Consider the following 144,179-nt stretch of genomic DNA (forward strand, 5'->3'; position numbering starts at 1 on the left):
CTCCATGGCATGTTTCCTGGCGGCTGGAGGTGGCCTGCCATTGGCCAGCGTGGGATCTACTGGTCCTCCCGCTGTCGAGGGAATTCCCATTGAATCCACACCCCCCGCCGTCAAGAACCTCGCAGCAGAGCTTCACTGTCAGCAGAACCCAAAGATCCTGATGGCGAGAACGGTTGGAAAATCCCCCACCCCCATCCTTGTATTTTAGTGTTGTATCCTGCTGTCCTTTAACATCTAGCTTGAGTCCTCCTGGACCTGGCTTTTATTTTACTTTATTTCTCCGAGGAAGGTGCTTTCCCGATTGTCGAGGTGTTTAATTTCCTGAATGGATGTTCCTTTAACAGATTTCTCTTTTTGTCTGGTAAACAATGATTACCTGTAACAGTAGACAATTGTAAAATGGCCTAACTTGCCACATCACTGCCATTGCACCATTCAGGTGGTTCATTCTTCCCACCTGTGGGCCTTCTTTCCATTACAGTGAAGGCATTGGAAAATAATGTTTGGCACCTTTTCAGGGACTTTCCCTGGTTACTGCCGTGCTGTACATCTGGTTTACAACCGACAAATTGAACAGAATCATCGGGTTGTTCCTGGGAAATTTCCTTGCATTGCTGACAAAAGCTTTTTTCTGCCTCTGTTCTTCGGCCTGTCCGGCCAGTTGTCCAGCTTTACTTCAATTTTAACCTTCTGAAGATTGTAATAAGTCAGAGATTCTGATCTAAAGCACCAACCACTATTCTATCTCTGATCAGGTCATCTTTTCGTGCTCCACGCCCTCAGTTTTCGGCTAGGCAGTACAATTCATCGATGAATGAGTTGATCCCTTCACCCTGTTTTTGGCTGTGTTAATTATATTTTGTCCTCTCTATCACAATATTTTTATGAAGACTGAAGAATGATTTAAAAGCTCTGATAACATCCTCACAGGAGGTCGGTCATCTCTTCATTCACCCGTATCTGGCCAGTATTTCATCTGCTATGCCCCCAACAATGTATAACAAAGTGCTAACTTGATCTTTGTGCTCTTTACTCGCAAGACCTGAAGTACCAGGTAAAATGTTTTTGCCAATTTTGCCATTGCTTAACCTGTCTGGGAACTCTCTATATTTTGAAATGAGTCCAGTTTAGTAGCAGCAATTTCCCACCCTGATTTGAGCTTGTCTTCTTCCGTGCTACTTGTCCTGTCAGCCATTGGGCTGTGCTCATTATTTTGTTGTCTCTAATGGGTTGCTGGGTTTGCCTCAAAGTCCTTCACCCACTTGTTGCTGGGCTTCAGTTGAGGCTTTTCTGTGGTTTCTCTGAGGGTGTAGTCAATGCTGCCACTGTCTCTTATCATGGTTTTATCTCAGAATATGTTGGCTTCTTACTCTAAAAGAGATCTTGCTGGAGGCAATGATCTTTTGTTCAAAAACATTTATTTACATGTTAACTATACACAAAGATTAAATAATGCAAGGTAATGGCTGAAACTACTCTCTGAGGTCCTTCACACTCATCTCCTTTCAGTGAGTGACATAACTGTGACATAGCTGCTCACACATATGCTCAGTACCTATCATATTCAACAGTATTATCCAGCGTAACATTTCCAGGGTAATTCCTGCATATCTGGCTGAAGTCTCGGGCCTGACCTTATGGTCAGTGATATTCTCGAAGGGTCTCAGGCAGCACAAATCAGCCCATCGTGACTATGTTTAGTTGTTTTTGTTCTTCATGCTCCACATTTATATCTCACAATAATCTCCAACTGTACCAATGACAGGTGATGTGTATCCTTCTGCCTCTTACTCTGACACTTTTAAGAAGGTGTAATAAGAAGGACAAATCCAGTGCTGGGTGACTTGTTCTCAAACTCCCGATGTCCTTGATGCAAAGCCAGAATTATATTTTGCGAGGGCCGGGTCGAGTCGGACCATATTTCAACATTTCCGGGGAGCATGGTCAGCTGCTGTTGGAAAGCTTGTCACGGAGGAAGGTAGCAATTCTGATGCCTGGCCCAGCTGGAACCCTCCTCAGTGGGAGAGAGGCAATTGCACGGGATGTGTTATGGATGGGTCAACAAGTGGCCAAAAGCTTTTTGTGGGGCCACGAAATTCATTCGTACTGGTAAGGCCCCACAAAAATCTTTTGAAAAACGAAAACTTAACTTTTCCTGCAGTGACCTACAGAGGTCCTTTTAAAGCCTGTTGCTGGGGTTACTCAGTGCCTGAATAGAGGCTGCATGGTGCACACTCCAATAATTGGAACTTCAAAATTACATTTGACTCCTAATATGCCAGACAACCCTACGTAGCATCACTGAACATGGCTCCCGACTGAATTGTGCAGTTCATGCAGAGCCCCCAACCAAAACATTGATGGGCCGGATGAGTGTAAATGGGATATAAAATATGGGTAGGATTTTCCGACTGTTCCCGCCAATGGGATCGTCTGGTTCTGCCAACGGTGAGCCCCCTACTGCGGGTTCCCCGGCAGCAGAGGCTGCGAACAACAGGAAACACGGTGACAGCAGCTGGTACAGAAGACTCCACCTCCAGCCAATGGCGAGCTGCCTCTGCCACCGCAAAACATGCTGCCGGGCGGCGGAAAATCCCATCCTAAATCCCTGCAATTTTCAGAGCACTACAACCCCATTTCAGCTCTGCAATACCATTTGAAATCAATCCCATCATGTCTGCCTACCGCCCCCTGCCCCATTACAATGACAGAACTATGTTAGAATATAGTTTCAATCTGTGGGGAAATGGCCAGCTCGCAGCCAAACTCAAGCTCCCTCATAAGTCGCAGGTTAGTATATTAATATATCACATCACTCACTCAATTGTTCGAGTTAACTTCCGTCATGGTGCTGATCTACACTAACTCAGATCAACAAGCCCCAAGAAATTTTATTGCAGAGACATGTTGAGAGACTGACAGCCCTGGTTCCTGTTAAACCTAACTGAAATAAACCTGCCAAACTGGCATCTGCAGAAACACAGATGTTTGGATACTTACAACTAATTTCTCCAGGACACAAACCTTTTGCTAATCACATATGGTAGCCACAAATCTGCCAAGTATGCTTTTATTTTGTGGGAAACTTCCTCTTTCTGTGATTAATGACATTCCAGCTTACTCTGTTTAAAGCTGAAACTACTCAGCCAGAGGCCTCTCTGAACCTGGGAAAATAATGTAGCTCTGCTCTTTTCCTCATCCCAAATGTTCTGTATTAGTTGGAGTTTACTGCACATTCATAGACTAATTCCTCTGTTCATATAACAATCTCTCAATATGTCTGTGCATATAATTTTGAGAGACGGGAGCATATGGGAGATGACAAAATAAGAACAGCCGTAGTAATTTATATAACGCATCTACACATAGGGATAATACATCATTTATATGTTTTAGAAATTCACTTTTAGTTTTTGGAATTAAAGTTTTAACTGTACATAAATGGGGGAATCTGATTGCGAAACTGTTAAGCATATCTGATGTAAAGTCACCATAGTCCCAGATGACCATCAGCTGCTTTCCCCTTTGAGGGGGAGAGCTGATTAGTGATGATTTAACCTGAGGAACACCACATCTCAGGTGAGTGGCAAGGTTAAATAACATCAGCTGCTATGGAAATTGAACTCACACTTTTGGCCTTGCTCTGAATCACAAACAAGCTGTCCAGCCAACTGAGCTAAACCAGCCCCTGTCTTCACTCTCTGATGTAAATGTACTTTACACTCTGGTGTAAATACAACTCAAACAAGCCTGGATTTATTACACTTAAAACCTCATCTATATTTGTCTTGTCTTGAGTTGATAGTGAAACGAACAACAAACGATCTGCCTCTTTGCCTGTAATGAAGCCAGGAAGTCTGGAGAGAGGGAAATGACATCCATTTAGATTAAACGTATTCAACTGGGTTACATAATCAAAGAGTTTTGTTGAGGGTAAAGCATTTTGTTTGCATTTCTGCTCCTTTATTATTCTATAGCCCACCCAGCCCACCAAATGAGTCGGCTGATGGTAGATTTGGGCACTTACTGCCCAGCCCTTCTGTGTGGTTGTACATGCCATGTGTCCATCATCCGCCCTTTAAACATATAGGTTGATTCCGTGCCTGCTCCCGACACACAAGCGGAAGTGATGTCCCCTTCCAGTTCTACCAGCAGAAGCCTCACTCTCTGGATCGGAACTCCGCTGAATGTTTCCTCTTTATGGAGAAGAGCAAAACTAGAAGCCACATTATAAGATAGTCACCAAATAGGGAATTCAGAAGAAACTTCTTTGTCACTTGAGTGGTGTGAACATGGGTCTCGTTACCGGAAGGAGTAGTTGAAGTGAATAATGGAGATGTATTTAGGGGGAAACTTGGCAAATATATGAGGGCGAAACAAATAGAGAGTTACAATGGTAGATTTAGATGAGGAAAACTGGGAAGAGGCTCAATCCAGCCCAAATACCAGTATGGAATACTTGGGCTGAATGGCCAGTTTATGTGCTGTACCTCCAATGTATTAATACATGAGAGATTGGCATTCTTTCTTTGGACTCTTTACAAGCTCCAACAAGACATGCTGGAACTCAGAATGGTATTATGTGTAAAAGAGACAGCACCTCCAGTTTAGTCTTGATGTTCCCGAAACAGCAATATAATAGAAAATGTTTTTAGTGCAAACATGATGACAGAACAGTAAGGAAGAAAACAAAGACTGATAATTATTGGACACAAGATGGAAATGTTTCCTTGGCAACATTAAATTAGTATAATAGAGCTGGAAGCAGTGTGTGGAAGGGAAAATTCTCTCCACATAATCCATACTGTAACTGCTTGGCAGAATAATCCACCAGATATATGAAACCATTCATGTGCAATAACAACCAGATCTTCCTCACTGACCCAGAATGTAGGGCAGGCAGTCATGCAGTATAATTGACCTGAAAACACAGAATGGATAATAGAATCAAAACTAATAGAATGCTTGTCTTTAAATGGTTGTATACAGCGATTTTTCTGCTGAAAGAAAATATGCATTGCTCCGGAAGACAAAAGAAATCTCAAATTCACCAGAGCCGTAAGTGTAGTGCTACACTTCTTTCAAAATATGCTTGAATACTGAAATATTTGTGCAGTATGAAATGCTACACTGGAAGTAACTGTGCCATTTGTTGGCTCCTGTTTTCGAATGCTTTGGGCTAACAGTCAATGAGGAGTCATTGAACAATTCAAGTACTTTCCACTAGATATTTAGCCACATGCCCTCGGTGGAAATAAAGTTTCCAGGAAGGCAAAAATCTCTGTGGTAAATCAGCTTCCTTTTAAGGGTAAATTATAAAGGATATCGAATAATCTTTGTAGCATGAGATAATAAAAATAAACAGCAGGGGGAAGATTTTCAACTTAAGGTTATCCATTTTGGACAGCCACAAGTTGCTTATTAGAGATGCTCCTCAACTGCTCAATTAATTTAATTTAATTTTTTAATAATCTTTATTGTCACAAGTAGGCTTACATTAACACTGCAATGAAGTTACTGTGAAAAGCCCCTAGTTGCCGCACTCCAGCACCTGTTGGGGTACACAGAGGGAGAATTCAGAATGTTCAAATTACCTAACAGCACGTCTTTCGGGACTTGTGGGAGGAAACTAGAGCACCTGGCGGAAACCCATGCAGACACAGGGAGAATATGCAGACTCTGGGCAGACAGTGACCCAAGCCGGGAATCGAACCTGGGACCATGGCGCTATGAAACACCAGTGCTAACCACTGTGCTACCACACCCATTAACAACCAATCCCCATCTTCAGAACAGCCTGCATGCGTACAGCAGAATTAAACGTTGATAAACTGAAACCCATGCCAGTTGTAGGACACCATAGTAACATTTGGGTGCAAATGGGCAGAGCTTGATCAGGCAAGCCTCTTAAAGGGGCCATGCTACCACACTAATCTTTGTTCCTTTAAGAAATCACTGAAAAATGGCCACAAATAATTTTGAAAGTTCAATTTTCAGACAAAGCATGAATATTTCTCCTGACTCTACAAAAGTATTGCAGTCCACTGCCAGCCCTGACCTTTTCCCTGACACCAAATAGTGACACCAATGTGGCACCTACATGCCATTGCCATTCAAGGGAGTCACATTGCCAAATTTGGTTAAATCCTCAAGCAGACATCATCCGGCATGAGAAACAATTTCTCTGCCAACTTGCCGCTTGTTTTGGCAAAAAGTCAAATATTTCCTCTTTGGTGTCCTCCGATTTGCTGCCAAATTGTATGATGCATAATTGCACAGTGCACCAAAACATGCATAAATACAGAGCCTTTTAGTTAATACAGAGAATGAAGCGTAGCCAGGGACATTCACAGCCTAGAAAGATATATGGGTATTCTCTTCAAAATCAGCACGTAATTGCACATGGATATTTAACTCGGCTGTAAGGGTCCTTCCTGTTGATCCCCTTATTTCCCCTTTCTTTATTGTTGCAGTTATCGTTTTGATGCATGGATACTTAATGGACATCTATCTTTCAACCAAGCAGCAGAGAGAATGAGGAATTCAAGAAGTTGCAACATAGTATATGGCGCTGCCAGCTTTGGACAGCAGAACTCAGACTTTGTGGCTCCTGAGAGATGGGGTGGGACTCAGTTCAATTGGTTTGCCAATGAATTGGCCAAACAGTCATGCTCTGCCTGGTAACAGGTGGTGATTAGATCTGCTTGAGTGGGATGAGACTCGAAAGCCTAGGTGTTATCATTGCAATAAGGTGGGACACATTTGTTCAGCATGTTGGAAGTAAGGCCCATGGGATGTGTTGGAGTTCATAAGGAGAATTCTGAAAAGGGAACAAAAGTGGAGAACACTACAGGGCATATTGTAGCTTTAACTGGACTTAGGAGACCTGAGGTAAACACTGCTGTGGGAGCAGGTATGAGGAATGAGGTAGATGATAGATATGCAGAGTTTTTGTCGAAGGGGAAGATCACCCCATTTTCCTCAAATGAGGTAGCCAAACCCATAATTATTTTAAGGAACACAGATGCTATTCATACTTTTTTAATGGAGAAGGATTTGGTTTTCCCTCCAGTGAGCTCAATGAAAGCTAAGATATTAGTGAATGGGGTAAGTGGGGATTATATCCCAGTTCCATTGTACAAAGCACAATTGGAGTGTGACTTAGTGTCATGTCTAGCAGTTGTGAGTGTGGTTAAGATATTCCCAGTGAATGGAGTATACTTACTTTTAGAGAATATTTTATTTATTTATTTTTATTAAGGAGCAATTTAGTGTGGCCAATCTGCCTACCTTGCACATCTTTGCGTTGTGAGGGTAAGACCCACACAAACTCAACACGGACAGTGACGCAGGGCCGGGATCGAACCCAGGTCCCCGGTGCCATGAGGAAGCAGTGCTAACCACTGCACCATCCTGCCACTCTGTGTAGAATGTTTTAGCAGGAGTGAAGGTTGTAGCTTCACCCATCATTATAGAGGGTCTGAGGGAAGTACTGCGGATAGTGCGCGAGATACCAATGGCAGGGCTTGAGGGAATTAGAAAAACACATTGGGCATTACCCGACTCAAAGAAAGAAATGTTGAAAGACATTAATCACACATTATGTGCAGCACAGTAGCACAGTGGTTAGCACTGTTGCTTCACAGCTCCAGGGTCCCAGGTTCGATTCCCAGCTTCGGTCACTGTCTGTGCGGAGTCTGCACGTTCACCCTGTGTCTGCGTGGGTTTCCTCCGGGTGCTCCGGTTTCCTCCCACAGATCAAGGATGTGCAGGTTCGGTGGATTTGCAATGCTAAATTACTCTTAGCGTACAAAAAAAGTTAGGTGGGGTTACTGGGTTATGGGGATGGACTGGAGGTGGGGGCTCGGGTGGGATGCTCTTTCTAAGGGCCAGTGCAGACACGATGGGCCAAATGGCCTCCTTCTGCACTGTAAATTCTATGATTCTATGATCAAATGACAATGGTAATGAACCTGATTCTGCTGATACTGATTAAATTATCTCTACGAGAATGATTCTTCAGAGAAAATTGTCACGGATAAAATCTAGTAGAAAACCAGACTCTCAGAACTCTAAGATTGAAGGTGTTCCTCAGCAGGAGTCCAAATCTAATAATAATAACAGTCATGAAGAGAGTTCTGAATCTGATTTTGGTTCTGATTATGAAGGCTGGATAGGGTTACTGGATTACGGGGATAGGGTGGGGGGTGGGCTTTGGTCGGGTGCTCTTTCCAAGAGCCGGTGCAGACTCGATGGACTGAATGGCCCCCTTCTGCAGTGTAAATTCTATGATTTTATAATTCTATGAGTACAGATTAAGAGTCCTAAACCCTCCTCATATCACAAGCTCTGCATTCCAGGGATAATTCTTGTGAACCTCCTCTGGATCTTTTCCAAGGCCAGAACATCCTTCCTTCGATATGGGGCCCAAAACTGCTCACAATACTCCAAATGGGCTCTGACTAGAGCCTTATGGGCGGCATGGTAGCACAGTGGTTCACACTTTTGCTTCACAGCACCAGGGATCCAGGTTCGATTCCCATCTTAGGTCACTATCTGTCCGGAGTCTGGACGTTTTCCCCTGCTCCGGTTTCCTCTGGGTGTTCCGGTTTCCTCACACAAGTCCTGAATGACTTGGGGCTGGATTCTCCAAAAATGGGGCTATGTCCTCACGCCAGTGTCAAAATGCTGGCATTTCACTTTGGACTTTCCTTAAGAAGGTCCAGAGTGATTATCCTACCTGCGGGGGGCTAGCAGGGCCCCGGAGTGCTCCTCGCAGCTCTGGCTGCAGATACGGGGCCCTGTACTTCCGGTCAGGAGTCCGCCAATGTGCACGGCGGCGGCCTGCAGTGGCTTCCCCGTGCGACATGGCGGACTCACACCATGGACCGTGATGAACGAAGTAGGTCCCCCCGAGACCACATGTGCCCGTGGACCAGTGCCGCCCGATCGCTTGCCTGGTCATCTGTGAGCCTCCCCCTTCCCCCCCCCCCCTCCTGTGGAGGATTGCCCAACCCCCCACAACTGCGGCAGTCCGCGGCTGCCATCCGAGGTTCCCGACGGCCGATAGGTGGTTAGAACCACACCGTCGGTAACATGGCCAGCTGCACTCGGAGAATCGCGGGGAGGGCCTCTGTCAATGGCCCCATACCCACGCCACGTAGACTGTGCGTGCGCGATTTGCGGCGACTCTCCGGGGACCGGAAAATCTCTTCAGCGGCGCCAGCCAGGATTCCTGCACGAACGCCTATTCTCCGCCCCCACGCCGAACGCGATTTCGGCTCGGAGAATCCCACCCATGATTGTGAAATGAATTGAACATTCTAAATTCTCTCTCAGTGTACCCGAACTGGCACCTGAGTGTGGCAACTAGGGGGATTTTCACAGTAACTTCATTGCAGTGTTAATATAAGCCTACTTGCGACACTAATAAAGATTATTATTGTTATTTTACAGCCTCAGAAGTACATCCCTGCTCTTGTATTCTAGCCTTCTTGACATGAATGCTAACACTGCATCTGCCTTCACAACTGCTGACTGAACCTGCACATTAACCTTGAAAGAATCTTGAACAAGGACTCCTTTGTACTTCTGATTTCCTGAGCCTTTTTCCATTTAGGAAATAGTCTATGCCTCCATTCTTCCTACGAAAGTACGTAACCTCACACTTTTCCACATTGTATTCCATCTGCTACTTCTTTGCCCACTCTCCTAGCCTGTACACATCCTTCTGCAGCTCCCCTGCTTCCTCAATACTACCTGTCCCACTGCATATTTGTATCATCTGAAAACTTAGCAACAGTGCCTTCAGTTCCTTCTTCCAGATCATTCATGTATATTGTGTAAAGTTGTGGTCCCAGCACTGACCCCTGAGACACCCCACTAGTCACCGGCCGCCATCCTTAGAAAGACCCCTTTATTCCCACTCTCTGCCTTCTGCCAGTCAGCTAATCCTCTGTCCCTGACCCCGAGAACATCTCAAGGTGGCAGTTGGCATGTTTTTTCCCAATTTCATGGGCTTTGCTTCACTGGACTGCCTCATTTTGTCCCAACATATTGAATGGTTCTACATTGTTTTTCAAAAGACACCACTTCCCTCAACCACTCAGTTTTGCTTCCTAAACTTCATCTGTTGCACTATCAGCATTGGCTTTGTGAGAGATAAACCTTCCCTCATTTTCAAAAGGTCTGATCGGGTTTAATTTAAGACTCTGAGCGCGATTCTCTAGCCTTGTTGCACTTTCACGCGAGTGAAACGAAGCCGGTGGATAGCGGGAAAGGCAGAAAAATGAACTGCGCCAGGCGCCAAACAGTTTGCGATGCAACCAGCCCACTCCCCGAGGCGAAATCAGGATCTCACCGTAGCGTGGCGAGAAACTAATTATCACCATTAAGCCCCATTTTTACACAATTAATGAGAGCCACCCCATATCCAACGGCCTCCCGTCATTCATCGACCTCCCCAGCAAGTGGTCATGCTGGCGCCGATTAGTACTCCTTATGAGAAACATGAACCTGCCAGTATGGTTTCTGTGGGGAGCCGGGAAGGTGAGTAGCCAGCTTTGCTCACAGGCAAAGAGCCCGGGAGGCGCTGGGTATGCCAACCCAGTGCTCGACTGAAAGTTGGAGCACCTCGGCTGGTTGGGGGGAAAGCACCCTTCGGAGGGGTGGGCCCGCATGGTAACAGGAGGTGCTGGGGGGGGGGGGGGGGGGGGGGGGGGGCAAGCATTCACGGCACCAGCATGCCAACTCCTGGATCATGTGTAGCCCTTCCGGGGACAACACTAGCCCCTTCCCCTCTGCTCCACTGACCACCTTATAACCCCCACCGACTGCAGAGGCCTCTGACCATGCGGCTGAAGGCTATTGCTAATAGGGAATTGGCAATCATGGTTAAGTGAACACTTCATACAACCCATGTAGATTCCCATGGGTGGGCGGTCCAAGTAGCATGTGGGCCTCATTGCCCGTCATCCCAACCACATCTTGATGCCTGGACACTGTGCTTGAACATTGCGGGAGGCAACATCACACACGCAGCAGCCAACATCCAAACACCAAGGGGATGGGACACAGCTCTGGGAATATGCCCATGGCCAGAGGGTGGGTGAGTGCTACGGGGAGGGGGACATGTTTGGAGTGATGGGATAAGTGTTTGGACGTCAGGCTGCAATTGCGAAAGAATGTGACAGAGGCATCATACTGCTTGTGGTCAAGGGTGTTTATTGTGTTTTACAATTCCCCACCCTCCCGATGGTGCTGCCCTCCCACCCCCCTATTCTCACCCCTATCTACCCTCCCTTCCCTCTCCCCCAATGCCCTCAGTGATCCTCCATGTGCTTTGCCTTCCTAGCACTGCCGCTACATCTAGGTGTCTCCCCAGAGTCTGCACCTTCTCCCCGTGTCTGTGTGGGTTTCCTTCAGGTGCTCCAGTTTCCTCTCACAAGTCTTGAAAGACGTGTTGTTAGGTAATTTGGACATTCTGAATTCTCCCTCTGTGTACCCAAAGAGGCGCTGGAATGTGGCGACTGGGGGCTTTTCACAGTAACTTCATTGTAGTGTTAAAGTAAGCATACTTGTGACGATAAAAGATTATTATTAATTAAAAAGGATGCACATCTGGGTTGGAGGCGGCCAGCTGCTTACCTCATCCCGTGGCCTTCGATGCCCCTGGCGGGCGTCCTCTGGGGTCTCTGGGGCCGGAGGGCCCCGGTTCACTTGTCAGCGGTACATACACAGCCGTGCCGCCCTGTCCCGTGTGCTGGCTGCAAGATGTGGGCTGTTCAGGGGGATGAAAGTCAGTGGAACTGGTGGCCACTGTTGCCACTCCATGGGATGAGTCCAGTTCCACCCAGCACCCTCTCCTCCCGCTCGGTGCACATAGGAGGCCGGAGTGCACCTTTGGACGAAGGGCAGATGGTTCGAGCCCAGGCTGCCCCTGCATATACTGGCTCTGCCAGTGCTGGCAGCTCCCTGATCCGCGTGGGTGACCGATCTGTCCTTGGCCACCCCAGTCACCTCCAGGGCCCATTCCTCGAAGGAGGTGAGGATTCTTATGTATAGCACCCCGCTGCCCCATCTGGGCCCTTTCACAGGGATTGTGGGAGAGCTTTTCCTGAGGAAACACAGAGAGAGCTTCATTGGCCACACGCATGGTTCACAGTGATGTGGGGGGGGGGGGGGGGGGGGCAGCGGGTGTGAAGGGAGGGTTGGGGGTTGAAGGGAGAGGGGTGAAGGGATGGTTGGGGGTCGCATGGAGAGTTGGGGGTGTGGATATTCCCATAGGGACGGAAAGATCTTGGTGGGGAGTGTTGGGGGAAGATGTTGGTGTCTACTCACTCGTGCTGACCATTCGTTGATCTTTTTCTGGCACTGGAGGCCCGTCCTCCCGGAGCTCACAGCCGCCACCACCTCGTCCCAGGCAGCACTGGCTGCCCCTCCGGGACCCTGGGGGAACAGGATATCCCTCCTGGCCTCCACTGAGTCTAAGAGCCTCCCCAGGTCTCATCTCCTAATCTTCGGGCTAGTCTCCTCAGTGCCATTGTTGCGAGCTGGCCGGGGTTGGCTGAGCAAGTGCAGCTTAAGTGCTGCTCGACCTTGTTAGCGGGGGATGGCAAACTCGGTGCCGGCGAATTGGCTGGAAAGCTTTCATTTGTGGCGAGAAGCCCGTGAGACCTCATTAAGTGGCCAATCAACATTAAATAGCGTTGCCGGCCTCGCTGGGCCGAGTGGCGGAGAGCTCACGGTAGTTCCCACTCGCTACCACACTTAGAAATCTTGCTGGAGAATCATGGTCAACAACTATTACATGATGATGTATTAATTCAGCTCTGAGGATCTCATAGTCACAGTTCTTTGCTAGTCTGTACAAGTTGTTTATAAATTAATCCATGAATTCAAGTGATTTTTTTGCCACTTCCTATTGGCATTGTAGGGCGCGATCTAACGGAAAAGTGTCATTTGTTGTGGGTTTTCCTGGGAGTGTCCTGCCAACTCAGTCAGTGAGTTCCCACCGCTATCTGACCAGTTTTTTGGGGCCTTAGGAGTTTCTCCCCGGTCAAGCCCACACTTATAATTAATTTCATCATAGGGGAGTTGAACTCACTGGCCAGACCGTCTCGTCGGAGATCTGGCCACCATTTTGAAAGGATGCCTTGATCTCTAAGTGAGCTCCCATGGGCAATGTCAACCCCCATCCAAAAGAAGGCATCCCCCTATGGGATCGCTAGGTGCCACCTCTTTTCAGATATGCCCACGCTTCCTTTCGGGCCCCAACATTCACCAGTCTCATTGCCTCAACATTCCAGAGGCCTTTTCATACCTGCTCTAAACCCCCACCCTGACCCTTCATACCCCCCCCCCCCCTCCACCCCCTTTCATGGGAAAGGCCCCCCCTCATTCCCTGACCCTTGGAAGTGCCACCCTGGAATCTGGGCCACTCAAAAGCCTCCAATGACCTGGGAGACCGCCCCCTCTGGGTGCCATTCTGCCTGAATGGCGCCTCACTGGGGGCTACCTAGGGAGACCGCTAGATGCCAGGAGGCCCGTAGATCCGGGGTGAGTACGCTTAAACATGTATGACTTGGTCACGCCCATTGTGGGTGGGATTCTGATTGCGCCGCCTCGTGGGTCTTGAGTAGATCACACGAGACATAGTGGCTGCCAGGAAGTCCGCGGGACGTCTGATCCGGCATCTACCGGTCATGTCACGCTCCCAGTCAGGCATGATGTGGCCAGTAGATCATGCCCGTAGACGCCATGCTTACCCTCAGCTTTAGATTTGTTGCTGCTTCAGCAGTTTGGCTTGTATTTGATGTTCTGTATCCACCCCTGTCTGGACTCCATGTTTGTGCGTCTGCCTGCACCTGCAGCTCTTACGATGCTCTCACCCTCAGGTGGGTCACGGGCGGGTGTCGGGGGGGGGGGGGGGGGGGGGGGGGGTCGCAAAACAATCAGTTGTGGCATTCCTGATCGTAGGAAGAAGTCCCCAATGACGACCACCTGTTATTAAGATTGCTGGCCGCGGGCAGTTCCTGATTGGTTGCGGCGTTTGAGGGGGCGCGAGGCTGTGCTGTGTGCTGGTCACCGCCAGACCAGGTTTGTCAGCGAGTAATACCTATCACACGAGGCCAGTCAATAGGGCTGACACATATCAGTCATCACTTTGTGTCGCCACTCTCTGGGTACCAGGAATTAAGTGCTTTTGGTGAGAATGGAGAAGGTGACTTGGCTGTTTGGATAGTGCAATACAATGGAACCAGTAAGAAATAATGTGACATTGTATGTGTTTGACAAGTTACTTCATCTCATTTTAAGGTCATAGTTTGTAAATTAAAAACAAGATTGCCATTTTTTTCTATATTTATTTAAATTTCTAAAGAATTGGGAATATATTTAAAACAAAGTTTTTGTGTAATGTTCAATTTTTGTGTTATGCGCATGTTCAACGGAAAATGTTTTAATTTTCAGTTGTAAAAAATCATAAACTTGGAAAAATCAGGTATTGGAAGTAAAGTTTCAAAGTAAAAAAAAGGCCGGACACAACTGGCCTTTAAGTATGAATGATTGAATCTTTCCGCCAGAGACAGCAGCAGAGAGAAGGTCACGCAGCCAGCACATACAATGACGGCACGGGCCCTGTACATCATACCTTTGGATGGGAAATCTTGGAAGAGTTCTCCATTTTGTAGCTGCCCGCTAGCAAGCAATGGGACTGTTTGAAGAACTGAAGATGGATTATTTTGCAACAGGGAAGAGCGGGCCAGAGATACAAACAGGCCTGTGTCTCTCAATTGAAGCTGCTGGAGATAACTGCACAGGAGAGTCCACAGCAGGACAAAGCAGTGCTGGTGTAAGCTGTAATCCCGAGCTCCAGGGCCTCTGGTGAACAAATAATTATGAAACTGAAATCGGGAGCAGTGGAAAGATGATTTCTTGAGGTAATGCATTAATGATGCCAATGGTTTAGCACACTGGGCTAAATTGCTGGCTTTTAAAGCAGACCAAGGCAGGCCAGCAGCACGGTTCAATTCCCATACCAGCCTCCCCGAACAGGCACCGGAATGTAGCGACTAGGGGCTTTTCACAGTAACTTCATGCCTACTTGTGACAATAAGCGATTTTCATTTCATTTCATTTCATTTTCATGCAAAACCGATGTGTTATATGCAGGGACGTACTGGCAAATGAAAGGTTATAACCCTAAACTCTTCATAGGCATTTAAAGACTAAGTATGGCAGGTTATGGACAAACCTCCTGATTTTTTCAAAGGATGCAGTGAGAACTTAAATCAGCAGCTGAAGTCCTTAGCAAAAATGTAACATTGAATGATGAAGCAAGTGAGATTGTGAGGACCAAACAGGCCCACCTGCCACATTAAAGGTAAGCAATAATGGTGTGTTGTGAAGGTCGGCCGGCATGGGTCGCAAACGCCGGCCAGTGGGGGTCCTGAAGACCTGCCAGTTGGGTCCCAGGAAAAGAAATTTGAAAACACAGCTTTGGTGCATGTTTGTTACTATAAGAATGTTACCCATAGACTGTTACTTGTGAAAAAAATTGTTTATTTACAGATCGTTATGCATCTTTCAGTTCTCTACTCAAGTTTGCACTTCTATTTCCCACCAAATCTATCACTTAGTCATGCGACATAGTATCATAATCACTTCAGTATCAGGTGCTCCTGATGCAAACCCTTTAGTCGACATCCCCCCCAAGTCTTTGTCCCAACTATGCACATCCTCTTACACTTTTAGCCATGAGAATTGGAATCCAGCACCTCGTATAACTCAGACTGCAGGAAACAATGTAAAGGATTGTAGTACACTCCAGGAGGACATAGAGAGAATGGTTGAAATGCCAGACCATAGAAAGTAAAAATTAGTGTAGGGAAGTGTAAAACTTTACACATTGTTAAGAATAGTGAGGAGAGGCAATTGAATGGTTATAACCCTAAAACCTTCAAAGGCATTTGAAGATGAAGTATGGCGGGTTCCAGGAGCAGTGAACCCTAGGGGTGTATGTGCACAAATCTTATGAAGATGACAGGACAAGTTGAGAGGCTGTCAGAAAGCTTTATCAATAGTGGCACAAAATACAAAAGCAAGGAAGAAATGTTAAAACTTTCTAAAACACCAGTTGGGCCTCTGTTGGAGTACTGTGTTTAGGGCGCCACACTTTAGGAAGCATGTCAAGGCTTCAGAGAGATTGCGGAAGGGATCAATGGAGTGATGCCAGGAATGAGGAACTTCAGTTATGGCGAGACACTAAAGAAACTGGGGTTGTTCACCTTCAAGCACAGAAGGTTAACAGGAGCTTTGATTCAGGAAGATCATGAATGGTCTTGTTAGAGTAAATGGTTTAAATTCCCATGGCAGAAGGGTTGGTAAACAAAGAACACAGAGTTAAGGTAATTGGCAAAGGTATCATTAATTCTAATGAGGAAGAATTATTTTTGTAACAGAGGGTCTTGTTGTGATTTGGAATGCACTTTCATAACTTTCAGAAGGGAATTGGTTATGTACTTGAATGTAAATCAAAATTACAGGACTGAGGGGAAAAGTCTAGCAGATACATGATGGGCTTAATGGCCTCCTCTGCTGTATTATTCTACGTTTATACATTCCTCTGTTTTCACTGCTGAGCAATGTCACATTTGCTTATCCAGCACAGGTTACCTATGTGAAAGATACCTGTCAAACCTCCTCAAGCAGTGTTTCTGCAGAGTTGTCAGTAAAACTATTCAAATTATCTCTTGACTATTGTACATAAAATTGGACTAATATATACACAGACACGAAGACCAAAGTATTGGTTTGTGAAATGCTGCAGGCTTTTTAAATTAGCCTGTTGTATGGAGTTTCAAATTTCAGCTGTGTAATTAAACCCTTGGGTATTGCTCAATGAGCTCGCCTGCATTATAAAATTCTACATTAATTCAAAGATCACACATGTTCCTGCTGACAGTGAGATTAGTACCAATCTATGTTTTGCAAGGAGATAATTTAGAATCCAGGAAAACTTTTCTATTGATCCATTTTTTGTCTTTGCATGAAGATGAGCCTGTTTCTGTCTGCAGACCACCAAGACTTTGGTGTGATGAACAGGGTAGAGGACAAGTGTGATTGATGTAACCTTTAAATAAATGGTTAGAATAGAGTACCAGGCTTTGTGCACAGATATAATGTAATGGTGCAAAGGAATTTGTGTCAGCCAGATTCTTATTATATGCTACTTGCAAGCTGGCTGGACTGGGCCTGCAATGTAATGGCAATTATTCAATTCTCTAATCTGACAAGATCCTGTTTCCAGCCAAACGTTTTAATTTTATTGCTGACTCATTGTATGAAAGAAAAGACATTCACAAACAGACACTAATACTGCTTTATTTCAATATAGTGCCATTAAAACAGAGTTGTATAAATAGTTTTAAATTGTTTTGTGCAATATGTGTGAGTAACATGAGCTAGTGAAGAATGGCACTCTATTGTTATAGTCTTCGGCATTAGTCCCTCTGGTGTTATACAACTATACAAGAAGTCTGTAGTTGCCCTTATACTGACTATCAGTTTTCTAACATCTGTCCTCCTTAGAAAAAAATCTGTACAAACATTTCCAGTCTGTCAGTGACCCAGATGTGACCCATCTTCCTTCCCACTGTGGCAGGGTTCACTTGCTTTCCTGAGCTCTCTTGGAAATATACTGAGACATCCCCAGTGACTCAGCTGGTAAAGGCAGTAAATAAATAAGCCTTGCAAGTGTCAACTTGGCTCAGTTATATCACGTCAGCCTCTGAGTTAAAAAGCAATTCCTTCTTTCCTTCTTTCCTCCCTCTCTTTTGTGGTGATACGCACATATGCGTATCTGTATATAACTTTACATAGTTGCACCAATGTATTTTAACTGTATATAACAGTACCAATGTATATAGATGATGATCAATACACGTAGTGACAGTTATGACCTCCTGCCAGTAGGTGGAACCAGACTCACATGGATCCACATATATATATCAGGGGACAGCCGAGATGCGGAGATTTAGTAGCAGGACAGACAACAAGACACAACAACTCGCTGTGTAATCTAACAGGTCAAATCTATCTTTGCCTGTCATGGCATACCATCCATTGCAATGTTGGACAATGGTCCTTGCTTCAGCAATCATGAATGGACTGAGTTTGCTCGCCGATATGATTTTAAACACATTACGTTGAACCCGCTCTATCCCCAGTTGAATGGGAAGGTGGAAACGGGCGTACACATAGTAAAGCAGCTACTCACAAAGGCCCTGGACAGCTGGGAAGACATGTATCTCACCTTTCTCAGCTACCATTCAGCTCCACTGGTAAACAGCATGACACCAGCATGACTGCTGATGAACAACCCAGCCCTCCATGGTGGTCCCCACGAATGATCGAAGGCTCCAGAAGAAGCTCATTCTGCAGAAGCAAAAGCAGAAAGAGATCTACGACAGATCTGCAAGGGCACTCCAGCCTTTGGAAATAAGGGACACGGTCAGAATCGAGGATCCCAATGGTAAAGGATGGACAAGGCTAGCAACGGTTTTTCAGCAGGTCCGCACTCATTCATGGTGTTTACTGAGGATGGCTCACTTCAGCGGTGAAACTGACAAGCCCTCCTCAAGTACACAACCTTTTATGCTTAACCCAGCAGACAAGCCTGGGTCTAATCCTCAGACACAGACACAGACTGTCCAGCACATCTTGGCATTATTGATGCATCTGCAGTGGTGCCGGGGGAAAGGCCAGCGATTGATGAAGGTGGGGCACGCTCACCAACCCAGCCGATCCTCAGACAGTCAACCATAGTTAGGAACAAGCCTGAACCTGTGACTGAATGTTCAGAAAATGTGGTTGTAAATAGAATGTTTAAGGCATGCAGTTGTAAACACACTTTTTTCCAAAGGAAGAGGAATGTGGTGTATATCTGTATATAACTGTACATAGTTACACCAATGTATATAACTGTATTTAACAGTATTGATGTATGTAGCTGATGATCAATACTACATAGCGACAGTTATGACCTGCCAGTAGGTGGAAACTGACACACATGAAGCCATGTATATCGGGGGTCAGACAAGTCACAGGCACTTGATAGCAGGACGGACAACAAGACAGTCACATTTGACCTTAGCTCTACAGTAACTTAGATATAATTGTCTGTAGAATGGTTTGTTGGTTACCTCCGCACGTGTTCAGACTAAATACTTGTTACAACCATATACTCATGTTCTAAGCGTGTCTTCATGATCAAGGGAGCCATAGAACACAACACCTTTATTACTTCCTTTTCCATGCTGATGAATGCAATGAGCCAAAATCAACTGGGATAGCAGTCGAAGCATTAGTTTCGACCCTGGCATCCTTAGATCAAAGAAGAAAAAAAATCAGAGATCCTATTCCTGATTGGTACCCAGTTACCCTGCTGGAATAAAGTATGGAAATATTTATTACCTAACAACAGAATTAGGCTCTTAAATAATGCCTCACCTAGTTGAATAGCCTGTCGACACCCAGCTCTCGGCTGACACAATGAGGAAATTGTAACATTTTGTGATAGCATAAATTAGGCGATATCAGATTGTCTGCCTTTACATCTCTCCCCTTTCCAATGTATAAACCTGACCATCTGAAAGTGTCTAAGAACCAATGTAGCCATATTACTGCACAAGTCAGCGCTTTGGGGAGAAGGAAGTGAAAGGGTGGAACAAAAGAGAAAACGTATTCAGGGTGAAAATGCAGTTTTCATCAGACAGTTTTCAGCATGTAAATACCCGCACAGTCCAAGAGGACCATAGACTGTTCTCCCCTTTGAGAGCTGACTGCTGGTGAGTTAACCTGAGGGTCACCACACCTCAGGCAAGGGGAAAGGTTGAGAAGGTGGGACCTTGATGAATAACCTCAGCCTGTACAGGAATTGAACCCATGTTGCTGGCGTCACTCCGCATAATGAAGCAACTGTCCAGCCAACTGCGCTAACCGACTGCAGATTCTCACACATTTGAGGTTATGTAGTTTAGAAGTTTTTTCAAGTTCAGTTTGTGTGCTTTGAGGCTGAACAGCAGCACTGGCTGGATAACACCTCTGCTAACTCGGCCACATTCTGAAGTGTGAGAGCCATACACGCTCAGATCATACGTGGAGACGGTGACCCAAATTGTCTGATTTTCATTCCGGGGGTGGGGGAGCAGGGTTTGGGGTGGAGTGGTGCAGAGTACGTGCCAACTAGAATTAGACCACCAACCCACAGTCCCCCTGGAAAGAGTTTGGAGGCAGCCACAGGGGGCCGTACGGGTGCCGAGTGCTCAGGTGGGCGAGTTAAAAGCTCTGCCTCAGTGCCCCTGGACTTTCCTCCAGTTGTAAAAAAACAATAAATGATAAACAGCCCTCACCTTCACACTCCCTCAGCCTCTACGCTCCCTCCATGACCCATCCATGCCAACTCATGCCACTTTAAGCCCCTCACCCAGTCCCCATAGCCCCTTATCCATTATGTGCCACCTCATGAATGAGAAAGCAGTAGAGAAAATGGAGGCCAGCAAATCGTGCACATTCTCAGACCATTGTCTTCCTCTGCAGAAAATGTGACAGAGCCTGTCATGTCAGAGTAAAGCCCCTGAATCAGGTGATGTTTAACACAGAGTTGACCACTCAGCGGAAACCATCATCTCGTACAAACACAGGAATTAGGAGCAGGAGTAGGCCACTCAGCCCCCTCGAGATTTAAATCATGGCTGATTTGATTACAATTCGTTACCACAGGAATCAGTTGAGTCCAAAACATTGTATGGTTTCAAGAAGCAGTTAAATATAGCACTGAGGTCGAAGGGCAAAGGGATCAAAGGATATGTGGGAAAGCAGGATTAGGCTACTGAGTTGGATGATCAGCCATGATCATAATGAATGGTGGAGCGGGCTCGAAGGGCTGAATGGCCTCCTCCTGCTCCTATTTTTTCTATGTTTCTAACCGCAACCCCACATTCCTGCCTACCCCAATAACTTTCCACCTACTTGTTAATCAATAATCTATCTCGCTCCAGCTTAAAAAGATTCAAAGGTTTTGCTTCCACTGCCTTTTGAGGAAGGGAGTTCCAGAGACTCATGATCTTCTGAGAGAAAAGCTTTTTTCCTCATCTCCATTTTAAATAGGTGATCCCATATTTTTAAACAGTGACCCCCAGTTCTAGATTCTCCAATAAATGAAAATATCCACATCCACCCTGTCAATACCCCTCAGGATCTTAAAGGTTCCAATCAAGTCACCTCTTACTCTTCTAAACACTAGTCTATACAAACCTGACCTCTCCAACCTTTCCTCAGAAGACAACCCGCTAATTCCCGGTATTAGTCTAATAACCTTCTGTGAACTGTTTCAAATGCATTTACATCTTCCCTTACATAAGGCAACCAGTACTGTACATAATACTCCAGACATGATGCTCTATACAACTGAAGCATAACTTCCTTACTTTTGTAATCAATTCCGCTCACTATAAATGACAACATTCAATTGGATTTCCTGATTACTTGCTACACCTGCATACTAGTCTTTTGTGATTCATGCACTCAGACACCCAGATCCCTCTGCACCACAGAGCTCGGCAATCTCTCACCGTTTAAATAATAAGCTATTCTTTTATTCAATGGACAATTTCACATTTCCCCACATTATACTTCATTTGACAGATGTTTGCTCACTCACTTAACCTATCTATGTCACTTTGTAGCCTACTTATGTCTTCTTCACAATTTACTTTCCTACTGTCATTCCTTTGTCAGCAAATGTAACAACCATATCTTCAATCAAGCTTTGCTGCAGCTTTATAAAACCCTGGTTAGGCTACACTTGGAATAGTGTGTCCACTCTGAGCGCCTCATTATAGAAAGGATGTGGATGATTTGGAGAGGGTACAGAGGAGATTTACCAGGATGCTGCCTGGACTGGCTAGGGTTTTTCTCACTGGAGCGAAGAAGGAAGAGAGGTGACTTGATAGAGGTGTACAAGGTGATAGAGGCATGGATAGAGTGGATAGCCAGAGACTTTTCCCCAGGGCGGAAATGGCTGTCACGAGGGGACATAATTTTAAGGTGATTGGAGGAAGGTATAGGGGAGATGTCAGAGGTAGGTTCTTTACACAGAGAGTGGCGGGTGCATGGAATGCACTGCCAGCAGAGGTGGTGGAGTCTGAGTCATTAGGGACATTTAAGCGACTTATGGACGGACAGGCACATGGACAGCAGTAAATTGAAGGGGTGTACTGTGCTGTACTGTTCTATGTTCTATATTCTATGTTCTAATCCCTTCATCCCAGTTATTTATATAAATTGTAAAAGGTTGAGGCCCCAGCACTGATCCCTGGGCACACCACTTGTAACAACCTGTCAACCAGAAAAAGACCCAACTCTCTGTATTCTGTTCGCTAGACAATCTTCAATCCATGCCAATATACTGCCCCCTACACCATGAGATTTTATTTTCCACAATAGCCTTTGATGTGGCACCTTATCAAATGCCTTCTGGAAATTAAAGTACAATAACATACCGTTTCCCCTTCATCCTCAGCATACGAGACCCTTCAAAGGACTCCAATAAATTGGTTACATATAATGAGCGGGATTCTCTGTTGGCTGACACCAGAACTGGGAAACGTGATTGGGCAGAGATTTGGTTCCGACTCCAAAATCATGGCAGGCGCCGGTTTCACATCAAATCACAATTCTCCGGTGCCAGGACAGCGGCGTCAATGCGTTCCAGTCCGCACATACAGTAACCGCACATACAGTAACCGCACATACAGTAACCGCACATACAGTAACCGCACATACAGTAACCGCACGTACAGTAACCGCACATACAGTAACCGCACATACAGTAACCGCACATACAGTAACCGCACATACAGTAACCACACATACAGTAACCGCACATACAGTAACCGCACATACAGTAACCGCACATACAGTAACCGCACGTACAGTAACCGCACATACAGTAACCGCACATACAGTAACCGCACATACAGTAACCACACATACAGTAACCGCACATACAGTAACCGCACATACAGTAACCGCACATACAGTAACCGCACATACAGTAACCACACATACAGTAACCGCACATACAGTAACCGCACGTACAGTAACCGCACATACAGTAACCGCACATACAGTAACCACACATGCAGTAACCGCACATACAGTACCCGCACATACAGTAACCACACATACAGTAACCACACATACAGTAACCGCACATACAGTAACCACACATGCAGTAACCGCACATACAGTAACCACACGTACAGTAACCGCACATACAGTAACCACACATACAGTAACCGCACATACAGTAACCACACATACAGTAACCGCACATACAGTAACCACACATACAGTAACCACATGTACAGTAACCGCACGTACAGAAACCGCACATACAGTAACCGCACATACAGTAACCGCACATACAGTAACCGCACATACAGTAACCACAAATACAGTAACCGCACATACAGTAACCGCACATACAGTAACCACACATACAGTAACCGCACATACAGTAACCGCACATACAGTAACCACAAATACAGTAACCGCACGTACAGTAACCACAAATACAGTAACCGCACATACAGTAACCGCACATACAGTAACCACAAATACAGTAACCGCACATACAGTAACCGCACATACAGTAACCACACATACAGTAACCGCACATACAGTAACCGCACATACAGTAACCGCACATACAGTAACCGCACATACAGTAACCACAAATACAGTACCCGCACATACAGTAACCGCACATACAGTAACCGCACATACAGTAACCACAAATACAGTAACCGCACGTACAGTAACCACACGTACAGTAACCGCACATACAGTAACCGCACATACAGTAACCGCACGTACAGTAACCACACATACAGTAACCGCACATACAGTAACCGCACATACAGTAACCGCACATACAGTAACCGCACATACAGTAACCACACATACAGTAACCACAAATACAGTAACCGCACATACAGTAACCACACGTACAGTAACCACACATACAGTAACCGCACATACAGTAACTGCACATACAGTAACCGCACATACAGTAACCACAAATACAGTAACCGCACATACAGTAACCGCACATACAGTAACCACACGTACAGTAACCACACATACAGTAACCGCACATACAGTAACCGCACATACAGTAACCGCACATACAGTAACCACACATACAGTAACCACACATACAGTAACCGCACATACAGTAACCACACATACAGTAACCACAAATACAGTAACCACACGTACAGTAACCGCACATACAGTAACCACAAATACAGTAACCACACGTACAGTAACCACACGTACAGTAACCACACGTACAGTAACCACACATACAGTAACCACACGTACAGTAACCACACGTACAGCAACCGCACATACAGTAACCACACATACAGTAACCACACGTACAGTAACCACACATACAGTAACCACAAATACAGTAACCACACGTACAGTAACCGCACATACAGTAACCACAAATACAGTAACCACACATACAGTAACCACAAATACAGTAACCACACGTACAGTAACCGCACATACAGTAACCACAAATACAGTAACCACACATACAGTAACCACACATACAGTAACCGCACATACAGTAACCACAAATACAGTAACCGCACATACAGTAACCACAAATACAGTAACCGCACATACAGTAACCACAAATACAGTAACCGCACATACAGTAACCGCACATACAGTAACCGCACATACAGTAACCGCACATACAGTAACCGCACATACAGTAAACGCACATACAGTAACCGCACATACAGTATCCGCACGTACAGTAACCGCACATACAGTAACCGCACATACAGTAACCGCACATACAGTAACCGCACATACAGTAACCACACATACAGTAACCTCACATACAGTAACCGCACATACAGTAACCACACATACAGTAAACGCACATACAGTAACCACACATACAGTAACTGCACATACAGTAACCACACATACAGTATCCGCACGTACAGTATCCGCACATACAGTAAACGCACATACAGTAACCACACATACAGTAACTGCACATACAGTATCCGCACGTACAGTAACCACACATACAGTAACCGCACATACAGTAACCGCAAATACAGTAACCACACATACAGTAACCGCACATACAGTAACCACACATACAGTATCCGCACATACAGTATCCGCACGTACAGTAACCACACACACAGTAACCGCACATACAGTAACCGCACATACAGTAACCACACATACAGTAACTGCAGGTACAGTAACCACACATACAGTAACCGCACATACAGTAACTGCAGGTACAGTAACCACACATACAGTAACCGCACATACAGTAACTGCAGGTACAGTATCCGCACATACAGTATCCGCACATACAGTAACCACAAATACAGTAACCGCACATACAGTAACCGCACGTACAGTAACCGCACATACAGTATCCGCACATACAGTAACCACAAATACAGTAATCGCACATACAGTAACCGCACATACAGTATCCGCACATACAGTAACCACAAATACAGTAACCACACATACAGTAACCACATGTACAGTAACCGCACGTACAGTAACCACACGTACAGTAACCGCATGTACAGTAACCGCACATACAGTAACCACACATACAGTAACCGCACGTACAGTAACCGCACATACAGTAACCGCACATACAGTAACCGCACATACAGTGACCGCACATACAGTAACCGCACATACAGTAACCGCACATACAGTAACCACACATACAGTAACCACACATACAGTAACCGCACATACATTAACCGCACATACAGTAACCACACATACAGTAACCGCACATACAGTAACCACAAATACAGTAACCACACGTACAGTAACCACACATACAGTAACCGCACATACAGTAACCGCACATACAGTAACCACACATACAGTAACCACACATACAGTAACCGCACATACAGTAACCGCACATACAGTAACCACACATACAGTAACCACACGTACAGTAACCGCACATACAGTAACCGCACATACAGTAACCACACATACAGTAGCCTCACATACAGTAACCACAAATACAGTAACCGCACATTCAGTAACCGCACATACAGTAGCCTCACGTACAGTAACCACACGTACAGTAACCGCACATACAGTAACCACACGTACAGTGGCCCACATACAGTAACTGCACATACAGTAACCACAAATACAGTAACCACACGTACAGTAACCACACGTACAGTAACCGCATGTACAGTAACCGCACATACAGTAACCACACATACAGTAACCGCACGTACAGTAACCGCACATACAGTAACCGCACATACAGTAACCGCACATACAGTAACCGCACGTACAGTAACCACACGTACAGTAACCACACATACAGTAACCGCACATACAGTAACCGCACATACAGTAACCACACATACAGTAACCACACATACAGTAACCGCACATACAGTAACCGCACATACAGTAACCACACATACAGTAACCACACGTACAGTAACCGCACATACAGTAACCGCACATACAGTAACCACACATACAGTAGCCTCACATACAGTAACCACAAATACAGTAACCGCACATTCAGTAACCGCACATACAGTAGCCTCACGTACAGTAACCACACGTACAGTAACCGCACATACAGTAACCACACGTACAGTGGCCCACATACAGTAACTGCACATACAGTAACCACATGTACAGTAACCGCACGTACAGTAACCACACGTACAGTAACCGCATGTACAGTAACCGCACATACAGTAACCACACATACAGTAACCGCACGTACAGTAACCGCACATACAGTAACCGCACATACAGTAACCGCACATACAGTGACCGCACATACAGTAACCGCACATACAGTAACCGCACATACAGTAACCACACATACAGTAACCACACATACAGTAACCGCACATACATTAACCGCACATACAGTAACCACACATACAGTAACCGCACATACAGTAACCACAAATACAGTAACCACACGTACAGTAACCACACATACAGTAACCGCACATACAGTAACCGCACATACAGTAACCACACATACAGTAACCACACATACAGTAACCGCACATACAGTAACCGCACATACAGTAACCACACATACAGTAACCACACGTACAGTAACCGCACATACAGTAACCGCACATACAGTAACCACACATACAGTAACCACACATTCAGTAACCGCACATTCAGTAACCACAAATACAGTAACCGCACATTCAGTAACCGCACATACAGTAGCCTCACGTACAGTAACCACACGTACAGTAACCGCACATACAGTAACCACACGTACAGTGGCCCACATACAGTAACTGCACATACAGTAACCACAAATACAGTAACCACACGTACAGTAACCACACGTACAGTAACCGCACATACAGTAACCGCACATACAGTAACCACACGTACAGTAACCACAAATACAGTAACCACACGTACAGTAACCACACGTACAGTAACCGCACATACAGTAACCGCACATACAGTAACCACACATACAGTAACCACAAATACAGTAACCACACGTACAGTAACCACACATACAGTAACCACAAATACAGTAACCACACGTACAGTAACCACACGTACAGTAACCGCACATACAGTAACCGCACATACAGTAACCACACGTACAGTAACCACACATACAGTAGCCTCACATACAGTAACCGCACATACAGTAACCACACATACAGTAACCGCACATACAGTAACCGCACATACAGTAACCACACATACAGTAACCACACATACAGTAACCGCACATACAGTAACCGCACATACAGTAACCACACATACAGTAACCACACATACAGTAACCGCACATACAGTAACCACAAATACAGTAACCACACGTACAGTAACCACACATACAGTAACCGCACATACAGTAACCGCACATACAGTAACCACACATACAGTAACCGCACATACAGTAACCACACATACAGTAACCACACGTACAGTAACCGCACATACAGTAACCGCACATACAGTAACCACACATACAGTAGCCTCACATACAGTAACCACAAATACAGTAACCGCACATTCAGTAACCACACATACAGTAACCACACGTACAGTAACCACACGTACAGTAACCGCACATACAGTAACCACACATACAGTAGCCTCACATACAGTAACCGCACATACAGTAACCGCACATACAGTAACCGCACATACAGTAACCGCACATACAGTAACCGCACGTACCGTAACCACACATACAGTAACCGCACATACAGTAACCGCACATACAGTAACCGCATGTACAGTAACCACACATACAGTAACCGCACATACAGTAACCGCACGTACAGTAACCGCACATACAGTAACCACACATACAGTAACCGCATATACAGTAACCGCACATACAGTAACCGCACATACAGTATCCGCACATACAGTTACCGCACATACAGTAACCACACATACAGTTACCGCACATACAGTAACCGCACATACAGTAACCACACGTACAGTAACCGCACGTACAGTAACCGCACATACAGTAACCACAAATACAGTAACCACACGTACAGTAACCGCACATACAGTAACCGCACATACAGTAACCGCACATACAGTAACCACAAATACAGTAACCACACATACAGTAACCGCACATACAGTAACCACACATACAGTAACCACAAATACAGTAACCACACATACAGTAACCGCACATACAGTAACCACACATACAGTAACCGCACATACAGTAACCACACATACAGTAACCACACATACAGTAACCACAAATACAGTAACCGCACATACAGTAACCGCACATACAGTAACCACAAATACAGTAACCACACATACAGTAACCACAAATACAGTAACCACACATACAGTAACCGCACATACAGTAACCACACGTACAGTAACCGCACATACAGTAACCGCACATACAGTAACCACACATACAGTAACCGCACATACAGTAACCGCACATACAGTAACCGCACATACAGTAACCACAAATACAGTAACCACACGTACAGTAACCGCACATACAGTAACCGCACATGCAGTAACCACACATACAGTAACCACACATACAGTAATCGCACATACAGTAACCACACGTACAGTAACCGCACGTACAGTAACCGCACATACAGTAACCGCACATACAGTAACCGCACATACAGTAACCACACATACAGTAACCGCACATACAGTAACCACACGTACAGTAACCACACGTACAGTAACCGCACATACAGTAACCGCACATACAGTAACCACACATACAGTAACCACACATACAGTAACCGCACATACAGTAACCACAAATACAGTAACCGCACATACAGTAACCACACATACAGTAACCACACATACAGTAACCACAAATACAGTAACCACACATACAGTAACCACACATACAGTAACCACACATACAGTAACCGCACATACAGTAACCACACATACAGTAGCCTCACATACAGTAACCGCACATACAGTAACCGCACATACAGTAACCGCACATACAGTAACCGCATGTACAGTAACCGCATGTACAGTAACTGCACATACAGTAACCACACATACAGTAACCGCACATACAGTAACCACACATACAGTAACCGCACATACAGTAACCACACGTACAGTAACCACACATACAGTAACCGCACGTACAGTAACCGCACATACAGTAACCGCACATACAGTAACCGCACATACAGTAACCACACATACAGTAACCACACATACAGTAACCGCACATACAGTAACCGCACATACAGTAACCACACATACAGTAACCACACATACAGTAACCGCACATACAGTAACCGCACATACAGTAACCACACATACAGTAACCACACATACAGTAACCGCACGTACAGTAACCGCACATACAGTAACCGCACATACAGTAACCGCACATACAGTAACCGCACATACAGTAACCACACATACAGGAACCGCACATACAGTAACCGCACATACAGTAACCGCACATACAGTAACCGCACATACAGTAACCGCACATACAGTAACCGCACATACAGTAACCGCACATACAGTAACCACACATACAGTAACCGCACATACAGTAACCGCACATACAGTAACCACACATACAGTAACCGCACATACAGTAACCGCACATACAGTAACCACACATACAGTAACCACAAATACAGTAACCGCACATACAGTAACCGCACATACAGTAACCACACGTACAGTAACCACACATACAGTAACCGCACATACAGTAACCACACATACAGTAACCACACGTACAGTAACCACACATACAGTAACCGCACATACAGTAACCGCACATACAGTAACCACACATACAGTAACCACACGTACAGTAACCACACATACAGTAACCGCAAATACAGTAACCGCACATACAGTAACCACAAATACAGTAACCGCACATACAGTAACCGCACATACAGTAACCACACATACAGTAACCGCAAATACAGTAACCGCACATACAGTAACCGCACATACAGTAACCACAAATACAGTAACCGCAAATACAGTAACCACACATACAGTAACCGCACGTACAGTAACCGCACATACAGTAACCACAAATACAGTAACCACACGTACAGTAACCGCACATACAGTAACCGCACGTACAGTATCCGCACATACAGTAACCGCATGTACAGTAACCGCACATACAGTAACCGCACATACAGTAACCACACATACAGTAACCACAAATACAGTAACCACACATACAGTAACCGCACATACAGTAACCACAAATACAGTAACCGCACGTACAGTATCCGCACGTACAGTAACCACACATACAGTAACCGCACATACAGTAACCGCACATACAGTAACCGCACGTACAGTAACCGCACGTACAGTAACCGCACATACAGTAACCGCAAATACAGTAACCGCAAATACAGTAACCACACATACAGTAACCACACATACAGTAACCGCACATACAGTAACCACACATACAGTAACCACACGTACAGTAACCACATGTACAGTAACCACACGTACAGTAACCACACGTACAGTAACCGCACGTACAGTAACCACACGTACAGTAACCACACGTACAGTAACCACACGTACAGTAACCACACGTACAGTAACCGCACGTACAGTAACCGCACGTACAGTAACCACACGTACAGTAACCGCACGTACAGTAACCGCACGTACAGTAACCACACGTACAGTAACCACACGTACAGTAACCACACGTACAGTAACCACAAATACAGTAACCGCACATACAGTAACCGCACATACAGTAACCGCACATACAGTAACCACACATACAGTAACCACAAATACAGTAACCACAAATACAGTAACCGCACATACAGTAACCACACATACAGTAACCGCACATACAGTAACCGCACATACAGTAACCGCACATACAGTATCCGCACATACAGTTACCGCACATACAGTAACCACACATACAGTAACCACAAATACAGTAACCGCACATACAGTAACCGCACATACAGTAACCACACATACAGTATCCGCACATACAGTTACCGCACATACAGTAACCACACGTACAGTAACCGCATGTACAGTAACCACACATACAGTAACCACACATTCAGTAACCACACATACAGTAACCACACATTCAGTAACCACACATGCAGTAACCACACATACAGTATCCGCACATACAGTTACCGCACATACAGTAACCACACGTACAGTAACCACATGTACAGTAACCACACGGAGACCCCATATACTCCGTCAACACAATACATCCATTTTAATGTGGACCGAGCATACCAGACTGCCAGGGCAGCGGGGTTCGCCGCCATCGCCGAGATGCCACAGGTCCAGGGGGTGATTATCATCCTATGAGCACCTGCAGATGACAGGCTGCTCTGCACAAACCGAAAGGGGTTCCACTCGATGAACATGCAGCTAGTGTGTGACCATCAGATACACATCATGCATGGAGGCCATAGACCGACGCGAAGACCCTCTACAACAACACCACACAGAGACCAGGAGCATGATCGAGTGGTGCTTCAGCATCCTGAAGATGCAGTTCAGGTACCTGGGCCACTCTCGAAGTGCCCTCCAGTATGGCGCTGGGAGGATCGCCTGCATCGTGGTGGCCTGCTGCATCCACCACAACATGGCGCAGCAGAGGGGCAACATGCTGGAGGAGGAGGATGAACGCCAGTCCTCATCCGAGCAGGAGAATGCGGGGAGGGCAAGGATGGACAGTTGGGGTTAAGGTTGTGGTTGGAGGACACCAGAAGGCCTGCCTCATTGCCAGGAGATCCTGCAAGCCAGAAGACATGAAGCATGATTGGATCGCGGGTTGGGGTGGTGGTTGGTGGTGGAGTGCCATGGGGAATCGCAACTCAGCAGGGTCTCAGTTGCTCGCCTGATGTTGACCTCCGCTTCGGCAGCTGTACGTGCGGTTACTGCTCTTTGGGCCCACCAACCAGGTCCAGTGCCCACTGCTTCGCTGCGGTGAGGGGCCGCAGGTATATGGATTTCCCCCTCCAGTTCTTTCCCTCTCCCGGCCGTTGTGGACTGCCTTCCCCTGGGATGGAGGAGGCAGAAAACACACAGTGTTAGACAATCAGATGCATGCAGCACAGGGGTGGATAGCTGGTAGCCTTCGTGGCCAGGGCACTTGGCCATGGCAGCCAGTATGTTTGGATTAGGTTTTCGCACACTGCCGGTGGGTGGGGTCCGGTCGCCCTCCAGGTGGGGGAGGTTTACAGGTGCGTGGGACAAGGGTTAGTGCCATGGGCAGACTGCTGCATACTTACCCTGGCCGCCCTGAGGTGGTTATACAGTATTTTACAGCACTGCTGTCCTGTCTCGGGGGTGGAATCCATGCATTCACGGCATCTGCCACTTGTGCCCAGGCCCTGTGTATGACAGCAGGTGGCAGCCTCCTTCCCACCCCAGGGTACAGGGTAGCTGCCTCTCCTGCAGGGCATCCAGCAGCATCTCCAGCTCTGCATCTGTGAACCGAGGTGCCAATCTCTGTGCTGCCATTTGTTGGCTTGGATGAGTGTGTGTGGGGAGCGGAGTGTTAATATGTGGCTGCAACTTGTCAGCCTCTCGCATGTCAATCCCGACTCTGACACTCTGTATCGGGCACCATTTCTCATTGAAATCGATCGTGTTCCACGTGGCGGCGGTGCGAGCCCATTAACTGTTGATGAACTGCTCCAGGAGCGGCGGCAATTTTGCTATCATAGAAATCCACCGATTCTGTCCCGGCATCAGTCTCTGAAATGGAGGATCCTGCCTAATACGTTTGAAATTGGAAGACGGGAGCCCACCTTTTGTCTCAGAGACTCAGAATAACTCTGCAGCCAAGAACCCCTGCACCTCTGACTCTTAGGTATTACTTGAACACAGTGCTGGGTCTAAAAACAGAGGGGAGAGAGAGAGAGAGACCAGGGGTGGCACACTGGTAATAAGTATTATATTATTGTGCAAAATAAGTCACTTTGTGATACAAAGTATGAAATAAATCTGTTAATTGTTTTTTGTGTTTTAAAAGATGTTTTGCAGTTTGTATTGGGAGATTAAAGTCAGGTTGATGTGTCCTCACCAAACTGTCATCTCCTTAAATGAACCGTTTCTGAGACACAATTGAGGCTGTGTTGATTTCCGTGGATTTAGGTGGAGGAGTGCCACCTAGTGGTAGTCCTCCATTAGTGTAACCTTATCCTCCATGCCTCTACTTTTCTCTCCCTTCTGCTGCATGTACTGTGTGGTAGGGGTAGGGTAGCTAGTGACTGGGCCAGTAATCCAGAGGCCTGGATGAATGATATGCAGATCTGAGTTCAAATACCACCATGGTTGCTGGAAAATTTAAATTCAGTCAATTAAAGAAAAGTCTGGACTAAGAAAACTAATATCAGTAATGATAATCATGTATTTACTAGATTATGTACTGGTGCATTAATAAGAAAATGAAAGGCACAGATGGGGGAAAAGAACTATACAGGATAGGATAACGCCATAAGTAGAGATGACAGAAATATTAAATAAACATTTATGGGGGTCACGTCATGGGAGCGGCTGTGTTTTCGCAAGCTCTGAAGCTGCTTTAATCCTTTTTTAATCCTGATAATTATTTATTTCTGGTGTGTATATATGACTTGTGCTATGTCCCTGGAAGATCCTAGTTACATTTTGGTGATGAGGAACCGAGTTAAGTTAAGAAATCCTCGTTTGACTGAGGCTGTCAGAGGTGATCGGGATGGGACCCAGCTGGCAGTGGTGGTTTTACTGGGGAGCGGGCCTACACTTGGGCAGTGCTGTCACCATCGGGATGACGGCTGCCATCTTGAATGATATTGTCGACAACGGTCTCAATTCCTTGCTGTTGGTTGTTGCTGTTCTCTTTGCTGAATTGCAAGATATCCCTGAGAAAATAGTTCAAGTTACTCAATAGGGCTGTCGCCTTGGTGGGGAATCGCCTTCAGTCCTTGGAAATCCTGTTGCATAACATGTCGTTTATCCTGGTCGATTCAGGGAGTAATCGTGCACCCGGTCACAGGAGGGGAGTGGGGGACGAATTTGCCGCCGAATTCGAGAGTTGGCTGCCATGCTTTCGCAAGATTGATTTGAAGGTTAGTCGTTTCATGGTTGATAGAGCATATTGTATCCAGTCTTTGAGGTCTGTGGTCGGTTGGAGACCTCACTCTAGTTGCACAGTGGTTAGTACATGTGAGTTCTCCCAGTGAGCCAGAGAAGACACAGCCAGAGTGAGACAGCAAAGAGTGAGTTTGGGAATTTGAAGCTAGGTGGGAATTCGAAGCTGGGTGGGGAGGAGGTGCTTTGTAACCCTGGTAAGTGATGGTAAGTAGTTTTTCTTTTCATTGTCTAATTTATTAATTTATTTTTTCTTTTGTTTTTTGGAATTGTAGTTGTATAAGTGGACCGAAGGTTTAAGACATGGCAGGAGATCCCAGACCTGTGTCATGCTCCTTGTGTGCGATGTGGGTGCTCAGGAACACGTCCACTGTCCCTGGCTCCTTCATGTGCAAGAGGTGTGTCCAGTTGCAGCTCCTGTTAGACCGCTTGACGGCTCTGGAGCTGCGGATGGACTCACTTTGGAGCATCCGCGATGCTGAGGACGTCGTGAATAGCACGTTTAGCATGTTGGTCACACCGCAGGTGAAAGTTACTGGGGGAGAGAGAAAATGGGTGACCAAAAGACAGAGCAAGAGTAGGAAGGCAGTGCACGTGTCCCCTGCGGTCATCTCCCTGCAAAACAGATATACCGCTTTGGATACTGTTGAGGGAGATGGCTCACCAAGGGAAGGCAGCAGCAGCCAGGTTCATGGCACCATGGCTGGCTCTGCTGCGCAGCAGGGCAGGAATAAAAATGGCAGAGCTATAGTGATAGGGGATTCAATCGTAAGGGGAATAGACAGGCGGTTCTGCGGATGCAATCGAGACTCCAGGATGGTATGTTGCCTCCCTGGTGCAAGGGCCAAGGATGTCTCGGAGCGGCTGCAGGACATTCTTGGGGGGGGGGGGGGTGGAGGATGAACAGCCAGCTGTTGTGGTGCACATAGGCACCAACGTTATTGGTTAAAAAATGGGACGAGGTCCTACAAGCTGAATTCAGGGAGTTAGGAGTTAAACTAAAAAGTAGGACCTCAAAGGTAGAAATCTCAAGATTGCTACCATTGCCATGAGCTAGTCAGAGTAGGAATGTCAGGATAGATAGGATGAATGCGTGGCTCGAGAGATGGTGCAAGAGGGAGGGATTCAAATTCCTGGGGCACTGGAACTGGTTCTAGGGGAGGTGGGACCAGTACAAACCGGATGGTCTGCACCTGGGCAGGACTGGAACCAATGTCCTAGGGGTGGTGTTTGCTAGAGCTGTTGGAGAGGGATTAAACTAATGTGGCAGGGGATGGGAACCGATGCAGGAAGTCGGAAGGTAGTGAAACAGGAACAGAAACAAAAGGCAGTAAGGGGGAAAGTGTAAAGCAGAGAAGCCATAGTCAAAAATCAAAAAGGGTGACAGTACAAGGTACAGTGACTGAGGGGAGCTCAGTGAATAGGCCCAGTAATACTAAAAGGAATAAAACGGGAAGTAAAAACATAAATGGTAAGTGACGTGGCGGGCTGTTACATGAAGATATGGGTTCAACGACAAAGAAAATTAGGAGAAAAGTTAAGAGGAAATATAACTTATGTGAGAACAAAGGTATAAAAGCCAGCATATGTGTACTTTACCTGAATGCTCGTAGTATTCGGAATAAGGTAAATGTGTTGGTGGCGCAAATCATCATGAATTACTATGATTTAGAGGCCATTACTGAAACATGGTTAAAGGATGGTCACGACTGGGAGTTAAATATCCAAGGGTATCAAACTATTCAGAAGGACAGAGTGGATGGTAAGGGAGGTGGTGTAGCTCTGTTATTTAAGGATGACATCTGGGCAATAGTAAGGGATGACATCGGTGCTATGGAGGATAAGGTTGAATCCATTTGGGTGGAAATCAGGAATAGTAAGGCGAAAAAGTCACTGATAGGAGTAGTCTATAGGCCACCAAATAGTAACATTATGGTGGGGCAGACAATAAACAAAGAAATAATTGATGCATGTAGAAATGGTACAGCAGTTATCATTGGGGATTTCAATCTACATGTCAATTATTTAACCAGGAGGGGGAGTTTATAGAATGTATCCGCGATAGTTTCCTGGAACAGTATGTAATGGAACCTACAAGGGAACAAACAATACTAGATCTGGTCCTGTGTAATGAGACAGGATTGATTAATGATCTCATAGTTAGGGATCCTCTCGGAAGGAGCAATCACAATATGGTGGAATTTAAAATACAGATGGAGGGTGAGAAGGTAAAATCAAACACTAGTGTTTTGTGCTTAAACAAAGGAGATTGCAATGGGACGAGAGAAGAACTAGCTAAGGTAGACTGGGAGCAAAGACTTTGTGGTGAAACAGTTGAGGAACAATGGAGAACCTTCCAAGCGATTTTTCACAGTGTTCAGCAAAGGTTTATACCAACAAAAAGGAAGGACGGTAGAAAGAGGGAAAATCGACCGTGGATACCTAAGGAAATAAGGGAGAGTTTTAAATTGAAGGAAAAAGCATACAACATGGCAAAGATTAGTAGGAGACTAGAGGACTGGGAAATCTTTAGGGGGCAACAGAAAGCTACTAAAATAGCTATAAAGAAGAGTAAGATAGATTATGGGAGTAAACTTGCTCAGAATATAAAAACAGAAAGTAAAAGTTTCTACAAATATATAAAACAAAAAGAGTGGCTAAGGTAAATATTGGTACTTTAGAGGATGAGAAGGGAGATTTAATAATGGGAGATGAGGAAATGGCTGAGGAACTGAACAGGTTTTTTGGGTCGGTCTTCACAGTGGAAGACACAAATAACATGCCAGTGACTGATAGAAATGAGGTGCTGACAAAGAGGAGAGCCGGGTTCAACCTGATAAAGGCTGCCCAGTTCAAGAAAGGAATGAAGTTTGGGGTTCTGTACCCTGCCTGTTTGTGGTGACTCATCAAAAGCAAGAGTTTTATTTTAACTCACCGGAGGAGGCGAAGGATTTTATGAGAGACCATGGACTGGGGGGAGTGTGAGCACACTGAACTTTGGAGAGGAGCTTTGTGTTTATGGTAAAATGTCTGGACTGGGTATTTTGGGATGGGTTTCGACAGGTGAGCAGCGATGGTGAGTGTGCCTTTTGTTCTTCTTTGTTTGTTCGTGATTGGGAGGCTGGGGGGATGGATTAGAGGGGGATGGAGAGGTTACAGGCCTTCGGCAGGGGCCACCATGCTAGCTCAGCAGGCTAGTTAATGGAAGTGAAGTAGGAGGTTGCCAGGAGGAAGGCATTGGGGGTGGGGGGGGGGGGGGTTGGTTCTTTGTTTGGGTGTGGGGTGGGGAGGGTTGCTGACATGGGTGTGGTTGATGTAGTGCAGTTGGGAAGGGAGAGATGGCGGTGGACATCCGAGGGTGGGCCTGGCGGGGCGCATGCCGCGGGTATGGCTGATCAGCAGGGGAGAGGCCAGGGAGCCCCCCGACCAGGCAGGTCACCTGGAATGTGTGAGGATCGAATGGGCCAGTTAAATGGTCGTGTTCACGCACCTGAGGTGTCTGAAAGCGGACGTGGTGTTTCTGCAGGAGATGCACCTGAAATTGGGGGATCAGACAAGGCTGAGGAAGGGATGGATGGGACAGGTGTTCCACTTAGGGCTGGAATGGCAGTATTGGTCAATAAAAGGATGGTGTTTGAGGTGGGGAGCATTGTGGCAGATCCGGGGGTAGGTATGTGGTGGTTAGTGGGAAGTTGGAGGGGATGCCGGTGGTCCTAGTTAATGTTTATGCCCCGAATTGGGATGATGTGGATTTAATGATTTGGGTGTTGGGGAAGATTCCGGATTTAGATACGCACTGGCTGATTATGGGGGAGCGGCATTTTGTGGACCTGAACCTGCACAAACCACCATTCTTGCAGCCCGCAAGGCAGCTGTGCACGTCGCTGACTGCCCACTGTGAGCTTAGCGCCATGGGGCGTATGGGTGCCTCCCCAGACATCCCCCCAGCCAACCCATCTTCTTGGTTGGAATGAGGGTGTGCGGGGAGTGGAGTGCCTATCTGCAGCTCCTGCTTGTCAGACTCTCCAGTGCCAATCCCAACCCCGGCAAATCACATGCCAGCATTGGTTAAAATTGCATTAGTTCCACATTGCGCCTGTGCTGGCCCATTAGGACATCCTGAATCGCTTCAGGACCGGCTCTGCTTTCGTGGGCGTAGAACTCACACAATTCAGTACTGACACCAGCACTTAGGGCTGGATTCTCCGAATTGGAGGCGATGTCCAGAGGATCTGTCGTGTTTTACGTGGGAAAAATTGACACGGCCACCAATCCTCCAACCGGTGAGGGGCTAGCAGTCTTGCCATGTAAAACGCCTTCCCGATATAAACGGATGGAGAATTGCCGGATCCGTGGTTGCGCATGCACAAGGCGACGACCTGCAGCGGTCGCACCGTACAACATGGCGCCGGCTCGCGCAGAGTCGACCTGCCAAATAGTGCCCCCCCTGACACCCCCTCACCACTCCCAGGCCTCCCCCCACCAGTCCCCAAAGCCATCGCCGAAGCCCCCCCGGCCAGCAGCATGGCTCCAGCCCAACTGTTGGTGGCACTGGACACAGTCCGCAGCCACCATGCCGGATTCCCAACCACTGAGACCATGCGTCCCCCAAGCAGTCGGGAACCCGGCCCATCAGAGGCGGAGGATTGGGGGAGGGCCTTCAGGTAACATTCTGAGGCTGTCCCAACAATGTGCAGCATGCTGCTCGATAACCTGTTTTGGAGGGGGCAGAGCATCCAAAAACAGACGACACCCCCGATTCGGTCTTAAAAAGGGATTCTCCACCCAATCGCCAATTACGAAATTGGCGTCAGGGAATGGAAAATCCCGCCCAATGTCTCTGAAATGGAGAATCCAGCCCCTAAATCTTTGACCAAGCTTTTGGCCATCTAGTCTAATACCTCCTCATGTGTTCAGTGTCAAATTTTGTTTGATAACACTTGTAAAGCTCCATGGGATGTTTTACACATTAAAGGCACTATATAAATTCAAGATATTAATGTTTGAGTTTTGGGTGATGGACCATTAGGTCAGCCACCATTTCAGTGTTGAATCAGCCCCTGAACTCAGTTCAAATTTGGTAAGCAGAGCTGCAGGTCACTGAGGCAACCAGATTAAGGCTGGGTGCCCCCAGCAAGGCAAGCTGTGAAAAGTGGACAGATTATTGTTGATGGCCCATCTGCACACTGCTGCTCTTCCCCAGGCCACAAGAATCATGTGGTGGGCCTAATTATTTCCACTGTGAATGGAAGGTCAGAAGGTTGTGCACTGCGCCGGCGTGAACCGATTCCTACCGAAAATGACAATCAAAGTCATATTTACATTGTAGGACTCCAATTGCCATTTTAAATGGGGCCTATCATCTGAACTAGGCAGTCACTTTGGACCTCCAGTGGTGGGCCTTCTTGAAAATGAAGCCAGCCACATTGTTAGTGCTATGAGGCGGAGAGGCTACCTATCATGTATTGAAGATGTAACCATCAGGCAATGAAAGTTGACCTTAAACAGTTTCCCATTACCTGGGCATCACGGTAGCATAGTGGGTAGCATATTTGCTTCACAGCTCCAGGGTCCCAGGTTCAATTCCCGGATTGGGTCACTGTCTGTGGGGAGTCTGAACGTTCTCCCCGTGTCGGCGTGCTTTTCCTCCCGGTGCTCCGCTTTCCTCCCACGGTCCAAAGATGTGCAGGTTAGGTGGATTGGCCATGCTAAGTTGCACTTAGTTTCCAAAAAGGTTAGGTTGGGTTACGGGGATAAAGTGGAGGCGTGGGACTTAAGTAGGGTAATTTTTCCAAGGGCCGGTGCAGACTCGATGGGCTGAATGGCCTCCTTGTGCACTGTAAATTCTATGATTCTATGATTATTATTCTTTGCATCTCCAGCTGTGCTTTATTTGGGGCAAAAAGTCATTAATCTGCAAAAATGAGGTTAAACCTAATTCTCAGAATCGAGTGAGTTGGGTTGGGTGAGATGTTAAAACATTAAGGGCTAAAAATCAGCATTGCCTCATAGTAGTGCTATAGACTGCCTAGATTTCAGTACTTTTAAAAGATATATGAATTCCCAGTGATACACTCAAAGAATCGTATGCCAAGGTTTCACAGTTCAGCACTTTTACTGTAACAAACCAACTAAAATAAACTTTGACTAAATGTTAGTTGAGAGGCAACTGATACAGGAAAGGTATTCCCCCTTTAACACCTTAACATAATGGTAAACCCCACTTTGCGGCTGGAATTCTCTCATCTGGGGAGTATGTCCGGTGGCGGGGATGGGAATGTTGAGCATTTCCCACTGTGGAGGCCGATGAGAAAATGCACTAAATCTTCCAGCCTCAACCTCATTAATTATTCAAATGGGTGTTGTGCACCATATTCCATGGCGGGGAAGGCCTGTTGGAGTGTAGTTGGCCATCCTATGCAGGTGTCATATTGAAAAAGGGACCAAGATCACTGACCCACTATTAAAGGAGGAAAGTGAACAATCTCATCCATACAGGCGTCTGGGCCCGTAACATATAAGAGCAGTCATCAGCATATAGAAACACTCTGTGCTCCCTTCTCCTACCGACTTATTCCCCTTCCATCTCCCTGAAGACTTCAGTGCCAGAGGTTCTATTGCCAGGTCGAACAAGAGCGGCGACAATAGGCATCACCATTTTGTACCCCTGCTCAATGGAAAATACTCCAAGCTCAATGCGTTAGTGCGTACACTAGCCGTTGGGGCAGGGGCGGCTCAAGGCACCGGCAACTCGGGCAGTCGCCATGTGCTAGGGGGCACCAGAGACTCGGGTCCCGCGCATGCGCAGTTGGGCCGGTGCCAACCAGCGCATGCGCGGTGGCCGCACTCCCCCAGGGTGGCCGCACTCCTCCAGGGTGGCCGCACTCCCCCAGGGTGGCCGCACTCCCCCAGGGTGGCCGCACTCCCCCAGGGCGGACCCCCCCCCCGTTCCGCCCCATCGGTCCGCCCCCCCGCTCGGTCCGCCCCCCCCCGCCTCAGGTCCGTCCCCCCGCCCCCCCCTCGGGTCCGCCCCCCGCACCCCCCTCGGGTCCGCCCCCCCCCCTCGGGCCCGCCCCCCGCCCCCCCCTCGGGTCCGCCTGCCGCCCCCCCTCGGGTCCGCCGCCCCCCCCTCGGGTCCGCCCCCCGCCCCCCGCCCCCCCCCTCGGGTCCGCCCCGCCCCCCCCTCGGGTCCGCCCCGCCCCCCCCTCGGGTCCGCCCCCCCGCCCGCCCGCCCCCCCTCGGCCCGCCCCCCCCTCGGCCCCGCCCCCCTCTCGGCCCCCCCCTCGGGCCCGCCCACCCCGCCCGGCCCGCCCCCCCCTCGGCCCGCGCCCCGCCCCCCCCTCTCGGCCCCCCCCTCTCGGCCCCGCCCCCCCTCCCCCTCTCGGCCCCGCCCCCCTCTCGCCCCCCTCTAGGCCCCCCTTCTCGGCCACGCCCCCCCTCTCGGCCCCGCCCCCCTCTCGGCCCCCCCCTCGGCCCGCCCCCCCTCTCGCCCCCCCCCTCTCGGCCCCCCCCTCCCCCTCTCGGCCCCCCCCTCCCCCTCTCGGCCCCGCCCCCCCTCTCACCCCCCCCTCTAGGCCCCCCCCTCGGCCCCGCCCCCCCTCTCGGCCCGCCCCCCCCCTCGGCCCACCCCCCCCTCGGCCCCGCCCCCCCCTCTCGGCCCCCCTCTCGGCCCCGCCCCCCCCTCTCGGCCCGCCCCCCCCTCGGCCCCGCCCCCCCCCCTCTCGGCCCCCCCCCTCTCGGCCCCGCCCCCCTCCCCCTCTCGGCCCCGCCCCCCCCTTATACAAAAGCTGCATTCTTGAGAAAAACTTCCGCCCGAGTCTAAAACTTCTGAGCACTTCAAAAGGTACTCCCACTCCACCCTGTCAAATGTCCACATCCATAGACAAACTCACCTCTGGCTCAGGGGCCGGAGAAGGAGAAAGGACAACGTTCGGAACTGACAGTTAGCCGACAATTGCCACCTGTTCACAAAGCTTATCTGGTCCTCTGCAACTATACCCGGGACACATGGCTCTAATCACAGCATCATTAAACATACCCACCATCAATGGCACCAGCTGGTCTGCAAACATCTTTGAAAACTCAACGGGCTACCCATCGGGACCTGGAGTCTTACCCGATTGCATCAGCCCAATTGCCTTCTGTAGCTCCTCCGAGCCTAACGGGGCCTCCAACTCCTCCCTACTCTTCCCCCCGGTGGCTCTGACTTATAAAGATCCCTTTAGAAAGCTTTAAATACGCAAACGCATTTTTAACCCTTGAAACCTCAAACCCAACCCTGATCTACCTACTTACAGGTTTAGCAGAGGCAGAACAGGAGACAGACAACACATTTTTTGCATGTTTAACCCTGGTCTAGCAGATTTCTCAGGCCCTGCTCCACCTACCATCACTAAGTTAAGCCCGTGATTAGACACTTCTTTTCCTTTCCCAGCTGCTCCACCTCAGAACTACCCAATCCACCCCTGGGAGCTGCAATCTGCTCTGGATTCTTCCCAATTTCTAGGCCTATATTCTTGCTGAATTTTTCTAAAACAGGGAACGGACATAGCAAAGAAAATGCAACAGCACAACTGCTGCATCACCTTATTAATATTATAAATTAAGCATGAAACAAAAGTTTTATATAAACGCTAGTGAGGATTATGAGGGAACCTGATCTGATTCACATCATTTCATTTTTATGAACTGTTCTCAATTTCACAAATAGATTGGAAGTGGATTTAGCCTCAGGATGTGAAGGATGTTTCAGTTTGAGAACTCTATTTTGTTCAGCAATTATACATGTAAGTTATTTGGTTCTTGTCTGCCATCTAGTGTTAGATTCTAATAGCAATTTCACATCCTCCTTCATGATTTCAGAATTCCATGATTTTGACTTTCATACACGAACAGCAGTCCGTTAAGCATTTGGAAACTTAAAAAATTTGTAGTCTTCTTACCACTTGTGTATCTCTTATTTGTGCTTCTCTTAAGTGAACAACCTTCATGTGGCAGGCTATAAGTGTTAACGGACAAGTTGACAAGTTGGCCCTGTGGTGTGTGTGTGTAGGGGTGACGGGGTTGAGGGAGCATGGTTTGATGGGCCTTTACATCTGTCAATTTCTGAAATAAATGATATATATCTTTCAATACTGGAAGTAGACACTATCAAATAAGATGCCCAAATAAATGTATTTTATTTAAATTTAGAGTACCGAATTCATTTTTTCTAATTAATGGGCAATTTAGCATAGCCAATCCACCTACCCTGCACATCTTTGGGTTGTGGGGCGAAACACACACATACATGGGGAGAATGCGCAAACTCCACACAGATATAGATACATAGAAGATAGGAGCAGGAGGAGGTATTTTGGCCCTTCGAGCCTGCTCCGCCATTCATCACGATCATGGCTGATCATCCAACAGTGACCCAGAGCCGGGATCGAGCCTGGGACCTCGGCGCCGTGAGGCAGCAATGCTAACCAATGCGTCACCATGCTGCCCTCCAAATAAATATTTTTAAGTGTGCTCTCCCTATTAATGTTTGTTGGACATTGGGTGGCATGCTGGCGCAGTGATTAGCACTGCTGTCTCCCGGCGCCGAGGATTCCCGGCCTCGGGCCACTGTCCATGTGGAGTTTGCACATTCTCCCCGTGTCTGTGTGAGTCTCACTCCCACAACCCAAAGATGGGCAGGGTAGATGGATTGGGCATGCCAAATTGCCCCTTATTTGGGAAACAAATTGGGTACTTTAAATTTATTTTTAAAACGTTTGCTGCACATAGAACATAGAACAGTACAGCACAGAACAGGCCCTTCGGCCCTCAATGTTGTGCCGAACAATGATCACCCTACTTAAACCCACGTAACCCGTATACCCATAACCCAACAATCCCCCCATTAACCTTACACTACGGGAAATTTAGCATGGCCAATCCACCTAACCCGCACATCTTTGGACTGTGGGAGGAAACCGGAGCACCCGGAGGAAACCCACGCACACACGGGGAGGACGTGCAGACTCCACACAGACAGTGACCCAGCCGGGAATCGAACCTGGGACCCTGGAGCTGTGAAGCATTGATGCTAACCACCATGCTACCGTGAGGCCCCCTACATATCCTGTGCTTTACCACAGTGTCTCATAAACCTCTTCATGGAGACAATTTTATCAGTTCATACTGCAGGTGGGATCCTCGCCGAACAGTGGCACATTTGATGAATTTGGTTAGAAAATCATGGCAAAGCCAAATTTCGCGGCAAAGCCAAATTTCCAATATTCATTGATAGCAGTACAGATTTTGTAAAATTGGTTCTATTGAACTGAATTTGATCAGATGAAGTTCAACAACAGGAGCAATGTTCCAGGTTCAGCAAGAAGACCAAGACCGACAATGGAGACAGATGAGATTTGAGGAAAGAGAAAGGGTCAAGTTGTAAATTACAACAAGATCATCACCAACAAATGCATGCACAGTGCTTTGAATATGTGCATTATTGAGACCTGAACATCAACTTACCCTCAGTTTGAAAGTTAATGGCAATAGTAGCCTCCTTCCCACCTCCTCCTCAGAGTGTTGGATTGCTGGCTCTCCATCCTCACTGGTGTTACGTTCTTCTCGGATGGTCTTATTTATTACAAGAACACTTGTAGTTAATGCTATAAACAATTTATTTTTTAATAGACATTTTATTGAGGTATTTATGGTTAAATCAGGCACAAGAAGTATCTCTCTTTAACTTCGTCTAGCCAGTCTGTGGGGTCAGCTGACTTTAACAGTCACTTATATACTAGTGAGACTCCTAGTGGTCAGTCAGTGAATTGCATCACAGCCATGATATCACTACGTCCCCTTGCCTTTGAAAGAATAAATTTGTACATTATCATCAGTATATTTACATGTGATATCATAAGCCTTTGAGTCTAACAGTATGAATTTCTTTTTAATATAAGAACAGCAAGCACAGTATGTACAATAGGACAAATCTACAGATTGAGTCGATCAGGTTTTCTTCTGACTCTGGTTGATCTTCTCAAAGTTTGACCTTGCAGCTCAGAACTTGTAGAATCAATCTTCTCCATGAAATTCCCATTCTCAGGAACTACTGAACTATCCGACACTACAGCTACGTTGATTCTGTTATAGATTCATCATCCATCGCGTTGTTGTGAAAGTCATCTCTGGTTTTCAAGAGTCCGCAATGATTTATTCTTAAAACCAACCCTTACTCTGTCTGTACTTTGTGGGAACGAGGTGCTACTTTTTCAAGTGCAATGACTTTTTTTGACAAATTGCCTGAATCTTCTATCCTTACAATATCATCACTACTCAGAGGTGGTAACGTTCTAGACACTATCATATAACTGCCTTAGTTTCTCTTTAATGTTTTGCATTTCCTGCAGTACCATTGGATTCTCCTATTTCTTTGCCAAGTATGGAAGTGTGGTACGCAACCCTCTATTCATGAGTAACTCTGCTGGTGATCTACCATGTGACAATGGAGACGCTCTGTAACTCAATAGTGTGAGATATGGATCAGATTGGCTGTCCATTGCTTTCTTCAACAATTGTTTAACAATATGTACACCTTTTCGGCTTTTCCATTGGCTCGAGGGTACAACGGACTCAACATGACGTGATTGAAATCATATGTGACTGCGAAGTATTGCTACTCCTTACTGCTAAAACAAGGACTGTTGTCAATGACGACGACTTGCGGAAATCCGTGTCTAGCAAAAGTCGACTTGGTATGGAGAATTACACTGCTTGCCTTTATGCTTGACAGTTCAGGATAGTTTGAAAGATAGTCTATGATTTGGGCAGGACAGTGGTTAGCACTGCTGCCTCACAGCACCGAGGTCCCAGGTTCGGTCCTGGCCCTGGGTCACTGTCCGTGTGGAGTTTGCACATTCTCCCCGTGTTTGTGTAGGTTTCACCCTCACGACCCAAAGATATGCGGGGTAGGTGGATTGGCTATGCTAAATTGCCCCTTAATTGGAAAAAATGAATTGGATTCTCTAAATTCCTTTTTTTTTAAATAAATGAAAAATAGTCTATGATCATTACATAATCTTTCCTTCATAGGTGAAAGAGATCAGTAGCTACTTTCTACAATGGTGCCACAGGTAAATCAGATATTTGCATAGGTTCTCTTCAGTCATGCTGATTAAATTGGCTTTGACACCAGTGTCTAACTTCAATCGGACCACTGCACCGTTCACTTCAAGAGGTAGCAATCATTTGTCCTTATCAACCTCATTTATCTTAAATGGGGTATCAGTTTGCATTTTTCTAAGTGCTGGAGAATTTTTGGATGTCTCCAAAACATTAATCTTTTCTGTTATTACTCCAACATCAATTATGTTTCATCAGTGGAGACTGTGTCTTCCACTGTGCTGACTGATCTGGAGTTGAGCTTAGAGTAACAATTCTGAACAAAGTGATTTTTCCCTTTGTATCTGGAACAAAACTTGCCAAATGCTGTACACTGTCTTAATTTGTGCCTTTGACCACATCTTTTACACAGAAATACTTTGTCTTGATCTTTAACCTGTCTGTTGGTGTGCGAGGAGCTGCAGGAACTTCCCGGCTTTTTTTTGGAAGTTCCCGCCTTTTTGCAAAAAGTGGAGCAACCAGAGTTTTTCCTCCAAGAAGGGGCCAACATTACTGAGAAACATTTCAGAATGCTGTGCTGCTAGCTCGTGAACCTGTCAAATCTTAACTGTTTGTTCCAAAGACAGCTGAGATTCCCTCAGCAACCATTCTCTCAGCTTATTTTCATTCACACCAAACACAATCTGGTCCCAAATCATAAGACCATAAGGCATAGGAGCAGAATTAGGTCACTCAGCCCATCGAGTCTGCCTCGCCATTCAATCATGGCTGATATTTTTCTCATCCACATTCTCCTGCCTTCTCCCCATAATCCCTGATCCCTTTATTAATCAAGAAACTACCTATCTCTGTCTTAAAGACACTCAGTGATTTGGTCTCCACAGCCTTCTGCAGCAAAGAGTTCCACAGATTCACCACCCTCTGGCTGAAGAAATTCCTCCTCATCTCTGTTTTAAAGGAACGTCCCTTTAATGAAATGAAAATCACTTATTGTCACAAGTAGGCTTCAATTAGGTTACTGTGAAAAGCCCCTAGTCGCCACGTTCTGGCACCTGTTCGGGGAGGCTAGTACGGGAATTGAACTGTGCTGCTGGCCTGTCTTGGTCTGCTTTAAAATCCAGCTATTTAGCCCAGTGTGCTGAACCAGCCCGTTTACGATCTATGATGGTACGATAGTCTACGATGGTGTCCTCGGGTTCTAGTTTTTCCTACTAATGGAAACATCCTCTCCATGTCCACTCTATCCAGGCCTCGCAGTATCCTGTAAGTTTCAATAAAATCTCCCCTCATCCTTCTAAACTCCAACAAGTACAGACCCAGAGACCTTAACCGTTCCCCATACAACAAGCTGTTCATTCCAGGGATCATTCTTGTGAACCTCCTCGCAGAAAAATTACAGGTTTTAGCTTTTAACTTTAAATCAGTGATGAACTGATCTATGGACTCTCCTGACTTTTGTAAACGTGATCTAAACAAATAGCATTCACAAATTTAATTCTTTCTGGGGCTGTAATGGGCCCCAAGTCTTCAAATTACTTTGTTAAAATTTTTACTATCTTCATCGTTTGCAAATTTAAACATATTAAACACAGCAATTGCTTTGGGCCCTGCTGCTGTTAGGAGCATCGCTACCTCACGTGAATCTGATTGATCTTCTAAATTTACTGCAGTAAGAAACAGATTAAATTGTTGTTTAAACACTTGCCAGTTGCTGTCCACATTACCATGAAAGTTGAGACTCTTTGGTGACTTCAACGACTGCACGTTGTTAAATTCTTGCAGACTGCAAAATCGTCAAATCTCTGTGGCTGGCTGATACTTTTTTCTCAATGTTTAATACCTTCCAGCTCTGGTACCATGTTCGGTTCTTGTCAGGTGGCCTTATTTATGACAAGATCACTTGCAGTCAAGGCTACAAACGATTTATTAACATTGAGTGTGGGTAAACTATATACAAGAGAACTGATGAAAAAAGTTAAATCATGCAGAGGTATGATTTCTTTTAGCCAGTCTGAGGGATCAGCTGACTTTAACATTCACTTACATACTAGTGAGATTCCTAGTGATCAATCAGTGAATTATAACACAACAATGATATCACCACAACCGGCTCCTTTTGCTCTGGGACAGGCTCCACTGCTGCAAGGTCCTCCCTGAGCATCTCTTGCTTGTACAGCCTCATGCATCCCCTAGGTCTGCAGCAGCTAGGATGAGGGTCACCATTCCTGGTTGGAATCCAAAGTCCATTGGCTGCAGAGGGTAAAAGGCCGATATGTTAGTATGGTATGTACCCCGATGCCCAACCAGGTCCAAATGGCTACAGGGTGGCCCTAACCTGCACTGAAGTCCCTGTCTTCACATGTCCCTCTCCTCCTGTCCCCATCCCCATGCCCCCACCCCTGGCCATTCCCCCTGGCACTCTGCCCTCCTCATCACATCACTGGCCTTATCGGTGCTTCGCACTGCGGGACTTCTAGCCCCGGCAGGTGTACCAGTGGCTGGCCCTGCTCATGCCATTGGTACATTCTGCAGCCCCCGTCTGCCACCCTCCTGTAGGAGCTACTATGGACGTTGCCCCTGGGTCGGCCCCGTGATATCCCACCAGCCGGTGGTACTCGGTTGTGGGGGGTGGGAGGCGAGGGGAGTTGTCATGAGAATGTTGTTTTAAGAAATGTTTGGCAGCCCATGTTACTGCAGTGATGTCAGAGTGTGGGTGGAGCTGAGCATGGGCTCTGTTTTTTAGTTTCACTTTGAGAAAAGCTTGGGTGTGTTGTTATGGGCCAGGGTTTAGACAATCCCAAGTGTATCATGGAGTTCACCTGACCCACAACTTTTAATAGATTATGGTATGGGGAGCACACGGCTCACTCTACAGCTATGGTACAGCAGAAAATGGACCAGGTGTTATTAAAACAAAACAATGTTTATTCTTTGAACTCAAGTTAACCTTTTTAAAACAAACAATGAATATCTTAGCAATCAGTAAATCAAATACATCCCCCAAAGAATACAACACTAAGTAACCTGTCTGCTGTCCTTTTACACCCAAAAGACTTAACAAACCTTCAAACAAGAGCACATTAGGTTTACATTTAATACTGAGACCTTTTTACAATTCTGAGTTCACGCAAATGATCCATAGATAGTCTTTGGATGGCAGAGATCAATAGCAGTGCAGCTCACTGAAAAACACAGACACACCCAAGCTTTCTCAAACTGAAACTAAAAAGCAGAAATAGAGCTCAGCTCCACCCACACTCTGGCATCACTCCAGTAACATGAGCAGCTAAACTCCTGAAAGGTACATTTCTTAAACACCCATTTCTTAAAGGGTACTCTCACGTGACACCTCCCCCCAAGAAAAAAAATAAACCATCAACTTCAAGATGGTTTCATTTTTCACCTTTTCACCATCCTTTAAGAAATGCACACAGTAAATATACTTTATTGTTTCCAAAAAAAACACACGCAAACAAGTATAATAATATAGTCATTTATGTTCTTCTTCCTCCAACTGAAATCCGTCTGTTCATCACATTCGTGACAAAGCATTGGCTATCACGTTTTCCCGTCCTGCCACATGTACTATTTTTAAATTAAATGGCTGTAACAATAAACTCCAGCGAAACAGCCTTGCACTGTTATTCCGGAATCGCTCCAAAAACGTCAACGGATTATGATCAGTGTAAATAATGGTGTCAGACGAATTGCTGGTTACATAAATGAGAAAATGTTGCAAAGCCAGCACCAAACACAACGTCTCCTTCTCAATCGTGCGTGCAATATTTTTTTTCTGGTGGGAAGTCAATTTCCTTGTAAAATAACCAATAGGCCTCTCTAGCCCTTCGTTGTCATCCTGTAGAAGCATCTCACCTACACCCACATCACTCACATCAACTACCACTTTGAATGGTTTGGTGTAATTTGGGATGGCTAACACAGGAGCAGTGGTTAACACAGCCTTCAGGCCGTCAAATGCCTGTTGACACTCTGCTGTCCAATGGAATTTGTTACGCTTCTTTTTTTTAAAAATAATTTTTATTGAAATTTTTACAAAATAAAGTACAAAATACAAAATATAAACATCTTAGCTCTATTAACATACAACCGCGGTAACACCCCATGAACAATACCCCCCCAGCTTCAAGAGCAACTTCAAACAAAAAGAAAGAACAACAACAAAGAAAAAAAAAACCAAACAAGAGAGAGATAGCACCCTCCACAAACCCATGTGCACAGTTCTCCCTCCCCCCAATCCTTACCCCACCCCGGGCTGCTGCTGCTGTCGGCCTATTTCCCTACCTTTCCACCAGGAAGTCCAGAAACGGCTGCCACCGCCTGAAAAACCCTTGTACTGATCCCCTCAGGGCAAATTTCACCCTCTCCAATTTAATGAACCCCACCATATCCGAGATCCAGGCCTCTATGCTTTGGGGCCTCGCATCCTTCCATTGGAGCAAGATCCTCCACCGGGCTACTAGGGACGCAAAGGCCAGAACCCCGGCCTCTATCGCCTCCTGCACTCCCGGCTCCACTGCCACCCCAAAAATTGCGAGTCCCCAGCCTGGCTTGACCCTGGATCCCACCACCCTCGACACCGTCTTTGCTACCCCCTTCCAAAACTCCCCCAACGCTGGGCACGCCCAAAACATATGGGCGTGGTTCGCTGGGCTCCCCGAGCACCTAGCACACCTGTCCTCACCCCCGAAAAACCTACTCATCCTTGTCCCCGTCATGTGGGCCCTATGCAGCACCTTGAAATGTATGAGGCTAAGCCTCGCGCAGGAAGAGGAGGAATTCACTCTCTCCAGGGCATCCGCCCATGTCCCCTCCTCAATCTCCTCACCCAGCTCCTCCTCCCATTTACCCTTCAGTTCCTCCACCAAGGCCTCGTCTACCTCCTGCATCACCCGGTATATGTCCGAGATCCTCCCTCCTCCGACCCACACCCCTCAGAGCACCCTATCCCGCACCCCCCATGGGGGCAGCAAGGGGAACCCCTCCACCTGCTGCCTGGCAAACGCCCTCACCTGGATGTACCTAAACATGTTCCCCGGGGCTGCCCAAACTTCCCCTCTAACTCCCCCAAGCTCGCGAACCTCCCCTCCACAAACAGGTCCCTCAACCTCCTAACCCCTGCCCTGTGCCAGCCCCGAAATCCGCCATCAATGCTCCCTGGGACGAACCGATGGTTCCCCCGTATCGGGGCCTCCATCGAGCCCCCCATTTCTCCTTTGTGCCGTCTCTATTGCCCCCAAATTTTGAGGGTAGCCGCCACCACCGGGCTCGTGGTATACCTCGTTGGAGGGAGCGGCAACGACACCGTTACTAGCGCCTCCAGGCTCGAGCCCACACATGACGCCGCCTCCATCCTCTTCCATGCTGCCCCTTCCTCGTCCATTACCCACTTATGCACCATCGCTGCGTTGGCCGCCCAGTAGTACCCACAGAGGTTGGGCAACGCCAGCCCACCCTATCCCTGCCTCGTTCCAGGAACACTCTTCAAACCCTTGGAGTCCCATGAGCCCACACAAATCCCGTGATACTGCTGTTGACCCTCCTGAAAAAGGCCTTCGGGATAAAGATGGGGAGGCACTGGAACAAGAACAAAAACCTCGGGAGCACCGTCACCTTGATGGACTGCACCCTCCCCGCCAGTGACAGCGGTAACATATCCCATCTCTTAAACTCCTCCTCCATCTGCTCCACCAATCTTGTAAGGTTGAGCTTGTGCAGGGCCCCCCAGCTCCCCGCCACCTGGACCACTAGGTACCTGAAACTCTTCCCTGCCTGCTTCAATGGGAGCCTACCAATCCCCTCCTCTTGATCCCCCGGATGCACCACAAACACCTCGCTCTTGCCCAGGTTCAGCTTATACCCCGAGAAACCCCCGAATTCCCCAAGGATCCTCATCACCTCCAGCATCCCCCCCACCGGGACCGCCACATACAGCAACAGGTCGTCCGCGTATAGTGACACTCGATGCTCCTCCCCACCCCGCACCAGGCCCCTCCAGTTTCCTGACTCCCTCAGTGCCATGGCCAGGGGCTCAATTGCCAACGCGAAGAGCAAGGGGGACAGGGGGCACCCCTGTCTCGTCCCCCGATGCAACAGAAAGTACTCCGACCTCCTCCTATTCGTGGCTACATTTGCCATCGGGGCATCGTAGAGCAGCCTCACCCTCTGAATAAACCCCTCCCCAAACCCAAACCTCTCCAACACCTCCCACAAGTACTCCCACTCCACCCTATCGAAGGCCTTCTCCGCGTCCAACGCCACCACTGTCCCCGCCTCCCCTTCCACCGCCGGCGTCATAATGACATTGAGGAGTCTTCGCACAAACCCCGTCTGGTCCTCATGTATGACCCCCGGCACGCAATCCTCTATTCTAGTGGCCAGGATCTTTGCCAGCAGCTTAGCATCGGCGTTCAGCAGTGAAATCGGCCTATATGATCCACACTGCAGAGGGTCCTTGTCCCGCTTCAGGATCAAGGAAATCAGCGCCCGCGACATAGTTGGGGGCAAAGCCTCGTTAAAGGTCCGGACCGACAGGGGGCCCAACAGGTCCAAATACTTTTTATAGAATCCCGCCGGAAACCCGTACGGCCCCGGCGCCTTCCCCGACTGCATGCTCCCTATCCCTTTGACAACCTCCTCCAACTCGATCGGCGCCCCTAGTCCCTCCACCTGCTCCTCTTCCACCCTCGGGAATCGCAACCTGTCCAGGAAGTGCCCCATTCCACCCTCCTCCACCGGGGGTTCAGACCGGTACAGTTCCCCATAAAAGTCCCTGAAGACCCCATTGACCTCCACCCCCCTCCGCACCACCTTCCCAGCGCTATCCCTCACTCCCCCAATCTCCCTGGCCGCGTCTCGCTTCCGGAGCTGGTGCACCAGCATCCTGCTCGCCTTCTCCCCGTATTCATACACCGCCCCCTGTGCTTTCCTCCACTGGGCTTCCGTCTTTCTGGTTGTCAGTAGGTCAAATCTGGCCTGAAGGCTACGCCTCTCCCCCAGCAATCCCTCCTCTGGGGCCTCCGCATATCTCCTATCCACCTGCACCATCTCCCCTATCAGTCTCTCCCTCTCCCTCTGCTCCCCCCTCTCCCTAAGGGTTCGGATGGAGATCAATTCCCCCCTCATCACCGCCTTCAATGCCTCCCAGACCGTCCCCACCCGAACCTCCCCGTTATCATTGGCCTCGAGGTATCTCTCAATACACCCCCGGACCCTCCCGGCCACCTCCTCCTCTGCCAGCAGCCCCACCTTCATGCGCCAGAGCGGACGTTGGTCCCTCTCTTCCCCCAGCCCGAGGTCCATCCAGTGTGGGGCATGATCCGAAATGGCAATGGCGGAGTATTCCACTTCCTCCACCCTCGACAACAGCCCCCTGCTCAGGACAAAAAAGTCAATCCTTGAGTAGGCCTTATGTACATGGGAGAAAAACGAGTATTCCCTGGCCCTTGGCCTCGCAAACCTCCAAGGGTCCACCCCCCCCCCCCCCCCCCCCCCCCCCCCCCCCAATCTGGTCCAAAAATACCCTCAGCACCTTAGCACCGGGACTTGGATCGATCTATTGGGGGATCCAGCACAGTGTTAAAGTCTCCCCCCATGATCAGGCCCCCCACCTCCAGGTCCGGAATGCGGCCCAACATACGCCGCATGAACCCCGCATCGTCCCAATTTGGGGCATAAACATTCACCAACACTACCCGCTCCCCCTGCAGCTTGCCACTCACCATCACGTACCTCCCGCCACTGTCAGCCACCACCTTCAACGCCTCAAACGACACCTTCTTCCCCACCAGGATCGCCACCCCCTTACTCTTCTCGTCCAGCCCTCAGTGGAATACCTGGCCCGCCCACCCCTTTCTCAGCCGGACCTGGTCCACCACTCTCAGGTGTGTCTCCTGGAGCATGGCCACATCCGCCTTCAGTCCCTTCAGGTGCGCAACTACTCGGGCCCTTTTGACCGGCCCATTCAGCCCCCTCACATTCCAGGTTATCAGCCGGATCTGAGGGCTCCCGGTCCCCTTCCCCTGCCAATTAGCCGTACCCCCTCCCTTGCCCACCCCCGGCCAGCGTCCCACGCTCTGCCAGTTTCCCACGGCGGCACCTCCTCCCCTCCAGCACCCCCTGCGTCCTCCAGCTCCTTCCTGACCGTTTCAGCAGCAACCCTGTAAACCCCCCCCCTCCACTCCCCCCCAGGCTAGGACCCCTCCTAGCCGCGCCCCCCCCTCTACAGCACTCCCGTGAGCCAGCTAGCTTCTGCTGACCCCGGCAGCTCCCGCCCTACTTTCGGCTCCTCCCAACGTGGGACTGCCCCTCCTCCATAGTGCCCATCAACCAGTCCACCCTCCCCCGCTCCTGCGCGGGAAAAGAAAACCCGGCCCCCTCCCTCTCCCAGCGCGGGGACCCCGCAGAAAGCCCGCGCATTCGCCCTGCCGGGCCCCGCCTCCTCCAGGGCCACTCCCATTGTCAGTCCCCCCCACCAGCTCCCCAAACACCCCGTTTACCCCTCCGTCCAAACCCGTCCACCCAACTCCTGCTTGAAAACCCATAAAGAAAACACCCATACGACATCACCCCACCCACCCTACGGCCACCCCACATCTTACCCTAAACCCCGCAAATACACATACAGTATAAATAAATACAGTATTCTACAGCATCCCCCAACCGGGGGACCTTCAGTTTGTGTCCAGTTTCTCGGCTTGCACAAAGGCCCACACCTCCTCCGGGGACTCAAAATAGTGGTGTTGATCCTTGTCGGTGACCCACAGACCCGCCGGCTGCAGCATTCCAAACTTCACCTTCCATCTGTGGAGCACCGCCTTCGTCCGGTTAAACCCGGCCCTCCGCCTCGCCACTTCCGCACTCCAGTCCTGGAAGATCCGCACCTCCGTGTTCTCCCATTTGCTGCTCCGCTCCATCGTGGCCCACCGGAGCACACACTCACGATCCACGAACCGGTGGAACCTCACCAACACCGCCCGCGGCGGCTCGTTCGGCTTGGGCCTCCTAGCAAAAATTCTGTGGGCCTTCTCCAACTCCAGGGGCCCCTGGAAGGACCCAGCCCTCATCAGCGAGTTCAGCATCATCACCACATAGGCCGCTGGGTCCGACCCCTCCAGCCCCTCTGTGAGGCCCAGGATCCGTAAATTCTTCCTCCTCGACCGGTTGTCCAACTCCTCGAACCGCTCCTGCCATCTTTTATGGAGCGCCTCGTGCACCTCCACCTTCCCCACCACAGCCACGACCTCGTCCTCCCTCTCGGCGGCCTGCTGCTGCAGCTCCCGGATCGCAGCCCCCTGGGCTGTCTGGGTCTCCATCAGTTCCCTGTTGGTTACCTTGATGGACTCCAGCAGCTCCACTTTCAAATCCTGGAAGCAGCGCAGCAGAGTCGTCTGCTGCTCCTGGACCCACTTCTTCAGCTCTTCAAAGCTTTCACCGGCCGCCATTTTGTTTTTTGGGTCCCGATTTTTTCCAAGAGTTTCTCCCGATTCTCTCCCTGCTCCGCTTCTGGTCTGCACCATGGGACCACTGGGGCGACTCCTGGCCTCTTCCCCCGTCGGGATTTGCCTCCTCAGCTCCGTTGGGGGCCTTTAAAAAAGCCCCAAAGTCCGTTTATTTTGGGAGCTCAGCTGGTCATTGCCGCTACCGGAAGTCGAATTTGTTACGCTTCTTGAGCATGTCCGTCAGTGGAGAGACCACACTGCTAAAATTAGGTACAAATTTCCGGTAAAATCCACCCATACCAAGAAATCGCATTATTCCGCGTTGTGTTGAGGGTATCGGAAACTCCCCAATAACTTGTGTTTTCACATCCGTGGGACCATTCAACCCTGTCCGATTGTATGGCCAAGGAATGTGACTTGGGCTTTTCCAAATTCACTTTTGGCTAGGTTTACCACCAAACCCGCCTCCTGAAGTCGATCGAATAACTCCACCAGATGTTTTAAATGTTCTGTCTATGTCTGACTGAAAATTACCAGATCGTCGATGTATACCGCACAATTGGGTAATCCTGAAACAACATTGTTAGTTAATCGTTGAAATGTGGCTGGGGTGTTTTTCATAACTTTGAATTGGTATGTACCACCTGGAGTCACAAAAGCTGAAATCTCCTTCGCCCTTTCGGATAAAGGTACCTGCCAGTAACCTTTAAGTAAATCCAATTGGGAAATAAAAACTGATTGTCCCACTTTCTCAATGCAATCCTCCAAATGTGGGATAGGATAAGAGTCTGTTTTTGTAACTGCTTTAACCTTTCTATAGTCCACACACAACCGTCGGGTACCATCTGGTCTAGCTACCATCACTATGGGTGAGCTCCATTGGCTTCAACCCACTTCAATTATGCCATTTTTAAGCATACTCTCAATCTCTTTGTTAACCTGTGCCAATTTTAAAGGGTTAAGTCTATATGGATGTTGTTTGATTGCAACAGCATTTCCCACATCTACATCATGTATAGCCATTTCAGTACTTCCCAATTTATTTCCACAAACTTGCTCATGTGATGTCAATAACTCTTTCAGGTCAGTTGGTTATTCCTCTGGAAGGTAACTCACCAATGTATCCCAATTTTTAAGAACATCCTCATTTTCCAATTTAATTTGAGGTATGTCAAAATCTGGATTTGGTTCATCACTTTGAGTTGGAATCATTAAATCCTCCTCCTTTTTCTCTCCTTCCCTTTCAAAGTACCTTTTAAGCATATTCACATGACACACTCGGTGATTCTTCCTTCTATCTGGTGTTTTTACCACATAATTCACCTCACTTAATTTCCTTTCAATCTGATAAGGTCCACAAAATCTAGCTTTTAAAGGTTCACCTACCACTGGTAACAAGACTAAAACTTGATCTCCACTGGCAAAACTACAAACTTTGGATTGCTTGTCCGCTACTTATTTCATCACATTTTGTGCACCTTTTAAATGTTGTCTAGCCAATTCACCTGCTCTATTTAATCGTTCCCTAAAATTTGACACGTAATCCAATAATGTAATTTCTGATTTCTCACCCACCAATTTTTCCTTAATCAATTTAAGTGGGCCTCTTACCTCATGACCAAAAATTAGTTCAAAAGGACTAAATTTGGTTGACTCATTAGGAACATCCTTAATTGCAAACAGTACGAATGGAATTCCTTTATCCCAATCCTCTGGATAATCTTGACAATAAGCCCTCAACATTGTCTTTAATGTCTGATGCCACCTTTCTAATGCTCCCTACGATTCTGGATGGTATGCAGTTGATTTGAATTGTATTTAACATTCACTCGGTATAACCCCCACAAGCTAAAAAAAAAAGAAGTGCTGGGTAAGTGAATTGGTCACACTAAATTTCCACTTAATTGGGAAAAAAAAATTGGGTACTCTAAAATTTCTTTTTAAAAACAAACATTTTCCTGGTGACGATGGTGATGACGTTGGCTTTGCTTATCATCTGTGTCTCTGTCATGTTTTACAATTTGTATTACTCTGATGCGCGATTTGCTCAGAAGTAGCAAATAGACGATGGGTCTCTTTAGCACCGATCCTCAATAACTCGTTTTCGGGCAGAGAAAATATGTTTCCCTCAGGGAATTTACAAATGCTTGGTGACACTGGTCATGCTCTCTTAATTGTTGGTACACACCTATATTTTGAAAGTGGTGTTTGGTCTGGTGATCAACCGCTAGTTGAGACGGCTCTTCATTTTGATCTGTTTCTTCCATCTTTAATCTTGCTTTTCTTGCAGATATTACAGTCCTAAGCCAGATAAACTCCTCATGACACATTAAATTGTCAGGGCAAAAGCAGCACACCCAGGCAAATCAAACAAAGATTACCAATCCTCAGAAGTCTCAGCACGAGTGACACAAAAGAAGAAGGTCCTCGAGAGAATTCCGTTCAGTTCTCAGATAACACAGTTTCTGTGGTTTAGATTGCTGTCAGAAATACGTTCTCACTATGGTTGAGAGTAGATTCACTAGCTCTGAAAATGGAAAACATTTCTGGTTAAATGAGCAGGATAATGAACAGAAAACGTTTATTTAAATTATCTTAGCTACTAAATGTGGTGAGATAACCACTGTAGTTATGTGTACTGCAGTAGGGGGATGTATGCCTGTACCTGTAATACAGGTTCCTCCGGTCAGCCCCTGCCGGCTAGCTCCGCCCACAGGGAGCTTATGTATAAATGTATGAGAGCTGCTCAGACCCTTAGTCTACAGTTGCAGATGGAGGGACAACATCGTACAGCAATAAAGCCTCTATTGTACTAGTCTCTCGGCTTTGAGTATAATTGTTAGCGCCACAATTTATTGCTGTACGATTTCCCAGTCACCATGGACATCAGAGTCAAGCCTGACCGTCTGCAGCTGGATCCACATTCGCCTCACGCCAGAAAAGACTTTGATCACTGGCTCGCAGTCTTAGAGGCCTACATCTCTTCAGCACACCCTCCCCCGACGGAGGCTCAGAAAAAGCAACTCCTGTACTCCAGACTTAGCTCCAGCGTCTTTCCGCTCATTCGAGATGCGACCGACTACACCGCAGCTATGGAACTGCTCAAGGAGAACTATGCACCATCGACGAACACCCTGTTTACGAGGCATCAACTTTCTACTCGCGTCCAGCAGCCGGGTGAGTCGATTGAGGACTTCTGGAGGGCCCTTATACCTCTGGTACAAGACTGCGACTGCCGGGCCCTCACAGCCGCGGAACATTCGGACTTACTCATGCGCGATGCCTTCGTTACAGGCATTGCATCGGACCCCATCCGGCAACGACTGCTGGAAGGGGTCGCCCCCGACCTCGCGGCCGCAAAGGCCCTGGCGCTCTCCATGACGGCCGCCTCCCGTAGTGCGCACACTTACTCCGCTAGCCACTCGGCCCACCCGTCCTACCCCTCGTGGACCCCGCAAACGGCTCCCCAGGCCCATCCGTCCCACCCCTCGTGGACCCCGCAAACGGCCCCCCCAGCAGCCGCCCCCGCGCACTATGCCTGCGCTGCCCGCCGCACCGCACCCCCTGGGGGTCCCCACTGTTACTTCTGCGGCCAACAGAAGCACCCTCGCCAACGCTGCCCGGCCCGCACAGCGACCTGCAAAGCTTGTGGAAAGAAAGGCCACTTTGCAGCGGTGTGTCAGTCCCGGACGGTCGCCGCTATCGCGCCGCCGGTCCCCACGCCTCAGCCGCTCCCTCAATGGGCCCCGCCGTCCGCTTCCCCTGACCCCACGTGCGATCAGTGGGCGCCGCCATCTTTTGCCGCCCCCGCCATGTGCGCCCCATGGGCGCCGCCATCTTCATCCACCACAGCCATGTGCGTTCCATGGGCGCCGCCATTTTGTTCCGACCCCATAACGTGCGCGCCATGGACGCCGCCATTTTACCCACAGGTACTGCGGATGCCGCCATCTCGTCTCCAGGGGCCGCCATCACGGGACACGGGTCGATACCGCTCCTCGTCGGACTCATCTGACTCAACCGCCCACCAACCACTGCTCGCCTCCGTTACGCTCGACCAGTCCCGTCCTCGCAACCTGGCACCCTCTTCCACATCGGTGCTGGTCAACGGCCATGTGACCTCCTGCCTCATCGACTCCGGGAGCACCGAGAGCTTCGTCCACCCGGACACGGTAAGGCGCTATTCCCTTGCGATTCATCCCGCCGACCGGCAGATCTCCCTTGCCTCCGGTTCCCACTCTGTCCCGATCCGGGGTTTCTGCCTGGTTAAACTCACTGTACAGGGTGTGGAATTCGACCGTTTCCGTCTGTACATTCTCCCCGACCTCTGCACTTCACTCCTACTAGGCCTGGATTTCCAGTGCAATCTCCAGAGCCTCACCCTCAAATTTGGTGGACCCCTACCTCCCCTCACCGTTTGCGGCCTCGCGACCCTCAAGGTCGAGCCCCCCTCCCTCTTTGCCAATCTGACTGTGGATTGCAAGCCCGTCGCCACCAGGAGCAGACGGTACAGCACCCAGGACAAGGCCTTCATCAGGTCCGAAGTCCAGCGGCTGCTTCGGGAGGGTATCAGCGAGGCCAGCAACAGCCCTTGGAGAGCCCAGGTGGTAGTGGTTAAGACCGGGGAGAAGCACAGGATGGTCGTGGACTACAGCCAGACCATCAACCGGTACACGCAGCTCGACGCGTACCCCCTCCCCCGCATTTCTGATATGGTCAATCAGATTGCACAGTACCGGGTCTTCTCTACTATTGACCTAAAATCCGCCTACCACCAGCTCCCCATCCGTAAATCGGACCGTCCCTACACTGTCTTTGAGGCGGACGGTCGTCTGTACCAATTTCTGAGGGTTCCCTTCGGCGTCACGAATGGGGTCTCGGTCTTTCAGCGAGAAATGGACCGAATGGTTGACCGGTACGGATTGCAGGCCACCTTCCCGTACCTCGACAATGTCACCATCTGCGGCCATGACCAGCAGGACCATGATGCCAACCTTTATAAATTCCTCCACACCGCATCTCTCCTTAATCTCACGTACAACAAGGAGAAATGCGTGTTCCGCACAGACCGCTTAGCCATCCTTGGCTACGTAGTCCAAAACGGACTACTGGGGCCCGATCCCGACCGCATGCGCCCCCTCATGGAGCTCCCAATTCCCCACTGCCCCAAGGCCCTCAAACGCTGCCTTGGGTTTTTCTCTTATTACGCCCAGTGGGTCCCGCAATACGCAGACAAGGCCCGGCCACTTATCCAGTCCACACATTTTCCCCTCTCGGCCGAGGCACAACAGGCCTTCGCCTGCATTCGATCTGACATAGCCAGGGCGGGGATGCACGCCGTAGACGAGACTCTGCCTTTCCAAGTAGAGAGCGACGCTTCAGATGTCGCCCTTGCCGCCACGCTGAATCAGGCCGGCAGACCCGTGGCATTCTTTTCACGCACCCTCCACGCCTCCGAAATTCGGCATTCCTCTGTCGAAAAGGAAGCCCAGGCAATTGTTGAAGCGGTGCGGCACTGGAGGCATTACCTGGCCGGCAGGAGATTCACTCTCCTCACTGACCAACGGTCGGTAGCCTTCATGTTCAACAACACGCAGCGGGGCAAGATCAAGAATGACAAAATCTTGCGGTGGAGAATCGAGCTCTCCACCTTTAACTACGAGATCTTGTATCGCCCCGGCAAGCTCAACGAGCCCCCAGACGCCCTCTCCCGAGGTACATGTGCCAGTGCACAAGTGAACCAGCTCCATGCCTTGCACGACAGCCTTTGCCATCCGGGGGTCACTCGCTTGTACCATCTGATCAAAGCCCGCAATCTGCCCTACTCCGTCGAGGAAGTACGGACAGTCACCAGAGACTGCCAGATCTGTGCGGAGTGCAAGCCGCACTTCTACCGGCCAGATCGCGCGCGCCTGGTGAAAGCATCCCGCCCCTTTGAACGCCTCAGCGTGGACTTCAAAGGGCCCCTTCCCTCTACCGACCGCAACACCTACATCCTTAGTGTGGTCGATGAATTTTCTAGGTTCCCCTTTGCCATCCCATGCCCAGATATGACGTCTGCCACCGTCATCAAGGCCCTGGATTCCATTTTCGCCCTGTTCGGTTTCCCCGACTATTTCCACAGTGACAGGGGATCCTCATTCATGAGCGATGAGCTGCGTCAGTTCCTGCTCAGCAGGGGTATCGCCTCCAGCAGGACGACCAGCTACAACCCCCGGGGAAACGGGCAGGTAGAGAGGGAGAACGGGACGGTATGGAGGGCCGTCCAGCTGGCCCTACGGTCCAGGAACCTCCCAGCCGCTCGCTGGCAGCAGGTCCTCCCTGACGCGCTCCATTCCATTCGGTCGCTACTGTGCACCGCAACTAACAGTACACCCCATGAACGTGTTTTTGCCTTCCCTAGGAAGTCCACATCCGGAGTGTCGCTCCCGACTTGGCTCACGACTCCGGGCCCAGTCCTTCTCCGTAGGCATGTACGGCACCACAAGGCGGAACCCCTGGTGGACAAAGTACGCCTTCTCCACGCCAACCCTCAGTATGCCTACGTGGAGTTCCCCGACGGCCGCCAGGACACAGTCTCGCTCCGGGACCTGGCTCCCTCAGGTGCCGATCCCATGCCCACACCCCTTCCTGCGCCAACCCCAGCGCCCCCCTATTCGTCCCCATCAGGTCCATCCCTCATCCCCCTGCCCACCCTGGAGGACATGGAAGATTTCGGCTTGCTCTCGGAGTCATCCCGCCAGCAGCCAGCACCAACACCGCCAGCACCTGCACCATCGGGGCCATCACCGCCGGTGCCGATGTCACCACCACAGCTACGCCGATCACAGCAGAACGTCCGACCACCGATTCGGCTCAACCTGTAACCTGCTAACCGGATGGACTCTTGATTTTCCTTGTTGGACCCTCTTGTAAATAGCATCCTTTGTATTAGAGTTACATGTCACCCCCGCCGGACTCATTTTTACAGGGGGTGAATGTGGTGAGATAACCACTGTAGTTATGTGTACTGCAGTAGGGGGATGTATGCCTGTACCTGTAATACAGGTTCCTCCGGTCAGCCCCTGCTGGCTAGCTCCGCCCACAGGGAGCTTGTGTATAAATATGTATGAGAGCTGCTCAGACCCTCAGTCCACAGTTGCGGATGGAGGGACAACATCGTACAGCAATAAAGCCTCTATTGTACTAGTCTCTCGGCTTTGAGTATAATTGTTAGCGCCACACTAAATCTATCATCTGCTTCCCGGCAGGGCCTTTATTCACATCTTCAAAAAGCAATAAGGCATCACAACATTCGATATTATTTTATATCAGCTTTTATTAAATTAATTTACCAACAGTTAAAAATGACAGTACAATAATACAGATAGATCATAGGCTGGGTTCTCCATTCCTACGTCTAAGTGCTGATGTCAAGGGAGGATCCATGGTGTTACACGGTGGAAAGATCGGCGCCACACCCGCACTGATTCCATTACTGGTGACAGGCTAGCACCGGCGCCACCTGTAACACCCACGGAACGCGCTGAAAATGGTGGGAGAATTGCTAGGTCTGGGCTGTACTTGCGCAGGGCTGACAAGCTGCAGCCGAGCTTACGGTTACACACCCCACACGTGCACTGATCATGCCAGGAAGATGGTGCCGGTTGTGCTGTACCACTCCGACCCCACAGCCCACCTCCCAGCCACCCCCTACTACTCCCTCCAGCCCTGGCAGAAGCCCCCCCGGCCAGCGGCACGGCTCTTAGGTGAGTATGGCGGTTCTGGACACTGTCCGCATGCCCTCTCTCTCTCCGCAGCTGCCATGCCAGGCTCACGACCGCTGAGACCACGCGTGGCCCGTGCCGTCCGGAACTCAATGCATCGGAAGCAGAGCATCGCGGGTGGGCCCGATAATGATATTCAAACAGGGTTGCGACAGATTTGGAGGGGGCGGAGATTCGAGACTCGGCTTCAAACCAGTGGCTGTCGCGATTTTGGCGTCGGGCGCCATTCTCCACCCGATTGCCGTTCCCGATTTCAGCATCGGGCAACGGAGAATCCTGCCCTATGTTCTTTTCTTCAAGTAATCTGTCTAACAGCAGGAGCCATATAACATTACCACGTATTTTTCTGAATTTTAATATTTTTCATATTTGACTCTCCAAGCCATCATCCTCATAAGTCCATAAGACCACAGTCAGCATTGTATTATGTCTAAAATAAAGTAGGGACAAATTGGAGGCCAATCCAACGCTGCCTGAGGTCTGTGGGTGATCTGGCAGAAAATTGGCACAGCTCTGAGCCTGGACGTCAATGCGTTCCACTCTGAACGTACAATAAACACCGTTCGCATATCATTAGCGGCCTGACCCACCATTCTCCGGGACCTCCGCGACCTTCCCAATGGGAAGATTCACTTGTGTTTTAAAAATTGGGAAACAGGCGTCGTGGCTAATGAGGGAGAGGAAGGAGTTAGGACACACAGAGGCGCTGTCATGTGATGTCGGTCCTGACACTGGCCGGGCTGGCTGGAGTGGGGGGGGGGGGGGGGGGGGTGAGGACTGGTTGTGACCAGGGGCTGGCCATGGGGACAGCGTGACCTCCCATGGGATGAGGGTGTCCAGGCATGGACTGCCATTGTGTGATCTGCAAGGCAGCCATCTTGCTGTGCATCCCACTGACCGCCCAACTTGGCCCAAGATCCTGCAGAGTGATACGTCCGTATGGAGGGCCCTACCCCAATGCCCCCCCCCCCCCACTCTAGCCCCCATGCTCCATCCCAATACTCCCGCACCCCATCCTCCGCCATGCCACCTTCCCCTAACCGGCCGCCACCCGCTGCGGGGCATCACTCAGCCCACCGAAGGGCAACGCCACAGTAGCCGTGACAGGGGCAGCACCAGCCAACAGTAGCCCTGGCAGCAGAGTCTGGCACCAGGTCCAGAGGCCCCTACGGTTCAGGCCACTGATAGGGCCAGGGGTATGGAGATTGGGGGGGGGGGGGGGGGGGGGGGGGGGGGGGGCGTGCAGGGTCGGGTCCATAGCACGATCGGGGCCATCATGTAGCCCATTGGACCTGGTTGGACATGGGGATACGCACCAAACTAACATGTCAGCCTTTCACCCCCTGCAGATAACCAGCAATGGTGGGCTTCCTCCTAGTCGCCTCAGCCCTGCGGGGATGCACTGCGGCTGTACGAGCTGGAGATGATCGAGGAGGAAGCTGCAGCAGTGGAGTGTGCCCCAAAGGAACAGGAGGCAGCCGGTGAGGATGGAGAACCAGTCGCCCAACAGGCCGAGGAGGAGTTGTAAAAGAGGTGCTGTATTTGGCCTTGTGTGTATTGGCAGCTCCAGTCATTCGAGGACCTGACCGACCGTGCATGCATTCGAAGACTCCGGCTGAGGAGGGGGCCAGTGCGACATATCTGCCAGATCATGGCACACCTGACACCGCCGGAGAATGGGGGAGGACACCCACTCCTGGTGGCCGTCAAGGGGACGATCGCCTTGAACTTCTACGCCACAGGGTCCTTCCGGACGCCGAGTGGGCATGTGTCCGGGATCTCACAAACCTCGGAGCACAGGTGCATCCCCACCATCACGGAGGCCCTATATGCCCGGTCAGCACAATACATCCATTTCAATGTGGATCGAGCCCACCAGGATGCTTGGGCAGAGGGGTTCGCCACCATTGCTGACATTCCCCAGGTCCAGGGGGTGATCAATGGGATGCATGTCACCCTAGTATGGCACAGGAAGGGTCTCCCATATCGTGGTGGCCTGCTGTGTCCTCCAAACAGCGCAGCTGAGTGCCAATATGCTGGAGGAGGCCAGGCCTTGTCTGAGTAGGAGGATTCGGGAGAGAATGAGCAGGACTTGGGGCCCAGGCAGGCACGGAGGCCGCACAATGTGTGCACCAGTGTGGAAGGGATGCTCTGATCACCTCCAGGTTAACCGACTAGTGGAACTGGCCAGGGTTGCGGACATTGCGTTCCACCTCCGCACCACAAACCCCCCCCTTCCCCGGACACCCCTCCCATGAACATGCTACCACCCCTCCCCCTCTTGCAGCCCCCTCCATGATTCCTACCTGCCTCACAACCCGGTGCGGGCCCTGGGTTGGCAGTAACAGTGGGTATGGCCCAAGGGATAGAGGATGATAATAAGCTGCTCTGGGATGAACTCACGTGCTTCACATCGTTTGGCAATGTCTGACTCTGCCCATAGTACCACCTTCCACCCAGGTGATCTCTGCATGCGCGCTGAATTTCCATCACACAGTCGCATCGAATCCCTAGGGTGGTGGTAGTAGGGACAGTAGGGGTGCGGGGAGACTGGGGACACATCGGAGCAGTGAGCGCTGGCTGAAATGTGGTCCCTGGGCCAATCCCACCCACACGTCTGCCCATTCCCCCTCCTCCCCCACCCTCTTCGGCACCCCTCTGTGGTCAGCCCAGACCCCAGCCTACCCCTCACACAATTCTGACATAGCACCGAGGCAGATTGTAACGTTGTGCACAGGTCTTGATTGTGAGCAAATATATACAGGTTTGTGTCCTAGCCCCTAACGCTATACTGTGCCCTGCACCCGTACCAACTTAGCTGGTGTCTTCCTTTCTGGCCTTATGGCTGTGGTGATATACATCACTGTAAATATACAAGGGGTTAATGTAAATACACATAGACTAGCTAGACACTAAAGGGAGCACCAGAGACATGACACACGGATATTCAACCGATAGGCCAGTAAGATAGGATATGACGAATGGGCATTCACGACACACACAGAGGTGACACTACCACAGGGGGGCATTACACCAACCCATATAAAAGGACACAGCACACATGATCTTCCTCTTTCCAGTGGAGACACTCAGTGAGTACACAGGGTTGATTTGAAACACATCACACCCACCACGTGGATTGTAGCAGACTGGTTCGTCAGTCTGAGTAGCTATAGCAGGATTAACAGGAGAGTCAAATCCAAATAGGAGAATTGTTAACAGTTTAATAAATGTGTTAAAGCTATCTCCAAGTCTGAACCTTCCTTTATCAGAGTGCACATCAAGGAAGCAGTTTATGCTACGTCAAGAGCATAAGAAAACAATGGCCCTACTGCTATGCCGAGGTGGATCCCCAGGCGAACCTCAAGAGTGTAAGTGGCCTATTGTTTTCCCGCTCTGTGACCTGGGTCCCCTTTTGTGGCCGTCTTCTGCGGTGTTTGCCTGGGTGACAAGCATGGTCGGCACCACCTCCTGCTCCTGTACTTGGTTGGATTCCTCCAACTACACCTTCAGGTGCTGGATGCTCGCCGACAACCCCTCATATAGGGTGGGATTCTCCGACCCCGCGCCGGGTCGGAGAATCACCGGCGGGCCGCGTGAATCGCGCCATGCCACCCCAACGCCAGCACGCGATTCTCCGCAGAACTGCCTACTCACCTTGGCTGCCCTGAGGAGGCCGTGCAGATTGTTTCAGCACTGCTGGCTGGTCCTCACGGTGCTGCACACGGAGCTGATGACCACTGCCACCTCCATCCAGGCACGGTGAACAGTGGCGCAGGCAGCCTCATTTCCACCCCGTGTTACAGTGTTACCCACCGCTCCTTCACGCCGTCCAGCAAGGTCTCCAGTTTGGCATCTGTAAACTTTGGTGCCGCTCATCTTGCTGCCATCTTGTTGGCTGGGATGGTGTGTGTGGGGAGTGAAGTGTGTATATGCGGCTGCAGCTTGTCAGCCTCCTGAATGGCAATCGTGAATTCGCTGAATCAGACACCATTTTTCATTGGAATCGGTTGTGATCCACATGGCGCCGGTGCTAGCAGTTTAACAGTCAGTGAATTAGTCCAGGTGCAACGCCTGTTTTGCTGTCATAGATGTCCACTAATCTTGCCCCGGCGTAAAGAGTTAGCATCAGGAACAGATAATCCGGCTGATGATTGTCGGCATCTTAGTTGGTGCAGCCAATTATCTGGCCGTACCTGGCATATCTTCTTTCATGAAAAAGTATTGCATATATTATATATTTCGCATATTCCGATGAATCAATCAACGTTGCAGCTAGTCTTGTTTTATTCGTTCATGGGACGTGGGCATCGCAGGCTGTGCCAGCATTTATTACCCATCCCTAATTGCCCTTGAGGGGACAGTTAAGAGTCAACCACATTGCTGTGGGTCTGGAGTCACATATAGGCCAGACCAGGTCCGGACAGCAGATTTCCTTCCTGGAAGGACATTAGTGAACCAGATGGGCTTTTACGACTATCGACAATGGTTTCATGGTCATCATTTAATTCCAGATTTTTATTGAATTAAAATTTCACCATCTGCAGTGGCGGGATTCGAACCTGGATCCCTAGAGCATTACTCTGGGTCTCTGGTTTACTAGTCCAGTGACAATACGACTCCCCAATGACTTACCTGTCATTCCGCCATGATCCTTCATGTCCTCTTCCTAACATATCGGGAAAACCTGAGTGGCAGTGATGATGATGGAAACAAATAGTTCAGTAGGACGACTGACGTGTCAGCAGAAAAGGAAAATGGTGCAGAAATGATGGAAGTGCATTATTGTGCCTTTAAAGAAATGACAACATCTTGACACATACAAGGGCATAATTAAGATTCAATATCCTGCACATCAAACTGCTGTAAAATGATGTGCAGGATGTCCCCACCAACAAATTAATGTTGAAATGAAACACATCCCTGTTAAAGACAGGCACGTCACTCAGCCTTTCCCATTCCTTAGCTGTCAGAAATGACGGAGAAAACAGAACGGGCATTAAAAGAAGCAGAGCTCTGGTGCAGGGGAACTCCAGCCCATTTTCCAACTTGATAGCTTAAATTACAGTGGTAAACTGAGCAGCCCTGATGGAAAAATTGAGATGCTTAGTGCTCAAGAAATGTAATGTATTTATACATCTAAAGCATCCAGTTATCCGGGTGATCTGGGAGCAATTATCTGTGATGTTCAATTAGGGCAGTCTCTTTCATTGCTATTCAATTTCCCAGTGCTTGATGGGCTAATCCTCTATACTGTTTTATTACAAAGTTCCTAATTCCTGATGTTTTACTTCTTTGCTGGTATAAGGAGTTCAGTGCCTGTAGTTCCTGATTAAGAAACGATCTAGCCATGGCATCCATATTTTCTGATTCAGGAAGATGTGCATTAGGTTAGTTCATCCATTACTAAACTAGAAAGATGCATATTTTGATTATCTACATGCGTGTTTTCATTCTAACTATTCATTTATCCAACAGTCGGTGGAGTCTCCCCGCATACCAATAATTTAATTTTAAAAGACGATGGGCGCGATTTAACCAAAAGGTTTCCAAGTGTAGTAGCGAGTGGGAACTGTCGTGAGCTTCCCGACGCTCGGACCAGCGAGGCCATCAATGGTATATAAAACATTAATTGGTCCACTTAATGAGGCCCCTCAGGCTTCGCGCCACAAATGATGGTCCCGCCATCTGATTGGCCGGGACCATGCTCGCAGTTGCCTGCTAACAAGGGAGAGGAGCGCTTAAACCGCTCCTGCACAGCCAAACACATGGGAGGGTGGGGGTATAGCCTGGATGGCCACATGGGCCTCCTTTGGTCGGGTATCCACATCAGTCACCAGCCTCCATACTGGTGTCATTAGCCAGGTCCTCTTATCTCCCCCAAGAGCCAACTGGCCAACCTTGGTGGTCCTCGAAGAGGCCATGAATGTCCGACTGCCCAGGATGTAGCTATCATGCAGAATCCTGGGAACCATGCACACTCATGCATGATCTGCATGTGGTGGTCGCATACGAGCTGGATGTTCAGCGAGTGGAACCCCTTCCTGTTGATGTAGGGCATTCCCAGATGGCCCGGTGAATGCAAGGCGACATGCGTGCCATCAATTTAGCCCCTGGACCTGGGGCATCACGTCGATGGCGGACAATCCTGCTGCCCAGGCATCTTGTTGGGCCTGGTTCATGTCAACGTTTATATAGTTCGCTGCCTGGGCAAATGGGGCATCTATTATTTCATGGATCATTTGTTGGCTGTAGCTTATGAGATGCCAAACAAGTGCCCGCTTGAACCCTGGAATGATCCTGAGGCATAGACGTTCAGGGCTGCGGTGACCTTGGCATCCACCGGGAGCAGGTATCCTCCTCCTCCATGTGGTGCCAAGTCACAGAATCACAGAATAATATGGTGCAGAAGAGGCCCCTCGTCCCATCGAGTCTGCATTGATGCATGAAAGACACCTGACTTACCTACCTAATCCCATTTGCCAGCACTTGGCCCATAGCCTTGAATGTTATGACTTATCAAGTGATCATCCAGGTACATTTTAAAGGATATGAGGCAACTTGCCTCTACCACCCTCCCAGGCATTGCATTGTCGACTGTCATCACCTGCTGGGTAAAAAGGTTTTTCCTCTAATCCTCTCTAAACCTCCTGCGCTCAGCTTTAACTTGTGTCCCCTCATAACTGACCCGGGGAACAGCTGCTCCCTATCCACCCTGTCCATGCTCCTCAAAATCTTGTACACCTCGATCAGATCACTCCTCTGTCTTCTCTGCTCCAGTGAAAACAACCCAAGCCTATCCAACCTCTCTTCATAACTTAAATGTTCCATCCCAGGCCACATCCTGGTGAATCACCTCTGCACACCCTCCAGTGCAATCACATCCTTCCTATAATGTGGTGACCAGAATCACACACAGTACTCCAACTGTGGCCTCACCAAAGTTTTACACAACTCCAACATGACCTCCCCGCTTTTGTAACTTATGCCTCGATTGATAAAGCAAGAGTCCCATATGCCTTTTTCACCACCCTATTGACCTGCCCTTCTGCCTTCAGAGAGCTATTGGCAAATACGCCATGGTCCGCAGAACTTCTCAATGTCATGCCATTCGTCGAATACTTCTTTATCAAATTACTCCTTCCGAAGTGTATCACCTCACACATTGTAGGGTTAAATTCTATCTGCCACTCTGCCCATTTAACCATCCCATCTATATCCTCCTGTAACCCAAGGTACTCAACCTCACTGTTAACCACCCAGCCAGTCTTTATGTCATCTGTGTAATGACACATTGGGCCCTTAGAAGCAGGGCAAACTTACTGATCCTACCCCACAGCATGGTCATCTATGTAATTTATATAAATGACAAACAATAGGGAACCCAGCACAGATCCCTGTGGTACACCATTGGACACTGGCTTCCAGTCACTGAAGCAACCATCTGTCAGCACCCTCTGTCTCCTACAGCTAAGCCAATGTTGAATCCACCTTATCAAGTTACCCTGTATCCCATGTGCATTTGCCATCTTTATAAGCCTCCCATGTGGGACCTTGTCAAAGGCTTTGCTACATCTACTGCACTACCTCATCTATGCACCTATATTATGCTCAAAAAATTCAATCAAATTTATTAGGAATAGGGCAGCACGGTGGCGCAGTGGTAACACTGCTGTCTCACGGTGCCGAGGTCCCAGGTTCGACCCCGACTCTGGGTCACTGTCTGTGTGGAGTTTGCATATTCTCCCCGTGTTTGTGTGGGTTTCGCCCCACAACCCAAAGATGTGCAGGCTAGGTGGATTGGCCATGCTAAATTGCCCCTTAATTGGAAAAAATGAAATTGAAAAATAGATTTATTTTAATAAAATACAGGGCATGATTTAATTGCCGTGATGCGCTTAAGGGTGATGTATCCAGGTAATTAATGGCCATTTAAGGCCAATTGAAGGAGACCAAACGGGATGTTACAATCAGGCTCCAAATCTCTGTAAGTGACAGCGACAAGTTTAACTGCTTAGAGGTGTCCTCCCGACAGCAGACCAGGCCGGGGATGCAGTGCCTCTAAACCCTCCCTGCCTGGGTGTCACAGGCTGTCCTGTAGATAAGTCCTCTCCTCATGCACCTTCTATCATCTCCATCAACCCTCCCGACCCACGTCCCCTCCCCCTCTCACAATGGTGTCCTGGCTGAAAAATACATATTTGAGTTTAAGTTTAGAATGCCGGAGGTCGCCACTATTATGAAGTGCTCTCCTCCTCACTTACCTTCCAATGTAGCCTGCTGCTCCTTTCAAATTGGAAAACTTCTGAATGGCCAGCTTCAAGATCCCACCACTGTCTTTAATTGGATGGCCATCTCTCCCTATGGCCATTAATTGGCTGCCTCAGGGAAAATCACAATGAGTGACAGTTTCTTATGCATGAAAGCTACATTTCAGCCTGTTGGTAGATATTAGAAGTCCCTGAGGAAAGTTCTGCTCCTTCACTCTTTTGTACTAAGATTAAGACCATTGCAACACCTGCCTCTGCTATATTCCTTCCTTCATTCCATCAGGGCACCAGGTCAAGCATCCTCTAAAATTCTCCTTTGCCCTAGCTCAGGATTTGCATCTTTTCCCTACTTTCTCTCCTATTTCCCTCATGCCATTTATGAGTTTATCTTATCCACGAGACCAACCACCTGTTTCCATGATCTTATTCCCACCAAGCTGATGACCACTCAACATCCCCTCTTGGTCCTTGTGTTAGTCGATTTGTGATTTGCATTAGTGATTTGTGCACTGTTGATCAATCTACACAAAGTATGCATAACATACTTCATCAGCTGGGGCTTAGAAAAATCTAAATCACAAACTTGATGCTGTCAGATGTTATCTGAATCTTAGTCAAATTCTGTCATTATCACTAGAACTCATACTTTTTCCTCACACACAAGCTTTGATCACTTTTGATGTCAGCCAAATACTTTGAAGTAAATTAAATGATCACAAATTATGTTTCTTGAGCACTGTTGATATCAAGTAATTTTTTCAGTTATCTCTACTTGGGATGTCAAATGATGATTAAATGATCGCTTTTGAGTGAAGAGGATGTCAAATGAAGGCTAAATGGCTCCTTTTGAGCGTAGGTAATCACGAATGAATGCAAATGATGCTTGTTGAATGTTGTTCAATGCAAATTATGTCAAATATTTCTGCTGGAAGTGGGCAACTGGAAAGAGGGTGCAATGCAATCAGGTGCATAATGTGCAAAAATCACTGATCTGCAAAAACCAACAAGCAGTCTCTAAATTGCTGTTTCTAATATACGAGACAATCAACATCCCACAGCAACCCACCTGTGAGATGGAATAACCGCCTCCAGTGCGAGATTTTCCTTTAAAATCTAGGATGGTTGGTCACCCTGTCTGAGACAGTGGATAGCACTAGATGTAATACAAACAGTTTGACAACAGAGGCAATGAAGGGTAGCAAAAGTGGTGGGAAGTTAGGACTGGGATGTCATCAAAGTAAATGTTGAACATCAACGTTTTGAATGATTTTGCTGAAGGGCAACATGTAGATGAGAAATAGGAGAATGCCAAGGATAAGAAGGGGCAGGAAAAAGAGCCATTGCAGGAGATTCTTTGGTTCTTAGCTGGAGCTGTAAGAGTGGAACCAAATGAAGACTGTTCCACTTAGTTCCACCATGGAGGAGTAATGTTAGATGTGAAATGTATGGTCACCTGTGCAATGGCTCTAAATGTATTCAGATGGATAAGAAGGACTTATCACAATCATAGTGATGTGACATTGGCCAGTGGTGTGGCAAGGACAGAAATGTAAAAAAAATTTTTTAGAGTACCCAATTCATTTTTTCTACTTAAGGGGCAATTTAGTGTGGCCAATCCAGCTACTCTGCACATCATTTGTGGGGCAAAACCCACGCAAACACGGGGAGAATGTGCAAACTCCACACGGACAGTGACCCAAAGCCGGCATCGAACCTGGGACCTCAGCGGCATGAGGCAGCAGTGCTAACCACTGCAGCACCATGCTGTCCTGCAAGGGCAGAAACCCGACTGGTGAGCTTGAAATATAACGTTGCAGGAAAGATGAATGCTGATTTGGTAGGTAACTCATATTAAAGGAACTTGGAGATGAAAGGGAAATTGGAGATGCCTTGTGACCTTTTTTTGTTCGCCTATCAGGAGCTACAGTTCTCAAGGGTGCATTATTTGCCTGAGCGGGGCAGCAGATAGCATACTTCTTCCAGGTGCTCCAGTTTCCTCCCACAAGTCCCAAAAGACGTGTTGTTAGGTATTTTGGGCATTCTGAATTCTCCCTCTGTACCCGAACAGGCGCCGGAATGTGGTAACTGGGGACTTTTTGCAGTAATTTCATTGCGGTGTTAATGTAAGCCTACTTGTGACAATAAAGATTATTATTATTTGAAAGATGTTAACAGGGTCCAGGGGAGAAGGTGAATCTCATAACCAAGAGATGGGAAAGAATAATGACAACAGAAAATACTGGATAAACTCAGCAGGCCTGGCAGCATCTGAGAGACCGTTAATGTTTTGAGTCCATGTGACCCTTCTACATATGAGGCGCTATTCAATTAAATGGGAACAAGGTCCCATAGTGAGTGCTGTTAGCCATGTATTTCGCAGCGCCAAGTACAAGGCTATAAAACACGACTTGTGTTTGATAAAGACCCTCAACGGGGAATACATAGCCCCATTTTGTATGCCATTTTAAAATGGCATCCTAATCTCCAAGGTCCCCAATGCACTTCCCCGCCCCCCTTCACCCACACATGGCACCCCAGCCTAATTACACCTGTGCAAAAAAAAACACCAACCTGCTACACTGGCAGTGCCAGGCTGGAACCCATGTGGCACTGCTGTTTGCTGCTCTGCCCAAAGTGTATGCACCTGGGGGCCTCCAATCCTGCAGAAGACCCTTAGTGCCATTCTATCTGATCCACATTTGTGGAGACCAGCACTGAACACCACTCACCCAAGGTCTCCAAGGGCAAATCTGCACATTAAAGTGAGACTAGCTGTCTCGCTTTAATATGCAAATTTGCTAAAAGGTGATGCTGCCCACAATGAACGTGATTTACATTGCAACGGCTAACGCGATCTCACGAGGCGTTGCCAGCCGGGTAGATCCCAGGAGCGGGGTCTCCCTGCTTCTTTTGGCCATGCTGCGCCGCGACAAGTTGCTCTTTGGGCACAGCATGACCATAAAATTGCGCATATGGACTCAAAATTTTAACTCCTATTTCTCTCTCCACAGATGCTGCCAGACCTGCTGAGTTTATCCAGCATTTTCTGCTTTTATTTCAGGTTCCCAGCATCCAGCAGTATTTTGCTTTTATTTCAGTGTGAGAGTCGGGGGGGGGGGGGGGGGAGAGAGGGGGGCTGCTGCCGCCCGGGGGGGGGGGGGGCTGCCGCTGGCACATCCCTTCCGACAGCCTCTCGTTGCCAACCCACCGAGTCCGGCCGGAAGTGGCGGCGACCGAGGACCGGAAGCGGCGGCCGTGTGAAGATGGCGGACAGCGCGGAGCGACAGGAAAGGATACGGCAGCTGGTGCGGTTAACGGGGGCGGTGGAGGAAGGGGCCCGGGCTCAGCTGGAGGCAGCCGGATGGGATGTGCAGGTGAAGGGGTGGCTCTCGGGTGTTTATTTGTGTTGTTCGGCTGGCGCCGGGCGGGGATTCCAGTCGCCAGGCCGCCGCTCCCTGAGGACGGTGCAGTCTCCTGGCGGCCTCCAGCCGGGATGTGGGAGAGGACTTGGCCGTCGGTGCGACAGTGCCGAGAATCTGAGCTGAATCTATAACCAATCACATCTGATCGACCAAGGGGACTGACTGTGCGTGAAAGAGAACCTGTTTATTTAAACAACATTTTGATCCATTACTTCCTCTCATAAACATTTTGATCCATTACTTCCTCTTATAAACATTTTGATCAATTACTTCCTGTCATAAACACAACAATAGCTGGTGATCTCAGGATATGGTAATAGTATCAATATTATCAGACATTTACTCACCCATTTTTATGCTGATAAAAAAGGTGTTGGATCAAATGTCCGAATTTAATTTACTTTCTTACTGCTCCTGTAAATGCTTCTCTCGGGCTTTAATTGAGACAATCCATAGGATTTTCCTTAGTGTATGCAATCCCAGTGCTTTCTCAGAAATTGGAGAGATTTCCTGACTGCTCCAGATTTTGCAGTGAAGATAAAGGTGAGGCTGTCAGCATGGACTATTCGATGGCAACCGCCGTTTCTTCGCTGTTCACCACAAATACTAAGTTGTCCAAAAGCCACCTGCCAAGAAGGCACAAGGATAGGAGAGGCTAGTAATTTAGTGGTGTTTATGTTCTACCAGAGAAAGGAGTACAACTTAAACTGTCGATCCACCATTGTTCTCAATATTGTAAAGCAGACAATAGGCTGGATTTTGCTCTGAGCGTCAACGAATTATAGTAGCTCTTCGATGCACTTGCCTGAAGAATTTCTACAGGCTCTTACGCTGGAAGTTATAGAGAGCCAATACTCAAAACGGCAGTGCACCTGAAACCTGTGTGAACAGAGCAAATTATTCTGTATTTCCATAACCAATAAATGAAAGATGTTTTTGAAAGTATTTATGTTTAAACTCTCAACAATATTTAAAGTCGTCACAGAAACTTAATTTTCACTGCCCAAAACATTGCTTGACAGTGTTTAGGACTTAACAACACAACTAAAAAAACACTATAATTGGGGTGGAGAAGCTCTATTTTTTTCAGATGAATTTAGTTAATATTTGATGTAAATACCCTTGTTTCAAAGTATGTGATTGGGGAACTAGATGCCATTTCCAGACATCATTTGGAGTAACATCATTTCTGGGACAGCAGTTTCCAGATCTCAGTATTTAACTGTGCATATGCAGTCACTTGAAGTTGCTGTTCGCATCACTGATATTTCTACAACAGAATCTGTCCCATTATTATTTGAATTCCTGTCAGCTATCCCATTTATAGCCCCTTAGGAAAGACAGTTTAAGTATTATTTCTTTCTCTGGTATAAATCTAGTTCTTTAGATTCCTGACCTCTTTTTTTTTTTTGCTGGCTGCCCTTGTGTCATGGTTAGATTGTTTTTGGTTCACGTCGTTTGTTTAAGTAATTTTTTTTTTAATGGTGATTTGTTTCTGCTTTTCAGAGTGTAATGGTGTATTTCAACAATAAAAGTAAAAATCCTCTTCTATATTAATACTGAAATTTGTTCAGCTTGCTACATTTTCAAAATCTTTGTACATTGCTCATGTGAAGTAGTCATTATACTAAATATTTAGTTTAAATTTCCCAGGAACCGATCGAAATCATTGGAACATTTCACTTTTTTTGAAGATCTCTCTCACTCACTCTCTCTCTCTCTCTCTCTCTCTCTCAGAAGTATAAAGATCATGATTTTTTTGGGAAAAGTAGCAGGCTAGCAACACACTCCCGAATAGTACTTAAACCACTCTTAAATATTCTTTAGTAATAAAACATTTGAAAATATTGGCATTGCCTGGAATAGTGGTAGAGCACTTGGCATATCATAACATTCAAGGTTATGAGCCAAGTGATGGCAAATGGGATTAGGTAGAAAGGTCAGGTGTTTTTCATTCATCGGTTCAGACCCGGAGGGCCTCTTCACTATTATTCTGAGATATGCTCAGCACATCAGGTAGCATCTGTGGAGAGAGAAGTAGAATATTTCAGGTCAGTGACCTTTTACCAATGCTGCCTGACTGAATGTTTCCAGCACTTTCAGTTTTATTTCATATTTCCAGCATCTTTGATATTTTACGTTTGAACATAAGAATCAGGAGCAAGAGTAGGCAATTCAGCTCCTTGAGCCACACCGCCAATCAATACAATCATGGCTGATCTTGTGGCCTCAACTCCACTTTCCTGCCCGTTCTACATCACCCTTTAATACATTAATTAAAACCTGTCAATCTCCTTAAATGTACTCAAAGTCCCGGCATCCACTGCACTCTGGGTTGTAAATTCCATGGTTTCATGACCATATGAGAGAAGTAATTTCTCCTCATCTCTGTTTTAAATCTGCTCCCTCTTATCCTAGAACTATGACCCCTCAATATAGATTGCCCGACAAGAGGAAGCATCCGCTCTACGCCTACTTTGTCAACACCGTTTATCATCTTGTATACCTCAGTTAAATCTCCTCTCATTCTTCTAAACTGCTAAATCTCTCTTCATAAGACAAACCCCTCATCTCCGGAATCAATCTAGTGAACCTTCTCTGAACTGCCTTGAATGCAACTACCTCCTCAAATTTCTATTTGAAATATTTTCATTGGTGTTTTCCAGTTTTTACAGAGTAACAGCTCAAGTGTATCTGGTATTTACAAATAAGTTTGTTTCTTATTTACAACAATTTTTACATGAGGCCCACCCCCCCAACTTTCCTTTGTTGGGGCAACATCCTGGAACTCCCTCCCTAAAAGCACAGTGGGTGTACCTACACATCAAGGAGTTCAAGAAGGCAACTCACCACCACCTTCTGAAGGACAACTAGGGATGGGCAATAAATGTTAGCCTAACCAGCGACGCCCACATCCCGTAAATTAATTTTTCAAAAGTTTAGTTTACTTCTTAGTGTTGCCATCTACCCTGGCGCCATGTACTGTGCTCCACTCCTTTCTGTTGGGGCTTTTAGTTATTGTAGGGGGGCTGCGTGCCTCCTCCCCTTGTCTCTGTGCTTCATTCTGTGCTACCCTTGGGTTCCTTCCCTGCCCCCCCCCCACCCCTTTCTCTTGTGTATGCCTTCCCTTGTCTTCCTCCCTCTCCCCCCACACCCCTCTCCCTAGTCGTTGTTGGCCTTGAACAGGTCTTGGAACAGGCTGATGAATGGCCCTCACGCTTTGTGGAAGCCCTCCGACCCTCAAATGGTGTACTTGATCTTCTCCAGGTGGAGAAATTCTGCCAGCCAGTCTGCAGCTGTGGGTGGTGCTGCTGATCACCAGCCAAGCAGGATTCTCTGGCGTGCGATTAGGGAAGCAAAAGCTAGGGCATCGGCCCTCTGTCCCATAGGAAGATATAGCTGAACCAATACCCTGAAGACTGCCACTCTTGGGCACGGTTCCACCCTCACCCCTACAACCTTGGACATCGCCTCAAAGAAGGCTGTTCAGAGCCTGTCAAGTCTGGGGCAGGCCCAGAACATGTGGGCGTGGTTGGCTGGATCTCGCTCGCACCATTCACATTTGTCCTCCACCTCCGGGAGGAACCTGGTCATTCGGGTTCTAGTTGGATGGGCTCTGTGCACCAATTTGAACTGCATGAGGCTTAGCCTAGCGCAGGAGAAGGTGGAGTTGGCCCTATTCAGTGCTTCACTCCAGAGTCCCCAATCTACTTCCGTCCCCAATTTGTCCTCCCATTTCCATCTGGCTTCAGCCAGTGATAGTCCTGCCCTGTCCAGCAACCGTTCGTGTATGTGTTCCCACAGTCCATTCCCCCCCCCCCCCACCCCCTCCCCAGCCACTTTCTGTCCATGTTGATTAGCTCCTCTAGTAGACTGTCTCTTGGGGCCCTGAGGTATCTTGCCGTCTCCTTGTGGAGAAAGTGTTTAATTAGGAGGTGCCCGAGTTATGTCCTGTCGGCAGGTCCAAGTCCTCCATTAGCTTGTCCAAGGTCACGAGTCTACATCCACCTCAAATAAGGGGACCAAAGCCTATGCACAGTACTCCAGGTGCGGCCTCACCAATGCCTTGTACAGTTGCAACAACACTTCCCTACTTTTATACTCTAATCCTTTAGCTATAAAGGCCAAAATTTAGTTTAACTTCCTTATTACCTGCTGTACTTACATACTAGATTTCTGAGATTATTGCGCAAGGACACCCAGATCCCTCTGCACTCTGAAATTTCTCTCCATTTAGATAAGTTGCCTTTCCATTTTTCCGACCAAAATGGATAAGTGTGATAATTTTGAACCACTCGCCTAACCTATTGATATCCATTTGTAAATGTCTTATTTTCTCATTGCAACTTTCTATCCCCCTGTTTTAGTGTCATGTGCAAATTTGAGTATAGTACTTCTATTCCCTACATCCAAGTCATTAATATATATTGTAAATAGTTGGGGCTCGGGGACCAAACCCTGTGGCACCCCACTAATTACATCTTACCAACTAGAAAAAGACCCATTTATCCTGACTCTTTGCCTTCTTTCGGTTAACCAGTCTTCTATCCAAGCTAATAAAATATCCCTAATCCCATGTGATCTTGCCTTTTGTATTAACCTTTTGTGTGGCACCTTATCACATGCCTTATGGAAGTCCAGACTACATCTACAGGATGTTCGTTATCCACTTGACTTGTTACATGGGGCCTCACGGTAGCATGGTGGTTAGCATCAATGCTTCACAGCTCCAGGGTCCCAGGTTCGATTCCCGGCTGGGTCACTGTCTGTGTGGAGTCTGCACGTCCTCCCCGTGTGTGCGTGGGTTTCCCCCGGGTGCTCCGGTTTCCTCCCACAGTCCAAAGATGTGCGGGTTAGGTGGATTGGCCATGCTAAATTGCCCGTAGTGTAAGGTTAATGGGGGGATTGTCGGGTTACGGGTATACGGGTTCCGTGGGTTTAAGTAGGGTGATCATTGCTCGGCACAACATCGAGGGCCGAAGGGCCTGTTCTGTGCTGTACTGTTCTATGTTCTATGTTCTATGTAACTTCTAACAAATTTCTTCATAAAACCATGCTGACTCTGATGGATTGCATTTTGACTTTCTAAATGCCCTGTTATTACTTCCATAATAGTGGAGTCTAACAATTTCCCGATAACAGATGTTAAACTAATTGGCCTATAGTTTCCTACATAATGCTTCCCCCCCCCCCCCCCCCCCCCTTTTTTTGGATAAGGGCATTACATTAGCATTTTTCCAAGAGGGTGTAGACCATCAGGTTCTGGGGACTTGTCTGCCTTTAATCCCAATAGTTTATTTAGTACTATCTGATGAATTTTCTAGGTTCCTCCCTTTTTCTTACCTCTGCATCATTTGTTACTATTGGGATGATACTAGTATCCTCCATCATGAAAACTGAGGCAAAATATTGATTTACCGTCTCCGCCATTTCTGTGTTCCCCATTATTGACTCTCCATTCTCAACCGCCAAGGGACCAACATTCACTTGAGGTACTCTCTTCCCTTTTATATACTTAGAAAAAACGTTGCCATCCTTTTTTATATTTTGCACTAGTTTTCTTTCATAATGCACCTTTGTTCTTGTTTATTACTTTTTTAGTAACCCTTTGTTAATCTTGAAAAGTTTCCCAATCTTCTAACCTGCCACTGATCTTCGCAATATGATGTGCTTTAGGTTTTGTTTTTATGTTATCTTTAACTTCTTTGCTTGGCCATGGATATTTCCCCCCGTCTTACAATCATTCATCCTGGAATATATTTTAGTTGGGATAAATTGAATATCTCCTTAAACAACTGCCACTTTGTGCTGAGTTCTTTCCTTGTCCTGCCATGTTCATTTTGTCTTTATACACTGAAACTGGACAGTCTAGTCTAGTTTCTCATGATTTACTGTCCCAGTTTGAGTCCTAATAGCACAATACATGTTACATAAGTTGATGTTTGTTTATTAATACAATTAATTGTCACATTTCCTAAGATAAAAAAGGTCAATGCCAAAATCCAGGAACTTAAGAAAATTGTATTTTAACAACTTGGGGCCTGATTTAACTCAACAAAAAAAACTTTCACTTATGCAAAGTTAAATTGGGCCTTTGATTCTTGTGTTGTGAGTAGTCCATGCAGTACAGAGTGATCTGGTGTACTCGTACTTGAAATGCAAAATGTTAATATGCAGCATAGCAAGTAATTATGAAGACAGTTAGCCTGAAGAATGTTAGGCTTTATTGCAAGGGGAATGCAGTATAAAAGTAGGAAAGCCTTGCTACAGCTGTACAGTGCATTGATAAGATCACACCTGCAATACTGGAACAGTTTTGGTCTCCTTATTTAAGGAGGGATAGAAAAGCAAAATACTGTGGAAACTGGAGAACTGAAAGTGTTGGAAAGGTTAAGGAAGTCTGGTAGCATTTGCAAAGAGAGACACAGAGTTCACGTTTTGAATCCAGCATAACTTCTTCAGAACACAAGTTCTGAATAAGAGTCATATTGGACTCAAAATATTCACACTTTCTCTCCCACAGGAGGGATAGTTTTGCTTTGGTTCAGCAAATTACTCGATTGATGTTCAGGATGAAAGGTTTGCCTGATGCGGAAATGTTCAGCCTATACTCATTGGAGTGTAGAAGAATGAGAGGTGATCATATTGAAGCAGTAAGATTCTGAGGCAAGCAGCTATGATTTAACCTAATTTGCAGGTTTAACTGCGACCAGTCTTTGGGAATCCTGGTTATTCAGGGAGGCAAGCACAGCCTCCAGAACGTCTTTATAATACACCATAAGGGACAGTGAAGCATCGGTATCCCCCCCCCCCCCCCCCCCACCCGCACAAAAAGTTTGTTAATTGTGCTAATGCACCAAAGTATTGGTTTCTACTTTAGAATGTTATTATTTGGGAACTGGCTTAATATATAGATTTTCTATCGTACCATGACCAAGTTTTCACCTGCACCTCCTCTCTGAAGTGGTGGCATAGTGGTATTGTCGCTGGACTAGTAATTCTTGACTAGTAGACCCAGGGTAATGATTTGGGGACCCGGGTTCAAATCCCACCAGAATAGGTGGTGGAATTTAAACTCAATAAAATAGCCAGAATAATCTGGAGTTAAAAGTCTAATGATGACCATGAAAACATTGCCGTAAATACCCATTTGGTTCACTAATGTCCTTTAGGGGAGGAAATCTGCCATCCTTACCTGGTCTGGCCTACATGTGATTCCAATCCCATAGCAATGTGGTTGACTCTTAAATACCCTCTGAAATGACCCAACAAGCTACTCAGTTGTATTCAACCGCTACAAAAACCCCAAAAAAGCAATGAAACTGGATGGACCATCTGGATTTGACCCAGGCACCGGAAAAGACAACTTCAAACTCAGCCCTATCAATCCTGCAAAGTCCTCGATACTAAGATCTGGGGGCTTGTTCCAAAGTTGGAAGAGCTGTGTCACAGACTAGTCAATCAACAGCCTGATGTACTCACAGAATCATACCTTGCAGACAATGCCCCAGACAGTACTATTACCATTTCTGGGTATGTCCTGTCTCATCGGCAAGACAGACTCAGCAGAGGTGGTGGCACAGTGGCATATAGTCAGGAAGGAGTTGTCCTGGGAGTCCTCAACATCGACTTTGGACCCCATGCAGTCTCATGCTTCAGGTTGAACATGGGGAAGGAAACCTCCTGCTGATTACCACGTACGGGCCACCATCCTCCATGTTGAACACCACTTGGAGGAAGCATTGAGGGTGGCAAGGGCGCAGGATATACTCTGGGTGGGGGAGTTCAGTGTCCATCACCAGGAGTGGCTCATTAGTAGCATCACAGACTGAGCTGACTGGGTCCTAAAGGACAAAGCTGCTAGACTGAGGCTGCAGGAGGGAACCAACAAGAGGGAAAAACATACTTTACCTCATACTCACCAACCTGCCACCGCAGATGCACCTGTCCATGACAGTACCGGTAGAAGTGACCACCCCACAGTCCTTGTGGAGACAAATTCCCGTCTTCACGTTGAGGATACCCACCATCGTGTTGTGTGGCACTACCACTGTGCAAAATGGAATAGACTTTGTATAGGTCTAGTAATTTGACTGGGCATCCATGAGGCGCTGTGGGCCATCAGCAACAGCAGAGTTTTACTCAACCACAACCTGCAACCTCATGGCCCGGCATATTCCCCACTCTACCATTACTACCAAGCCAGGGGAGCAGTTCTGGTTAAATGAAGAGTGCAGGAGAGCATGCCAGGAGCAACACCAGACATTCCGAAAAATGAGATGTCAACCTGGTGAAGCTACAACACAAGACTATATTTGAGCCAAACAGCAGCAAGTAATAGACAGAGTTAAGCGATTCCGCAACAAAAACATCAGATCTAAGCTCTGCAGTCATGCCACATCTAGCCATGAATGGTGGAGGACAATTAACTCACTGGAGGAGGCTCTACAATTATCCCCATTTTCAAAGATGGTGGAGCCCAGCACATCTACAAAAGACAAGGCTTCAGCCAATACGATTCATTCCACGAGATATCAAGAAGCGGCTGAAGGCATTGGATACTGCCAAGTCTATGGGCCCTGACAATATTCTGGCAATAGTATTAAAGAGTCTTGGGTCTGTGCTCCAGAAATTGCTGCACTCCGAGTCAAGCTGTTCTAGTACAGCTACAACACTGGCATCTACCTGGAAATGTGGCAAATTGTGTTAATAGTGTTAATGTACGCCTACTTGTGACAGTAATAAAGATTATTATTGTAACTTTTTGAATCCCTTTAACTCTGCCTTGTCCACAGCATAGGGGCTGTCTTGGTAAAAGTAATCAATTACATCATCTGTGCCTCTAGGGGAGGCGGTGGCGTAGTGGTATTGTCGCAGGACTAGCAATCCAGATACCCAGGGTAATGCTCTGGTTCGAATCCCGCCACGGCAGAAAGTGAAATTTGAATTCAATAAAAAATCCGGAATTAAAAGTCTAATGATGACCATGAAACCATTGTCGATTGTCAGTAAAACCAATCTGATTTGCGAATGTCCATTCCGTTGGAGAAGGAAATCTTCTGTCATCCTTATCTGGTCTTGCCTACATGTGACACCTTGCAATGTGGTTGACTCTTAAACTGGCACTTAGTTCGAGGGTAATTAGGGACAGGCAACAAATGTTTGCCTTGCCCGCGACACCCATATCCTGTGAAAGAATAAAGCAAAAAAAATCATTATTACTTCTTGTTCTTAACCTTTTGGTGGAATTGGGCTCATTGTCTCTCTCTCAAGAACATCTGTGAGACTTCCCATGCTTCAATCCACTCCATTTTGTTGCAATACGTCTCCAGCATTGACTTATTTCGTTACTCCATTTGGTGTTTCCTATAGATCAGCTTCTTCCTCATATCTTTTATTTGCTTATTTGTTGACATGAAGTTACCTCCCACAAGTACACTTATAATTCCCAACTCTGCTTTCTTCCCCAATTCCTTTGATTCTACAGTCATCTGCTTACTGTCAAGACTTGCTGGCTGACATTGTTATGGATGAGTCAGAAATTCTCAACCAAACTTTTGGTCACCTCTCCTAACCCTTCTGGAAAGGTTTGTTGCCTACTCTTCCTCATCTTAAAACTAGCAACCAATATTGTAATGCCAAACTACTCCCTCCTTTCATAGAATAGTTATAGGACTCAATTGAGTAAATTATTAAAACACCTAAAATTTGTAAAATATTGCATCATGGTTGTAACCTGGGTTTGGTGAAGATATATTAATAATAGCTAGGTAATTCATAATCTGTGTTACAAGGCTTTCTTTTATCTACTCTCCATGGAAAATACTTCAATGGCAACAGGATTTCTCAGGAAAATTTAATCTAAGATATTGTACTACTGTAAATAATGTGGAAGATCAGGTAAAAATAAGAAAACCTATTATTGGGGAGGTGGTGGAGTAGTGGTATTATCATTGACCTGGGAACCCAGAGACCCAGGGAAATACTCTGGGGACCTGGGTTCGAATCCCACCATGGCAAATGCTGGAAATTGAATCCATTAAACATCTGGAATTAAAAGTCTAATGATGATCATGAAACCATTGTCAATTGTAGTAAGAAAAACCCAGGTTGTTAACTAATGTCCTTTTGGGAAGGAAATCTGCAGCTAACATGTGACTCCAGATCAATAGCAATGTGGTTAACTCAATCTGCCCTCTTTTTTTTTTCAAATGGCCTAGCAAGCCACTCGGTTGTCTCAAACTGCTACAAAGGTAATGATAGACCACTGGGCATTGGTCTAAGCACTGGAAACGACAACGGAAAACCCAGCCAACTCTGCAAAGTCCTCCTTAATTATGCCAAAATTAGGAGAGCTGTCTCACAGACTAGTCACAGTCTTGGAATCATTCCTCACAGGTAACATCCAAGACATCACTATCGCAGTGGTATAGGGAGGCAGTTGCCCTGGGAGTCCTCAACATTGACTCCGGACCCCATGAGGTCTCATGCCTTCAGGTCAAACATGGGCAAGGAAACCTGCTGATCACCACCATCGGCTGATGAATCAGAACTCCTCTATGTTGAAGAAGCATGAAGGGTGGCAGGGGCACAAAAGCGGGATTTCAATGTAGCCGAGTACCTACCGAGCTGGCCGAGTCCTAAAGGACATAATGGCTAGACTGGTATGTGACACGTGGTGAGAGAACCAATAAGAGCGAAAAACATACTAGACCCCAGTCCTCACCAACCTGCTCGCCACAGGTGCATCTGTCCATGACAGTATCAGTTGGAGTGACCTTGTGGAGACCCTCCATCGTGTTGTGTGGCACTACCATTATGCTAAATGGAAAAGATTCAGAACACATCTAGCCAGTCAAGACTGGGCATCCAGCAGGGGCTGTAGGCCATCAACGGCAGCAGAATTGTACTCAGCCGCACCTGTTACCTTATGGCCCAGCATATCCCCCACCAAGCCTGGGGATCAACCATGGATCAGTGAAGAGTACAGGAAGGCATGCCAGGAGCATCACTAGGCATACCGAAAAATGAGGTGTCAACCTGGTGAAGCTACAACACAGGACTACTTGCATCCTAAATATCATAAGTAGCAAGTGATAGAGCTAAGCGATCGCACAACCAATGGATCAGGTGGAATCATAGAATTTGCAGTGAAGAAAGCGGCCATTCGGCCCATTGAGTCTGCACCGGTCCTTGGAAAGAGCACCTTACTTAAGCCTCCACCCTATCCCTGTAATCCAGCAACCCAACCTAACCTTTTGGACATGAAGGGGCAATTTTGCATGGCCAATCCACCTGACCTGCACATCTTTGGACTGTGGAAGGAAGCTGGAGCACCCGGAGGAAACTCACGTAGACACAGGGAGAAAGTGCGAACTCCACACAGACAGTCACCCGAGGCTGGAATTAAATCCGGAACCCTGGAGCGGTGAGTCGGCAGTGCTAACCACTGTGCCACCATGCCGCCCATCGAAGCTCTGCCCAGCATGACAGAAGCCAGTCTTCAGGCAATTTGATTCACTCCATGTGATATCAAGAAACTGCAACGGTTATGGGCCTTGACAATATTCTGCCCATAGTACTGAAAACCTGTGCTCCAGAACGTGCCACATCTTTAGTCAAGATGTTCCAGTACAACTACAACACTGGCATTACTCACGAATGTAGAAAATTGCCCAGGTACGTCTTGTACATAAAGCAGGACAAATCCAACCTGGCCAATTATTGCCGTATCAGTCCACTCTGAATCATCAGTAAAGATGTCATTGCCAGTGTCATTAAGCGGCACTTACTTGGCAATAACCTTCTCCCTGACACTCAGTTTGGGTTCCACCAGTTTGACTCCTGACCTCATTGCAGCCTTGGTTCAAATGTGGAAAAAGGAGCTGAACTCTTTTACCCACAGCACATGGGCTTCAGTGGTTCAAGAAGGCAGCTCAGCACTACCTTAGCAAGTAAAATTAGGGATGGGCAACAAATGCTGGCCTAGCCAGTGAAGCCCACATCCCGTAAAAATGAATTTTTAAAAAACTTAGCAAAGTTAATATTTATCGTGGGTGAGCTGACTGGAGATTTTTTTGTTGCCCTTAGTTATGCTTTTGTTATTTCACTGTTAAATTAATTTTTCTAATATGAGTTTAAATTGTGAGGGAATATACACAATTATTTGCAACAGTTATTCCACTTCAAATTAGTTACTTACAAATGAAATTTGAAATTTTTATATGAAATGAAATAAAATGAAAATCGCTTATCATCACAAGTAGGCTTCAAATGGTTACTGTGAAAAGCCACATTCCGGCGCCTGTTTGGGGAGGCTGGTACGGGAATTGAACCTGCGCTGCTGGCCTTTGTCTGCTTTACAAGCCAGCTATTTAGCCTATTGTGCAAACCCAGCCCCTAAAACATTTTCAAACATTTTTGGCAGATGTAAGGTAATATAAATGCACAGCAGTGTGTGGTATTTTACAGAAGGTGAAGGCATTATTTGATTAGCATTAAAAGAGGCGCTTTCATGGTAATGGTTAAGTGTTTTACCTCAATGTTTCCGTGACTGCATCTGGCATTTGTCAAAAATTAGAGGAACTGACTATAAGACTGACTTCCTAAACTTGGCATATTTTTAAAAGTTGTTATGGTTTTGTTGTCAATTAGCTCAATATAGTGTCTTACAATATCTAATCTTGTGTTTAAAAAAATCCATGGGCAGTTCCCTGGTTAACATGACTTGCTGTAGAGCCTCTACATATACAGTTGCATAATTAAATTATACAGGAGTACAGCAACTCAATTGCCCCCTTGTTTCCCCCCTCCCCTCTACATCATCTCGAGAGAACCTGAGCAAATTATTAATATGCTATGTAGGAAAATTTAAACATCAACTAAGGTGACAGGCTTTTGATATTCAAACTGGGATGAGAAATAGAAACGAGAGTGGGAAGTTTCACAAAGTTTACCATTCCATAAGTGACTTGAAGCAACTTTAGGTGGAAGATTTGCTGAAGTTTAGCATTTTTTTTATCAACTTCAAATATAGTGCCCAAAATATTTTGAATCAGATTATCCAAGCAGCATTGAATGTAAACATATCAATGATATTAATTCCAACTATTTTTAAGGTGCGTTAAAATTAGTTTTTTTTAAAGGAACCATACGCGTTGGAATTAAGTTTTGCTGCTTATCCTTTACTGCTATTGGGATCTCGGCAAAATCTATTTGAAGCATGTTGTTTTGAAGCTGACAGATTATGAAGTACCTTTCTAGATCATTTTTATCTTGTTTTATTATCTAGCTAGCAACAGCGAAATTTTACGAGAATGAGGGTGAGGATCAACTGGTTCATCACGAGGCACCAATGTTTAGTAATACTAATTGCAAACCTGCGGTTCGTAGGTAAGAAATATCAGAAGTATTTTAAGATATACCCAATTTTCTTTAAAACTTCTGTTTTGTAAATTTTAGGTGGACCAAACAATTTTTCATTTTGAAAAAAGGTACCCAGATTTGAATGGAACTAAGCTGTAACTAATGATCTTTTGTTGATTCTGGAGAAGAAATTGGCCTAAACACCAGTTTGCTATCAGTCCTTACAATTAGTGTACAACTAAACAAGCTTCTAGCACTTCAGAACACTTATTTCATTGTGTTTCATAAAGTGGCTGTCTGTCTATTCAATCCTGTCAATTTTGTGAGACATTTATATTCACAGTTTTAAAAAAAAATGCTCTGCCATTTGATGAATCATATTGCAGACACACACAATTGCATTTTGGATTGGAAAAAATTTAAAGAAAAGCCCCCTACCATTAAATAATAATCAATTAAATGTTGATCATAGGCATGGATGAATGTGTGACCTGTACAATCTCTGATTGAGATGAATAAAGATGCTTACAGATGAGCAATATAAAATAGAGGATTAAAAACGGGCAGTGGTAAGGCAGCACGGTGGCGCAGTGAATAGCACTGCTGCCTCACGGCACCAAGGTTCGATCACGGCTCTGGGTCACTGTCCGTGTGGAGTTTGCACATTCTCCCCGTGTTTGCGCGGGTTTCGCCACTACACCCAAAGATATGCAGGCTAGGTGGTTTGGCCACGCTAAATTTCCCCTTAATTGGAAAAAATGAATTGGAGACCCTAAATTTTTTTAAAAATGGACAGTGGAACCATGTAGTAAAAGTGTATTTTTTATACATGTTCACTAATATTGGGCACGATTCAGCGGACTTGAGTTAAGTCCATTGAATGGCACATTTAACGCCCGTCCCTGCTTCCAGGGCCACTGTTTCATGGCGCTGCCCTGGTGGTCCCTCTGGTGGGTGTCACCGGTTGAGTGGGGTGGCCGGGGAGGGGAGCGGCACCCACCCAAACGGCCGTTTTCTCGGCGCCCAGCCAGGGGCCAGGGTGGGTGGCCAACAATATGGCCGCTGAGATGGGGCGTGGGCACCGCTCTTGTCATGTCGGGTGCTCCCCGGCTGCTCAGCCTGTCTTCTCTCGCCCCCACCCACTCCGCACGAAGCACGGCTGGTGTCCGATGCGGAGTCCGCAGTCCCCCCAAGACAACTCCTACCTCCTCTCGCAGCCAGTACACCAGCTTCACGATTTTTTCTCAGTGAGAAATCGGCCCAACTTGGGCGCAGAATCGCTGAGGCCCCGGAGAATCAGTCGTAAGGCAGATAATGAGATGCATACTGTACTTCGGGCCACGCGGCGGGCGCAGCAATTTCGTAGAGTTGGGGGGTCCAGAGAATTCTAAATCGGCGCAAAACCGACATCAAGCCCGATTTCGGTGCGGAGCCAATTCTCTAGCCGAACGCATTTTGCGATTTCGGCGCGATGTCTTGGAGGATCCAGCCCAAGATATATTTTGTAACTTGTGTTACAATCCTTATAAATCTGTATATACCTATAAAAGTATAGCTGGGGTGAAAGAGTAGTTTATTATACTTAATCTTTTCTTGTTTAAAAGATATGTTTTATTCTTCTGTTAAAAGTTAATAGACAGTTCATCCACACCTCTAAACTAAAAATAAAAGTTACAATCTACTGAGCTGGGATCATGACATTTATGTATGAATATTTGGAAGCAAATCTATTTGCATAGTTTAGTTCCTGTACCTACAACTTCAGATTCTTGTCTAGCCTGTTTAACAGTGCTTTGTCAGTCCTGTCATGAATATCTGCTCTTGCACGTTTTCTCCATGGTTACAGTTTACTGGTTTTGCCTGCTGCCTTTCTTGTCCCAATGAGTGATCTTTGTGTTCAAGAGGAGATTTGGAAAACATTGGTGAAATGCAAAAGTTGCCGGCAAGTGAGATCATTGTTAATTAAAGTTAGTCACTGAGCTTGAATTAATCAATTTGCCAACATCTTGTATATCATATATACATTCTGCAGTTTTTCGAAACTGTCAGCAAACATCAGGGGCGGGATTCTCTGTCAGCCGACGCTAAAATCGGGGTGAGCGATCGGGTGGAGAATAGCTTCCGCCGCCAAAATCGCGGTAGGCGCTGATTTGGTGCCAAATCGCGATGCTCCGTCATCTCAAACGTGTCAATGCGACGCTCGCCACGTGTACTTTAATCATCGTTTGCATATAATTAGCGGGCCCACCTGTGATTCTCCGCCTCTGATGGGCCGAGTTCCCGACGGTGTGGTCCACGTGTGCTCTCAAACATCATGCACCTGGCATGGTGGCTGCTGAGAGAGAGAGGGCGCATGGACAATGTCCAGCACTGCCATACTTCGCCGACAGTCATGCCGCTGGCCGGCGGGAGTAGTGGGCGGTGGTCAGGAGGTGGGCTGTGGGGTCAGAGTGGACGGGTACGCAATACCATTACCGCAGCCGACAAGGCAGCCATGCAGCTGCGCATGCTGCTGACAGCCCGCTTTAAACCTGGGTGGTTTAGGTGACCCACTCTCCCGGCACCCCCATGGGTGCTCTCTGGCCTCAGCCGACCCATCAACTGTATGGGCACTCTAGCATAAACTGTCCCATCTTTTCGGCCTCGATCAGAATGTGTGGGGAGTGTATTGTTTATGCGTGGACTGCCACTTGTCAACCCTGCGAGTGTCGATCATGGACCCGCCGAATCCCGCACTGTTTTTCATGGGAATCAATGATGTTCCACGCGGTGCTGGTGCTAGCCCCTCACCGGTAGCGGAATCGGTGCAGGGTCGGCACCCATTTTCCTGTCGTAGAAGTCCACGGATTCTCCGTTGACGTCAACACTTAGTCGCAGAAACGGAGAATCTGGTCCCATGTATGGTGACGCAGCTTTAACTTGGAGAAAACCTACAAGGCATGTCACAAAAATTTTAATCAGACAAAAATTGACACGAGGGCAAAGAAGGAGATAGCAGAAGTGACTGAGCTTGGTCTAAGAGGTCAATTCTAAGGATGATTATCGGGGGAGGAAAGGTAGGATAAGCACAAAGGTTTAGGGTAAGAATTTCACAGCTCAGGACCAGATGGATGAAGCCATGGCCGACATGGGGAAAAAGGATTTGGGGATGCACTTCTGTCAACATTTATTAGTTCATGAATTCATTTAGAGAGTTTATAATTTATATTATGCTGTTTAATTAGTGGGCATTAGTTTAATTGCAAACTGGAAAATTACATCAGTGATTTTTAAAATCTTTTATCTTAGTAATCCATACCATAGATGTTGTTCTCATCTTCTAGCACAGGTACTTCCAGAATATCATCCTTAAAAGACCTGAAGAAGAAAGAGCAACGTGATGGTGATGTTGATGAGGGTCAATGGTAAGGACTTTTGACACTTCTGGCAGATTAGAACCTGTTCCACTTGTTAACTGCACCAAGATAATCTTCAGTATCAAATAAATAATACTTCTGTGGGTAATATGACTTAATCATAAAATAGAGATCCTGTTTCAGTTTCCATAAGGCCAATCAACTGTTGGATTTCTAGAATCATATTGAGACAGTTTGTAGGCTGATCACTAGAGAGCAAACTAATACAATTGAATAGAGTATAATTCTAATTGAATTTGTATTCAAAACCTTTGCTTACAGAAGGCCACACTAATTATCAGTACTCTTTCATAGACAAGACAGAGTTTTGACCAAAACTGTTCACGCCATGTCTAGGTTCCAGTAGATGGCTGGCACTATTGCAAATAATACCAGACGTAGCAAAACATAACTGATCTCTTACTAAAATATCTTTCTCCATTGCATGACGGCAAACAAGGTCTTAGCTGTATTGCTACTGGCTGCACCAACTATCAGCCCTCTATCCTGCCAATTATCCATGAAGTATCACCTAGATTGGCCAGAACAACAATATATGAGTAGCCATTCATTATTTTCCTTTCAGCCAAAGTTAGAGAACCCACAGCAGACAATGGGTTACAAAACAAAATCAGCTGTGGGCCTACTCCATCAGTACAGAGCTTTATTTGGATGCCAAAAATAAATCTACAGGTTAATATAAAAGCTCATGGCAATTCTGAAGAGGGGAGGCATTCTCTCAGGATCCTGACCATCGTCCCTCCCTCGGCCAACACTACGTAATCAGATTAACCAATAATTTATTCATTTGCTGCTTGTGAGACCTTGCTGGGTGAAAATTGTTTGTTTCATTCACCTATATTTTAACAATGTCTACATTTCAGAATTAAAAGTTATAAAATACTTTATGGAACCCTCAGGCCATAATTAGTTTTTTTTAAATGTGTCTTTCTCTTTCTTTATTACTTGTATGGCTCAGTTGAATAGCAGGCAATGCATTCACCTACTGAAGCATTATTGGAGCTAGTTAATTATATTTTTGTTTGTACTTTGTAGAATACATCAAATTCTTAGTTAGCAATGAGCTGTGAAACATCTATTTTTCTCTGATGAATTGTTTCATGGAAGGAGTATTCTGTGCCAAAGAGATGTGCACATCCTCTCTGCTTGGAGAACAAGAGTAAATGATGTAATAAAAATAAGTATATGTTAACGTGCCTTTGTTTTGTTTATATAGTAAAGCACTGGTTTCACTCACTGTACATTAATTTTTTAAGCTTTTATGCAGGTGGCTCTGAACACAGTGGCCAGCAGATAGTTGGACCTCCAAAGAACAAGAACCTAAATGAAATTGTGGATGATCTATTTAAGGGAGCTAAGGAACATGGAGCAGTTCCAGTGGATCACTGGATAGGAGGTGTGGGAGAGGCAAACAATGCTGTGGTAAGAGAATGGGAGAATGCTGATAGATACGCTGATTTCACTGTCACAAAAGATGTGTTCTTGCTTTTTGCTCTTATGGAAAGTCACAGTGCGGCCTTTTTTAAAATAGGAAAATTAAAATTTTAATACAATGTAAAGCTATCAGAACCACCATGCGCTGCCATAAGTGTAGGCACCTTTCCTGGTAGATAATAGATACTCATAGCCAAGTCTCTAGGTATTAAACCTATGTAATATTCATACAATAAGTCAAGTACAGTACAGATAAGGAAAGAAACATCAAATAGTTTTATGCAACAAAAAAAGATGAAATACAAAAAAAAATTGGGGTGCACAACAGGGTGGTGATGTATTGTGCAAGGAATTAGCTCATTAAGAATTTGGACATATTTGTCCAAACTTTGGACATAAAGGATCCATTGGTCCAGCGAACGGGACATGTTCTGGATAGCCTCAGCAATGCCCATCTGAATCATAGAATTTTAGAATCATAGAATTTACAGTGCAGAAGGGGGACATTCGGCCCATCGAGTCTGCACCAGCTCTTGGAAAGAGCACCCTACCCAAGCCCACACCTCCACCCTATCCCAGTAACCCCACCCAACACTAAGGGCAATTTTGGACACTAAGGTCAATTTAGCACGGCCAATCCACCTAACCTGCACATCTTTGGACTGTGGGAGGAAACCGGAGCACCCGGAGGAAACCCACGCACACACGGGGAGAACGTGCAGACTCCGCACAGACAGTGACCCAAACCGGGAATCGAACCTGGGACCCTGGAGCTGTGAAGCAATTGTGCTAACCACTACGCTTCCGTGCTGCCCGTGCTGAGACTGGGACATGCTCCGCAGTGCGCCATGGTCCACATGAGATTGGGGCACGTCATTCCCCCCCGTCTGGGACACACCACCGGGCAACCGGGGCATGCTCCGCGACACTTTGGAACGGTCTACCAGCGTCAGGGACACATCTCCCAATGTTTGGGACATGCTGCTGAGGCGCTCAGCCATGCCTGTCACGAACTGGACAACGCTTTGGACACTACCACCTATGGTGCTGACGTCCTGTTCCAGACTTTCCACTGTGGTCGCCACCCTAGCAGTGTTGGCGTCGGAGCCATACATTGTTGGCGCTATCTCCTGCACTTCCCTGTGCTGGGAGGGGTGGTGCCAGGTCGTTGGGCGGGTGGGGGGGGGGGGGGTGTACGGCCCAGTGGAAGTCGTTGGCTTTTGGCGGCACTGTGTGGCAGTCCTCCCGGTCACATCACCCTGCTGACACTTCCTCCCAGGAGGCACAGGCTGCCCTGTGGCTGACCCGCCGAGCATCTGAGGGGAACAGGGTGTCCCAGCTCGACTCCACTGCATCCAATAGTCTGGCCAGGGGGGTCCTTAATGGGCATTTTGAGCAAGGAAGCATGTAGCAAGTTGGAAGAGTTTAGCAAAGGAATCCTGAAGTGCAGAGGCACGTTAACTGAAGTTCCGCCACCAATGGCAGATTTGGAGGGGGTGCAGATTCACAGCAGAGTCAATTAGCAGAATCGGAGTACAAGGCTGGAGATCACTTTACAGAGGTGAGGCCATGGAAGACATTGAAACAGATCTGTCGGGATGCAGAACCAGTCGGGATCATAGGGAAAGGACAACAATCTTAGTTAACTGGGACACGTGGAGTTTTGTGTGATTTTCTTGCAAAGCCAACTCTTAGCCGATCTGATAAAATATTTTTTTACGTCTGTGTGTGACATTGCAACTCCTTGCATATGACCTTTGGATTGAGAGATCTGCCCTGTGTAGGTCTATAATAATGGCTGGATTTTATGGTGGTAATGATAGCCTACAACTTTGGGGGTCCACACAGAGTGATGCGAAATCCAGTTGGGCGCAATCTATCGGCCTCCTCGCGCCGGGCGCGAATTGGAGCGAGCCGGTTAGATCGTGGGTGAGTCCAAAATCAGGAACTGTGCCAAGCGGCAATCGGTTTCCAATCCAACCAGCCTCTCCTGTTGGCAAGATTTGGATTCCACAGTGGCATGGTGAGAAAGCAGTTACCACTATTTAAGGCCAATCTCCATCTCATTGACAGAAACGTCCCCCTATCTAACAGCATCCCATCATCTAACCAGCTCCTCAGCGAGCTGTCACGAGAGCGCCTATTAGTACTGGTCCGCACAAACGTGGGCCAGGCACTACAGCACATGGAGGATCTCTAGGGACATCAGAGCCACCTGAGTGGTCAGGGATAGGGCAGGGTGGACTCCTGGCCCTCCAACCTGAAATGTGATCACCTTGGCGCTGTCAGGCTGGCACCTTGGCACTACCACCCAGGTACTGCCAAGATGCCCAGGAGGCACTGCAAAACTGGTAGGAGCACTGCGTGGCAGTGTCATAGTGGCACTGCCAAGCGCCAGGGCCTCGGGAGAGGCTGTGCCCATGAAAGGAGGGCGGAGGGGAGTATGAAGGGGCCTCTGAAAGGTTGGTGTGTGAAGGGTGAGAGTCCTGGAATGGGGGGCCCGAATGGGGGCATGGGAAGGTCTGAAGAAGGGGGACACTCAGTGGCATCATTGGGGGTGTCATCACTTTGGGGGTGGGGGGGGAGCGGGCAATGTCCATGTGTGTCATGGTGACATTTCCCATGGGTTGAGGATGTGAGGGACTCAGACCCTACTTAGAGACCCTTTCAAAATGGTGGCCCGATCTCTGAGGAGCCAATCTGGCCAGTGAGTTCCGCTCCCCAATACTGAAAATAATTCTAAGTGTGGGCTTGACCGGGGAGAAACTCCCCATGGCCCAAAAAAGTGACTGTGTGGTTAGATAGCAGTGGGGAACCCGCCAACAGAGCTAGCAAATCTCGCCACAAATGACACTTAGAAACGTTTTTGTCAGATTGCGCCCGTGTCACAAATTCTAGGCTTCTTCCTAAGGTGTGCTCAGGTCTCTCTTCCCCACACCCCCAAGAATAATCCCAAAGCAATTAGTGAATTTAATGAAAACTTCCACTGTTACGCTGTTAGCCTTGCTGAAAAAACTCTTGGAAAAAGATACCCCTTGCTGAATAATATGTGACTGGGTTGTTAATAACATTCTAAGTTCATAATTACTGCTAAATACCCTTATTAGCCCTGAAAATCTAATTTTATATTGTGGCATGTCAAATTTCTCCACATGATAAAATTCTACACTTTTTGTAAGTTTGTTTACAATGTTTAAGTTTCAATCTTATTCAAACCTAATTATTTACTTGTCTGAAAATGTGTATTAAAAGTGGAGGGAAAAGTGCTTTGAACTCGGTGAGAATACGTCAATGTGATTGGCTACTTATCCTGCTTACACTGGTGCTTGGGGCCTGGAGATCCCTTGACTTGATGCGAGATTTAAACTGCTGTTGAGTATGGTGAAATCCATGTCACATAGATTATTAGATCTTTGTGGACACATTTCTTTGTGACAATTGCGTTTGCCATTGCTTCACCACTAACCACAATTTTCCAGCCCATTGTAGTGGGAAATAAGGTGATGGATGCACTTAACATTTGGGCAAAGGTTTTAAATGTTCAAATACATGTACGAATGCACAACAATTCTGAAAAATATGGTGGTATTTGTTGTACGGTTTCTGATTTATTTTATAGCCATTTGCTGGTGGTGGATACCGACTGGGAGCATCATCACAAGAACAATCTGAATATGTATCACAAGATGAAAACCAAGATTCTAACCTGGATGTAAGTTTTGAGTGTTATATTCCAGAAAGCACGTTAGTGAAGTATAGAACTACAACCAATCTATACATACTTTTGTAAGCATTTATATTACAGGCACACACCTCCTAATACACCAACTACAGTTTTAATCTGTGTCTATTTATAGAGACACGCGTGAACCGCCAGGATTTTGCCTGCATCATTTGTGTCTGCATTCACTGAAGAATTTTACATTTGTTATATTTACAATGGCTGAACCTGACTGGATATCCATCCATACTACCTAGCTTTACATCTACGTCGAAGCAATATCTTATTTGAAAGGTAGCAGTGCTGCCCCCAACGACATACCCTTTAACCCCAAGTGATGCATACACTCCCTTAAAGCCGACACCACCACTGAGCTAACAGAGTACCTGGCTGGCGAGAACGGCAGAGGTGCCAACAACAAAGTCCTCAAACTCCTTTCCCGACACAATGCCGCCTCCACCCGTCCCCAAACCGGCCACTCCTCCACGGCCCATTTCCTCACCATCGCAATGTTTGTAGCCAAATAATAATTTATCAAATTCGGCAATGCCGGTCCTCCGCGCCACAATTCAAAAAAAAACCTGCCGCATCCGTGGGGCCTTCCCTGCCCACACAAACCCCGAGATCAACCCATTTACACTCCTGAAAAATGACTTAGCGACAAAGATAGGGAGATTCTGAAACACGAACGGAAACCTAGGCAGTACTGTCATTTTCACTGTCTGCACCCACCCAGCCTAAGACAACAGCAAAGCATCCCACCTCATAAAATCCACCTTCATCCTTCCACCATTCGGGCCAAGCTCAATCTATGCAGCTGGGCCCAGCTCTGCGCCACCTGGACACCAACGTATCGAAAGTTCATCCCCATGAGCCTAACCTCCTTTCCTGCCCCTGGCATTGATCAGGAACACCTCACTCTTTCCCATGTTTAATTTATATCCCCCAAACTGTCCGACTTCCCATGAATTCTCCATAATTCCCCCAATGCAGCCCAATGGGTCTGAAACATATATAACAGCTCATCCACATATAACAAAACCCTATGATCGGATCCACCCCCGCTCAATCCTTCTCCAATCCATTGCCAATGGCTCTATCGCCAAGGCAAAAAGCAATAGGGAGAGCGGGCACCCCTGTCTCATCCCACAGTGTCGTCCGAAGTACCCCAAATTCACTCGGTTTATCCGCACACTGCCTTATACAGCAGCCAGACCCAATCTACAAACCCTTGCCTGAACCTAAATAGCCCCAGCTCCTCAAACAAATACTCCCACTTCATTTGATCAAAAGCATTCTCTGTGTCCATCACTACCCCCTACTTCAACCTACTGCCTCCCTGAGGGCACCATAATCACATTAAGTAACCTCCGCACATTCGCCGACAACTGTCTGATCCTCCCCAATCAACCCCAGCACCCAGTCTTCAATCCGCAATGCAAGCACCTTTGCTAATAGCTTGGCCTCGACGGTCAATAACGATATCGGGCAGTATGACCTGCACTGCCCCGGGTCCTTTTACTTTTTTTTGAATCAGGGAGATGGAAGCCTTCAATAATGTTGAGACTCCGCCCCAAACTTTTTATAAAACTCAACTGGGAACCCGTCCGGTCCCGGGGCCATCCCAGCATGTATCGCCTCCATGCTGTCCATCACCTCCCACAGTCCAATCAGGGCCTCCAGACCTGAACCCGCCTCTCCTCCACCTTGGGAAACTCCAACCCATCCAGGAATCACCTCATTCCCTCTTCCCTCGTCGATGGCCCCGACTCATATAGCTTCATATAAAAGGTCTCAAATACCCCATTCACCCCCTCCAGGTCCATCACCACATTATCCCTCTCATTCCTCACTCTACCAAACTCCCTTGTTGCTGCCTGCTTCCTCACCTGATGGATGAGCATCCTACTCGTCTTCTCCCCGTTCTTGTAAACTGCCTCTGGCCCTCCACAACTGCCTCACTGTCTTCCATCCACCAACCAACAAAGAAGAATGAAAGACAAACTGACCATCACTGCTCCCTCATCGAAACCCACCCCAAACTACCCACCCCAAACATTCTACCATAACTAGAAAGCTCCTCTTCAAAGTTGTATCCTCACACTCTTTCCCCGTCCATGGTCCCTCATGAAGTCCAACGCCTCCTCTGGCGAGTCAAAATAAAACTCCTGCTTCTGGTGAGTCACCCACAAGCGGGCAGGATACAAAACCCAAAACTTCAATCCCTTCTTGAAGCGGACAGCTTTTACCTGATTGAACTTTTCCAACTCCACGCCCAGGTTTTGGTAGGCCCTCAGCTCACTCCCTTCCCAGGTCCAGCTCCTGGTCTGCCTCGCCCATTTCAAAATATTTTCCTTGCCCAAGAAATGGTGCAGCCGCACCACTATCACCCTCGACGGCTCCTCAACCTGCAGCCTCTTCCTCAGTGCCCTGTGCACCACATCCACCTCATGGGTCCAGTCAAAGACCTCTTCCCCAATCAACTGCTCCGGCATCCTCTCCACATGCTTGCGGCCTCCAGTATGTTAGAACTTAGGTAACAGGTATACATAAAATATATAGCATAATACATTTATAAAGTACATGTTCAGAACAAATAAAAGTCAAGAGAACTACATCGTTACAAAAACTGATTACTGAATCTAATTCTTACGGTGACAGGACCAAAGTAGTACATAGGACTGTTATATACTTTGAAGGAAAGACACTTTAAGTTAAAAGGCTATGCTAGCTTAAGACATAAGACTGAAGATTTGAAAATCACAGCTGTTTTCTTTAGACAATAAGGCCTTCTAACTCGAGTATAACTGATCAGTGCTAATGACCAGGGAGTACAATGGTTCCATGTTCTGACTTCACAACACGTGCTTTGTAATTAAACCATAGTTGTGTACTTTGCTTAGGGCTAGGGTGTTGTGGTATATTTCATTTGTCAACTAAGGATGCAGCTGCAGACAAAGACTCAGATGATGTGATACTAGTGTCTTACATTGACTATAATTGAGCAGACTATCACATTGGGTTAATTGATTACCACACTTCAATTACTTGACCATGACAAATAACTAAACCACAATTATTAAAAATGACCTTTCCTACAATGGTGGTGGATGGAGTGAATATTTAAGATGGTGGATGGGGTGCTGGTCAAGCAGGCTGCCTTGTCCTGGATGGTGTTGAGTCTCTGGTGTTGTACGTGCTACACCATGGGCAAGTGGAAAGTATTCTTTCTCACTTCATATTCTTTTTCGGCAGTGGAAAGACTTTAGGGCGTCAGGAGGTGAATCATCCATTGCAGAGTATTTAACCTCTGACTTTTTCTTGTAGCCATAATATTAATGTTGGTGATCCAGTTAAGTTTCTGGTTAATGATATCACCCAGAATGTTCGTGCTGGGAAATTCAGTGATGGTAATGCTGTTGAATGTTGAAGGAAGATGGTTAGACTCTCTTGAATGGAAATGGTCATTGCCCAACACTTGTGCTGCGCAGATGTTATTTGCCACTTATAAACCCAAGTGTGGGATGTTCCCAAGTCAGGTGTTGCTGCCCTCTCCTGGCGGCAACTGACAAAACAGGCAAATCAGTCCTCACAACTAATGATGTAATACAACTTTTATTTTCTAGTTTGTTTGAACAGTTATGTGCTTATTTAAGCAGTTATATAAGTTTCAAGACTCACAACTTGAACAAAAATACTACCCGCTAGTGAGAACTTGGCCAGGTCTGCTCTGGTGGGAGTGCGTGTGAGCTTCCAAAATCAGGGTCCTGTCTTGCGAATGTTGATTCCAGGGCTATCACCTTTGCATCTCGGAGATCCGTGCTATTTTATAATGTTTAAGCTTGTAGTTTATAGTGCATTCATATAATCTATCCTCCGGCCCACAGGCCTTATTCGTCCTTGGGAGAGCCTTTTTCTCACTGTTCCAAAACAGTGTTATCAGCAAAATGGACAGTTGCAAACTGTCGTTCTGTCTGTTCCTACAAAATTCATCCTGCAAAGTTGCAGTTTTCACAAAAGAAATCTGTTGGCCTCTTTTATCATCATGCCTCATGGCACAATTTTAGCATTTTTCCGATGCAGCACGGGTTTTTTCCCCCAAACCTTGCTGCATGGGAGCATTGTCTGCTTCGCTGACTGAAGAATTGTGAATGAAACTGAACATTGCTATCAATCAGCCAACATCTCGGGTGTCTAATCAAATGATGATTCAAAGATCATTGATGAAGCAGCTGCATGATGGTCAGAGGGCTTTGCTGTGAGGGGCTCCTGCAGCTGCATTCTGGGACTGAGGTGTTGGTTTCCAACAACCACAATCATCTTCTTTTGCACTAAGTATGACCTCAGCCAGTAGAGAGCAAAGTACTCTCATTTTTTTTAATACTGTGCAGCCTGTTTATTGAAGTGCCTCGTCCTTCCAAATTTCCCTTCACGGCCACGCACACAAGATAACTTAAAGGGACCAACTTGTATGTAACCTCATAGCTTAAAGGTTTTTATTCTCTAGGCTCCTTGGTACCACACACATAGGTAATCTTTCTTGTGTGGAATTCAGCTTTCTCCATATTTGATCAAGGCTGCAATGATGTCAGGAACCCAAACTGAGCATCAGTTCGCAATTTATTGTTAAGTGCTACCTAATGGCATGATCAGTGATGCCTTCTGTCACTTTAAAACGATTGTTAGTAGGCCATTGGTACCATAATTCACTGGATTGGATTTGTCCTGCTTTTCATGAAGAGGATGTACAAATTAATGTTCAAAATTCAACTTTGTTTTTCTTGTTGTCTCTTTTACCTCTCTCCCTTAATCCCAATTGTATTTCACAATCTTTATTTTGTTTTCTTTACATGATTTAACTCTAATTTGTATTTCTTGCTTTGCACTTCCTGGTTTAGAGTCTGGCCGTGATTATGCAGGCCAAAGAAGGCCTCATCCACAGGTCAAGAACCAGCAAGAGCCCCGTAAACAAAATACTGCTTAATATTTTGGACTCGGCCTTATTATGATAAGAAGTTGTTCTTCTGAAGGACAACAAAATGCATGTTCGAGTTTTTAAACCAAGGGCAAAGCATTTGTATTTCTTCTTGCGTATGTTCAAGGTTTTATCTCTTTAAAGTTGTTTATTTCACACGATAAATACAATGGTTTTCAACTGTATAATTCAGAGTGCTGTGGAATGGCTCTGCAGCCAGACCACTCCCCTCCGCAAATATTTGTGTAAATAAATTTTCTTAAATCGAACCTCGAAGAATTTGTCTTTATTATAATTTCCATGCGATGAAGTTACTGTGAAAAGCCCCTTGTCGCCACACTCCGGCGCCTGTTCGGGTACATAGAGGCAGAATTCAGAATATCCAGATTACCTAACGGCACGTCTTTCGGGACTTGTGGGAGGGAACCGGAGCACACAGACAGTGACCCAAGCCAGGAATCGAACCTGGGACCCTGGTGCTGCGAAGCAACTGTGCTAACCACTGTGCTACGAAATATGAAATTAAAATCGCTTATTGTCACGAGTAGGCTTCAATGAAGTTACTGTGAAAAGCCCCTAGTCGCCACATTCCGGCACCTGTTACGGGAATTGAACTGCTGGCCTGCCTTGGTCTGCTTTCAAAGCCAGCGATTTAGCCCAGTGTGCTAAACAGCCCCAATATATCTAGGTGCTCATGACATGTTTCACATTAATCTAATTCATGGATTTCTTTGAAATGTTGTCTACCCCATACCCTTTTTATACAGTATAGTGGACTGTATTCAGTGAATTCGCTCTGAATTATTTAAATGGATGAACCATTTAAAAGTTTAGCAGCTAAGCATTTAATTTATGAAGGAATGAGTCGTAAAATGTTTTGGTGCAATACGATTTAATTTAGCTGTTGAATTCATATGTGCTATCTGGGTTGGTTTTACTATGAAAGAAACCAAAGCTACAGCACATTTTTATTTATCCTGATTTTATTTAAATAAAAAGGAGATCTTGATGAAGAGACTTTTGTTAATTGGACATTGAATGAGCTCAATGTTATTTTCTAGTTAACTTGTGTGAAATATATATGTCATTTTTGATAGGTTCAAATTTTGTTGAAATTGTGGAAAAATGGCTTCAGTTTGGATGATGGAGAACTCCGAACCTATACAGACCCTACAAATGCTGTGTTTTTGGAATCCATTGGCAAAGGGTAAGATGCCATTAATACTGAAGTGTTCACAGTGGTTAGCACTTCCACAGTAGTTAGCACAGCTGCCTACGGCGCTGAGGACCCGGGTTCGTTCCCGGTCACTGTCCGTGTGGAGTTTGCACATTCTCCCCGTGTCTGCGTGGGTTTCACCCCTACAACCCAGTGATGTGCAGGTTAGGTGGATTTGCCATGCTAAATTGCCCCTCAATGGAAAAAAATAATTGAGTACTGTAAATTTATTTATTTTTTTAATTTAATTTAAACACTGAAGTGTTGATTGTTTTGCAAATAAATTTACTGACGTGTTTTCAATGAGTTACTTTGAGACACGTAGCTCGAACATGGGATAGAGCTTTACTCAGAACAGAAATGTGGGGCGAAATTCTCCGACCCCCAGCAGGGTCAGAGAATCGCCTGGGGCCGCCGAAAATCCCGCCCCCGCCGTGGCAGAGTTTCTCCGCCACCTGGGAATTGGCGGGGGTGGGAATCACGCCACTCCGATCGGCGAGGCCCCTGCGGCGATTCTCCGGCTCGGATGGGCCAAGGTCCCGCCGCTGGGAGGCCTCACCCGCCGCCGAGGTTTGACCACCTCTGGTGGCAGCGGGACCGGCGCCGCGACCGGGCCCCCGGGGTCCTGGGGGGGGCGCGGGGCAATCGGACCCCGGGGGGTGCCCCACGGTGGCCAGGTCCGCGATCGGGGCCCCCTGCTCAGACTCCGGGCCAGTGCCCTGGGTGCAGTCTTTCTCCTCCCATGGTGGAAGCGGAAGAGAAACCCATATGCCGCTGACGTCACCACCGGTGCATGCGCCGACCGGCGAAAGCCTTTGGGCCAGCCCCGCTGCCGGGTGGTGGGCCTGAAAGGCCGCTGGCGCCGGTTTTTTGCGCCAGTCTTCTGGTGCCAACCTCTCCGGCGCGGGGCTAGCCCCCAAAGGTGCGGAGAATTCCCCACCTTTGGGGAGGCCCGACCCCGGAGTGGTTGGCGCCATTCCCCTACGTCGGGACCCCCCGTCACGCTGGGTCGGGGAGAATCCCGCCCCAGATCTGTGAAATTTGACACTGTCTGCCTTGCATGTTATTTTTTTGTATGTGTTTGTATCTTGTGTATGCTCTTTGCCAAGTCCACCTCTCTCCATTATTGCATGCCATTTGTCTCTTTGTACACGCTAATTCTCATGCTGTTTGAAATTTATTCTCGCATCTTCATTCTTTTTTCTCTCCTATCCATCTCCTTGCCCACTTTCTTCCTCTTTAATCATGCATTCTAATCTTCACATGTATATATCTGATCCAACCCGTTGCTTAAATGAAGTTCCAGTTATGTTATGTTTTTGTGTGCATTGCTCAATCCAGGGAGATTCCCGTTGAACTTCAAAAATTGGTTCATGGAAATCAAGTAAGTTTGGATATGGAGGATCACAGAAGTGAAGAATATTTGAAGCACAAATTGAAGTTCAAGGCTTTTTCCGGAGATGGACAAAAACTGGGAAGGTAGGAGGTTATAGTAGTTGGGTTGTTGGTCAATATATTAGATTTGCCACTTAGAAATGTCCTCAAAGCTTAAATAGCCCGCCCACACTTTGGCAATTCTGACTACAAGGCTGTGCTCCTGCTCCCGGCTTATAAGCAAAAACTGAAGTCGGAGAATCCGTCAAAGGAAGTAATGCATTGTTGTTCTGAGGAATCGGATGATCTCCTACGGGACTGCTTAGAGTCAGTGGACTGGCCAGTATTTAAAAACTCTGCGACCAGCTGAATGAGCACGCCACTACAGTAACTGACTTCATTAGTAAGTGTGCAGAAGACTGTGTGCCAAAGAAGCAAATCTATGTGTTTCCCAACCGGAAACCCTGGATGAACAGAGATATCCAGTGCTTGCTGAAGTCTAGGTCTGAGGCGTTCAAGTCAGGGGACCCTGACCTCTACAAGAAAGCCAGATATGATCTAAAGAAATCCATCAAAGATGCCAAAAGACAGTACCGGACAAAGTTCGAGTCCCAGGCTAGCTTCACGGATCCCCGCCGTCTATGGCAAGGAAGGTCTGCAAGACATAACGAGCTACAAGATGAAGGCATGTAAAATCGTCGGCTCCAACGCAACCCTCCCTGGTGAGCTCAACGCAGTCTATGCCCGCTTTGAGCAAGAAGTAAGCGAGAATGAGCCCTCCACCCCAGAAGCCACGGATGAACTTTTATCTGAGCTCACCACTGCAGACGTCAGAGCAGCCTTCTTGAAGGTTAACCCACGGAAAGCCATTGGCCCGGATGGGATACCCGGACAAGCACTCGGGTATTGCACGGATCAGCTGGCGGGGGTATTCGCAGACATCTTCAACCTCTCTTTACAACAATCTGAGGTCCCTATCTGCTTCAAGAAGACGGCCATCATCCCTGTACCAAAAGAAAGTCAAGCAACGTGTCTTAATGACTATCATTCAGTGGCTCTGACACCCATCATCATGAAGTGCTTCGCAAGCTTAGTCATGGCACGAATCAACTCCAGCCTCCCAGATTGCCTTGATTCACTAAAGTTCGCCTACCACTGCAACAGGTCCACAGCAGACACCATCTCCATCACCCTGCACTCTATCCTGGAACACCTAGATAACAAATATACCTATGTCAGACTCCTTTTTATCGACTACAGCTCAGCCTTCAGCACCATCATTCCTATGAAACTCATCTCCAAACTCCGTGGCCTTGGCCTCAGCTCCTCTCTCAGCTACTGGATCCTGAACTTTCTAACCCACAGGTCACAATCAGTAAAGATAGGCAACAACACCTCCTCCACGATCATCCTCAACACCGGTGCCCCACAAGGCTATGTCCTCAGCCCCCTACTATACTCCTTATACACCTATGACTGTGGCCAAATTCCCCTCAAACTCGATTTTCAAATTTGCTGATGACACCACCGTAGTGGGTCGGATTTCAAACAATGACGAGACAGAGTACAGGAATGAGATAATCTGATAAACTGGTGCGACGACAATAATCTCTCCCTCCATGTCAACAAAATGAAGGAGGTTGTCATCGGCTTCAGGAAGCGTAGTGGAGAACATGCCCCTATCTACATCAATGGAAACGAAGTAGAAAGGGTCGAGAGCTTCAAGTGTTTAGGTGTACAGATCACCAACAGCCTGTCCTGGTCCCTCCCCTGCCGACATTATAGTTAATAAAGCCCACCAACGACTGCTTTCTCAGAAGACTAAGAAAATTTGGCATGTCAGCTACGACCCTCACCAACTTCAACAGATGCACCATACAAAGCATTCTTTCTGGTTGTATCACAGCTTGGTATGAAGCCTGCTCTGCCCAAGACTGCAGGAAACTACAAAAGGTTGTGAATGTAGCCCAGTCCATCACGTAGCCTCCCATCCATTGGCTCTATCTATAATTCCCGCTGCCTCAGAAAGGCAGCCAGCGTAATTAAGGACCCCACGCACCCCAGACACACACTTCCACCGTCTTCCGTCAGGAAAAAGATACCAAAGTTTGAGGTCACGTACCAACCGACTCAAGAACAGTTTCTTCCCTACTGCTATCAGACTTTTGAATGGACCTACCTCTACACCTTGCTATAACAATAACATTAATATTCTGCAGTCTCTCCTTCCTTCCCTATGTACGGTATGCATTGTTTGTACAGCATGCAAGAAGAACAGTACTTTTCACTGTATGACCATGCATCAACACATCACAGCAGGAATAGCCCCTCCTCCCACACCAATATGGAATAACAGCCCCTCCACCCCCCTTAACTATTTAAGTATTTCATTGGCGTCATTCTCTATATTACATATTTTCAGGGTTTTCATTATTTACATGCGTCAATCCCAACAAAAAGAAAAGACGGGAGAAGGAGGCGTTACATTTGGGGTACCTCGCCTCCGTCCGGGTGGGACAATGTACAATGGCACAGCTCGTTTGCCGGTTTTATTTACAGGCTTCCGTCGGGGGTGGGGGAGGGGGTTGCTCCTCCCCATACAGGGTTAATTTGGCCTGTGCTTGCCCCCGTTCTGACCTGGGACCTTTTGACCCTGCCGTCAGGTCCTTCCTCTGCGGCCTTGTTTTTCAGCACCCCGTCATTTGCCCCAGCTGTTTCCATTTCCCTCCCCCTTCTTTATTCCTTGGCACTTTATTAACCCTTCTGTGGTGCCCCCCTCCCCTTTGCTCTATTGGGTGTTGGCTTCAAACAGGTCCTGGAACAAGTTGGTGAATGGCTTCCACATCTTGTAGAAGCGCTCTTCCAATCCCTGGATGGTGAATTTGACTTTCTCCAGGTGGAGAAATTTCGACAGGTCAGCCAGCCAGTCTGCAGCTTTGGGTCACGCTGCTGATCAGCAGCCGAGTAGGATTCTTCAGCGGCCGATTAGGGAGGCAAGGGCATTGGCTTCCCTACCCATGAATAGTTTTGGCCGGTCTGATACCTTGAAGACTGCAACTTTCGGGCTTGGCTCCAACCTCACCCCCAAAACCTTGCACATTGCTTCAGAGAAGTCTATCCAGAACCCAACAGGTCTGGGGCACGCCCAGGACATGTGGGTGCAGTTGGCTGGGCGTCCCGGGCACTGTTCACATTTGTGATTGCTGGTTCTCAACATGCCTACAATTGCTCTTCTGACAACAGACCTACTTAAGTTTCTTGTCCTTGAAAGATATGTACGGTTGACATTTGTAAATAAAGAGTCCAATCTGGATTACAAGATAATTTAGATAATGAAGGCTCTTTTAAAATTATTGATATGATCAGCCTTGATAACTTGTTGGGCAGTAATTTCTAAACACGTTTTGCATGGAATAATTCCACCTGATGTACCTTTCACATTGCAGTTTCTGAGTTTGATCCAATGGCCATCCCTGTGTTACCATTCTTGGTGCCATAGTAGACAGGTTTTAACCTCTGCAGAAAAAGGTAAACTGCCGACCAGAGTGTTCTACTTGTTTGCTATCTCATAGCTTCTATCATCTAGCAAAAAGAAACATTGGTGGATGTGATAGCAGACACTATACATCCATAGTGTTGTCAGCAAAGCCAACATTTATTGACCATCCCTAATCACTATTGCTTGAACTGGCATGGGGCCGGTTTAGCAAAGTGGGCTAAACAGCTGACTTGTAATGCAGAACAAGGCCAGCTGCGCAGGTTCAGTTCCCGTACCGGTCTCTTTGAACAGGCGTCGGAATGTGACGACTAGGGGCTTTTCACAGTAACTTCATTGAAGCCTACTTGTGATAATAAGCGATTCTTATTATTATTATATTATTATTGAACCTGACACCTTTGTGGCAGTAACTTTCCCACATGGTCCATGTGGTAAAGGTACTGCCACAAAGGTGTCAGGTAGACAGTTCCAGAATTTCGTCAATATATTTACAAGTCAAGACAATGTGTGAATTGTAAGTGCTGATGTTTCAATCTGTCTGCTTCCCTTGTTCTTCTGGGTGGTAGGGATTTGGGAGATGCTTTTGAAGGAGTCTTGGTGAGTTCCTTCAGTGTATTTTATTGATGGAATACTGCAGATATGGTATATTAGTAGTGTAGAGAGTAAATGTTTAAGCTGGTGGATGGGATCCCAATTTGAAGTAAGATTGACCTCGACTTGGGTATGTAAAGAATAATCTTTTCTGCATTCGAAGCACTTTAAATGAATAATAAATATACCATGTTTTAGTGTATTGTTTCCCAAATTGTAAGTTAATGAGAAAGTGCCTACTGTTGGTTATCATGATTTTCTTTTTGCTTTTATCCTTTGTATAGCCCAACACCAACCATAGTTAGCACACCATCTTCTCCTGAGGAAGAATTCAAATATTTTGTTAATTTTGTGGATGTAAATGATTCTGAGCCAACAACCAATGTTCAGATTCGTCTAGCAGATGGAAGTCGCTTAGTACAGAAATTCAATCAAACTCATCGGTAAGATTTGATATGTTTCTCACTTTATGATGTAACCACAGTGCCCCTTTTCATGTGTTCATGTACATCCACAACCATACTGATAGCTGTGATAGCTAAGCCTGGATTTTCACTCGCAGACTGGGAGAATGGAGTTGGGACATTTCCTGGCTGTGCGAATCAGACCAGGGAGAAAGTGGGCCAGAAGGTTAGACTTTCATTGTGGGAGGCGCATGCATTAAAGTGGGGCCCGCCAACCTCAGAAAAAGTGCAGAGTCTGCTTGGTGTTCCGACCAGCCTCCGTGTACTGGCCCTTTGTTATTTTATTTTTTATAAATTTAAGTGTGCCCAATTTTTTTTTTCCAATTAAGGGACAATTTAGTGTGGCCAATCCATCTAACCTGCACATCTTTGGGTTGTGGGTTGAAACCCACGCAGACACGGGGAGAATGTGCAAACTCCACAGGGCTGGGATTCAAACCCGGGTCCTCGGTGCCATAGTCCCAGTGCTAACCACTGTGTCACGTGCTGCCCTTGCCCTTTATTATTTTAAAGGTTAACAAAGCATAAAACATCCCTTCAGCTCTCATGCCCACACACTCCCCATGCCCCCTCGTATCTCCCCACCCACCCCCATGGTTCCTCATTCGCAAAGCTACCCACCCCCTCATCTTTCTACCCCCAATGCCACCATATGCCCCTCTACCCACTTCCATATATCCCAAACGCCAGCCTATATAGCTCTAGTCACACCCCCATGCACTTCATAGCCCCAGTACCACCCTATGCTCACCTACCCATAACCCTTGTCCCTCAGCTCATTCCCTCCACTCATCTCCATGGCCCTCTAAGCCATTTTGTCAACTCATTCCAACCCATACCCCAACCACCACTCTTTGACCTTAAGCATGCTAACTCGCCTTGTATCCACATTGGGCAAACCTCAGGAGCCATGATGAGTCACTATTTAAAAAAAAAACACAGCACAAATATCAAACATTTCTATTTGATAACCACATGGAGCTGCCAATCAAACTGCATACCTAACAGGCACCCCACTGCGTTAATATCAGGTTGTAAAATTAGTCGTGTGGCATAAATCATGTAACAATAGCCCTTAGACCAGGGGTGGGCAAACTATGGCCCGTGGGCCGCATGCGGCCCGCCAAAGGTCTTTATGCGGCCCACCAAGATCAAGTCATAAAAAAAAATTAATTAAGGTTAATGGGGGGGGGGGGGCTGTTGGGTTACTGGTATAGGGTGGATACGTTGACTTGAGTAGGGTGATCATTTCTCGGCACAACATGTGTTTCATGTGAAGTTTCTACTTTAAAATATTAATTAATAAAAATTAATTGCTTTTTTTTCTTTAAACTGAGTTACTTTGTTTTTCAAATAAATGTGTTTCATGTAAAGTTTCTACTTTAAAATATTAATTAATAAAAATTAATTGCTTTTTTTTTCTTTAAAAACCTTTTATTTTGGCTATTTTAAATATTAATTATTTTACTTAATATACTATGCGGTCCTTTAAAATTGTGAATTTCTGAATGTGGCCTTTGCACAGAAAAGTTTGCCCACCCCTGCCTTAGACAGTGAAATATCATGCACTGATTTTTTTTTTAAAGGCCACACTTTTTAAAGAAGAATTAAATCCCCAAAGCATTAAACTCCTTGACAGCTCCAATTAGTTAGTTCTTTGACAGCTTTGATAGTTCTTCAGTTTCTGCACATTTTAGGTAGAATTATGTCTGCTTTTAACAATCTCAAAGGATGCCTTGCCTCTTCCAAAGGGCACCTGACCTATTCCAAAGGTATTCTGGGACCATATCCAAAGGCGTACCCTACTTCTCCCAAAGGGTACCCATGTTCAGACCTGGTCTAATCTGCACACTTCAGATTTCAGACACCTACATCATCAAACTCACGCAGGTGGCGGCAGCTGCTGATTTATATAAGCATCCGCCTCTGTGACCCAGAAATGTGTTATTTAGAACCCACACCCTGCAAACATGGTGGTAGCAGCTGTCTGTGAATAATTTTAAATGGATTTAATGTTGAATTTGATCGAGAACAATGAACACAAATTAGTGCCAGGAAGAAAAAAAAACTGAACAAATTGTGTAAAATCAAAATGACTGCTGCCACAACAATGATGCTTAACTGCTGCCCATAATGAATTGGGAAGTTGATTATATCATGGAGGCATTTAAGAAATTAAAACAAAATGCAGAACGCCATTCGAATAGCTTTTTGAAAGGCATCAGTGAAAAGAAACAGTCGGCTACATCCTTTTGTGGGCAGGAAAGAAAGGGTTAAATTTGATTAGTAGCTGGAAGATGAGAGGATGACAGTTTTAAAACCCAAAGTCAATTTCAAAGCCTGAGGCAGGTTAATTTGATGTTCTGCACACCCAATCGTACAACGGATTTGACTGGAAAGGATAAGCTCTCAATATCACAGGCCTTAGACCCTGTGAGAACAAATAAAGTCACATGTAGATAGATGAAGACATTGACTATCCAAATGGCTAGGGGTTAAGTCAAAAAAAAAAAGGCAGCAGGGATGATGTAATGAAACAGAAACAAAAAATGTGCAGCAAAGAGAAATATGTGCAGGGGCTGTGGACAACCACATGAGTTCACAGACAGCTGGAAATGTCCTGCATTCTGATCAAGTTCATAGACAGAGGGAAATGTCCTGCATTCTGATCAAACTTCACAGTTTGTAAAAGCCAAATCACTGGGAAAAGATGCACAGAACAAAGGATGAAGACTAAAAACGAGTGACAGAGCAACAAGGCGAATGAGAAGAAGAAACCAAAACATCCATATCCTGGGAGAATCAGATCAATGTCTTGGAGTTGAATAGAGACTATGCACAATCCCTATTCCAGATGCTTTGCCCTCAATGTCAAACATCTGTGGTATAATGGATATTTAAGCCAAAGATGCATTTGTTTTCTTTCAATCTTCTTGATTTTCTGAATCTCAGTCAGGAGGCTTTAATGTGCATTCATCAGAAGTTTTTGTTTTATTTACAGAATTAGTGATATTCGTCAATTTATCATTCAGCACCGTCCTACCTTTGCTACTTCCTCTTTTGTATTGATGACTACTTTCCCAAATAAAGAGCTGACAGATGAAGAGCAGACTTTGCAAGAGGCCAAATTACTTAATGCAGTCATTGTTCAGCGTCTGAAGTAACTTCATCTTTCTGGGGCCTTAACATCTTTCCGTATACTGAATCTGAGCTGCATGTCAAAAGGTGGTAAAATTGCCATGACTTTCACCCCAAACTATCTTCACACTGGAAGGAGAAATAAAGGTGCTGTGGACCTGCAGGAGGAGGCTAACCTTGCCCTCTTATGAAGGCTTTCCAGAACACTTGCCTGTACATTAAATATGAACTGTTAATATGTACAAGTCTACTACTTCTCAATTAGGAAATCCTGTGTAATATTAGTAACTGGAAAAATGCTCCAAAAGTAAGTAGAGATTTTGGACGACTGTTATAATCTTGAAACTTGGTTTGAACAACCACTACTTTATTTGGGCTAGACTCACTTTTTCAATACTTATTTAAGCTGTCCATCCGGAAATGAAAAATGCACTTTGTAATCAGGGCAGGTGTTGTATTTATGCATGATAGTAGTTATATGCCAGTATTACATATATTATTGACATTTTATGGGATCTGTAAAAAGTAATTAAAATGTATATACTGTTGGTAACCTCAATTGTGGAATAAAATGTCCTTGAAATGTATTCCATAAAAGTATGCTATAGTGAATGTTGCTTCAGTTGCCACTGCCAGCTGTTTCCTTGAGATGAATATTACCAGCCCTGTCTAAAATGTCTTGAATTAATAGATTCTTTGAGAGTGGCTGCAGCAGAAAGTGCATGTTTTATAGCTGTTTGTGAAACTAGTTAAGAAGTTGACTTTGATATCTCAAAAAATTGGAATGCTCTTATTCTTAAAAAAATATATTCCATGGATAAAGTTTGAGTTATGAGGTGGTTATCACTGATAGTATAAAGATTGTTATTGATTATTTTGTTTATTTTTATATTGAGAGCTGGTTGTGTAGGCAATGAATAATGGCATGGAGAAAAATAAGCTACAATTCTGGACTATGCTGATTACATGATTTAAACACCGCATATAAGGGAGGGAGGAACCATTGAACAATTATCATAAAATGATTTCTACCAAGAATCATTCTGTTGGTTCAAAACAGCAACGAAGTTTTGTGAAATGGCTGTCACATCTGCAAGTGAGACGAATATGTTCCATTCTGCTTCAGCAGGGAAGAGGTATCATTTTAGTCTCTGTTATCATTTTAGTCTCTGTTATCATTTTAGTCTCTGTTATCATTTTAGTCTCTGCTACTATTCATTGGATTCCCTTCCCAGACCCACGTCCCCGAAAGCACCCTGTCCTGCACCCCTCTTGGCGGCAGCCGTGGAAACTCCTCCACCTGCCTCTTAACAAAGTCCCTGACCTGCATATACCTAAAAGCGTTCCCAGCGGGGAGGTTCCACTCCCCCACCAGCTCCTCGAGAGTCCCGAACTTCCCATCCAAGTAAAGGTCCCCAAACTGTCTGATGCCTGCCCTGTGCCAACTCCCAAATCCCCCACCCGTTCTCCCTGGCGCAAAACGGTGATTGCCCCGGATCGGGGCCCAAACTGACGCCTTCACTTCCCCCCCTATGCCGCCTCCACTGTCCCCAGATTTTGAGGGACGCAACCACCACTGGACTCGTGGAGTACTTTGCCGAGGGGAGTGGAAGTGGGGCTGTCACCAAAGCCTCCAGACTCGTACCCGCACAGGATGCTACCTCCAGTCTCTTCCATGCGTCACCCTCCATTTCCGTCACCCACCTGCGAATCATCGCCACATTCGCCGCCGAATAATATCCACACAGGTTGGGCAGCGCCAGGCCCCCTACCTCCCTTCTTCGCTCCAAAAATACCCTCCTTACTCTCGGGGCCTTCCGTGCCCACACAACCCCCAGAATCGACTTATTCACCCTTCTGAAAAAAGCCTTCGGGATCAATATGGGGAGGCACTGGAAAAGAAACAAAAACATCAGGAGCACCGTCATTTTAACCGACTGGACCCTGCCCGCCAACGAGAGCGGCAGCGCATCCCACCTCCTGAACTCCTCCTCCATCTGCCCCACCAGCCGTGAAAAGTTAAGCCTATGCATAGCCCCCCAGGTCCTAGCCACGTGGACCGCAAGATACCTAAAGCTCCCCTCAGCCCTCCTCAACGGGAGTTCCCCTATCTCCCTCTCCTGACCCCCTGGGTGCAGGACAAACAGCTCGCTTTTCCCCACATTGAGCTTATATCCCGAGAAGTCCGCAGTACCTCAGCAACCTCACCCAGCTAATGAACCCCTCACCAAACCCAAACCTCCGCAACACCTCCCACAGGTAACTCCACTCCACTCCACACTATCAAAAGCTTTCTCCGCATCCACGCCACTATTTCTGACTCCTCAGCCACCGGCGCCATCATCATAACATTCAGGAGCCTCCGCACATTGGTATTCAATTGTCTCCCCTTTACAGACCCCGTTTGGTCCTCATGAATCACCGTCGGGACCACATCCACCTTTGCCAACAACTTGACATCTACGTTAAGGAGCGTGATCGGCCTATAAGACCCACACTGAAGGGGGTCCTCGTCCCGCTTCAGGACCAAACAGATAATTGCCCTGGACATCGTCGGGGGCAGAGCCCCCCCCCCCCCCCCCCCCCCCCCGGCCTCATTCAAGGTCCTCACCAGCAGCGGGCCCAGCAAATCTGAAAATTTCTTGTAAAATTCCACCGGAAACCCGTAAGGCCCCGGCGCTTTCCCTGTCTGCATGCTTCCCAATGCCTCCACCAGCTCCTCCAACTCAATTGGGGCCCCCAAACCCTCCACCCGCTCGTCCCCTACTCTTGGGAACTCCAGCTTATCCAAAAAGTGGTCCATCCCGCCTGCTTCCCCAGGGGGTACCGCCCGGTACAGCCCCTCATAAAAGGATCTGAACACCCCATTGATGTCCTTTCCACCCCGCACTAAGTTCCCACCTGCATCCGTGGCTCCACCAATTTCTCTAGCTGCCTCCCGCTTCCGGAGCTGGTGGGCCAACATCCAACTTGCCTTCTCCCCGTACTCATACACCGCCCCCTGTGCCCTCCTCCACTGCGCCTCCGCCTTACGGGTGGTTAAAATATCAAACTCCGCCTGGAGACTGCGCCACTTCCTCAGAAGCCCCTCCTCCGGGGTGTCTGCATATCTCCTATCCACCCTGACCATCTCCTCCACCAGCCTCTCCTTCTCGACCCTCTCCCCCCCCCCCCCCCTCTCCCTGTGCGCCCGAATAGATATCAGCTCCCCTCTAACTACTGCCTTTAGCGCTTCCCAAACCATCCCAACCTGCACCTCCCCGTTGTCATTGGTTTCCAGATACCCCTCTATACCCCTACGGATCAGCCCACACACTTCCTCTTCTGCCAAAAACCCCACATCCAACCTCCACAGCGGGCACTGATCCTTCCCCTCCCCCAGCTCCCCTCACCCAGCTCCAGGTCCACCAAATGTGGAGCATGATCAGAAATGGCTATCGCCGAATACTCTGCCCCCACCACTCTCGGGATCAGCGCCCTGCTAAGCACGAAAAAGTCAATCCGGGAGTACGCCTTATGAACATGGGAGAAAAAGGAGAACTCCCTACCCCCCGGCTTCAGAAACCTCCCAAGGGTCCAACCCTCCCATCTGATCCATGAACCCCCTCAGCACCGAGGCCACTGCCAGCGTCCTGCCCATCCTAGACTTCGAGCAGTCCAGAGCCGGATCCAGCACCGTGTTAAAGTCCCCACCCAGAATCAATCCCCCTGTCTCCAGGTCCGGGATCAGGCCCAGCATACGCCGCATGAAGCCCGCATCGTCCCAGTTGGGGGCATAAACATTAACCAAGACCACCCGCTCCCCCGAAGTCTCCCACTCACCATCACATATCTACCTGCGCTATCCGCCACCACTTTGGACTCGACGAACGACAAGCTCTTACCCACCAAAATTGCCACCCCACGGATCTTTGCATCAAGCCCCGAGTGAAACACCTGTCCCACCCAACTTTTTCTTAGCCTCACCTGATCCATAACCCTGAGGTGCGTCTCCTGGAGCATAGCCACATCCGCTCCCAGCCCCCTCAAGTGAGCCAAGACCCGGGATCGCTTCACCGGACCATTCAGTCCCCTCAGGTTCCATGTGACCAACCGAACCCGAGGGGCCGTCCCCTTCCCTCTACGCCGATCAGCCATAGCCCTTCCTCAACCTACCACGTGCCCAGGGAACCCCCCAAGCCTGCTCCCCACGGTGGCAAACCCACCGCCCATCACCATCCATTCCCTCACAGTCCCTGCAGCAACAACCCGGCACCCCCCCCCCCCCCCCCCAAGCTAGGGCCCCCCCTAGCTGCGGTACCCCCAACATTATGCTTCCATGAGTCAGCTGACTTCTGCTGACCCCGGCTACTCCCGCCATAACCACGACCCACCCCCCCCCCCCCCCGATGCAACACAGCCGCCAATCCCTCCCTACTAGCGCCGGCCCCGCCCCCAATTCCTCCGGCACGGGAAGAAAGCCCGCGCTTCCAACCCGAGCCCCGCCCCTCGACCCAACACGCGGGAAAAAGACGGACACATGACCCATCGGGACCCCAAACTACTCCCCAACCCACCAGTGGAAAAAACAAAAAAGCACCACAATAAATAACCAACAGCCCCAAAGAAACCCCGAAAGAACCCAAATAACCGTAACTAAAACAGCGAAAACAAACAGGAAATAACCATCAGCAAACACAGCCAATATAGGCAAAAGGATACCTAAGAGGGCAAAGCCTCCAAACAAAGTACATTTCCCCTCAGTCCGAATCCAAGTTCTCAGCCTCCGGAGAGTCAAAATAGAGCTGGCGGTCCTTGTACGTGACCCAGAGGTGAGCCGGCTGTAGAAGGCCAAACTTCACCCCCTTCCTGTGGGGCACTCCCTTTGCTTGATTGAAGCCAGCTCTTCTCCTCGCCACCTCTGCGCTCCAGTCCTGAAAAATCCGAACGTCCGTGTTCTCCCACCTGCTGCTCCTCTCCTTCGCCCACCTCAACACGCATTCCCGGTCAACCAAGCGGTGAAAACGGACGGTTCGTTCGGCCTGGGCTTCCGCTGCAGCACTCGATGGGTGTCTTCCAGCTCCAGGGGACCACAAAACGACCCCGCACCCATCAGCGAGTTTAACATTAGGACCACATAGGCCGCCAAATCCGAACCTTCCAGCCCCTCCGAGAGGCCCAAAATCCGTAGATTCTTCCGGCGGGAGCGGTTCTCCATCTCTTCCATCCTTGCCTGCCATTTCTTGTGCAGTGCCTTCTGCAACTCCACTTTCACTGCCAGGCCCAAAAGCTCATCCTCATTCTCCGAAGCCTTGTGCCGCAGCTCCCGAATCTCCACGGTCTGAGTCGCCACCAGCTTGTCCAGCGAGGCCTTAAACGGCTCCAAAATCTCGACTTTGAGCTCCTTGATGGAGCGCTGAAGCAGCTCCTGCTGCTCCCACGCCCACTGCTGCCACGCTGCTGCTTCCCCGCCTGCCGCCATCTTGCTTTTTCTGCCTCTCGCCTTTCTCTGTGGTAATACCGACTTCTGGACCACTCCACTGCGAGTCCAGTCCATCCAACGGCCGCTGGGCACACTGGCTGTGTTTCCCCCCGGGGAAAAGTTGAAACAGTGCCGTTGCGGGCTCTTAAAAGAGCCTGAAAGTCCAAAAAATGCGGGAGCTGCCGAACGTGCGGCTTAACTCCACATTGCCGCCACCGGAAGTCGCCTGAACACTATCATTTTAAACTATGAGAAATGAATATTATTCAGCATTGATTGATTAGCCTGGTCTTAATCTCATGTTACTGCTGGTTTCCTGTGGATGACAGAAGTTTTACAACTATCTCTAAGTATTCAAGATATTTTTAGTTGGTAGAAATGTGTCTTGTCCTTTCTTGGTAATGTTTGAAACGGGTGAGTTCTCACTAAATTGAAAAATATAGGAAAACTTTACAATGTTTGGCTATTATATGTAAACTTAAGACTGTAGATAAGAGACTTTGACTTTTATTAAATCTTTTGTATTTTCATCCAAAACCTTTCCTTTAAGTTTAAGGAAGGACATACAAAATTAGTGTTTTATAACTTGTTAATGAAACTCCAAACTTCATAATGATAATTATCTTTATTGTCACAAGTAGGCTTACATTAACAGTGCAATGAAGTTACTGTGAAAAGCCTGTAGTTGCTACATTCCGGCGCCTGTTCGGGTACATGGATGGAGAATTCAGAATGTCCAATTCACATAACAGCTCTTTCGGACTAGTGGGAGGAAACCGGAGCATCCGGAGGAAACCCACGCAAAGGGAGAATGTGCAGACTCCGCACAGGCAGTGACCCAAGCCGGGAATCGAACTTGGGACCCTGACGCTGTGAAGCAACTGTGTTAACCACTGTATTGACACATTGACGTGATCCAATTTTTGTTAGGAGATTTGCATTTTTGTGGGTTTAAAAGAAACATCATCAATGGTATTGATAATTACATTTCATCCAAATGTTTGAAGATTTAAATTCATGTTGCAGCTCTGAATATAACTAGATCCAACTGGACCAGTCATTTTAGTAACCTCATGGAATGTTCTTTTGCACAACAATTACATTTGTTCCTGTAAACAGGCATTTTGAACAATGATCTATTTTTGTATTCCGTGTGCCTCTTGGCTTACATCAGCACACAACTGGATTTTTAAATGCTCAATTTCCGGTGAATTGATCTAAATGTGTATGTTTTAAGTCCTAGATCTTTGTCTTCAAAACACACTAGAAATTGAACACCAAGTCAAATGCAACCATATTCCGCCTGCAACCAAAATCCTTTTATTTGATAATATGAACAATTTCAATCTACCGCCAATGATTGCAGTGTTGCAATGTCATTGAGTGGCTTTGCAAACATAATCCCGTCAGTTTCCTGCCCCAATTTCATCCTTATTCCATCCTTATTCCTACATCAGGAGGAAAAGCAGAATGCCATTCTTTGGCAGCTCTGGAACATATCCAAGTTGCTGGTTCTAAACAAATATCAGTAAAAACCTCAGAAATTTGCACCAACATATACCACATTCTCTCGCGAAATTCATGCTGAATACATTGTATTATTTATACATTATACAAATTGCAACTCATTGATGGTATTTCATAATAGTCTATTGGGCAGTTTATAACAAATGGTAATTATTTTTGTTGTGATATCTGATTGACTGATTTCAGGGTTATTACTGAGAATACCTTAAATCTTCACGTACCTCTGGCAATTCAAGAAGGTGGATAGGTCACATTTGAAGCACTGCTTTCTCAATTTACCTTGTATACTTGGGTGGCTGCTTATTTAAGTCCTGCCACTTGCAGATACTTCTTTGGTAAAGAGATTTTTTTCCACATTTATGTTTTGCCCAAGGATATTTCTAATCTGTTCACGTTTAGAAATCTTTCTTAGTTCAGCAAGTAAGTTCAGGAGGAGGAACCTAAGAATGCTCCTGGCAATGGGGTTTTGTTGGTCTATTTTACAACCTATTCCTTGTTATGAAGCATCAGTTGGGCATAGTTTTTTTTTTAAATTTAGATTAGCCAATTATTTTTTCTAATTAAGGGGCAATTTAGCGTGGCCAATCCACCTACTCTGCACATTTTTTTTTGGGTTGTGGGGGCGAAACCCACGCAGACACGGGGAGAATGTGCAAACTCCACACAGACAGTGACCCAGAGCCGGGATCGAACCTGGGACCTCAGCGCCGTGAGGCGGTTGTGCTACCAACTAGGCCACCGTGCTGCCTCAGTTGGGCATAGTAAGAACTAATAGTAGCTGTTCACTACAGTGAAAATTGATTTCCAAATGATTCAGACTACTTAAACTGCACAAAATATATTCCATTCTATAGAATTAGAAGACTTTCTTCTGTCAGTGCAAAATATTATTGAATATTATTTCATAAAAAGAATATAATTGGATTCTATTTTATCAGTAATCTGAGTAGAAAGATCAAATGATGATTGAACAACAAAGTGAGAAGCATTGGAGCCTTCGGGTGTCTCTGCAATACAACTTTTAAGTAGCCAAAGGGCAACGACTGAATAGTATTGTCTCTGTGTTTTCTTGATCAGTCAAAGGCTCTGCTAATTGCTGCTTCTCACTACAATATATGTTCAATATTTACTAAGCAACACCACTTTATTATGACACTTAAGTACCTCAGAAAATTCCAAGATAGAATAGGATGATAGGTAAGTCAAAAAATTAAGATAAGATTGAAGTCAATAGAAAAGACTGAAGAGTCATATAAGATTACCGATTCACTATGAGCCCATTATGCATTCCTAGCTTGCTCACTACAAACTTCCATCAGCAACAAAATAAACAACTTCAGCCACAATTTCACTTTCTGCTCACAAGATAACTGCCCAGCTTATTTCATCGTCCTGAATGACCTTAAATGGCCCACCCTCACCCCACCTAATTGACTGAAATTCGTACGATTTCATTTCTCGACCAGGTTTTCAACCAAAGCACTCTTGTGATAGATGCTGCCAGTAAGGACACTGCTGCTGACCCTCGAGCAGCTTTGTGGGTTTCTGGCAGGATTTAAACATATTAACCTATAAAATCGAAGCAGAAGTACGCTGTTTGGCCACGTGAGCCTGCTCTACTGTTCGATAAGATCATGGCTAATCTTGAGTTTCAAGTTCCATATTCCCATGTACCTCGATAACCTTTGATTCTCTCGCCTAAGAAGAATATTTACCTCTGCCTTAAAAATATTCAATGACCCTGCTTTCTCCACCTTCTGAGGCAGAGTTCAAAGTTTCACAATCCTATGAGCGAAAATGGTTCTCATCCCTGTCCTGAAAGGGTGACCGTTAATTTTAAAATAGTATCCCTTGTTCAAGACTCGCCCACAAGAAGAAACATCCTTTCCACATCCACCCTGTCAAGACCATTCAGGATCTTGTATACTTCAATAAAATCACCCCTCATTCCTGTAACCCCCAGTAGAAGCGAGCCCAGTCAGTCTAAACATTTCTTATAAGACAGCCTGCTCATTCCAGTTATCAATCTCAATCTTCCTCTGAACTGCCTCCTATGCATTTACACCCTGCCTTTAATGAGACCAAAACTGCTCAGAATATTTGAGATATGGGGCATGATTCTCCGGAAAGATTTCAAAGTGTGGTAGTGAGCGGGAACTGCCATGTGCCTCCTGACACCCAGTCTGGTGAGGCTGAGGCAGTGCAATACAGCATCAATCGGTCCACTTAATGGGACCCGACGAGCTTCTCACTGCAAATGGATACTCGCCAGCTGATTCGTCGGGTTCGTGTTCGCCAGCCCCCGCTAACAAGACAGAGAAGCACTTAAACAGCACTTGCACAGCCAACCCCACTCAGCTTGCTGCTATGGCACCAAGACGACCGGATCCAAGGTTTGGAGATGCAGTTCTGGGCAGGCTCCTAGATGCAGTCGAGGCCAGGAGGTTTCTCCCATCCCCCAAGGGTCCTGGAGGGTGAGACATAGGGCAGCAGCCAGTACCACAAGGGATGAGGTGGCAGGGTCTGTCAACTCAGGAAACATGACCAGGATGACTGTCCAGTGCCGCAAGAAGGTCAATAACCTACACTGTCCACACGTGAGTTGACACCCCTACCCAAAAATCTTTCCACCCCCATGAGACTAGCCCCCAACCCTCCATTTGCCCCCAATCCACCCTTGACCCCCCCCCCCCCCCAAAACCTGCCTCCATACCACCTCCCCACTCTCCCACCAATGTGAACAGCACGTGCAGCTAACGATGCCCCCTCTGTTTCCGCAGAAGAAACTCCCACAATCATCGGGAGAGGGCCCAGATAGGCGGACGGGTGACAGACATAAAAATCCTCTCAATCTTTCAGGAACCGGCCCTGAAGGTTACCGGGTTATCTCGCCGCACGCCGCAGAGGTGAGGATCCATTGGGTCCCATCCGGAGGACCTGTCAGACATGAGTTGTTAATGGCAAACACACTGACACATCTCTCCCACTGACCACGTATTCACTCTCCTGCAGGGCCTCCAGCCGATGGCACTTGCCCATCGGGGTGGTCCCCTCCCACGGGACCACTACGGAGGAGAGCTCCGAGGATGCCACAATCGACACATCACAGCTGTCATCCCCACCCTTCAACAGAGCAGAGATATGCACCTTGTTGGGCAACATTAGTGGACTGGCTTCTGGGGCATAATCTGGTGAACATTAGGTGGAGGCAGGAATGCCCTGGCGAGACAACAGTCGGAAGGCTGCTGGATCTGAGGTCCCTGGCAGATGCTGAGCCTATGGAACATGCTATTCCGGAGCTGATGGAGATGTTAGCGAGCGGCTGGGACATTCAGAGTGAATGCCATCGATACTCCAGCAGATTCATAGTCGATTGGAGGAGTCCCAGGAGGGTGCAGGAGATTGCGATGAGAATGCGTGGTATCAAGGCCAACACTGCGAAGGTGGCAACGCAGTGGTGAACCTCCTGCACGATGTCAGCAGCATTAGTGGAGGTGTCCAAAGCGTGGTGCAGTCAGTGACGGCCATGGCTGAGGGCCTCAGCAGAATGTCTGATTTGCTGGGGATCGTGACCCAGTATCAGGCTGACCCTGATGAGGCACTGAGGGACATGTCCCGCTCTCAAGGTGGGAATCGCCATGGCGCTTTTCCCAGTCGCAGATGGGCATTACCTAGGTACTGCAATACATGGCCCAATCACTGAGGCGCATCGCCGCAGGCATCAACACCGTGGTGCAGTCAATGGTGAGCCATCAGGGCTGGCAGAGTCAGATGACACAGGGGCCGCTGGGCTTAATCCAGCTGTCCCTCCATCCCGAGGTGAACCCCAGGGCACTATGAGCAACGAGCAGGAAAAGAAGGCGCAGGGTGGCAACACGGACCCATCCTATGGACTGGCAATGATGGCCACCAGCTCCTCCAAGTTCCAGCCCTCTGACGACACCACATCTCGCAGCCAGTACACAAAATAGGGCGGCACGGCTGTGCATATGACACCATCAAGTGTGCCAGGACCCTCCTGCCCCAGAGTCCCCTAAGGACGTCCGCCAGGGGCATTGAAGGCCACGCTCTCGTTTGAGTGAAACAAGGCCAGAGAATCGTGCCCTCTGTCTCACCAATGTCCTGTACGACTGAAGCATGATTGAGCGACACTGTTGCATCCGCAGCAATGGGCCACTCACCTGGCTGACTCCACCTCTGATGTGCATCCTGGAGACACACCTAGACATAGCGGTAGAGCAAGGAAGGCCAAGCACATCGATCACTGAGAGGGCACTGGGGGCGGGTGCACAGGGGCAGGTAGGGGTAAGGAGGAGAGTGTGCTTGGGGGAGGGTGGGTATAATGGGTCGGCACCAGTGGGAGAGAAGAGCAGTGGGTAAACTTGTCCAAAGAACATTATTTTATTTATTTTTTTTAAACGTATTTTATTTCTAATTTGTATCAAAGCAAGTTACAGGAAGTAAAAACATCGGGACACGTACTTCCAAACAATCAACCACACAGTCTGTACATATTTTCCCACTTTTTCACCCCCCCCCCTTCCCTCCCCATCACCCACCCCCTGCGACAAATAGCTCTTCAAATATCCCCCACCTTTTCTCAAACACCCCCGCTGAGCCCCTTAACTCATACTTTATCTCCTCTAATCGCAGGAAGTCATACAGGTCACCCAACCAAGCTGCTACCCCCGGTGGCGATGCCGACCGCCACTCCAGCAAAATTCGTCGCCGTGTAATCAGAGATGCGAAGCAAAGACATCAACCTTCCTCCTCTCCATGAGCTCCGGCTTCTCTGAAACCCCAAATATCGCCACCAAAGAGTCCACCTCCTCCTCCACTATCCTGGCTAAGATCGCGAACACTCCCGCCCAGAATCTTCCCAATTTTTCGCAACCCCAAAACATGTGCGTGTGATTCGCTGGCCTCCAACTGTATCAGGCTCATCCTTGCACAAGAGGAGGTCCTGTTTACGCTTTGCACTGCCTCACTCCATACGCCCCAATTGATCTCCATTCCTCCGCTTCCCATTTCTCCTTGATCTTCACCACCCACTCACATCCCTGCTCCCTCAGCCACTTATAATTATCCCCAATTTTTGCCTCCCTTTCCACATCCGGAAGCAGCAGTCGCTCCAGCAGGGTGTGTCCCGGCAACCTAGGGAACACCCTCCAGACCTTTCGTGCAAAGTCCCTAACCTGCAGATACCTGAACTCACTACCCTCAGCAGCTCTACCCTCTCCCTTAGCTCCTCCAGACTGGTGAACCCTTCCTCCAAATACAAATCCGTCCACCTATATACACTATCCATCCCCCTGGCTCAAACCCATGATTCTGTGCGAGGAACATTATAATACCCTCACCACAAACAGTCTAACGCTTCTGGCTCTTTGTTCCGCCATGCAGGCCGACCACCAATCCCATGCGTCGTCCTCTCAGACATGGGCCCTCCTCCTGCGCCCCCCCCCCCCCCAACCAGACACGCCCTGCCCACGCACACCCAGCCAGGAATTTGTGCCAGGTTCACGTATTTCAAAAGGACGGCTGGGACTCAGCGGCCACACCGGGGAGACCTCGCCAGGGTGCTGGTTAGTACTTACTGGTCCACACAACTGTGGGCCAATGGTTAATGACACCTGGGGGGAGGGGGGTCTCCCAGGCTATAGATGACGTCTATGTGGTTGGGGACAGGGAAGAATGGCACCTTGGCACTGTCAACCTGACACCATGGCAGTACCACCCGGGCAGATCGGAGCTGAAGCTTGCCAACAGGAAACCCCTCTAGGTGCAGCCTCAGGCCGGGGAGGAGATGAAATTTCCTGAGGCCAAACAGCAAACTGCCTTTGGATAGCAGAGTGTTTCTAAGCACTCCAGATTAACTTTACCTTGAGTCCGTTTGGGTGTTATCTACCGTTTATGTTGCGTCACGTGAGAGCACAGGCCAGTTACATAGTGGAAGGGGCCAAACCGGGAAGCATGCCAGGTGCCGGTCGGTTTATGATCTAACCGGCCCACTCCCATTGGCAAGATGAGGATCACGTGTGGTGAGACCAATCTCCATCTCAATAATAAGGATCCCCTATCGAACGGCCACCCGTGATCAAAGTGCCTGCCTAGCGAGTGGTGACGCGGGGGCTGTTCAGTATGTCTATTTAAAAGTGTGAAGCTGGTGGAGTAGCTGCTGTGGGGACCTGAGGAGGTAAGAGGCCATCTTTTGAATTGGGCAGTTAGCCGGGGGGTTGTGACCATTGCCCAGTGTTCAGGGGCAGGGGGGGGGACCTCGGAGTGGGGTTGGGCTGGCTCGGAGGTTGACCCACCACCGTTAGGGGGGGTTCACCCACGCGTGGGGGCTCCACTCGTGGACCCAGCCTGCCACCCTCCCTGATTGTACATACCCCCATAACGAGGGCTTCTCCAGCCACTACCTGTCCATCCTACCGAACACCCCCGTGACAAAGCCCCATCTGTGGTAAGACTGTGATGATAACTTTATCTCCCATTGACCATGGTGGCTGCTGGCTGCACAATTGCAGGCCATTACGAATAGGAAATTTGCAATTTTAGCAATGTGAGCACTTCCCAGCTCCCAAGTGGCTGTGTTGGGTGTGTCTGCTGACTGCTCCTGCCTGTGGGTTGCAAACTGTTTGCAGGCTACTGTTTTCTATGGCTTGGAAAGCAGACAGGGAAGAAAGCAGAGATTTGCTGTTGTCTGTTTTGAAAAAAGAGAAGGGGTGTTCTTCCTCTCTCCTTGCTCTCAATTCCATTGCCAAGAGACTTCTACAGGGAGCTGCAGGAGAGAGGGACAGGACATTCTGCAGGTAAGGCCCTTGTTTCTGAATAAAGCTCGTAGTCTTACAGTTGAAGTAGATGCTTTATTTTGAGTTTGTTCTCTCTCCAGCATTTATACTATATTACATCATAGCTGCCTCTCTGTGTCCTGCTCACCAGCTGCCGTTCCTGTGAAGAGTCCCTGCCTTCCTGTTTGTCTGTATTTATACATCTCCCTCTAGTGATTGCTTAGTTGTATTGCATTTACATTGACCCCTTGTCTATATACACAGATATGCAGATCACTACAGGCCTGGTCTGGATTTCAGCCTGAGGCTGGATTTAGAAACTGCCAGCCTCCCTGCCTGCCTGCTTGCTTGGAGGACCTCGGCTGCTGCCACTTGGATGCTGTCAGTCTGCTTGCTGCCACCTCTTTACTTTTGCCTGGAGTGAGGAAGGAAGGGGAAAGGGTGGCGGCTGTTTCACTTAAATGACTTGCTGAAGGTATGCAGTCTGCTTTGCAGCTTGCTGGTGCCTTTATCTTTACTGCTGCCTGTTCACTGTTTAATGTCTGGAAGCCTTATGTTGCTGTTACTGCCTCTTTCTCTGTGGCCTGGGACAAGGAGAGGGAGGAGGTCGGGTGTCCGCTGCCGGTGCTTTGTAAGGAAGGGTGGTGGCCCAATTCAACTGTGCAACTTGGAGGTTTGAAGGACTGATTTGCCATTTGCTGGCGCTTTTATTTGAGCTGCTGACTGTTCAATGTTTTATGTCTGGAATCCGTGTGTTCTTCCTCCATCTTCTTCTGTGGCCTGGACCAAGGACTGAGTGGAGGAGGTGACCAGATGCCAGGACTGCAGGAGGATGAGGGTGGCGGCTCACCTTGACTGGACACCTTGGAGGTCATGAAGCATGTTGGCAGCTTTATTGGGATGATGACTTTTCTGTTTTAAGTTTGGAGGCCGTGTAAATTGCTGGTTCCTTTTTGTACTATTGTATATTATTTAATGTTCAGAAGTCGTATTCTTGTTACTGTATTGTTGCTGTATCTTGTTTAATGCCTAGGATTGCTGCAGCCCCTTTTGCTTCTGAGGTCTAGAGCAAGGAAAGGGAGGGAGTAAGATGACCTTTGTTAGCTGCAGCCATTTTGTCTGAAGTGTGAGTTCGGAAAGGGGTGTTCACTTGTTCTTTCACCATGTCCTGCGGCTGGGAGCTGCAGGTAGGGGAGAAAGCGAGATTTAGCTCAGATTCTGTTACATTCACTGTGTTATTGCCTGTTTCCTCTTTGGAGGCCATGTGTTTGCCAATCACAGTCCCCTTTGTCTGTGTCGGGAGTCCGGAATGGGGTGCTCTGCCTCTCTTCCGCCATGCTCTGCGTCAGTGTGAAGTTCCAGCTGTTCTGTTGCTGGGAGTGGCAGGTTGATTCGGATGCTGGTACCTTCCTTGTACTGTTGTTTGATTCATGTTTAATGTGCCATTGTTTTTTTGTGTAATTACACTGTTAATGTTTTGCGTTTGTTATGCATGGATGCCTGTGTGTATAACACAATGCTGTTTCCATGTACCCTCGTGGTTATTGTGATATGTGAACTGTTATTAAACTAACATATACCCAAGTGGATCATAACATGAAGCAGGTGCTTGTAAAGCCTAGCATCCCAATCAGACCTTGAGGCCTGGATATTCTGCCCAAAGCGTGCAGGCAGCAACCAACATTCGAACACCCAGGGGCTGGCACACAGCACTGGGGATACCACCACATGCCCAGTACACCCTGACATCCATTCACATACCCCATCCTTCACTGTTGGGCATGGATGGGGTGTGTGAATGGATGTCAGGGTGTACTTGGCATGTGGTGGTGTTGCATGGGGGGGGGGGGCATGACGGTCTTTGCTGAGGAGCTGTTGAGGCACACTGCACAAGCATCTGCAGTTGGCTGGTCTGAGGATCGATTTATAGTGTCTGGTGTGTCTCGGGCCTACTTCTTTAGTTGCAATAATTGTTCAAATTTCTGTGCATGAACACACAGATGTTGCAATGGTTGTTATTTGTTGTGGCTGCTCCATTTAAAGGGCAGTCAACAATCAATGCAGCATTCATTATTTTGATGTTGAATGGCTTCTATCTGCACATTATTCACAGTGCGACACTTCTGAGGTACAGCAGCACCTAACTGTCCACGCAATGTCCCCCCACCCCTCATCACTCTTAAGTTGGTTTTCTTGTCGTGTGGTTTGGCATGTTGAGAATTGCTTGGATTTTGTCCTTGTCAAGTTCAATGCCATGCGATGAGAGCTTGTCACCTAGGAATGTGACCTCAGTTACTCCAAATTAGCACTCTTGCTTATTGAGCTTCAGCCCATTTCTCCTGACGCTCGTTAGAACTTTAAGCAACCTTCATATTGTGCTCTTCTATGGTTGAGCCCCAAACGATATCATCCATGTACACACGTACATCTTTGATGTCTTCGATTAGGGGTTCCATGGCATGGTGAAAAATTTCTCATGCCGAAATTATGCCAAACGGCCTTCTCAGAAAACAGAACCATCCAGATGGTGTCTTGAAAGTGCAGTACTTTTTACTTTGTTCCTCCAGCTTTAGTTGCCAGAAACCCAAAGATTAAAAAAAAAACATTTTTAAAAAATAAATAAATTTAGAGTACCCAATTATTTTTTCCAATTAAGGGGCAATTTAGAGTGGCCAATCTACCTATCCTGCACATCTTTGGGTTGTGGGGGTGAAACCCACGCAGACACGGGGAGAATGTGCAAATTCCACACGGACAGTGACCCAGGGCCGGGATTCGAACCCGGGTCCTCAGCGCCGTAGACAGCAATGCTAACCACTGCACCACCGTGCTCAGAAACCCTAAGATGCGTCAAATTTTGTAAAGAATTGTGCACCAGCCATCTCAGATGTGATTTCCTCATGCTTTGGTATTTGGTAATGTTCTCTTTTGATAATCTTGTTAAGATCTTTGGGATCCATGCACATGCAAATATTGCCATTCTTTTTCTTTACACATACCATGAAATGTACCCAGTCGGTAGGTTTTTCTATCTTTCTGATTACTTTTAATTTTGTCATTCTGTCCAGCTCCTTTTTAAGGCAATCCCGAAGAGGTGAAGGTACTCTTCTGGGTGCCTGTATCACAGGTTTTGCATCCTCTTTGAGTTGTATCTTGTAGGTGAATGGTAGTGTACTAAAACCAGTGAACACATAGCTGACTTTGCTGATAATGTTCTCAGAATAATTGGATTGTTGATCCAATCTTTTGTGGATGCTATATATCAACTGCACTAGACCTAATTCTTCACAGGACTGATCAACTAATAATGAATCAAAGCCCTCGTATACAATACTGAATGGGACAGAATAAACTGTGTTCTTCATCACCACAAGCACCACAACATTTAATGCTTGAACCATTATAATCTCTCCGAGATATTTTGTGATTTCTTCTAATGGGCTGAATTTTTAGATTTTTAAATATCTTGTCATGCTGCTAAATTGGCTTTGGCACCGGTGTCTAACTTCAATCAGACCACTGTACCGTTCACTTCAAGTGGTAGCAGCCATTTGTCCTCACCAACTCCATTTATTTATTTATTTATTTTTTAATTTTAGAGTACCCAATTATTTTTTCCAATTAAGGGGCAATTTAGCGTGGCCAATCCGCCTACCCTGCACATCTTTGGGTTGTGGGGTGAAACCCATACAGACACGGGGAGAATGTGCAAACTCCACACGGACAGTGACCCAGGGCAGGGATTCGAACCCAGGTCCTCAGCGCCGTAGGCAGCAATGCTAACCACTGTGCCACCGTGCTGCCCTAACTCCATTTATTTTAAATGGATCATCAGTTTGCACTTTTTTAAGTGCTGGAGAATTTTTTGATGTCCCCAAAAATTTCTTCTTCTCTGTTATTACTGCAGCAAACAGTGATGTTTTATCACTGGAGATTGTGTCTTTCACTGTGATGACTGATCTGGGATTGAGTTTAGAGTAACAATTCTGAGCAAAGTGATTTTTTTCTTTTGCATCTGGAACAAAACTTGTCCTGATCTTTAACCTGTTTGTTGGTGTGTAAGGAGCTGCAGGAACTTTCCCACCTTTTTTCAAAGTTTCCCGCCTTTTTGGAAGGCAACCGGAGTGCTTTCCTCAAGAAATCGCTGCCATTACCGAGAAACATTTTAGAATCCAAAAGAGAAAATGCTGGAAAATCTCAGCAGATCTGACAGCACCTGCAGGGAGAAAAAAGAGCTGACGTTTCGAGTCTAGATGACCCTTTGTCAAAACTTATTTTCATTCACAACAAACACTATTTGGTCCTGAATCGTGGAAGATTCCACCGCAGAAAAGTTACAAGTTTTAGCTTTTAACTTTACATCAGTAATGAAATGATCTATGGACTCTTCTGTCTTCTGAGAACATGATCTAAACACATAACGTTCATAAATTTCATTTTTTCTGGGGGTGCAATGTTCATCAAATCTTTGAATTACTTTGTTAAAATGTTTCCTATCTTCATTGTTCGCAAATCTAAATGTATTAAACACAGCAATTGCTTCAGGCCCTGCCACTGTTGGGAGCATCGCTACCTTACGCAAATCTGACTGACTTCCTAAATTTATGCAGTAAGGAACAGATTCAATTTTTGTTTGAACACATGCCAGTTGCTGTCCAAATTACCATTGAGACTCATTGATGGCTTCAACCACTCCATGTGGTTCATTCGTGCAGTCTGCAAAATCTTCACATCTCTATGGACCTTGTAGCAGGTTGATAGTTTTTTCTCAGTGTTTAATATCATGCAATCCTGGTACATGTATGTTTTTGTTGGGTGGCCTGATTTATATTACAAGAACACTTGTAGCTAAAGCTATAAACATTTAACTGTGGGTCAAATATATACGAAACAACAGATGAATAACAATAACAGAACATGCACAAGCAACCTCTCAGCTCCCTAGTAGATCTGAGGTCACCTGACTCTAACATTTTCTTATATACTAATGAGACTCCTAGTGGTCAGTTGGTGAATTACAACACAACCATAATATCACTACAGTGACCTTTGCCTCTCTGGTTGCCCGATGAAGGACCTTACTGGAGTAGCAGTCGGCATACTGCTGGGGTGGCAGCCAGGATGGGAGATTTATACGACTTTGTCAGGAAAAGATTAAATATGAATTGAGGGGTTCAGCAGAGGGCTTTGAGGCAAGATGGGGATGTTCAAGGTCATGTTTGAGGAGTTATTTGTTGCTGGGGAGGGGGGTGAAAATGGGAAAAAATTTGTACAAACTGTATAATCATGGGGAGTATGTTCCCCAGACTGTTTATGTTTTGTAACCATTTGAATAAGTTTGGAATTAAGCGCATCTTTTCTTAAATTCAGGAATGCAGAGAGCAGGAATGGTTGGGGGATGGACAGGGATGGTTTAAGCAAGCAGTTAATTGGAAGTTAGGGCTAAAGATGCACCCCCTATTAGAGCTAAGGGAACATAAATAATTTAAATTGTGTAAGAGAGGTGATTGGGAGAAAATAGATCAAGGATGGCAGTTCAAGGCCAAACCCCTGACAATTCTGCCAGACAAAGCCTGTTCACAGTAAACTTCCATTAGCAACAAAATAAACAGAACTCCAGCCATAATTCCACTCTCTTGTTTGTGGACGACAAAGGCCATCTGGCTCAGCTCATCTCATTCATACAGAATGACTTTAAAGTTCCCCCAACACAGCATCCAATTGTCTCCAAAATTATTCCAGGAATTTCACCATTTCCTTTCTTACCAAATTTTGATATAATTGACTGAGAAATGCTTCGACTAACTGCTGTATGTAATAACACCTATAGTAGCCCAATTCGGAATCTGACAAATTGATGATTATAACAAAATCAGCTCCTCCAAAATGTGTACAAATAAACAGAAACTAAAATATAGTAAGTACGACAATAACTGAAGTATATTGCCAGATTTTAGCCAAAACTCAGTTTATTTATCAGCAGTATGGCCAGTCTGATGTTCGAATATTACAGTTGATTTAAAGTTCAAATTGCAGTCTGTATTTAACATATCACTAGTTGGTTTCTACATTTGAGGCTGTCCTTTTGTCATGTTAGCATATTGATCACACACCACTCCCTTGAATAGCAGATTACTGTGGAATTGGACATTTGGTGGGCACCGGAGCAATAGGTCAGAAGGTGAAAGCATTGAGGGAGAACGAGGGAATAGGGCCAGTATGGCTCTAAGGAAGAGCAGACAGGGAGATGCTGCTGAAAACAGCAGGTCCGGTGGCCTGAAGTGCATATGTTTTAATGCAAGAAGTATTACGGGTAAGGCAGGTGAACTTAGAGCTTGGATTAGTACTTGGAACTATGATGTTGTTGCCATTACAGAGACCTGGTTGAGGGAAGGACAGGATTGGCAGCTAAACATTCCAGGATTTAGATGTTTCAGGCGGGATAGAGGGGGGATGTAAAAGGGGTGGCGGAGTTGCGCTACTGGGTAGAGATCAGGAATAAGAAGGGTGCAGTCACAATGTTGGGGGTTTACTACAGGCCTCCCAACAGCCAGCGGGAGATAGAGAAGATAGGTAGACAGATATTGGAAACAAGTAAAAACAACAGGGTTGTTGTGATGGGAGACTTCAACTTCCCCAATATTGACTGGGACTCACTTAGTGTTAGGGGCTTAGACGGGGCAGAGTTTGTAAGGAGCATCCAGGAAGGCTTCTGAAAACAATATGTAGACAGTCCAACTAGGGAAGAGGCTGTACTGGATCTGGTATTGGGGAATGAGCCCGGCCAGGTGGTAGCAGTTTCGGCAGGGGAGCATTTCGGGAACAGTGACCACAATTCAGTAAATTATAAAGTGCTGGTGGACAAGGATAAGAGTGGTCCTGGGGTGAATGTGCTAAATTGGGGGAAGGTTAATTATAACAATATTAGGCGGGAACTGAAGAACCTAGATTGGGGGCGGATGTTTGAGGGTAAATCAACATCTGACATGTGGGAGGCTTTCAAATGTCAGTTGAAAGGAATCAGGACCGGCATGTTCCTTTGCGGAAGAAGGATAAATACGACAAATTTCGTGAACCTTGGATAACGAGAGATATTGTAAGCCTCGTCAAAAAGAAAAAGGAGGCATTTGTCAGGGACAGACGAAGCCTGTGTGGAATATAAGGAAAGTAGGAAGGAACTTCAGCAAGGAGTCAGGAGAACTAAAAGGGGTCACGAAAAGTCATTGGCAAATAGGGTTAAGGAAAATCCCAAGGCTTTTTACACATACATAAAAAGCAAGAGGGTAGCCAGGGAAAAGGTTGGCCCACTGAAGGACAGGCAAGGGAATCTATGTGTGGAGCGAGAGGAAATGGGTGAGGTACTAAATGAATACTTTGCATCAGTATTCACCAAAGAGAAGGAATTGGTGGATGATGAGTCTGGAGAAGAGTGTGCAGATAGCCTGGGTCACATTGAGATCCAAAAAGACGAGGTGTTGGGTGTCTTGAAAAATATTAAGGTAGATAAGTCCCCAGGGCCTGATGGGATCTACCACAAAATACTGAAGGAGGCTAGAGAGGAAATTGCTGAGGCATTGACAGAAATCTTTGGATCCTCACTGTCTTCAGGTGATGTCCCGGAGGACTGGAGAATAGCCAATGTTGTTCCTTTGTTTAAGAAGGGTAGCAAGAATAATCCAGGGAACTACAGGCTGGTGAGCCTTACATCAGTGGTAGGGAAATTACTGGAGAGAATTCTTTGAGACAGGATCTGCTCCCATTTGGAAGCAAATGGACGTATTAGTGAAAGACAGCATGGTTTTGTGAAGGGGAGGTCGTGTCTCACTAACTTGATAGAGTTTTTCGAAGATGTCACAAAGGTGATTGATGCAGGTAAGGCAGTGGATGTTGTCTCTATGGACTTCAGTAAGGCCTTTGACAAGGTCCCTCATGGTAGACTGGTACAAAAGGTGAAGTCACACGGGATCAGGGGTGAGCTGGCAAGGTGGATACAGAACTGGCTAGGTCATAGAAGGCAGAGAGTAGCAATGGAAGGGTGCTTTTCTGATTGGAGAGCTGTGACTAGTGGTGATCCACAGGGATCAGTGCTGGGACCTGTGCTGTTCGTAGTATATATAAATGATTTGGTGGAAAATGTAACTGGTCTGATTAGTAAGTTTGCAGACAACACAAAGGTTAGTGGAATTGCGGATAGCGCTGAGGACTGTCAGAGGATACAGCAGGATTTAGATCATTTGGAGACTTGAGCGGAGAGATGGCAGATGGAGTTTAATCCAGACAAATGTGAGGTAATGCATTTTGGAAGGTCTAATGAAGGTAGGGAATATACAGTGAATGGTAGAACCCTCAAAAGTATTGAAAGTCAGAGAGATCTAGGTGTACAGGTCCACAGGTCACTGAAAGGGGCAACACAGGTGGAGAAGGTAGTCAAGAAGGCATACGGCATGCTTGCCTTCATTGGCCAGGGCATTGAGTATAAGAATTGGCAAGTCATGTTGCAGCTGTATAGAACCTTAGTTCGGCCACACTTGGAGTATAGTGTTCAATTCTGGTCGCCACACTACCAGAAGGATGTGGAGGCTTTAGAGAGGGTGCAGAAGAGATTTACCAGGATGTTGCCTGGTATGGAGAGCATTAGCTATGAGGAGCAGTTGAACAAACGCGGTTTGTTCTCACTGGAACGACAGATGTTGAGGGGCGACCTGATAGAGGTCTACAAAATTATGAGGGGCATAGACAGTGTGGATAGTCAGAGGCTTTTCCCCAGGGTAGAGGGGTCAATTACTCGGGGGCATAGGTTTAAGGTGCGAGGGGCAAGGTTTAGAGGAGACAAGTGTTTTACACAGAGAGTAGTGGGTGCCTGGAACACGCTGCCGGAGGAGGTGGTGGAAGCAGGGATGATAGTGACATTTAAGGGGCATCTTGACAAATACATGAATAAGATGGGAATAGAGGGATACGGACCCAGGAAATGTCGAAGATTTTAATTTAGTCGGGCAGCATGGTCAGCACAGGCTTGGATGGCCAAAGGGCCTGTTCCTGTGCTGTACTTTTCTTTGTTCGTTGTTTGGTGTTCAAGAGGGCATTGAGCAATCGGCACCCTAAGCTCTGCATTGTTCACCACAGCGCTTGGTCATGAACTGTCATTCTCCCAATCTCCTCTCTTACACTGTGCTTTAATACAAGTTGTGTTAGTTTAAACCATCATTCAAGTTTGTTTCGGCTCGGCGCAGATCCAGTGGAGTTTAAATGAGTTGAGGCAACATGATTGAAACAGAAAATCCTGAGGGGTGTTGACAAGATTGATGTTAAGAGAATGTTTCCTCGTGTGGGACAATCTGGAACCAGTGGTCACCCATTTAAGGCAGAGATGAGCAGGATTTCTTTCTCTCAGAGGATTGTGGCTGTTTAGGACTCTCTTCTTCAAAGTGGAAGCAGAGTATTTGAATATTTTTACAATCGCATCAACAAAGAATTTATTGAATGGCGGAGCAGGTTTGAGGGGCCAACTGGCCAAGTTCATATCCAGGTACAAGATAATCATCAGCCACTCATCACCATCTGGACATCCCTGACTATTGTGACCATTCCTGCACTCTATCTTCCTGACTGAACTCGGAACCTTTTCTCAAATTTGGATCTAAATTCCCAGACTCCTTTGAACATAATGGTGACGCTTCTACATTGGACGTCACCATAAGATTCAGCTGTTATATCTCTGATTTGGGGATCAGTTGCTTATATTTTAAGGTAATTCTTATCCGGTTACAGTCCTTCCTCCACCACTGCTGATCCCTGCTCAGCTGGTGCATGACTTACTGGAATTAAAGGTTTATCAGCTACGGTCTGGTTCCTGCTCAGAGCTCCACTCTCCTAGGCTGAAGTACATTTCTCCACCTCTTCTGCATCATTTGATGACCGTTAATTCCCACCCCCAGATTATCCGATCAGCGGCCGGCGCCTTCCATGGTTTTCCACCCACTGTGGTTGACAGGGCTCTCAATCGTGCTGAGCCATCCCCGCACCTCTGCCTCACCCCTTCCTCCACGGGGCCGAGAGGCCTTCGCCGGCCGGCGGACGTCCACACATGCGCCGGAGCATCAGTGGCTGCTGACGTCATACCGGCACATGAGCAGGGGAGGGGGGTCTCTTCTGCCCCCGCCATGGTGAAGGCCATGGCGGGGCGGAAGAAAAAGAGTGCCCCCATGGCACAGGCCCGCCTGCCGATCAGTGGGCCCTGATTGTGGGCCAGGCCACCGTGGGCCCTCCCCCCCCCCGGTGTGCCTGGACCAGAGTTCAACATAAGGGGAGTGGAGTGTAGTGAACCACTGTACACCTGTATTAGGGGATGTAAGGTAGGACCTGTACTACAGGTTCACCGGTAGCCCCTGCCGGCTGGCTCCGCCCACTAGGAGCTGTATAAATATGCGTGTCCTCCATTCATCTGCCATTTCGCCAGCTGCAGCAGGACGCCACGCATCTGACTGTAATAAAGCTACAGTTGTACCCAATCTGAGTCTTTGTGCAATTGATCGTACATCAATTTATTGCAGTCAGATTTTCAATGAGATTTATATCAGAATCAAACCAGATCGCCTGCAGCTGGATCCGCACTCGCCCGATGCCAGAAAGGACTTTGATCACTGGCTAGCTTACTTCGAGGCTTACATCAACGCAGCGAGCCCCGCATCGACGGAGGCTCAGAAGATACAGGCCCTGTATTCCAGGTTGAGCTCAAGAGTGTTCCCATTGATCCAGGACGCCTCAAATTACGCGGAAGCCATGGCACTCCTAAAAGAGAACTACGCGCAGAAAGCGAACACGCTCTTCGCCAGGCACATACTCGCCACTCGCCCTCAACTCCCTGGTGAGTCCATCGAAGACGTCTGGTGGGCCCTAATCCCACTCGTCCGGGACTGTGACTGTCAGGCCCATAGGGCCACCGAACTTTCTAATCTCCTCATGCGCGATGCGTTCGTAACGGGGATTGGGTCGGACCTCATACGACAACGACTGCTGGAAGGGACCATGCTCGACCTAGCGGAGACAAAAATATTAGCGTTCTCCATGACGGTCACCTCCCGTAATGTTCAGGCCTAACCTTCTCGCTGCTTGGCCCACCCCTCCTGGACCCCGCAAATGACCCCCCCAGCTGGGGCCCTGCCTAGCCAATACGCCTGCGCCACACGCCAGTCCGCGCACCCCGGGGGTCCCCGCTGCTACTTCTGCGGCCAACAGAAGCACCCCTGCCAATGCTGCCCGGCCCGCGCCGCCACTTGCAAGTCTTGTAACAAAAAAGACCACTTCGCCGCAGTGTGCCAGGCCCGCCCAGTCGCCGCTATCGCCCTCTCCCCCCTGCCAAACGCACAATGGGCACCGCCATCTTCTCCTCCCCAGGGCCACGTGCGGCCAGTGGGCGCCACCATCTCCTTCCCCACAGTCCACATGCGGCCCATTGGCGCTGCTATCTTGTCCAGCTCCACTAACGGCGGCCCATGGGCACCGCCATCTTGTCCCTCCCCCGCAATGTGCGCCCCATGGGCACCGCCATTTTGCTCCCCGCAGGACTTCCGGACGCCGCCATCTTGTCTTCCCCATGGGGCAGAAACGCCCACGACATCCCACAACTTGGGCCGCCAATGCTCTCCATCTGAAACCTCTGACGATCACCCGCAGCTCGCCTCAATGACGCTGGGCCAGTCTCGTCCACACAACCTGGCCACCGCTTCGACAACGGTGAAAATCAACGGCCACGTGACCTCTTGCCTGCTGGACTCTGGGAGCATCGAAAGCTTCATACACCCGGATACAGTAAGGCACTGCTCCCTCGCAGTCCACCCCGCCAATCAAAGGATCTCCCTGGCCTCTGGATCCCACTCTGTCCTGATCCGAGGGTTCTGCATGGTCTCTCTCACTGTCCAGGGCGTAGAATGCAGCGGTTTCCGTCTCTACGTCCTTCCTAATATCTGCGCTGCACTATTGCTGAGCCTGGATTTCCAGTGCAATATCCAGAGCCTCACCTCAAATTTTGCGGGGCCCCTACCTCCACTCACCGTTTGCGGCCTCACAACCCTAAAAGTTGACCTCCCTTTTTGCCAATCTAACTTCGGATTGCAAACCCGTTGCCACCAGGAGCAGACGGTACAGCGCCCAGGACAAGGCCTTCATCAGGTCCGAGGTCCAGCGGCTGCTTCGGGCGGGTATTCTTGAGGCCAGCAACAGCCCCTGGAAAGCCCAAGTGGTGGTGGTTAAAACTGGGAAGAAACACAGAATGGTCGTGGACGACAGCCAGATCATCAATCGGTACACGCAGCTCGACGCGTACCCCTCCCACGCATATCTGATATGGTCAATCAGATTGCACAGTACCGGGTCTTCTCAACAATTGACTTGAAATCCGCCTACCACCAGCTCCCCATCCGTAAATCGGACCGTCCATACACTGCCTTCAAGGCGGACGGTTGGCTCTTTCACTTTCTTAGGGTTCCCATTGGCGTCACTAACGGGGTCTCGGTCTTCCAAAGGGAGATGGACCGAATGGTCGACCGGTACGGTTTGTGGGCCACGTTTCCGTACTTAGATAATATCACCATCTGCGGCCATGATCAGCAGGACCACGATGCCAACCTCGCTAAATTCCTCCGCACGGCCATTCTTCTCAACCTTACGTATAATAAAGAGAAGTGTGTGTTCAGCACAACCCGCTTAGCCATACTCGGCTTTGTAGTCCAGAACGGAGTTCTGGGGCCCGATCCCGAATGCATTCGCCCCCTCATGGAGCTTCCCCTCCCCCACTGCCCCAAGGCCCTCAAACGCTGCCTGGGGTTCTTTTCGTACTCCGCTCAGTGGGCCCCAAACTATGCGGACAAGGCCCGCCCACTCATACAGTCTACTCAATTTCCCCTCACGGCCGAGGCACAACATGCCTTCACCCGTATCAGAGCAGACATAGCCAAGGCCGGGATGCACGCAGTAGACGAGGCACTCCCTTCCAAGTAGAAAGCGACGCTTCAGATGTCGCCCTTGCCGCCACTCTAAATCAGGCAGGCAGACCCGTGACATTCTTTTCCCACACCCTTCATACCTCAGAAATTCGGCATTCATCCGTCGAAAAAGAGGCCCAGGCCATCGTTGAAGCTGTGCGGCATTGGAGGCATTACCTGGCCGGCAGGAGATTCACTCTCCTCACTGACCAATGGTCGGTAGCCTTCATGTTCAATAACACACAGCGGGGCAAGATCAAAAACGATAAAATCTTGCGGTAGAGAATCCACCTCTCCACCTATATTTACGAGATTTTGTATCGCCCCGGCAAGCTCAACGAGCCCCCAGATGCCCTCTCCCGAGGTACATGTGCCAGCGCACAAGTAGACCAACTCCGGGCCCTGCACGACAGCCTTTGTCACCCGAGGGTCACTCGGTTGTATCACCTCGTCAAAGCCCACAATCTACCCCACTCCGTCGAGGAAGTACGGACAGTCACCAGAGACTGCCAGGTCTGTGCGGAGTGCAAGCCGCACTTCTACCGGCCCGACCACGCGCGCCTGGTGAAGGCCTCCCGTCCCTTTGAACGCCTCAGCGTGGATTTCAAAGGGCCCCTCCCCTCCACCGACCGCAACACGTATATTCTCAGTGTGGTTGATGAATACTCCAGGTTCCCCTTCGTCATCCCATGCCCCGATATGATGTCTGCCACCGTCATCAAGGCCCTCAACACAATCTTCGCTCTGTTCGGTTTCCCCGCCTACATCCACAGTGACAGGGGATCCTCATTCATGAGCGATGAGCTGTGTCAGTTCCTGCTCAGCAGGGGTATCGCCTCCAGCAGAACGACCAGCTACAACCCCCGGGGAAACGGGCAGGTACAGAGGGAGAACAGGACGGTTTGGAGGGCCGTCCAACTGGCCCTACGGTCCATGAACCTCCCAGCCTCCCGCTGGCAGGAGGTCCTCCCTGATGCACTACACTCCATCCGGTCGCTACTGTGCACCGCTACAAATAACACACCCCATGAACGTCTTTTTACCTTCCCCAGGGAGTCCAAATCCAGGGTGTTGCTCCCAACTTGGCTTGCAGCTCCAAGACAGGTCCTGCTCCATAGGCATGTCCGACTCCACAAGGCGGACCCGTTGGTGGACAGGGTAATCTTGCTCCACGCCAACCCCAGTATGCCTACATGGAGTTCCCCGACAGCTGCCAAGATACTGTCTCCCTCAGGAACCTGGCACCGTCAGGTTCCAACCAAACACACTTCCCCGCCCATGTGCCACCCTCCCCTCCCCCAGCGCTCCCAACACTAACCCCACCAGGCCCGTCCCTCCTTCCCCTGCCCACGCAAGAGGATGAAGAAGATCTTGGCACGCACCCGGAATCATCTGACAGCAGGCCAGCACCAGCATTGCCAGCACCGACGTCGGTGACACCAGCACCACCAGCACCGATGTCGGTGACACCAGCACCACCAGCACCGCCATCGCCGCCACCGTTACGTCGCTCCCAGCGAATCGTCAAAGCACCGGATCGACTGAACCTCTAACGGGCACCGGACCGTCAAAATGGACATTTGTTTTCCTCCCCTACTTATTTTCTAAGACACTGTACATAATTCTCAACACTGTATATAGTTCCACACCACCCCCGCCGGACTCATTTTTAACAGGGGGTGAATGTGGTGAACCACTGTACACCTGTATTCGGGGATGTAAGGTAGGACCTGTACTACAGGTTCACCGGTAGCCCCTGCCGGCTGGCTCCGCCCACTAAGAGCTGTATAAATATGCGTGCCCTCCATTGATCTGCCATTTCGCCAGCTGCAGCAGGAGGCTACGCAACTGACTGCAATAAAGCCACAGTTGTACCCAATCTGAGTCTTTGTGCAATTGATCATGCATCATGGAGCCAGAGTGCAGACGATGTGAAATCGAAAATAGCAACGTAAATCTTTTTGTTCATAAATTTAAAGTATCCAATTCTTTTTTTTCCCAATTAAGGGGCAATGTAGTATAGCCAATCCACCTACCCTCCACACATCTTTATGGGTTGTGGAGGTGAGATTCACGCAGACACGGGGAGAATGTGCAAACTCCACATGGGCAGTGTACCGGAGCCAGGATAAAACCCTGGTCCTTGGTGCTGTAAGGCAGCAGTGCTAACCATGCCACCACTGGGCTGCCCCTATAGCAATGTAAATCTAAAGAAAAGGTCCGAAAGGGTAAACAATGTTAAAGCAAAATGACTTTAACTGGAGTGACTTCTCCTGAGGACTTACCGTATTCAGAAAGATTGCAGTGGTTAGCACTGCTGCCATACTGCTCCAGGGACCCGGGTTGAATTCTGGCCTTGGGTGACTGTGGTGTTTGAAATTTCTCCCCTTGTCTGCGTAGGTTTCCTCCGGGTGCTCCAGTTTCCCACCACGGTCCAGGGGTGTGCAGGTTAGGTGGGGTATGGGAATAGGGTGGGGGAGTTAGTCTATATCGGGTGCTCTTTCAGAGCGTTGGTGCAGACTCACTGGGCCAAATGGCTTCCTTCTGCACTGTAAGGATTCTATAACTCAGCCATCACCAAATGTCTGAGCTAGTCCCAGCATTCATCTCTCCCAAAGGAGTTTGATACCTCGCCATCCACATCTCAGTTTCATTTTAGTTGATTTCTTGAAGAGATAATGGAGTTTGAAAGTGATTTTTCAGGATTTTACATTTCAGTAGTTATATTTGTACTTAATATTTAGTTTTTGACTGTGGTTATGTAATTTTATTTTTTGCATCCAAGACTCTCTTACAGTTCCTTTTCTTGCTACTATTTTGTAACTTGCACCTAATAGAGTTTTGATGCCTCAATGGATTGCACTGCAAGATTAGATGAGGGAAATTTAATGATGAGGTGTGATGTCCAGGTGTGTCAATACATTAAGAGATATATGAATGCTCATGATATCCACATTTATAGATCCCAATAGTTAGATCTGGACAGATTAAAGGAGATTTTTCTTCACTACCTCTGTCTTATTCAAGAGGATTCCATGTTGCGAAACTATCTGTTTCAGGTTGGCCTGCAGACATCATCATGGGGTGAGATGTGGGGTCTCTTTCTATCGCTGTGAAGGTCAGTGCTCTTGTTAATTTATGGCGGTACATTTTCAAGGCACTGCATGTGACATCTGCCAAACCAAATTAATTTTCCTGTAGGGGCTGAAAGATTGAAAGATGCCATTTTTGGCACAAGGAACAGCTTTCTAACATTTTCTATGCAAAGGAGGAAGCAGCTGGAGAGGGCACGGAACTTTTCCTATGGACAAGGATACGCACCACTATTGATGATACCTATATAGTTAGTGCACATCCATCCTTGTGTGAAGGTATTCCAACACAGCACTGTTGCTGACTATAGTGATAATACTGCCTTTATCTATTAAGGTTGTATCTTAGCTTGCACAGGACGTTGGGTTCTTGCAGCTGACCTTCCACAGCATAGAACATAGAACATAGAACAGTACAGCACAGAACAGGCCCTTCGGCCCTCAATGTTGTGCCGAGCCATGATCACCCTACTCAAACCCACGTATCCACCCTATATCCGTAACCCAACAACCCCCCCCCCCCCATTAACCTTACTTTTTTTTTTAGGACACTACGGGCAATTTAGCATGGCCAATCCACCTAACCCGCACATCTTTGGACTGTGGGAGGAAACCGGAGCACCCGGAGGAAACCCACGCACACAGGGGGAGGACGTGCAGACTCCACACAGACAGTGACCCAGCCGGGAACCTGGGACCCTGGAGCTGTGAAGCATTTATGCTAACCACCATGCTACCCTGCTGCCCCTTGTGTAAGCATCTTGTGTAAATGGGTGAACCTTCCTCAAACCTCCTCTGGATTGATTTTTATGCCCACTCTCCAGTGCTGTCCTGGCTCTGCATGATGTTTTCACTGGCAACGTGAGCATATTTGAAAAGAAAGTGATAACTTCCTAAAGTTTAGCCAGGTTATCCTTTGTCACTCCCTGTCGAGGCATGTTAATGCAGTGGGCAAGGATAGCCAAGATTTGGGCATCATCAGTGCTCAAATATTAAGTCGGTTCTCCATCTATGATATCACATTACTAATACAAGAAATGGAAGTATTATTAATTCACAATATATTTCTATTAAGTGTAGTCATATTTGTTCCTGCACACAGCACCGGTATTCACACCCTCAAGCCTGTTTAAACTTAATACTAATTGTATTATCTGGCAGTCCTTATGTTCACTATCTCTCAGAAATAAAACAATGTTTTCTTTTCATTTCTAAGTTTACTGTCAGCTTAAGGATCCTTTATGTCCTTATAGTCATTTGCTCATTTTCCAAAAAACATAGGTCAGAATGTTACGTTCCTCGGACAGAGATATGCAGGCG

General features: G+C 47.4%; 1 protein-coding gene and 1 long non-coding RNA gene across 6 annotated transcripts; one reads left to right on the forward strand and one right to left on the reverse strand.

The window, feature by feature from the left end:
- Positions 1–48,804: 48,804 nt before the first annotated feature.
- On the reverse strand, positions 48,805–76,357 carry LOC119972544. The gene is made up of 4 exons (XR_005462073.1): positions 76,157–76,357; positions 72,382–72,495; positions 58,540–58,878; positions 48,805–49,143 (listed from the first exon to the last, which is right to left on the reverse strand). It is a non-coding gene; the product is annotated as an uncharacterized LOC119972544 (long non-coding RNA).
- On the forward strand, positions 75,604–113,807 carry LOC119972543 (NSFL1 cofactor p47-like). Of its 5 annotated transcripts, XM_038809413.1 has the most exons (10): positions 75,624–75,761; positions 85,297–85,396; positions 89,101–89,201; positions 92,498–92,578; positions 93,847–94,012; positions 97,644–97,736; positions 103,818–103,927; positions 105,278–105,415; positions 109,685–109,843; positions 112,866–113,807. In XM_038809413.1, exons 1-10 carry the CDS (start codon positions 75,754–75,756, stop codon positions 113,026–113,028), a joined length of 1,119 nt encoding a protein of 372 aa, XP_038665341.1. In that variant the 5' UTR covers positions 75,624–75,753; the 3' UTR covers positions 113,029–113,807. The 5 variants fall into 5 exon arrangements, with proteins under 5 accessions (XP_038665340.1, XP_038665343.1, XP_038665341.1 ...); XM_038809412.1 differs by lacking the exon at positions 85,297–85,396 and having other exon boundaries at positions 75,604–75,761; XM_038809415.1 differs by lacking the exon at positions 85,297–85,396 and having other exon boundaries at positions 75,622–75,761; positions 92,503–92,578.
- Positions 113,808–144,179: the final 30,372 nt, after the last annotated feature.

The sequence above is a fragment of the Scyliorhinus canicula genome, chromosome 10 (assembly GCF_902713615.1).
Source record: "Scyliorhinus canicula chromosome 10, sScyCan1.1, whole genome shotgun sequence".
Classification (NCBI taxonomy): Eukaryota; Metazoa; Chordata; class Chondrichthyes; order Carcharhiniformes; family Scyliorhinidae; genus Scyliorhinus; species Scyliorhinus canicula.

Bases quoted from the DNA above. Each gene is read 5' to 3' on its own strand.
- LOC119972543 (XM_038809412.1), top strand. From the start codon at position 75,651: ATGGCGGACAGCGCGGAGCGACAGGAAAGGATACGGCAGCTGGTGCGG. The intron at 94,013-97,643 runs GTAAGAGAATGG...TTTATTTTATAG, and splicing joins GAGAGGCAAACAATGCTGTG to CCATTTGCTGGTGGTGGATA. The intron at 97,737-103,817 runs GTAAGTTTTGAG...CATTTTTGATAG, and splicing joins ACCAAGATTCTAACCTGGAT to GTTCAAATTTTGTTGAAATT.